The sequence below is a fragment of the Choloepus didactylus genome, chromosome 1, assembly GCF_015220235.1.
Source record: "Choloepus didactylus isolate mChoDid1 chromosome 1, mChoDid1.pri, whole genome shotgun sequence".
Classification (NCBI taxonomy): Eukaryota; Metazoa; Chordata; class Mammalia; order Pilosa; family Megalonychidae; genus Choloepus; species Choloepus didactylus.
The window spans coordinates 78,241,495-78,362,828 of NC_051307.1; the positions used below are offsets into that span (position 1 = coordinate 78,241,495).

The 121,334-nt window shown below is 38.3% G+C and overlaps 1 protein-coding gene and 2 pseudogenes across 4 annotated transcripts; 1 reads left to right on the forward strand and 2 right to left on the reverse strand.

Annotated features, from left to right (window-relative positions):
* The first annotated feature begins 27,887 nt into the window (after positions 1 to 27,887).
* LOC119533510 lies at positions 27,888 to 28,831 on the forward strand (annotated as a pseudogene).
* An 11,692-nt stretch (positions 28,832 to 40,523) lies between these two features.
* Positions 40,524 to 98,772, reverse strand: LOC119533488 (cell surface glycoprotein CD200 receptor 1-like). 4 transcript variants are annotated; one of them, XM_037835548.1, is made up of 8 exons: positions 98,454 to 98,772; positions 97,432 to 97,504; positions 73,554 to 73,634; positions 67,738 to 67,858; positions 64,097 to 64,162; positions 62,130 to 62,447; positions 61,769 to 62,017; positions 40,524 to 42,449 (listed from the first exon to the last, which is right to left on the reverse strand). In XM_037835548.1, exons 5-8 carry the CDS (start codon positions 64,125 to 64,127, stop codon positions 42,256 to 42,258), a joined length of 792 nt encoding a protein of 263 aa, XP_037691476.1. In that variant the 5' UTR covers positions 64,128 to 64,162; positions 67,738 to 67,858; positions 73,554 to 73,634; positions 97,432 to 97,504; positions 98,454 to 98,772; the 3' UTR covers positions 40,524 to 42,255. The 4 variants fall into 4 exon arrangements, with proteins under 4 accessions (XP_037691476.1, XP_037691481.1, XP_037691458.1 ...); XM_037835553.1 differs by lacking the exon at positions 97,432 to 97,504 and having other exon boundaries at positions 98,454 to 98,508; XM_037835530.1 differs by lacking the exons at positions 67,738 to 67,858; positions 97,432 to 97,504.
* On the reverse strand, positions 53,904 to 56,263 carry LOC119533435 (annotated as a pseudogene).
* Positions 98,773 to 121,334: the final 22,562 nt, after the last annotated feature.

Genomic DNA, 121,334 nt, shown 5'->3' on the forward strand with positions numbered 1-121,334 from the left:
CTCACTGCACTCCCCACTACATGGGACATGACTCCCAGGGGTGTAAATCTCCCTGGCAATGCGGGATATGCCTTGCAGGGATGAGCTTGGTCCTGGGATTGTGGGATTGAGAAAGACTTCTTGGACCAAAAGGGAGAAGAGAAAGGAAACAAAATAAAGTTTCAGTGGCTGAGAAATCTCAAATAGAGTTAAGAGGTCATTCTGGAGGTTATTCTTATGCATTATATAGATATCCCTTTTTTGTTTTTAGTATATTGGAATAACTAGAAGGAAATACCTGAAACTGTTGAACTGCAACCCAGTAGCCTTTATTCTTGAAGATGATTGTATAACTGTATAGCTTACAGTGTATGACTGTGTGATTGTGAAAACTTTGTGGCTCCCACTCTCTTTATACAGTGTATGGACAGATGAATAGAAAAATTAGGACAAAAAGTAAATGAATAATAGGGAGAGATGGGACATATGGGATGTTTTGGGTGTTCTTTTTTACTTTAACTTATATTCTTATTCTTTTTTGTGTGTGGTAATGAAAATGTTCAAACATTGTGGTGATAAATGCACAACAATATTATGGTACTGTGAACAATTGATTGTACAGCATTTTGTAAACCATGGATGATTGTATGTATGTGAATATATTGCAATAAAATTTAACTTAAAAATAACCTAGAGTGGACAATGATGGTGATTAAATATACAAATAAAAGAATGTTTTTACATGAAGGAGAACAAATGAATGTCAATATTGCAAGGTGTTGAAAATGGAATGGTGTATGGAAAAATACAATCAATGTGAATTAGAGTCTATAGTTAACAGTAACATTGTAACATATCTCCGTGAAATGTAACAAATGCAATATACAAAAGCTAAATGTCAATAGGAGGGGGATATAAGGGAAGGGTATGGGATTCTTGGTAATGTTGTTGTTTCTCTTTTTATTTTATTTTTCTTTCTTATTTCTTATTTTTTTATTTTTTTTAGTCTTCAGTCTTTTCCTCTACTTCTTTCCTTGCACAAGAAATGGAAATGTCGTCATACAGATTGTGGTAGTGAATGCATAACTATGTGATTATGCCAGGAACCACTGATTATTTACTTAGGATGAATTGTATGATGTGTGAATAAAACTGTTTAAAAAATAAACATAAAGATACAAGTACTGGCGAAAATGTGGAGAGAGGAATGTACCTATTCATGGTTGGTAGGGAAGTAGAATGGTATAGTCCATCTGGAGGGCAGTGTGGTGGTTCCACAGGAGGCCAAGTACAGGATTGCCATTTGATCCTGCAACCCCATTGTTAAGTATACTTGGAAGAACTGAAAACAGGGACATAAATGGACATTTGCACACTGAAATTTATGGCAGCAGTATTCACAGTTTGCAATGGATGGAGGTGGCCTAAGTGTACATTGATGAATGGAAGGGCGAACTGTGGTGTATGCATACAATGGAATATTGAGCAGCTGCGAGAAAAATAAAGTTGTGAAGCATACAACCAGATGAATGAACTTGACAACAGTATGTTGAGTGAAATAAGCTAGAAATGAAAACACTAATATTATAACACCTCACTAATATGGACTAAATATAAGGTACAAACTCTGAGAATTGAATTTGAGAGCATAGGTTATCAAAGGAAGGCTTATTGTAAAGGTTCCTAGACTGTGAGCTTTTACAGCAGTCACACCTACTCCTGAGTTTTATGGTTATTTATAAATGCTGAGTTGCTGAGCATTTTGTGAACAACCTGGTCATTCCCTGGAACTTCAGGTATCTGTGTGACACCTGAAACCCGGAGTTATAATTCTTCAGCTATGAAAGTCAGTATTACCACATACAGCAACTGTTTTAAAAAACTAAAAAAGAGACCAGACTTCAATTAGAGACATGAATGAAGCTGATCTGGTTAGGACTAAGGCAAATCAGGCTAAAGAGTAAAGGATGATATTGGCAGTGTTTTAAAACTTCAACTTCTGTGTGACACCAAAGGAAGAGATGTTTATCTGGTGCAAAATTTAGACTTTATGTAGCACACTATCTGATTTAATTTGTTATGATCAGTTTATTTGAACATTGTAATTACATAGAACGTTGAATAGTGAGATGTTATTGGTTTTGTACAGGTTAGTGTGATGCCCAATTCATCTCAGAGTAATTGGGAAGAGAATAAGTATTTGCAAAGCCCCCTTGAGGGACTAGGGGAAAATGTGCATGTGGGGAAGTTAAATATTTCCACATTTAGCATTGGTGACTATCAATTTAATAGGCCAAGTCCTCAGTCTTGGATCTTGTCCTTATGAAACTTATTCCCACAAAGGAGAAGCTAAGCCTACTTATAATTATGCCCAAATATGATCCCCAGAGAACCGTTCTTTTGTTGATCAGATGTGGCCACTCTCTCTAAGCCAACACTGCAGGTAAACTCACTGCCCTCCCCCTATATGGGACATGATTCCCAGGGGTGTAAATCTCCCTGGCAACATGGGACATGACTCTTGGGGATAAACCTGGCTCTGGCATCATGAGACTGAGAAAGCCTTTTTGGACCAAAAGAGGGAAGAGAAATGAAACAAAAGAGAGTTTCAGAGGCTGAGAGATTTCAAATAGAGTAGAGGTCATTCCAGAGGTTATTCTTATGCATTATATAGATAACCCTTTTTAGTTTTTGGTGTATTGGAATAGCTAGAAAGAAATACCTGAAACTGTTGAACTGTAATCCATTAGCCTTGATCCTTGAAGATGATTGGATAACTATATAATTCTTATGGTGCTACTGTGTAATTATGAAAACCTTGTAACTGATACTCCTTTTATCCTTGTATGGACATATGCGTAAGAAAACAAAGACAAAATATAAGTAAATAAATGGTATGTGATGTTTTGGGTATTCTTTTTTTATTTTTGTTTTTTTATTTTTTGGGGTAGTGAAAATGTTCAACAATTGATTGTGGTGATGAATGCACAACTATATGATGATACTGTGAACCACTGATTGTATACTTTGGATGATTAGCCAGTATGTGAATATATCGTAATAAAATTGCATTAAAAAAAAAAAGAAACATGGGCAAATCCCAATCTAAAAATTGATTGTTTACCTTAAATGTAAAATATTGCTGTTTGGAACATGTTGTTCATAAAATAAGCAATGTTATACATGTGGCCTTGATTTTGTATATTCAATAAACGCATATTTAATCATCAGTGTAATTTCCAGTAATTTAAGCAGAAATGAAATGAATTATTTTTCCTTATAAAAAAATGCAAAGGCTCCAAAAAATGTTCCACATTCCTTAAATTTAGTACATTCCAAGAGTGACTAAGGCTATACCAGGATTCCCCCACATAGCACCACAGGCAGACAGTCTGTTGATTTACGCGTCTCTTTCTTCATAAGTCTTTTTTCTATGCCATTTGAAATGTTGCATAAAAATTCTTTGAGGGTATTTCAGTTTTGCAGCAATAATCTAGAAATGACTCACTTGTATTTCACATTTCAATATCGTAAAAAGCAACACCCACAAGTTTGCCAATGAATTCCTCAACTGTATTCTCTATGACCTATGGACTACTTTTATACAATCAGCATATAAACGATTGAAAACTTGGAGAGCACTCCAATTTTTAAAATATTATCTGGCACCAGAGTCATGGAACAGGATTTTTAATACCTTGATTTTTATCTCTAAACATAGTTACTTCAAAACATGCAAGCATTTCCAACTTACTACTAGTGTCATAAAAGGAAGTACATTCCTAACAAGAAGTCCTAGGAAAGGGAGAGAGTACTTTTAGAAATTCAGTGGTGTTCAGTAAATAGAATACAAAGGGAATTTGGGACTAAGGTTTGGATTTAGGTAAGAATTGCTCTTGATCTTCTCAGAGAAGAATGGAGCACTGACAAGCTCAGGCTATCCTGCTTAAGATTCAGCAGGTGCAGCTGATTACTGATTCAGGAGAGAGGAGGTAGGGTGGGTCTGGGGAGCCTATTCTGGATTTTTTGTGGCTACTGGGCAGGATAGGAATAGAATGGAAGAGGAAGCCAGGCTGGACCAGAAAGAGTTGATGAAACGAGGTGGAATATAACAGGTAAGGGTGGATATCCAGACAAAAGTCAACACTTAGTCTTTGCAATCAAGCAATCATCTTTATATATGTATTAGTTTCCTATGGCTGCTATAACAAATCACCAGAAACTTGGTGGCTTAAACTGGAAATTTATCCTTCACGGTTCTGGAGGCTGAAGTCAGAAATCACAGAGTCACCAGGGTTGTGCTGCCCCTGGAGGCTCTGTGGAAGAATCTGTTCTGGGGATCAGGATGTGGACACATCTTTCGGGGGCCACTATTCAACCCACTGCAATATGACCCCACCTTCTTGGGGGAAAAAGTGTGTTCTGGAGACCAAAATTTTAAATCAGAAGAATTATATAGTTAAGCATAGAGTTAGTATGAAGTCAGTGGGTGGAAATTCTTAAGGTATATCTCTATTTCATACTGACACATCTATGTTTAAAACTATTTAATTCAGAAATGTTTTAAGAAGAGTTATGTGCATGGAAACTAATCAAAATTCTAAAATTGCTGGTATAAGCAGATTTATTTTTTCCATACTACAATATGCAAGAATCTTGCAAACATCATGCAAGAGACATGCGGACATAAGGACAAAAATTAAATGATGTCACTTATAAGAGATGACTACAAGTAGCAAATTTGCAGAGATAGAAAGCAGATTAGAGGTTACTGGGGAAGAGGGTGATAGAGAAAGGAGGTAAGGGAGAGTGCTTGCCAACAAATTTTTAATTTAAAAAATTTTTGAAAAAGAAAGGTTGAAAGAAAAAAGATGGAAAAAGATATCTCAATGCAAACACTAACCAACTGAACGCTGATATAACTACATTGATATCAGACAATGCAGACTCCAAGGAAAAAAAATTTATTAGGTATAAAGAGGGGCATTTCATAAAACACATAGTTCAATTTTCCAGAAAGATATTATGATTCTAAATGTGCATGCACCTAATAATATAGCGTCAAAATGCGTAGAGCAAAAACTGACACCGTTAAAGGAGAAATAGACAAAACCACTATTATATGGCAGATTTTAACACATCTTTCAGTAACAGATAGAAGAAGACCAAAAAAATTAGCAAAGATATAGAAGTTTTGAATAACATAATTAACCAACTTGACTTAATTGACATTTATAGAACATTATACCCAACTGCAGAGTATACCTTCAAGTATGCTTAAAACATTTACCAAAATTGACCATCTGCTGAGCCATATAGCAAGTTTCAACACATTTTAAAGGATTAAAATCACACAGGGTATGTTCTCTGATCAGAGCAGAAATGAGCTAGGCATCAAAAACAAAATAGACTATTTTGGGAAATTAAGAAATACACTTGTAAGAAATATATTGACTCAAAGAAGAAATGCAATGGATGTTAGATAATATTTTAACTAAAAGATAATGAAATAACTTCCTGAATTAGTTGTTCAATATGCTGTTTTCAATAATCTGGAACAAAATAACATACAAATTCTGGCTTCAAAGAAACAAAGAAATATTATTTTTTAAATGGTAGAGAAACTCGATCAAAAAGTCTCTCATGGCTTTTAGCTGGAGCCAAAGGACGTGCAAGAAAGGCCAATCTGATTTCTTTCAAGAAGAAAAAGAACTGTGCAGGTAGAAGTCAGATGAAGCATCAGTGAACCCTACCCTGAACATCCTATTTAAAATTGTACCTACTTGCTCCCTGGATCTTCCAATCCCCTTTACTTTGCTCTGTTTGTTTTGTTGTTGTTGTTTTGTTTGTTTGTTTGTTTGTTGCAGCACTTACCTCCTTCTAACACACTATGTTTAGTTTCTGTTGTTTGTCTCCCTTCACCGGAAAGAGAGCTTTACAAGGGTAGGGAATTTTGCCAGTTTTGTTTACTGATGTATCTCAACTTCCTAGAACAGTTTCTGGTACAGAGTAGGTGCTAAATAAATATATGTTGAATTTTCAGTGTAACCTTATGTAACCAGAACTAGGAGGCAGCAGACTAAGTAGGGAAAGCCAGAGTGTAAAGAGCAAGTGGTAGTGGTTCAACCTAAGTTATGGCAAACAGTGAAATATCTAGCAGAGAGGAACCACAGAATTCGGTTTGCCACAGAATTACTAGCTGCTCTGAGGCTTTGAAGCCAGAAACAAGTCAGCAATGAGTGCAGGTCCCAGAAGACCTCTGATTCTTCGGTAGACACTGTTAGCTACCCACCCACCATCCATTCCCCACTTCTTACCCGCCACCCAAAACATTGTTTTATTTTCAATGACAGTGTGCACAGTTTCACATGGGGAACCACAATGGGTCTATACCAATCATGACCATGATTTTTCCAATTTTTCAGCCAGTGAGAACCAACTAGAAGTCAACTGGGCATCTTCCAGAAAAAAAAAAACTGGTTTCCCTGATAAACAGAGACATAAGTGAATGGCATAACCTTTCCCTCTTCTTCCTGTCTTAAACACAGACATAGGAGCTGGAGCAGCATCAGATATATCAAGGCCCTAAGGGAAAAGCTAAGAGAATTACAAGTTTATTAGCCTTGGTCTCACAGACACTGAACCAAATGGAAGTGTCTACCTCAGGATCTCTTGTTAAGTATATATAAAAAAAAATCCCCCTTTATTTAATCCATTGTACTGGTCATTAACTTATTTGTATCCAGATTTTTTTTTACACCAGTCCCTTTAAATGATATTTCCAAAGTTTCTTGCCAACTGGCTTCCAGGAGTCTTAGTCAGTTGGCAGCCCTATTGGAGAATGAGAGGAAGAGAGAAGCCAGGGAATTTCTCCTTTTCTTCCTGTTTCAGGCCATAACTCCAGCTTTGGCTGTGTCTCCTTCATGATTTTAACTCCTGTTCCATGGCTCCAGCTCCTACCAAGAAGCATCTTATATAGATGAAACAAAATAAGGTTCCAGTGGCTGAGAAATTTCAAACGGAGTTGAGAGGTCACTCTGGAGGGTATTCTTATGCACTATATAGACATCACTTTTTAGTTTTTAGTGTGTTGGAATGGCTAGAGGGAAATATCTGAAGCTGTCGAACTGCAATCCAGTGACCTTGATTCTTGAAGATGATTGTATAACTGTAGCTTGCACAGTGTGACTGTGTAATTGTGCAAACCTTGTGGCTCACAATCCCTTTATCCAGTGTATGGACAGATGAGTGGCAAAATGGGGACAAAAATTAGATGAAGAATAGGGTGGGATGGAAGGGATAGAAAGATTTAGGTGTTCTTTTTTGCCTTTGTTTTTATTTTGAAGTAAGGAAAAAGTTCAAAAACTGCTGGTGCATGAATAATTGATTGTACACTGTGGATGACTGTAGGGTGTGTGAATATATCTCAACTAAACTGTATTAAAAAAAGTAAATGAACAATGTGGGGGAGGAAGGGAATGGGGTGTTTTGGATGTTCTTTTTTATTTTAATCTAGTTTATTTTTTGGATAATGAAAATGTTCAACCTTTGTGGTGATGAGTGCACAACTATATGACAATACTGTGAACAACTGATTGTACAGTTTTAATGATTGTATGTTATGTGATTATATCTCAATAAAATTGCATTTTAAAAAAAAAGGTGCATCTTCTATCCATCTTCCCAGTGGATCTGGGTCCCAAGCTCTGCTAAACACCATCTCTCCAGTGCTGTGTGTGGTAGCGGCTTGTTAATCTTTGAGAATCCCTATTTAGCTTCTCAGCAATTGCAGCCCATTTGTAACTAGTTTCCTGTATTAAATTGCTTCTATCAGACAATGATACAGCATTTTATTTGGGTTTTACATTACTTGATTTAAGTCATTTTCCAAATTGATTTGAACCTTAAAAAATAATTGATCTTCTTTATCTTGCAGATCAGTACATTTTGGTGATGTTTATGTTCTTTCTTTTATATAAGACCACATCTGGTTTCTGCCTTTACTCCCTCATTGCCCACACTGAGGCCACTGGTATTCTGTAAGACCACGGTTGCTCCCTGCCTGGAATCTGAGGATTGCTCCAGAATATGAATCTTCCATGCTGCATTTGGAACAATTTTTCTTATTTGATCTCCATTTCACTCCATCCCAATGGCTCTGTACCCTGAATCATCCTCTCTGCCAAGCCCCTTAAGATGGATAACACATTTAGATAGTCTATCATATTTACCCAAGAATTTACCTCCCAAATTGATTTTGTGGGTAGACTCACCTTTGGTCTTTAAGCAAATGATGTACTATCTGCATCCAGCCATGAACCAAAATCAACATGGGCCCAAGAATCCCTAACGTGCTACCCCTGCAATGAAAGACCCAACAGTGAGGGTGGCAGAATGAATTTAAAAATTCCTTCTTCTAATGGGTAGGGGGCAGTTTGGAAACTTTGGGAGATCAATAAATTCATTAATTCAACCAGTATATATTGAGTTATATTTGGTGCTAAGTCCATTTCTATATATAAAGGGAGACAGCAGTGAACAAAGCAGAAAAATCCCTCTTCTCTGTCCTCCTAGAGATTACAATCAACTCTAATTGCAGCTGGTTCTAACTCTCCTGAATGGAGAGCTATTATTAAGGCCAGATTTTCAAGAAAATCCAGAAAATACCTTCATATCAAAAGAAATGCCCTTTCTTCCTTTGTGATTAGATTATGTCGTCCCCAAGAAAAGTGAACGCTCATATTCACAAGAAGTGCTGGTTTTCTGGGCAAATCAGCAAGAAAGTCAACTGGAACTCTAGCTCATGAGCAGACCAAAATGGAATAGAGCCACATTTTTGCTTTCTCTCATTGACTAGAATCCAAACCCTCACCCCCTAGGTCAGCAGCAGCTGAGTTAGAGTCTCCATTTGTGTCCAGGTCAGACTTGCAGCACTAACCTGCAAGACACAAGAAGGGACTGGGTAATAGGGAGGAGGATGACAGAATCTCAGTTTATCTGGGGAGAGTGGAATTGTCAGAGCTGAAAATGAGAGCGAGAGATGGGAAGAGAGGTTGTGTCTTTGTGTGGCTCCCTCCTCTTGAAAGATTGAACATGGCAGACCTTCAGCAGCTACATTTGAAAAGACGTTCTTTAAGGTCCATTTAACACTAATATACTATGATCCTAGAATCTATAGCAAGAGGGGGAAAATCATTACTTAGGAATTGGATAATATCTCCACTGATTAAGGCTCTACATTTTTCAAGGAAGATGCCCTGTTTTTTTTTTTTTTAATTAGTGCTCATAAAGAAAAATAATGCTTTCTAATTTTCAAAAATAGGTTTGAATTTTAATGTCTTATACTTCTCAAGGAAGATACAAGTTCAGTCAACACTGCCAAGAGCAGGTATCAATAATCAAGATCTACTTTCCTTCTTATAATAGAGAGCAGCCTCTGTGTTCAACTGAAATGAGATCCATTAAATACGTATTCTAACGTATTTAATGCTCATCTGGCATGCACTCTGCTGAATGCTTACTTTTATCTAATGTAATCCTCATATCAATCCTATGAATTACATACTATTTAAAACAGTATTTCTAGGTGTGGAGACAGGGCCTTGGAAAAGCTGAATAATCTGTTTGAGGTCATCTGACCAGAAAGGGGTTTAAACTTCAGAACCTCAGTAGATGGTCTCTTATTTCACTATCCTGTACTGCATCAGGTAGACTAGATGGTGTTAAAGTAGCAAAGAACAATAAGAAAAGTCATGAACTGTGCTTGCTTCAATAATCTTACCTAAGGAATTTTAAACAAAAATGCTTTGTGTCTTCTTTATTTCCTTAATGAACATATTGCTCCCTTTTATGAAATTCATTCTTGTGTTATAGATGCCAGTTCATTTTCTTTGACTGAGTGGAACTGATTGGGCAAGAAACTATTTTTCTAACCACCCCACCCCACCCCAAAAAAAGTAATTTGAGCAAACAATTGCAAGATTAAGCATAATTCAGGAAATTATTTCCCAAAACAGACAACACTTCATATTTAACCAGAGAAGTATAGTCCTCAACCATATACAAAAACAGCTGTGTGTGCTTTCCAAGAACAAGATTGCAGTTTTCATTGTTTTAGTGTTATTGGGGGAGGTTAAAAGCAGCCTCTCTTGGCTTCAAAGGTGAGACAAAAATCTTAGCAGTTACTGTCACTTGAAACTTCCATCTAGACTGCTTGGCAGAGGCTTTTGGGGGGTCTTGAGTTATTTACTATTTCACTCTCTTATAGTGTGAAAGATGTTTTCCCAGATTGTTTATGGATGTTAAAATGACAGATGAATGAAACTTCAGTTGCTCCAGGCCCTAATACAAAGGCACCTGGTACTTGAAGATTGCACACCAGTTCATTTGTGAACTTATAGGAGCCAGACTTAATGAACTAGTCTGAGAGGACCTTGAAGAGTTTTGGTATCTAAAGGCCCTTGCTTTCCAGTTTCCTTATCTTTGGGTTGAGATAAGTAACAACAAAACTATGCATTACTTCCTAGAATCTTTCCCCCCACCCCTTTTCCACTTCTCTTCATCTAGCTTCAAAAAGAAAATAAAATGAACTCAATGGCCCCATCCCAGCCAAATTTTTGTGGTCCATATGTATAATTTTCCTTGATTGATTATTGGAACAGATCCACTTTCCAGATCCTTGTGAACACAGCTGGCAACTTCCTTATCAGAGAAGCCAAGAAATAGAAAAGGGTTTATTTTTCTTAGTAAAAATAAAAGCATGGCCAGACAGCAGTTTGTGGTTGGGGTGCTGAATGGAAAGATGTAGAACACCATCAACGAAAGGGGAGAAAGAGAGAGAGAGAGAATGGCAAAACTCAGCTATAGGGGGGTTGACTTTTTCATTATTTTTTGATGGCTGTGAACTGAAAGCTATTGGAGTTTGTGAGTTCAGCTGGTTGCAGCTGTGTTGAATCTACAATGGCGAAAATGGGTCCTATCCTGAATTCTCAAATTCCATTTCCCCAAACCTTATTTGGACCTTCCAATAATGTGCCACATTCCACAGGTTAAGAAATGGAGAGTGTTGATTCTCTGGCACTAAATGTATAACTTGAGAACAGTGGTTCTCATCTTTAGCTGCATACCGGAATCCCCTGGGAGCTTTAAAGACAATTGATTCTGACACCCCCAGAATTTCTGTTATAATTGGGTTGAAGTGCAGCCTAGACATCAGGATTCTAAAACTCTACCCAGGTTTTTCTAGAGACCCATGGCTATAGAACCTCAGACATCTGAGGTCCAGATCCTCTGCCTGCAAGTCAGATTCCTTGGGAGCAGGTTTAGACAGGGCATCAGGGAATATGGGCTTGGCCATCTGGGACCTTCTATGGCTCTGAAAGTTGTTTCTTTAAATGGTGACTCCAGTTTGAGGACAAAAGTCTGCCCTAGCATATACATAGCTCTGCACTTCCCAGCAATAGAAAACTTCACAAATTTGAGTCAAAACCATTAGGACTAGTCAAATTCTCTTCATCCTCTTGCCAACAGGTAGGATTAGTGGGCCAAGGCTGAATCCTTGATCTGCAATTTGCTTCTTGGCATGATCTTTATTCAAACTGAACTTAGACTCATAACCAAATTATGAGTATACATCCTCTGCCCCCAAATTCATGTTGACCTTGGAAGATACATTACCTCCTCCCTTATTTCCATGCCAATCACATGCATGTGATTCTCAGAGGAGTAGGAGTAGGACAGAAATCCAAATTTCTCAAAATAGAGATACATCCAATTCCACCTCCACTGTTAAGTTTTGCTGAAATCATGCATTTAGCAAAGGCCCTAACATCTCTCCCTCTCACGCTCTTGTGACTACGTCACTGATAAATTTATCACTCATGTTACATGAAAGTCCTTTGTTGACTTTTCCAGAGTCTCGAATCTAATCACAGTTAAACCAACAAAGGGATTCCAGCCTTATCAGTAGTTTATTTTGCAAGACTGCCATAGAGCTGCTGCCAGATACAATATCCTGTTTTTCCAACTATGCTGAGCTCAAGGATCCCATTAATAAATTTGAACTCTTCAGTTATGCAGAAATATAAACAGACTGCTCAGTGTCCTTTGGAATTTTATTTTCATTTGGGAAAAATAACACTCTAATACTAAATATTTTGACCTCCATAACCCAGAAATCTAGATATGATAGAAGAGGATATTCTAAAATTTCTGCAGCAGAAAAAAGTACTATATATTCAAAACATTGCACACACACACACACATGAATTTTATCGTTTTCTTTACTCTAGCTGTGGTGTCTATTTGATAATCAATGACACCTGAAAAATTCACCAGTAGATAAACTAGTTAGGGTACTATATGGGACAAATCCTGGCAGGAAGCATTGTGGAATCAAGTCTAAACCACTCTTCTGATATACAGTTAAGCCTTATCTGAAAGTATGGAATTTTGTGGGTTTGATAACAGGGTGGCTTGAAAAAAAGATTAGAGATTAGAGATACATCTCCACTATGTAGGTTTCCATAAACTAAAGATCTAACATGCCCGGATGTGACTAGATCCAATCAACCACTTTAACCAAAACAAAATGATACCCTTTTCTGTGTAAAATTATGAACTTAAGTACCAAGGGGAAACATGTACATCCTCAGATCTCTACGGAGAGGTTTCTCTACTGATGGACATAGGAATTAAAGCCACATCTCCTTCCAAGGGCACATTATTGAGATGGTGTCAATGAAAGGGGGGAATAGAATTGACTCTTCTGAAAGACATTGATAACTCAATTCTGTACTGCATGTTTGCTGGGTCACCTCGTGACGATAAAAGCAGCATGGCTGAGACTCTGGCTGGTACTGTCACATAATTAATGGAAGATTGCCTTTTCCAGAATGGCTGCAGTAATATCACCCACCCATCCTGCTCTTCTACTATGTGACCTTGCCACACCCCCACCAAGAGGTTTTGAATTTGGGCAATGCTTGTGGCTGCTTCTACCAGTAGAGTATGACAGAAATGTTGCTGTGTGACTCCTATGGCTGGGTCATAAAAGGCAATGTTGCTTTTGCGTTTTTCACGGGAGCATTTAAACATGGAACTTGGATTTGCCATGTAGGAAGACCAACTTCTCTGAGGTCACCATGTTGTCAGGTAGCCAAACCTCTTGAAAGGCCACCAGTAAGTGCTGAGTTCAAAAGCCACAGCTGAACTGCCAGCCAACCACCTATAGCAACTGCCAGCCCTGTGAGTGAGTCATCTTGAAAGTCCAGCAAGGTCAAGCCTTCAGATGACTGCAGCCCCTGCCAACATCTGACTCAACTATTAGAGAGACTCCAAGACAGAACTGCCCAGCCAAGCTCTTACCAAACACCTGACCCCCAAAATTATGAACGAAATAAAATGGTTGTTTTAAGCCACTAAGTTTTGTGGTTATTTATGTGGCAATAGTAATCAGAACAGAATTATTCCAGAATTATCTTTACTTTCTACTATTCTGACTGCTTCAGTGATCTCAGAAAATCAGAAGATTCTGGTCACCCTCAGAGAAGGGGCATCTTTGCTGAGACACTTGAGCTCTGAACTTTCCAACACCCTGGGGTTCCTAGAATTTGCTAACAGCTTAATGGTCTTGATAAGCAGCAAAGAAATTTCTATTTACCAGAACTCTTTTAAGAGAGATCGCTCTATATATTTGGAAAAATACACTTTAAGGGACTACAAAATACACTTTGGGGGTGAGATGAGAGTAGGCGAGAGTGAGACGCATGTAAGTAGTAACAGATAGTTGTAAACTTCCTTAAGGCTGGGGGTAAGGGACCCTATAGACTCTATGTCCTTTTTGCCTTGTTGAGTACCTAACTGAGTGGGTATTGTAAGTTTAAAAGGGATAAATTGCTCAGCAAAAGAGAGGAAAGTTGCCACTGCTTGGGAAAAGTGGAAAGGAGAAGAATCCCTGCTTGCTGAGTAGCCAAAATGAGGACTTGGGGGAACAAACATATTTAGCAATATTTTGAAAATGTTAACTGCAGGGTATGTATGTCAGGAATACTCCATTCTCTGCCATCTCCACCAGAGCTCCAGTAAATAATACATTGCTCAATTATTCTCTTGTTGCTAGTGACTTTAGAGAAACGCTGAGGTGTCACGTTTAACAAGGGGATGAAAAAGCCATTACATAGAGGAACCATCCGATATCTGGGTTACCCACACACTAGTAAAGATAAAACAGGAACCAGTTAAAAAAAAATTTAAAAGGAAAGAAAATTGCAAAAAAAAAAAAAGAAAGAAAGAAAGAAAAGAAAAGAAAGAAATAACCTACCCTAAAGTACCAACCAGTCATGGAAGGCTCATTTTAAAAGGAGAATCTTTTTCACACTATCCCCTGAAGTCAGAGAGGACAGGCATGCACAGGATACCAAAACATTGATCAGTGGGTTTGTTTTTGTTTTTGTTTCCAGACTCTAATGGTTGTTTCATTTTGAAGTAAAAGAAACTTCAGGGAAAGGCTGGCCCATAGAGGGACAGAAAGCATCCTATACCAGAATCCCATAAAAATGTCCGTTGCTTTTAACAACCGCTGGCAGTGAGTTTTCATGTCTTTCTGTTTCTTTCAATCCTTCAAAATGCTCCTCTCACCTCTCCCATTTTTAGGGAATAAGCTCTAATCTAGTTCTATTCTGCAGAAGAAATCTGCACTGTGTTGTTAATAACTGTTAATAAGTGAATGCATTTTATGCATTTTAGCTCTCTGGGTCATTTGCAATTGTAGCAGGCATGAACCTTACCCTACAAACTTCAGTGTGAGAGAAGTATATTATTTCTTTAGTTTCTTCAAATCAAATCCATATTCAAGCCTCCTCCCTCCTGAGATAGTAGAAAAATTCAGCCTCAGGCATTATCAGGATTTGTGTGGAGAGATCTTTTCCTGTTTATTCTCCAGCTGTAATCTGACAGCCCCGTCCACCCTGACCTGCTGATATAGATATACTCACTGCCCTAACTGCATTGCTGTCTGAAGCCTGGTGGCTCCATAGTTTTCCCTGCTGTGTGAGACATTTTTGTCAAGACAGGAGCCCTGACCCAGTGTCCACCCTCCATAGGTGCAGCCTTCTTCAGTTCTGCCTCTTCCACGAGTCCCTTCCATGCTGTGGGGAACATCCCCGCACTCTCCATGGAGACCACCTTCCCCTCCGGTCCTGGGGAGTCACCCTAATGATAGCACATTCACCTCTCCCTTCTCCCCAGTTAAATCCCCTCAAGGAGTTTGGTCCTTGGGGACATACAAATCAGGACAAGCCAAAGTCTATAATAATTTTTGCTTTCTGCACCCAAAGCACAAGACAGTGCTCAGAGGGCAAAGCTGCCTTCCTGAGAGAGGAAAAGGAAAACATACATCAAAAACAAAATACCAGTTAATGCATCAACAAAACACTCAGCCACCTATTTAGAAAGATGCTCCAGGAGTAGCAACTTTTTAACCCAAAGGAATGGGCCTTTGAAAATGGGTCCTCTAGTACCTCATGGATCAGCACAGTGGACCCCTGCAGAAAGGTTAAGCCCAAGTTTCAAGCACCATGCAGTTGAGAAAATCCTGAGTATGGGGATGCATTGTTCTTGGAGTCATATTTCTTGTCATATTGTAATGCTTGTGAGACTTTAATTTCCCCTCAGCAGAAAATCCAGAGCTGGAATTCTCACCTTGAAGATAACATCACCCACAGCAACTTTGGAACATCTGAACACACTGTGTGCTGCTTCTTTCAAAGGCTGGATTAGCCCACCAGCCTCCATCAGTTGAGCATTCCTGGCTTCCCTCTCCATCCCGGTCCCCACACCATGAAAGATGAGACACACCTGCCAGGACACAGTCTTGAATCACCTCTGAGAAGTAAACATCTAGAAAGGCAGTTCTCCTCACCCAGCCCCTTGCCCTCCAGGATAATGTCAGCTTAATTCTGGGTTGTTAGCCAAAGGCGGGCCCTGTCCTACCTGACTCCAGCCAGAAAAAGCTGCCTTTGAAAACAGCAAAAATAGCTTTCTCTGTTGGGAGGAAGCAACAGGGCCCCTGGCACTAAACAGGGCTCATACTTGCCTCATGCCACTTGTTCACACATGGCAGAGAAGGGAAAATGAGGTCAAGGAGCTGCTTGGCTGTGCCACTCTTTACTGGACCCAAGTGACCTGTGCAATTACCTTCAGAATGAGGTATCGTTAGTCACTGCCTCAGTGCCTGTGAGATTCAAACCCTGACATGTGACTTTAGGGGGTTTCTCTGTTTACCCCTTCTGAGAACGGCAAACTTAGAAGTCCAAAAGGATGTAGATTTTCATATTCAAACTAAGAGGGGCATTCTACAAGAGCACACTTGTTTGCATTTCACTTTGATTAAGCAGCCAGAAGTTTCAGTTATTCTCTGGTTTCATATTTAATTGTTTTAGCAGCTTCACTTTACAGATGAGGTAAACCAAGGCTCAGGAGGGTAATAAGTTGTATAGTCCAGGCTTTCAATTTAGGGTTTCTTGCTATATTCACCCATTTATAGCCTTTTCAGGTGTATTTTTCACCAGAACATTTTTAGGTTTCTTTGCTAGCTTAAGAGCGATGCTTCCAGAAGACTGAAACCTTATCATATTAATAGAGGCTGAATCCGTGTTAGGAAAACCAAAATGTTATTTATGAAATTCCAGCAAATTATCTGTTTCTGGTAGACACTGACAGATCACAGTGAGCAAGAGAAGCCGAAATAAGTCTCTCAATTATTTTACAAAAAGTTGCTTTCTGCTTATGGGTTGTTCAATTTAAGCATCAGTGTGTGTAATGGGTGTTTCTGTATGTGTGTGTGTGTGTGTGTGTGTGTGTGTGTGTGAGAGAGAGAGAGAGAGAGGTGTCCATGGGGTAGGCAAATAAGCTTTAACACAGAGCTGGGTAAAGCCAAAGAAAAAGCACATTGTATACAACAGAACAACTGAGAGTGTTCTGTAGCTTTGAAAAACATTGTGGCCAAACAAAATGTTCTGCCAGAGGCAACATGGGTTAGTTCTCTACCATCTCAACATGAACAGGTTATATTTTCAGGTTCTATTGACCTTCAAGGCCCAGCCTAATACACTGTGTTCTTGTGTACTTAGGTTGCCCCACAAGATCAACAGTTTCATTTGGGGAGCTGAAAAAGGAAGAAGTAATTTTCAGTTCCTTTCACACAACTCTACCTTTTCCAGAAAAATCTTAATCCTCAACAAGTGCCTTTAAGGGAAAAGAGATGTGGTTCCTTTGAGAAGCTGTAGCATTTTTTAAAAAAACATTTTGTTTTTCAGCTGGATGAGGGTTTCAGTAGGTCCATATCATAATAACTACCATTAATTGAATGCTTAATATGCATAAGGACAACACAGACATTATCTTATTTAATCTCAAAGGAAAGCTGACGACAAAGGCTGCATGTGTCACATTTTCAGATGCAGAAACCAGGATTTGATGATTTTAAATAATTTATTCAAAAAACCTTTGTGGAAAGTGATAGAGCTGAGACTCAGACTCAAGTCTTTCTGACCTCGTAGCCTTAACTACTATCCTATACAACCTCCCACCGTGAGACCAGGTAAAAGAACCTGAGATTAACTGCCAGGATAAATTATCCACCCGGGGTAGATGAGAGCACACTAGATGATCAAGAACCGAACTTTGAGCAGCCATCTTTCTAAATTAGAGGACAATTTTAATCTTGATCTTCTGCTTTGAAGTGAAATTTCTCTTTTAAGCACAGTAGGTATTTCTTCAGTTTTCATTTGTGTGCATTAAAAAATATATACTAAAAGCTAATTGCCTTGCAGAAAACACTACTTCTTTCATCTCCTGTGGGCATGAAAAAACAGCCACATAAAATTAAATTCAAATTATACTATGCAAAAACTTCTTCTGAGCTGATTATATAAAGATTATTTTGTCCAAAAGGAAAATTACTTGGAAGTTCAATTATGTCTACACTGGAGACTGTCACAGAAATCATGCTTACAAGTACCAGTGAAATTGATAGTAGTCTTCTAACAAAATGAAGGCTCACTTTTTAAAGTTCTTGGAAAGTAAAAATGGTATCACCAAAAATTGTGAAATTGTGATTAGTTTTGTCTGCTTGGTATTACAAATGCTAAGGTCAAGATAGAAAGGCAATAAGCCATAGGTCGAAGTTATTTCAATGTATACCAAGAAAAAAAATTTATATCCAGAATACACAAAGAACACCTATAAATCAATAGGGAAAAGCAAACAATCCAATGGAAATATTGACACAAATATGAGCAGGCAAGTGATAGAACAAGAAAAACAAACCTCTTATAAACAAATGAAAAGTCATTCAATTTCACCAATAATCAAAGATATGTATTTTTAAATCATGAGGTACTATTTCAGTCCATCAGATTAGCAAAAGGTAAAAGTCTAACAATAACAGCTGTTGGAGAGGATATGGAAAAATAAAATTATTGGTGTATGAATTGGTACAACCAATTAGGAAAACAATTCAGCTGCATTTACTAAAACTGAATAAGTAACCCTATAATCTAACAATGTCACTTCAAGGATTATCCCTTAGAAAACTATTGAAACATACATAATGAAACACCTACAAAAGTTAGCAGTATTATTTGTCATAGCAAAAATTGGGGGAAAATCTGTCTAAACAAATTGTGATATATTCATACACTGGAATGCTATCCAGCAGTGAAAATGAATGAACTACAACTACATACATTAGCAAGGATGAATATTATGGAAATAATATGAAGCAAAACTCAGAAATCTCAGAAAAATAAATAATGAGTCCATTTATATAAAAGTCAGAAATGTGCAGATTAAATAATACATTTTATAGGGATATAAACATGCAGAAAGCTATCACATGGGACAATGATAAACCTCAAATTCAGGACAGTGGTGACCTCTGGATGGAAGGGAGAGAGATGAAATCAGAGCAGGATGTACTGAAGAGGGTTTTAGCTGGATTCTTCAAGTTTTATTTCTTAAGATGGGAGGTAAGTGAAATATTTCTCTTTTACTGTTTGCATCTTTTTTGAAATATTTCATGATTTTTTTAAGGTACTTATCTTAATTTGCCAGGGCTGCTGTAATAGAGTACCAGAGGCTAGTTGGCTTAAACAACAGGAATTTATTGTCTCACTGTTTTGGAGGCTGGAAGTCCAAAATCAAAGCATGATCATTCTTTCTCTGAAGTCTGTAGGGCTCTGGCAGTGGCTTGCTGGCAGCCCATAACTTAATCTCTGCCTCTTTCCCATGGCCATATCTCTCCCTCTCTGTCTCTGCTGCTGTGTCCAAATTTCCTTGCTTATGAAGACTCCAGTCATACTGGATTTGGACACATCCTGATTCAGTTGACCTCCTTTTAACTAATAACATCTTCAGAAGTCCTATTTACAAATGAGTTCACATCCAAAGAACTGGGGATTAGGACTTGAGCATGTCTTTATAGGGGGCATGATTCAATCCATAACAAAACCCCAGAGATAACTGTCCCCTTACCACCCACCCAAACTGGCCAAGCAGAAGGCCAGCCTGTCACATTTGGAACACATCTGTCACATTTGGAATACATTGCCTTCTTTTGACTATAGTTAGGACTAAGCTCCTGAGAACTTAACATTTCAGATGAAACAATGAAGACAACTCAGAAGACCCCAGGCTGGATGAATGGGAAGCTGTCCCAATTTTACAACATGTGCCCTCTTCAGTAACACCTGGAAATCCAGTAGAGTGGACTCCGCCCCCTTGTCTGGAAGGTGGTGTGAAAGGAGCATTGACTTTTAAGAGAGAGATTTGGCTTTGAAGTCTAGCTTTGTCACGTTCTAGCCTTGGTTTCTTTATTTGTAAAATGGAACCAATAAAACAAACCTATCTCATTGGACTTCTATAAGGATGAATTAGTTACTTCATGCACAGTGCCTGGCATATGGCAAACACTCATAAATAATGTCATCATAATTTGTACAAATTACCTATCTAGGAAAGTATGTTCTGTTACTCTTTCTTGCTCTCTCTTTCTCTACAGACAGCTGCCATTTTCAAATTCGCCCTGCAACTAAATATTTTAATTCAAGTTGCTTTCTTCAGGCTGATGGTGATATACATCCTAATTTGCTGTTTAGATAGCCAATGTTCTTGTAATTTCTGAACTTTTTAAAAAAGAGAGCAAGAAGCAAAGAAATAAAAACTTCTCTACTTATGTCTCTTTCTTCCTTAAAAAGCCCTACTTGTTAAGGAGACTGTTACCTCACAGAGTTCAGACATTATTAAAACAAATTACTCTGGGTCAGTATTAGGGGAGCTCTAACACTCATTCTGGCTGAGGAGGTTGGGTGGCCCCCCGAGAAGGAGTGAAAGAATGGACCTCTTGTTGGCTCCCACATGACATTATTTAGAAATGGTTTGTTTTGCCAATATGACCAGATGGCTTCCAGCCCCATATATAAAAACATACCAGGTGAGGGGTGGGCTTGGCAGTTTGCTGAGCTGGTGGAGTTGGGTTTCAATCTGGAAGGGGACGGCCGCTTCCCACCAGAGCCCCTGGACCCTGCGCCCTTTCTGCATCGCCACCCTGTGAACCCCTGAGTCCTCCGAGGTCAGGATCCTGCGGGTGGAAGCTACGTTCTTAGTGCCCTCAGTGAGCAGAAGTGCCCACATTCTAGCCAGCGGCATTCTCAGGGAGGAGCTAAGATGGCAGCATAGAGAGGAGTGGAAGACTGTTAGTCCCCTCTGGAACAATTCACAAATTACCAAAAAACTAGCAAATAACCTGGAATAACTGCTGGGAGACAATCATGACCATCCACTCATCATCCACCAATCTGAATTGGGAGTAATGCCCGGGATTGCAGCATAAAATTTGTAAGTAAAAACTGTGGACCCATGCTGAGAGCTGAGAGCCCCTCCCTCATCGAAGCCTCATGGTGCTAGAGAGCAGCACTCTCCAAACAAGTGAGTGTATCTCAGCCCAGGTCCAACTGGGGTTTTAATGTTAATGGCTCAATACAGACAGCAAATCCCCAACACTTAGACAGAGGCTTTTGGTGACAACTGACCTTGGGAGAGTTGGGGGACATATCTGTCTCAGGACGGGGAGCCCAGAGGATTGGGTGCTATCTCTGGCTGACGGGTGAATCTGGGAGCTTTCTGTCCCTTTCTCTCTCTGTGGAGAAAGCCTCAGCTGTTTTCAGTAAAGAAAGCCTCAGCCATTTTAAAATCAAAACACTTTGATCAGCAGAGTCAGAGAAACAAAGAACTTATTGATATGCAGATGACTTCTCTGGAGGGGGCATAGTTTCCCAAAAGGAAAGGGAGGGGCCCAGCTCTACTGCCTGTCTTGCCAGAACCAGACCCCAAAGTCTGGGGGAGGAGAGCCACAGGCCACACCCTCTTACACCAGCCAGTGACAGGCTGACAGGTGCACCTGCCTGGCAGAAAATTACAGGTGTGTCAGCCCTCTAAGAAAAACCATCAGGGAAACTGGATATTGAATATGTTCTCCTTCTGTGACCTGAGCCTAGTCTCGTCTGGGAAAACCTGATTGGGGTGGCCTAGGAGGTCAGATGCCTAGACAACAGAAAACTACAGCCTACACTAAGAAAACCAAAGTTATGGCCCACTCAAAGGAACAAACATACACTTCAACTGAGATACAGGAATTTAAACAACTAATGTTAAATCAATTCAAAAAGTTTAGAGAAGATTTCGCAAAAGAGACAGAGGCTGTAAAGAAAACACTGGTCATACATAAGGCAGAAATGGAAAAGTTCAAAAAACAACTAGTAGAATCTATGGAAATGAAAGGCACAACACAAGAGATGAAAGACACAATGGAAACATACAACAGCAGATCTCAAGAGGCAGAAGAAAATACTCAGGAACTGGAGAACAAAACACCTGAAAGCCTACATGCAAAAGAGCAGATGGAGAAAAGAATGAAAAAATATGAGCAAGGTCTCCGGGAACTTAAAGATGAAACAAAATACAAGAATGTACGTATCATTGGTGTCCCAGAAGGAGAAGAGAAGGGAAAAGGGGCAGAAGCAATAATAGAGGAAATAATCAATAAAAATTTCCCATCTCTTATGAAAGACATAAAATTACAGATCCAAGAAGCACAGCGTACTCCAAACAGAATATATCTGAATAGGCCTATGCCAAGACACTTAATAATCAGATTATCAAATGTCAAAGACAAAGAGAATCCTGAAAGCAGCAAGAGAAAAGCAATCCATCACATACAAAGGAAGCTTAATAAGACTATGTGCAGATCTCTCAGCAGAAACCATGGAGGCAAGAAGGAAGTGGTGTGATATCTTTAAGATACTGAAAGAGAAAAACCGCCAACCAAGAATCCTATATCCAGCAAAGCTGTCCTTCAAATATGAGGGGGAGCGCAAAGTATTTTCTGACAAACAGGCAATGAGAGACTTTGTGAACAAGACACCCGACCTACAGGAAATACTAAAGGGAGCACTACAGAGTGATAGGAGAATACAGGAGTGTGTGGTTTGGAACACAATTTTGGGAGATGGTAGCACAGCAATGTAAGTACACTGAACAAAGATAACTGAATAAGGTTGAGAGAGGAACGTTGGGAGCATGTGAGACACCAGAAGAAAGGAGGAAAGATAAAGAATGGGACTGTGTAACTTGGTGAAATCTAGCATGTTCAACAATTGTGATAAAATGTACAAATATGTTCTTTTACGAGGGAGAACAAGCAAATGTCAATCTTGCAAGGTATTAAAAATGGGGAGGCATTGGGAGGGGTGCAATCAATGTAAACTAGAGTCTGTAACTAACAGAATCATTGTATTATGCTTCCTTTAATGTAACAAAGGCAATATACCAAGGTAAATGCAGATAAGAGGGGGGGATAGGGGAGGCATGTTGGAGGCTTGGCATTGGTGGTGTTGTCTGACTCTTTACTCTACTTTGATTTAAGGTTATTTTTCCTTTTGCTGCTTCCTAGCTGTCATTTTTTTTTCCTCTTTCTTTTGTCTCTCTACCTTCTTTGACTCTCCCTCCTGCCTTGTGGAAGAAATGTAGATGCCCTTATATAGATAATGGTGAAGGTAGTGAATGCATAAATATATGACCATACAGAGAACCATCGATTGTTTACTTAGGATGGAATGTATGGTGTGTGAACAAAACCATCTTAAAAAAAAAAAAAACAATGGGTTGATGACAAAACCTTGAGGGCAATATACTAAGTGAAATAAACCAGACACATAAGGACAAATATTGCAGGGTCTTACTGATAGGAACTAATAATAATATATAAACTCATAGACATGAAATATAAGGTACCAAGATATCGGATGAGGCTTCAGAATGGGGAGCAGTTGCTTAGTATGAGCAGAATGTTCAACTAGGATGAACTTAAATGTTTGGAAATGAACCGGTAGCAAGATGTGAGAATAAGTAACAGTGCTGAATGGTGCGTGAATGAGGTGGAAACGGGAAGCTCAGAGTCATATATGTCACCAGAAGGAAAGTTGGAGGTCAAAAGATAGGAATGTATAAAACTGAATCCTATGGTGGGCAATGTCCATGATTAACTGTACAAATATTAGAAATCTCTTCCATGAACCAGAACAAATGTATGACAATACAATTAGAAGTTAATAATAGAGGGGCATATAAGGAAGAAATATATACCTATTGCAAACTATATACTACAGTTAGTAGTATTTCAACGTTCTTTCATAAACAGTAACAAATGTACTATACCAACACTACGAGTCAACAATTGAGGGGGATTGGTTAGGGATATGGGAGGATTCGAGTTTCCTTTTCTTTTTTTCTTTTTCTTTTTTCATCTTTCACTTTATTTCTTGTATGGAGTTTCTAAAAATGAACAAAAATTAAGTGTGGTGATGGATGCACAGCTGTATGAGGGTACCAGGGGCAACGAATTGTACACTTTGGATCTTTGGGTAATTGTATGGTATCTGAACAATCCCAATAAAAATTGAAAAGAGAAAAAAAAAAAACACCAATCCACACTGATTTGCTTGACAAGTGTCCTACAACAAGGCAGTTAATCTAGACTGAAGGGCATGTGCCTTTTTGATGGTAAACCTTGGTCAAAGACTGCATCCTCTACTGATGAGAGGTTTTCCTTAGGAATAATAGAATTCCAATGTTAATAGTAAAAGCACTTGCTTCAGACAGAAGCCATAGGTTTGAATTTTCATTCCACCACTTCCTGGTGGTGTGGAATGAATAAACTGATTAATTTCTAGGCCTCCATTGCTTCATTTGTAAAGCAGGGATCAGAATACATATCTCACAGAGTTCTGGTGAGATTTAATGAAAGAATCTGGAAGAGAGCCTGATATTTAGCAAGCATTCAACAATGGAATATTAGCTGACTCAGTAGATCAACTTGGGCATATGTCTTCAAATTTCAGATCCTAGTTTCAACATGTTACAGATCAGAATGGAGTGGGAAAGGTATTAGATTTTGAGTCAAGGAGAAAAAAAACTAAAACATACTTGCTACTTGCTTAATGGCTTTGGATAAATTACTCAAACTTCCTGTGTCTTATTTTCTAAATATGCAATATGGGGCATAATAATATCTTCTCTCTCTACTTTCTAGGATTGTTGAAGGGGACAAAGTTTGTCTCTCTGTACCTCCAACCTTCAGATTCTGCATTCCTTCTGTTTCTCAAAGTAACAACCATTGGCAGGGCATGCAGTTGTGTTTTCTCAGATTATGAATTTACAATGGAATGGATAGTCTTTTTTAAAATCCAGTGGGAGAATTATAGCTAGGTTCTGGAATTCTGCAGTCTTCTCTGAAGGAGCAATTTATATTCAAAGGCAAACAGCAATTCTGGAACAGACCCTAGTAACAGCAATGATTAAGGTAATTATCTGTCTCTGGAGAAATGCCACCACCTTCTGTGACCCTATACTTCAAAAAGATGGAATGATTCCATAATAACGTAAATCCCAGAACTACCTTTTCTCAACAGAGCCTGAGTAAGTTTCTGTGCAATTCAGAAATCAAATTTTATAGCCAATTGGCTGCACTGGTAGGTAAATCACAAAGGATAAGGCTTACAAAGCCTGAACTCTTCAAGTGTTCAAACCCAATGAACTGGGGAGCATTCCAGACAGAGTATATGTGGAAGTTTATACAACATTGCCTAGAGGAAAATAACTCAAGATATATTTTAGTTTAGTTGAACAGAAAATGCTCATCTATTTATCTTACCTTCTTCCACTGTTGGAAAAATAAAACCCTATCTTTAATTTCCAAGTAATACATGAATACATTCTTACTCTAAAAAGAACTTCAAACCCTGTAGATAAAGTTTAAGTCCCCCTCATCATCACTCCCCTTCTTAAAGGTGGCATCTATTATCAGTCCATTGTGTAGCCTTCCAGAAATCTTTTTTTATGATTTTCTTTAATATATATATGTACTTATAAGAATATAGTTTTGTTAGTATATGCTTGTACATAAATAATATAAATGATTTTATAAATAGCTTTTTAGTTTACAATGTGTATAGTATCTAGTTCCATGTCAGTACAAAGATATCCACCTCATTCTTTTTAATTGTTGCATAATACTCCATAGTATGAACATACTATCTTTTGTTTAACCATTCACATATTGATTTACAGATGAGTCATTTAAAATATTTTGCTCTCATAGGTATTACTGCAATGAAGGTATTTTCCATGCCTCCTTGGGCACATATATAGATATATCATCAGATATACACATTTAAAATTGTATCACTGCCAAAATACTTCTCAAGATGCCTGCTCCAATTTAAACCCCTACCAGTATAATGGTGTCCACTTTCCCATATTTTTGCCAACACTTGAGAGATCAAATATTTCGATTTTTTGCTTATCAAGAGTAAAAATGCTATCTCATTGCTGTTTTAATTCATATTTCTTGATTAGTAATGATATTGGCCAACTTTTCATGAGTATATTGGTTATTTGTGTTTTCTTTTCAAAAAAACTACCTGTTACTGTGAACAGTTAATAGTACACCATGGATGACTGTATGATATGTGAATATATCTCAATAAAACTGAATTTTTTTAAAAAAGGAAAAAAAACTACCTGTTAATACATATAAGCCTTTTCTTGGCTCTACTCTATTCTTATAATTTATTTATATTTTTCCAACATAGATGCCACATTTGTTTAATCACTCTAGCTTTTTAATCTGTTTTACTATCTTGTTTCCTATTGTATATAGACTTTTTTACTTGCAAATTCTTTACACAAAGAAATTCTAATTTCATATCACACCTGTACCAAATGACAGATATTACTCCTTATTTCTAAAACCAAGATCTTTGGTTCTGGTGCTTTTTCTTCTACCCTAAGTTCTGCAATTATATTCAGGTACCACAGAAGCCTAAGATCTTAGAGGGAAAGTAACTTTGGTAAGAATTATCTCAACTAAACTCTTCATTTTACATAGGAGCAAGCTAAGAAAGAATGAGAAAGCTAAGTATTTATAGACTGGTACTAGACTACAAATCTGCAGGCCTTCAGGTGAGGATCTAGAAAGAACCAGGTAGGCTTTCCATAATGGCAGTATTTGATAAACAATTCCTTGTGATTATATTCCTATCAATTACCTGGAAGGGAAAAAGAATTTACAACTCACTGTCAGACTTTGAAAAATGTCCCATTCTCTTAATTCATGACATAAAGTTCTTGTTTAAGATGAGGCTGGATACATAGAAGTTCAAGCTCCAGGATGTTTTATATGTTTTCACTGGCTCTGTGAGACAGGCAAACGGAATAAAAACACCATGAGTTACAATAATATATTCTGTTTATCTACTGTCCACCTATTGGGTGTCTCAAGTACTTTATGGATGGTGTCGTTGTCTATAAGAAAAGATGGGCAAATATGGAAAAAGCCATGGTAACTATTGCTAGGCCTCCTCTGGAGCAAAAGCTGATTCAGGATCTTCCAAGTTCTTCCTTTCACTGGGCTCTTTCAAACTCAGGTTTTCACCTGATCACAGAACTTTTCTCTAGCTGGGAAAAGAACAAGAAGTTTTCACCTGTGACACAAACTTCAGAAGAGCTACAGCTGTTCTTGGAAAGAAAGAGAGGAGGTTTTTCTTGCCCCAACATTCTCTGGATTTTGAGCCAGAATGGGGGGAAAAATCACTACACAGTGCCTGAAGTTCTAACAGACATTAATGCAAAGTCTCAGATCTTCTGTAGGGTAACTTACATAGCAGGAAGGAAAGAGACCACTAAAGTGTCAAGAGTCACATGGCCTGACTATTTCTATGTCCCCTTGGGTCAGCCATCCTCACAGACTGTGTTTGTTCCATTTGTTGTCCTTAGGAAAATTCTTTAAGTTTTTGGTTGTATTTTCCATTTTGATTTGCTATAAATAACAGATCAGAACACATGTCTTGAATAGCCCAAGATCTAAAACCTATGTTGTGCAATGAGACCTTAGAGGTAGATTAGGGAACTTGAAGCCAATTTCATTTGTAGCAGAGACTCTAGATATTTGATGAACACATCTATTTGAAAAATAGTTTTATTCTCCTCCAAATATCATGCTGTCAAGTCGCATATCAAAAAAAAAAGGCCAAGTTCCTGCCCTCCAAGAGCACATAATCTTGGAGAGCAAATACATCTCTTTCCTCGATGTCTGTTCGCTATGTACAGAGATACCAGCCTTAGGCTGCAGCTTAGAGAAACATTTTTGAGACGGCCATTGAAGCTGATGCTTTGGAGAATGCCATTTTGAAACGCAACTGGGAGCAAGCAGATGCCAACCACGTGCATTCCCAGCTAACAGAGGTTTTCCGGATGCCATCGGCCGTTCTTCAGTGAAGCACAAGCAGTACTATATGAATGTAGACCAGCACATTTCCAGTGGGCGTTCAACTCCAGCAATGATGAATGGACAAGGAGCACTACTTCTTCAAGCAAAATTATTGCTGTAATGTTGTTGGGACCAGTGCCAGGCTCGCTTCAACTCTAGCCCAGATCTGGCAGATCACATCAGTTCCACACATGTATATGATCAGCGAGGCGGGGTATTTCCTTATGGAAAGATTGTAAAGTATACAAAACTCCATCAACCAGTCAAAGTTGGTTACAGAGGCATATGCTGACACACAGAGGAGATAAACCTTTCAAGCGCGTTGTTGGTGGTTGCAATGCCAGCCTTTGCTTCTCAGGGAGGGCTAGCTTCACCATGTACCCACACACTTCAGTCAGCAGAACTCAAAGGTCTCTAGCCAGCCAAACGCCAAAGAAGAATCTCCTTCTAAAGCTGGGAATGAACAAAAGGAAGGAAATTAAGAACAAAAGACGATGTTCATTACCACGACCACATGATTGCTTCGATGCATGAAACTGGATGCGATAAGACATCGGGCCATATGTGTTAACCTCTCAGCTCACAAAGTTTAGGGAAGGGACACAGTGTTGTTTTTCATAGTACTGTAATAGCTAAGAGAAAAGTGGACTCTGGAAAGATTAAACTTTTGCTTCATTGGATGCCCGAAGACATTCTGCCTGATGTATGGGTGAATGAAAGTGAACGACATCAATTAAAAACTAAAGTAGTTCATTTATCAAAACTACCCAAAGATACTGCCTTGCTTTTGGACCCAAACATATACAGAACAATGCCGCAGAAGAGGTTGAAGAGAACTCTACGAAAAGTGTTCAATTTGTATTTAAGCAAACAGTGAATGACATTTACCATCAACTAAAAATTCGTCTATCAAATTAGGGCTGAAAATTAGTGTTAAGAGTGTTGCAGTATGTCTGGTGGCTCCCTTTTCAGGACTAGGGTTTTCTTATGGAGTATGGTATGTTAATATTTACCTGTGTAATTAATCTGTTAAAGGTTTTTGAAAAATCTCTACATCAAATGATTTGAATAATCCTCATATTTTCATTTTAACCTATATAAGACTCTTTTTTTTTTCCTGAGGAAAGCATTTGGTTTTTTGAGTTTTTTCTTAATGTAAGAAAAACTGTATTTTTTTAAAGTATCTTCAAACTGAATCCTTTATACACCAAAGTTGGTTTTTGAAAAGGAAAATAAAATCGCTTTCTTGCTTGGTTAGCAAGAAGCCATATGGGTTTTTTTAAACTTACAAAAATGGAAATATGTGTAACTTGTTAGTATTGTATCAAGAACTGTTGCATAGAGGTAATAGAACATTGCCTGTAAATAATTCAGCAGATTTGTAATATATTTTTATGTTATGTAATATATATTTATATATTGTAATATATATTTATATTTGTAATATATTTTTATATTATGAAATGTACTGTAGATGTTTTTCTAGAAGCATGAAAGTTAAAATGTATCTATTATCGTAGAAATAATATTGAAGGATATTGTAATTCACTAGTGCTGCCAGAGGAATTGTTAATAAAGCACTTTCTTTTGCAGACTTAAGGGACTATGTACTACTGTTAATATCGATAAGAAAAAAATACATTGAACATCTTTCCAGAAAGTCTTTGAGGGAGGACCTGTACCCATAATCGAATTACAGCACTCATTTCTGACAGTGACCATGAAATCAATTATTTCCTTACTGTTGGAAGGACATATTGTAAAGTATGTGATTTTGTGCAGTTAAACTGCAGACAGTACTCCTGATTGAGGAGTTTTTACTTTACCATAGTAAATATAAAAACCAGCAATTTTTACACTAGATTTTTTTTAAAGAAAGAATAGACAAGAATATAGAATTAAGCCTTCCCCAAAATGGGAAGGGTTCCATGATGCATAAATCATTTCTCATTGCTTTAAAAAAATTTTTTTAAATAAAAATTATGAAAGACTATTCATACAATGGGTTAAAAAGCTATCTATATACATGAAATGAGTCATATAAAATTAAATGAAGTACAAATAAAAGCACTGCTACTATAAGACATTCTGGAATGTTTAATAGAGTAACCATATGATCTGTAGCAAATGTGATTTTATTTTTAAAATGAAAAGAAAAGCAGTGTGTTTTTTTTTTGTTTTGCTTAAGCACTTCATCAATTGCTTATTCTGTATCTACAAAGTAATCTGCCTTTGTCTTTTAACTTTGATTTGTTATGAAATTGCCAAATAGAAGTGTTTCAGATATATAGTCTGTATCTGTATTTTTATTTCATTACTTCATGTTCTTGTAAGTCGTTTTAATTGACCAATGATTGTAGACCATGCCTGAGTATTTTTCTAATAAAACAAGCAAACTACATTTAGCTTCAAAATTGTTAACAATTCAATTAAATTTTAAAATGACACTTGGAAAAAAAAAAAAAAAACCATAATAGAAGTAAAGTGAAGTTGAAGGGGAGCACGCATTCCTCCTTCAGTCAGTCCCAATCCAAAGACAATTCCTCACCTTTGGGCCCTTCAAAGGGCTGTAGAATAGTTTGATGGACCTGTCAACAATATTTGGTGGCCTTGGCCTAATTTATGAAAACACTCCTTGAACCCCTTACAAGACTGCAGGGGAGTTATCCTATACATGCAGACATTTTCCTGGCTCTGTAGCAGAATTTTAGATACAAAACTGCTTTGTCAGGTCAGACTTCCTCACCTTCTCTGGGTGAGGAAGTTTCCTTCAAATCAGATATTCCTACTCCGAACTTCATGTCTTTCTGCAGTAACTTCACAGACATCTTTCTGCACCTTCTGGAGATTTCTTGTTCAGAACAACTGCACTTCTTCTTCTTCCTCTTTCTCTTCTATGTCCCCTTCCCCTTCCCAACTTTCTAAAAGGATATTACAGTAACATGGGAAAACCCTGAATTAGAGCCCTGGCTGCACTATTTTATAGTTGGAGCTTCAATTTTCTTGATTCTAAAATAAAAATAAAAACAATAATGCCTACCTGCCTCATCATATTGATAGAATGACTAAGGTATGTAAAGCAAGTGTCTCTTTAAGTGTTGACTCCTGAAGTCCTTTCCTAAATAAACCCTCAATTCCTCATGTAGGCTGTAGATCATCCCACTCTAATCTACAGTTACCTTTCTTACTTTTCTTAAAAGTTTCCATAACTCTAACCCTGGAATGTCTCTTTGGACCAATTCTCTGTCCTGTGTCCATTGCCTTCAGTTGGCCCAACCTACTTTATCTCCAGGTGAAGCTCACTTTTCCCATCTACACCTTAACTGTTGTAAACTCTAAATCACAGTACCACTTCTCAGGGAATCTGCATTATGAACTTCCTACAGGTACAGTGGTATGCTGGTGACCTGGCTCTTTGGCACAGGGGTGGAAGGGGATCCCTAACTTGAAGCACGTTTTTTATACTTCCATCATGACCTATTCCAAGTGCTTTAACAATCAGCTATTTAACAATCTCATCAGGTAGTAAGAGCTGGTCCAGCATGCAGCTTATAAAGGTTCCAGCCAAATGTTCATTCTCTTGGTTCAAGGGTGTCTCCTGGCACTCTATAACCACCAGCATTATGGTCCTGTTTCCAGCCTAAGGCTCACCTCTGGTTTATAGCCCCTTTGCAGTGCTGAAATGATTGGCATACCATTGAGCTCAGTAAATTCCCCAGTCCTTCCAGGATTAGATTATAACTCCTCTCACTTCTTTAGGGTGATTACCCATTCTCTGTCCCCTGAGAAGTTGGTTGTTGGAAAGTTTGTTTTCTTTTTTCCTTCCTTCCTTCCTCCCTTCCTTTTTTCCTTCCTTCCTTCCTTCCTCTCTTCCTCCCTTCCTCCCTCTCCCCTCTTTCCTTCCTTTCTTTCTCTCTTGCTTGCTTTCTTGCTTTCTCTTGCTTTCTCTTTCTTTCTCTCTCTCTCTCTCTCTTTCTCTCTCTCTCTCTCTTTCATCTTAGATGCAAAAACAGTTTAAACCCAAAGAGACATATATACAAATATTTTCACTAAGGGCACAGAGAAAGAGTAATACATCAAAATTCTCCCCCTTTCCCAACTGATCTTGTGAGAGCAGTAAAGTGAAAAGAGAGTGAGTCAAGGTCACGAGAGTCAAACAAGAAAAGGCCAAGACTTGTCCTGAAGCACGAAGAGTAATGGTCTTTATCTTTTACCATGTGTCCAAAACTGCACTGCTGATCATAATTCCAGACAAAAGGAATCTAACATTTAAAAATAATTTTAGAACTTTCCAGTAAGGTAGCACTCCAGCCAAATAATGCTCCAAGAAGAGCAAAGCCTCTTAATGTTCTAATTTCTCATTTCATTTTGACAACTTTGGAAGGGTAACAGGAAGCATCTTTTGATGAAGAAATTCTAAATTGGCTTCAGTTGAAAAAAAATTCTTGACTCTATTTTGTGAGACTTTGAATTTCTGAGTTTTTAAAATCATTGTGAATTTAACATATTTAACAAAGATTTTTGCCTTCAAGGCAAATAATTATGATTACCTTATTTCAAATTTGTGTCTACATAATCCAGAATCATATGGATACCAGATCTATCTGACTTTCCACCTTGATTATGAAATTAACTAGATAATTCCCAAAGTTCTATTTTTGCTTAGTATGATGGTCATCCTCCCATGATCCTCTCCTCATGGTGTTTATGTCCCTGCAGAGTCCCTTCCTACACTGAATAGGGCTGACTGGTGTAACCAATAGAATGTTAACTAGAAATATCATAAAAGACATTGAGCTTCAGCTTTGCTCTTTCTTGAATCACTCATCACTCACAGCTTGCACATCAAGAAAACACTCAAAACTATGGAAAGGACAGAGGCCTTCTGCCAATGCCTGGCATCTTCTGACAGCATGTGAGTGGAGGGCCATTTGGAAGAGGGTCCTCCAGTTCCAATCAAGCCTTCAGAGGACTTACAGCCCCTGCCAACATCTTGACTGCAACCTCGTGAGAGATCTTGAGCAGACTCACCCAGCTAAGCTGCTCCCAAATTCCTGATCCACAGAAACTGTGCTAGATAATAAATGCTTATTTTTGTTTTTTAAACTGCTAAGTTTTGGGGTCATTTTTTACACAGCAATAGAAAACCAATCTACTTGGGTAAGAATTAAAACTCAATATTCAGAGAACTAGTGTTTATGAATCTCTCTGAGTCAATAAGTCTGAAAGGGCTCCACTTTAATCCCTGTGGTAGATGGTTATTGAGGTTCTGAGACTCCTTGGCCTTTGGACTCCATTCTTATATTTTGGAATTCTCCATTTTCTGGATCTGGGTAGAAGGTAGAGCATTTTCTTACACTTAAGAAGCGGAAAATGCAAGATACTTACTTTCCCAGTCCCTCTGGCAGCGAGGGTCTGAAAAATGTCCCAAATGCAACTAATCAGGTGTATGTGCCCACCCAGGATCTTGAATCTAGAGCTAGGGATGCAAAGAGGCAGAGAATGAGAGGTGGAGGAAGTGTCCAATGGTGGCAGTAATGGCAGCAGCTATGGCATTCACTATTTTTCAGCGGGTATGGCAGCAATGACTTTCTCACTTGGCTAGTTTCTTCCTGCCCACTTCCAATACTGGTTCTTCAGCTGCCAAGACTCTGTGAGCTATGCAATAGCCCTTAATAAATTTCTTGTCTGCTTAAATCAGCATCTACTGGGTGCACAGTACATCATGGTAGGTGCAGTGGATTGCATCACTCTGATTGAATCTGTCTTCAAAGGCACAACCTAATCGACCTGGAGAAGCCAAATCATGATTTGGAAAGATGTAAAGTTCGAAGGGGAGAGTCTCTTTAAAATAAGTCTTTTTAAGAATGCACAAAGGGACAAGGAATTTGGGATCCTCAAACACTGGTGATTTATAAATGAAATATTTTTCAAAGTGTAAGTTCTTCTCCTTTAGTAGCTTTAAATACTTATTAATTTTACAGTTAAATGCTTATTAACTTGCCAAAAATAATTCCAAACCTTTCATGAACTTCAAGAAACAGAAGGCATCAAAAAACAAAACTGAAATTTATTTTAAAGATATCCTATTAAATTAGGGACACTTAGAAAATGAAAGTTAATTTACACAAAACCTAATGTGCTTGGAATTGAAACCAAATATAAAAGTCTGAGACAGTCCTCAATATCAGATTTTACCTTGTTTCCCCAAATAAATTAAAGTCATTTCCATGACAGAATTGGGATTTGTTTCTTTTAATATGCCTTTCATTATTTCTTGAGTTACACATTCCCATAAATTCTAGTATTTTTAGACTGTGAGACAGATGTGTGAGGAGGGCAGAGAAGCCATCTATGTGAAGAATTAACAAAAATTCAGAATCACAGTTCCTATAGGTCACGTCTGGCCAATTCCAACCTGGCCTCCTTTGGATCTGCATAGCTGAGCAGTCCTCTAACTTCTACCCTATCTTCTGGCAGAGAAGTTCACTCCATTTCAAGAAAGTACATTGGATCATTGGATAATTTTTCTTTTTAAAAAAAAATTCTTGTTAGTTGCAAGTAATACAGAGATGCATTCTTGGTACAAAAATTCAAACATTACCAATCAAACTAAAGCCTCCCTTCACCACTAGCTGTGGTCCCAGGCCTTACCCATGCTTGTAACCTTCCAGACATTTTTCTACATACATACTGAAATATGTAGGTACTGGTGGAAAGCTCAGTCTATACTCTGGTGTGCAATGAAAATCATTAATATTTAGAGAACTTGTTCTACTAGCATGAAAAATAGTACTTCCAGTCCATCACTTCCTTCCCTCCTCCCTTCTGCCACGGTTGCATCTAAATTTGTTGGTAGTTAGGGAAGCATCTGATCCTCCAAGTCATCTGCCCCATAGCCATTTGTGGAGAAAGTGCTTGTTTTCATCTGCCCAGAACCTTAGAAATAGAGACTGCTTTGGCCATATAAAGCTTGAAAGAGTTAAGAGTCAGTCTTCTGCCTGTAGTGTCTCTTAAATTAAGACAATTTCTGCCATTGCATCTAAGATCCCTTCTCCCAAAACTCCCTCTGGAGACTTTCACCTCTGGGGCTCTGCCTGGGAGAGATGGCCCCTTCCAAGGAATCTGTACTCTTTATCACTTGACCTCCATTTTTCCTTCTCCCCTCGGTTCTTCTTTGTTTCTTTTTTAAGGGTTGGAGGTAGGATAGGCAGAGCAGACTCAGCATTCTATGATCCTCTAAGAGCTTTTGCACTTCTGAAACCCAGAGTTAGAAAGGTACATGTAGATGGAATTTTAACCTTATGCCCAGTTATATCTTTCTGCTGAGGTAATGAGCCTAGGATGGTGAAGCTGAGAAGTAGGGTGGAACTGTCTTAATCGTATACCCCAAAATAAGAAACTCAATGATAAATTCAATGCATCCTAGTCTTGAAAGGTAGTTATTAAAGAAAAGAAAAATACCATTGACTATGAGAAGTTAAGTAAAAAGTTGGCGTGATTGGATGAACACAGAGCCTCTCCCTAGTTCTTGACAGTCTGAAGATGGATGGTTATGCAGCCCCTTCAGCATGTGCGTGCACATTGCCAATGTATCTGTTGGTTTCCGCCTGGTCACAGCCCTTGCCCAAGAACAGCTGCAATTTCCAAGTCTTAAGTCTATTTTACCATCTTGCCGAGGTAAGAGTTGGATGGTGTATGTGTCATGACTTCCCAATCCTCTGGGGAAGCTGCCAAGGAAAGCATGTTTTGGATAGAAATCTGAAAAAAGAAAAAAAGAAAAAAAATTTTTTAATTTTAAAACCCAAGTAGGGTTTGGCATAAGGATAAGGTTTCTCATCCAGCTCCTCCCAAGCTCTACCATTTAATCATCGACCGGGTGCAGGGGCTGTCATGGTTTACCACGATTAGGCCTCCTCCGGTTGCATCAGCAAACACCCTCCCCTGATAGGCAGTTGAAAACTAATAGGTTTTGGGTTTTAGTTATAAGGTAATGGTGGAAAATGTTGCAAACTGTTGACCTCTTTTGCCCCTGCCGAAATGGCTGCCTTCCTCTGCACATTTTATGTTGCTTTGGGGAGAATGACAAAAGACAGATGCGTCTTGCTGGATTGCTAGTTGTTTAATCATTCTTTCTACTCCCAAGATATTAACTGCAGTTTCTTGGAGCTGACATCTAGGACAGCTCCTTGGTTTTCAGATGTCTTATAAGCGATGTTGCAATTTTCCATTACAAGGAACATGGGAAAGTCTGTGGGGGAGATTTTTTGAAGGTGTTTTGTCACAGATAGTGTCCTATGGCCAAAAACCTTAAAATCAGGAATGCATAGACACAAAATAATTGACCTGGTCCAGCTCCCTGTCTCCCACACAGGTTTACTCAGGTCTACAAAAGTGCTTGTGACAATTCTAACAGTCAGCAGCAATATAGAAGATTAGATTTCCCCAGAGCATGATCTGCCCACACAGAACCCATGACAGAGGAGACCCACATTCTCTTCAAGCTCAGTGACCCCCAGGGAATCATGGGAAGCTGCACTTAGGCAAGATGCTCTTCAGAAATGAAGTAAAACTCTGGTCTTAGCCAGAAATGACCATCTGAATAGGTCTCTTGCTTGCTGTTTTTACAAAAATAGCATAAGAGAGAAGCTAAAAAGTTTTGATGAACTCTGGCATTTTCATCGTGTTAAAAGGCAAGAGTAGCTAATTGGTTTCAATACAACCTTGTTTCCCCAGGAGGATCAAATTTTTTCTAACAGGGAAATCACAACAGAGAAAGTGATTCATATTCTCTTCCCCTAAAAGTCCTAACATCTGCTTGAACTTCATGAGTCTTGGTTTAACGTATCTTTTTAAAATTGCTTTTTTTTTCAATCTGTGTTCTGTGAATTATTTTCTTTCCCTCCTGTTAAATTTGCAAATTTTCTTGATTAGTGCCATGGCCTCCCTCTGCCTGTACAGAGATCCTCATTTCTTCTCTCCCTGGTGTTAACTGTACTTCTGAAGAGCTCTCTCCTCAATGTGTGAGAGCTTCACAGTGGAGAAGACCCAGTTGGAAATGGGATCCATATATCTGTGGTATGCAGGATTCAGGGTCTCTATGTCTTTGGTAGGAGAAATATTGGGTAAGGCATACTGCCAATTTTATTTCTACATATCAATGTGTGTATTAGGGGTATTTAAAAACAGGTAGGATGAATAAGAAGGCTTTGTGTTTCTATAGCACCTTTCACAAGGAAATTTATAAACATATAAAGATTACCCTCAAAACCCTCTTTCAGCTGGTTTAAGAGCTGGAATTATCTTTAAACTAGGGTAAGAAGTTTCTCAACTCTACCAGCTTTACCCAACTGGTCAAAAACAGAGTCCCATACCTCTGAGATAACTGACATCATCCATCAGGACCCGCTGCCTCCTCCAGGCTGAGATGCTCCACCTCCCTTCTCCACTGTGTATGAACCAGTGTTCTTGGCTCCCTTATTTGATCTTAAAAAGCTGGATGGGTGAATCAGTCAAAGATTGGACATTCTGTTCAGAAAATGTTATAAATTCATCAAGATTTGCTGGATCTGCAAAACTATCCTGGCAATCAAATAGAATAACAGTCAGTTTATTTTCTGTCTCTGTCTTCTGTCCCCAGATGACTTCTTGAAATGTAGGATTTGTGTGAGGAGATGATAGTCTCCCTGTTGCACTGAAAGAGCTACATCTTGTCATACCTCTCTATTTTCACCCATGCTGTCCTCTCTTCCTAGCATGCCTTTCTCCCCGACACTTGTCCATCTTCAGAGTTCTTACTTATTTTTTTAAAACTGTTTGACTGTTATCATCTCCTTCCTCAAGGCTTTCACAATCATTCTGTACTCCCGCCTTCTTAACAAAGCCCCGATTTTGTTCAAGTCTCTATTCTACTCCTCTAGGCCATGCACCCCAGGGAAGCTGACCTTAGCCTCAGCTTCCAGGAAGGCCTGATCAATCTAAGTATAACCTTAGTCCTTTCCCAGATATTGATTGAAGAATTGGCATGTGACCTTGGCCAACAGGAGTAGAGGGGCATTTGGTCCTCACCAATAAGATGGGATCCCAGGAAGAGATGGTTGGTCCTCTTCCTCTTGATGTGTTAGGTCTGGCTACATCCTTGGGATGCCTGCCATCCTTTTACTTCCAGCCTGAGGATGAAGCAAACACTGACAACATCAGAGCAGAGTTGAGTAGAACCCAGGCCCTCCAAGGCTTTGAAGAGCCATTGAAACACCAGATTTGAAGGTGGTCCCACTTCTGGACTCTTTCTTGTGTAAGATAATACATGCCATTGTTGATTAAGTCAGAGCCTGACTTTCTGTTTCTTGCAGCTCAAAGCCTCTTAATTCACCCAATGCTTTTCCTAAATTACAAGCCACATCTTCAGTTCAGAAACTTCTTTTGATTTCTTTTTTTGATAGTACTGTGTATATACCTCAATTAGCATATTAACCCTGGATTTCAATAATCTGCTTATATGACTGTCTTCCTCACTGTTAAATCTTTAGGGTAAAGAGCATATTTTATTGAATGTTTAATTCATGTTTTACTTGATATTTATTTTTAGAATGTAGCATGGTGGTTTACATATACTAAGTAATTACTAAATATTTGATGAATGAATAAGTGAATTCACTTGGAGTATAGCAAAGTGAGTGTCATAGATAATCTTAGGAATAAGCAACATAATCACTTGACCTCCTCACCTTTTAGATCCTCCTTCCTGCTTGTGTTTTTTCCCTCATCTGTCTGATTGTGTATTTTCCCTCATATGTTTATCCATCCAACACACAACAGTGCCAGGATCCATACTAACCCCTAGAAATTCAGAGATTCAGTGTCCGCTGCTAGACCAGATTTCATTATGCCCACCATATTGTAAACTGGGGGCCTTTTGGCCCTTTCATACCACTTCAGGTGCACTTTGTCCAGGTACATGCAAGAAGCTGACAATGGACAGAGCTACAATTCTCAGTGTAGACATATAGACCAGCACATACAAGAAATGACCAAATTCCTGTCCAGGAATTACAATTGGACACACATCCAAGAGAGAGAAAGTACAAAGGGCACTGCCTCCCATCTGAGCCCTTCGTCAAACTCACACAGCCATTAAGTGGAGATTTGCTGAATCATCTTTCTGGCCTATCAAAAGTGTTTATTATTGGAGGAGGACTTGCCAGAGCCTAAGAAGATGAGGAGAAAACTCCACAGGAATATAAGGATTTGAGTGCCCCTATTTGATTCCCCATTACTTCTAGTCCAAAAAATTATAAATTTCCAAGTCTCAGAGAATCATGCAGAAATGAAAAGAAAACAAAGACCCCAAACATCCCATACCCCCTACCCCTCCCTCTTATTGACTACTAGAGTAATAATTACTAGAGTAATTGCACTCTACCTAATGTAAAGACTTACAATAGAGGTAGGTTAACTAAGACAGTGTAGTATTGTCAGCAATAGATATACAGAACAGTGGAACAGAACAAAACATCCAGAAGTAGATCCATGCAAACACGGACGACTGACTTTTTTTTTTTTTTTTTTTTTTTTTGGTCATATAGTTAGACAATAATTTTCAAAGATCAAGGCTACTGGATTACAGTTCAACAGCTTCAGGTATTTCCTTCTGGCTATTTTAAAACACTAGAAACTAAAAAGAAATATCTACATAGTGAGTCAGGATTTGCAGTCATTTGTTAAATCCAAATTTCTCAGTTACACCTCCTCCCTCTCATGTGTTCTTTCTCTCAATCTTCAGGGATACTTGGGCAATGACCATTTTAATTTCTTCATGCTGGAAAGGAGTGTTTAACCTTATATGGCAGAGGCATGATACTGGTTAATGTTGTGGAGAGACTAGTACCCCTGGATTTCAGGGCTTCTCTGACATAGGATCAATCTGAAGGCCTTAAGTTTCTAAAAAAAATAAACTTACTGAGAAAAACTTTTATAAAGATTTAGATAGAGCCCAGTGCACTCCCTAGGGTTTTTCAGAATACTGTTGGTTGGGGTGCGGCATACTACCATAGTTTGCAATATCTGGCTAACACTTGCATAACAGTAACCTCCAGAATGACCTCTTGACTCCATTTTAAATTTCTTAGCCACTGAATCTTTATTTTATTCCATTTCTTTTCCCTCTTTTGGTCAAGAAGCCATTTTCAATCCCATGATGCCAGGGCCAGGCTCACCCTGGGAGTCATGTCCCACATGGCAGAGCGGGTGGTGGGCGGCAGGAGTGTAGTGAGTTTATATGCAGAGTTGACTGAGAGAAAGAGGCCACAACTGAGCAACAAAAGAGGCTCTCTGGGGGTGACTCTTAGGCATAATTATATGCAAGCCTAGCTTTGCCATTGAAGAAATAAGTTTCATGAAGGTAAGCCTCAAGATCAAGGACTTGGCTTAATCAATTGTGAGTTTCACATTTTTTCCAGTCCCTCAAGTAGACTTTGCAAATACTTTTTTATTTTCTACCCCAAATACTCTGAAATGTATCCAGATGTTATATTAACCTATGCAGAATAATAGTATCTCATTCCCTATTCTAGATTCCATGTATTTGAGTTGTTTAAATAAACTGACCAAACAGGTTAATTTAGATAGTGTGCTACAGAAAATTTAAATTTTGCACCCCAAATAAACATCTCTTCCTTTGGTCTCACAAAGAAGTTTAAGTTTTAAAATACAGACAGTATCATCCTTAACATGTATTCTGATTTACCATAGTCCTAACCAGGTCCATTTCATTCACATCTTTAATTAGAGTCTGATATTTTATTCAACTTCTTTAACAGTTGCTGTATGGAGTAATGCTAACTTTCAGAGATGCAGAATTCTAAGTCTGAGTCTCAGATGTCACACAGATACTCAGTGTTCCAGGGAACTACCCATTTATACATAAAGAGCACAGCATCTCAGAATTTAGAAATAAGTTAAAACTCAGGAATAGGTGTGACTGCCGTGAAAGCTTACAATCTAGGAAACTTTACAACGAGCCTTATTTGAACATTCTGTACTCCTTAATCATCGATTTTCCATTCTCTGCCCATTTTTTATCCCGATTACCTGCGTACTAGAATTCAATTCTTGGAGTTTGCTCGTTATAGTTAGTTTATGTTAGTGAGACCATACATTATTTGTCCTTTTGTTTTTGGCTTATTTCACTCAACATAATGTCCTTGAGTTTCATTTACCTAGTTACATGCCTCAAAACTTCATTCTTTCCTGCTGCCACTCAATATTCTGTTGTATGTATACACCATAACTCACCCTTCCGTTCACCAGTCAATGTACCCTTAGGCTACCTCCATCCATTGCAACTCGTGAATACTACCACCACAAACACTAGCGTGCAAATGCCTATTCATGTCTCTGCTTTCAGTTCTTCCAAGCCTTTGTCTAATAACAGGGTTGCAGGATCATATGGCAACCCTATCCTTAGCCTCATGTGGACCATCACACTATTCATTAATTTTTAACAACAGTAATAGCCAAAAATTCCTCAAAGTTTTCATCTTGTGATCCTCTGAAGATTCCCATAATTCCTTCTTGAATCTCAACTCTCACCTCAAACAAAACAAACTGTAAAGCCCACTTTGTGAGTACTATCAGAAGCAAGCAAAGGGAAGTCCAACTGGTTTCTTAGTAACACACGATAGTCACTAACTCTGAGTCTCAGTTTCCTCTTTTTGTAAAATGAGGAAGTTGGCTTAACTTATCTGTAGCTGTCTTCCAGCTTTAGGAAACCATGTATGCTGCTAAAAGATGATGGGGGAGAAAAGAGTAGGGGGTGGTTCAGGAAGTGGAGAAGACCAGCGGATTTTATTTGTAGCTCTAACCATCTGCTGCCATTAACTAACACTAACCAGTACCTATTTGCTTTTTAACAACCGGGTGATCTCAAGCCTCCAATATAAGAAATAAATGAGTACTAATCTTGGCTTTACCACTAAAAGATCTTCACATTTCCCCTTTCTCTGAGGTGAGACTATTAATATCTGCCCCTATCTTGTTTGGTAAACAAAATATTTCCTGGTAAACGAAATATTTCTACTAAACTTAAGTGAAAGGGTGATACAATTCAAGTTTAGGGACTGAAGAGGTCTTATTTCCCAAAATTCTAATATAGCCCATTACCCCTTCATTCTGTAATTGCTCCAAAACCACCCAAGAAAACCTAAAGAAATGGTAAATAGAAGGCATTTGTATAGAAAACTTGAAGAAAAATAATGCAGGATTATGCTTCCTGAGCTTAGTAGATTTTAGCTTGCTGCAAAACATTGAAAGAATTAAGTTGAAGCACCATCTAGTGGCTCACAATTCTGTTTTGCTAAACATTGCTCCCAATTTCTCTCAGTTTGGGATTACAGTTAGTTATGCATTGTCAGAACAGAAAAAAATATATATTTTTTTAAAATCTCTATGCATTTGTAGGAAGTGGATGGTGATGGCTGTGGCTTGTGACATATCCAATCCAACATCATCTGGAAAATCATGGCAGTGCGAGTGATGTAGAGAAGTAGCATGAATTCAGATGCATCTCTTCCAGGGGTGATGGAGTCCTCTAAGTAGAAAAAGGGATTAAAACAATAAAGACATAGAAATTTCAGTTCCTCTGTTTTTCCTACTCACATCCTCTCCAAGTACCCATAAGAGTATTTTTATCCTCTTACTCTAATTCATATGTTCTCACAAGTCTAGGGATTGACTGTCTATTGGATGATCTTTCCACACCCCCATATGCTAAGCCTTTGCCACCAAAAGACTACAGCCGCCCTTGAGTTTACATAACTAGCATTTCTTCTGGAACTTTCATAGAGATGGTTCTCATTCCTAAAATCTCTACCTTCTGAAATTAAATCTGTTTCATTATCTCCAAGGGAAGAACCCAAATGGGCCATGAAAAGTCACATGAATAGAATTTACCTGTTGTTGCAGGATTAACAGCAAACCTTGAGATTGAGACTAGCTGTTTGTAGCAATTAAGAGTAAAATCCAAGATAACAGTGACTTGAACAAAATAGTTTATTCTCTTTTACACAAAAGAAGTGTATAGATAGGAGCTCTGGGGTTGATATGGCATTCCCAAGGTCATCAGGGATCAGGGTCTTTCTATCTTTCTTTTTCACTATCTTTGTGAGTGGCTTCCATCCTTAAGGTCACCCATGGACCTAGTTGGCTGCTGGAGCTCCAGTCATCACATCAATGTTGCAGTCTAGAAAGAGGAGATAAGGAGAAAAAGCAAAAGAGGATCCCTCCTTTCTATTTAAGAAAACTTATAAAAAATCTCACGCAAGAGTTATGCTTAAAATCTCATTTACCAAAACTTATATGGTTAGTCATCCTCAACTGCAATGGAAACTGGGAAATATATTTTAGCTAAATATATCCCCACACTAAATAAAATTGAAGCTCTGTTATTAGGCAATTATCAGCTACTTAATATCACAATAATGTTGTGTAACAAACAACCACACAACTTCCATGGCAACAATTGCTCATATGTTTGGATGAACTAGGGATCAGTTAGACAACTCTGCTGATCTTGGCTGAGCTTCCTCACATGTTTGGGGGATGGCTGACTATTGGATGATCTAGGTTGGCTTCAAAAGAGGGGTAGAGGTTGGGAATGGGGTGACTCAGTTCTGCTCCATGTGTTTCTCATCCTCCCAGAGGTTAGGTCAAGTATGTTCTCACGGAACAGCAAGTAAAAAATATACAAGACCTCTTGAGACCTAGATACAAAACTGGTACACCACTTCTGCCTCATGTTATTGTACAAAGCAAATTACTTGGGGTGGAGAAATATACACTTGCTAGGAAGAACTCTAAAGTAAACTGGAAAATTACATGAATAGAGGGAGGGTGAAGATTTAGAGGCCTTAGTATAAATCATCTACCACAAGAAGAAAGGGGAACATGAGCATTAGATCAGGTAACTGACAACCTCTGTCATGGTATTTTTGAGTCTGTAACAGAAATATATTTCTAGACGTCTTTCCATCCTAAGCCCTGATTTAAACACGATGGAACTATAATAAAAAAGAGAGAGAGAGAGAGAAGAGTGAATATAACTTATATATGGCATTTACTAACTTTTTACTGACTCATGTTCAATTACCAATGGAGTAGGTATTAATCTTAGTATTTGCTCTATTCTTTACTGTGAGCAGAGACTGGCTAGATGTGCACCAAACCTGTTTTTTTCTTTTCTTCCAAGGCAACTAGACTACAATTTTCAACCTCCTTAGAAATCAGTAATGTGTCTGAGTACTAGCCAATGGACTGTGGACAGGCGGGGCTGCTATTTCTAAGCCTTGTCATAAAAACCTCCAACATAAAATCCTCCATTCTCTCTCTTCCCCATTTACCAGGTGAATAGAGAAGACTCAGAAGGGAAGAACTGCAGGATGCGATGACAGCTTAGAGTAGAAACCCTCCTGCCTGGTGCCCCAGTCCCACCAATCTGCACTGGTGTGTGAAGTGAGCAAGAATTAGACTTTTGTGGTGTAAATACATTGATATTTGTGGGTTGTTTCTACAATTATACTACCCTAAATTATGTAGTATTCTCCAGACATTATGCATTCATTTTCCCCCTTAGAGTTTGCTAAAAATAAAATAGCCCAAATCACCTGCCACTTTACGTAAAAAATTTCTTCCTTTAAATAAAAGGACACTTTTCCTATAGGATTACCATAAGTATCAGTGAAGTTGGAGTACCAGTTTTACAGTGTCCCTGGAGGATGGGAAGGGTTTCATCAAGCAATCCCACTTTCACTATCAATAAATAGTTGTAATCCAACCCCCGTATCCCAGAGTGCAGACAAGAAAGGGAACTGAGAAACTGAAGTCCTAAAAGGTGAGGTGACATTCAGAGCTGACTCCAGTGATTCTAACAGTTCCTTAGTTGAGGTTAATTTATAATTTTTGCAGGAATGCAAGTTCAACTAAAATGACCCCATGTCATGTATTCATTGTTCGGTTCAAATACATGACACAACTACCTGGCTAATTGCTAGCAAGCAAGAAAGGAATGGGTTTGGGGTGGCTCCTGGCATCGCAACATTGATTAACATCTCAAGTGGATGAGGAGGAAGGAAAGACTAACCAAGAAGTTAGGATGAAAGCACCATCCAAAGAACTCAAGGAGTATAGAAAAACTGCAGAGCACTCTTATTTGCCTTTTGCTGAGACACCTTCCTCTTTAGTCTGAGAAGTAGAGGTGTTCCACTTCTGCAAAAACACACTGAGGCTAAGGGGAGTGTAGATGAGTCATCCTTGGCATTTATGGTGGCAAGCACTAAGCTTTTGCACGTGTATGCTAAGAGTTTGAAACAGGCCTTGCAGACTATTACTTTGATTCTCATAAACATGAAGATATCAAAGAGTCACACGAGATTTTCGGTCAGACTTTGAACCTGAAGGTTGATTTCAAATGGCTTCTTTTCTGTGATATCTCATCAAGTCTGAATTGACTTCCAGATTTTTTAACTTTCCATTTCTAGGAAAAAACATAAGTATATAATTAAGAAGGCCTTCAGAAGCAAACACTTGGGAGTAATAACTTGAGAAGCCCAGCTACATTTCATTTCCCCCACTGAATTCTCAGAGTGAGCTAGAGTAGGTCTTTCCTAGGGAAAACTACTATTAAGCAGAAGTTCTTGCCCCTGCGCTGGAGGGCACCTCTTCCTGAGCTCTCATTTATTAACAAAGCTTGTATGTTACTTAGGGGGCTGAGGGAACAAACACAAAGTGCCAAAAAGGGTTCAAGCTTTTCCCAAGACATTTTAACTCAAAAGCCTTACGATTATGTTGTCTTTATAATGAATCCTATTTTTTCACTCTTTCAGTAACTACCTACCTACCTTTTATTCTCTGGAAGTAAACGAGTCCCACGATGACCAGAAGGACCAATAAAAGAGAGAGTTTTCCATAGATAATAATCAGTAAGGATGACACTAGAGATTCTGAGGTTCTGGGACCTTTAAACATAGGCAGGGGTGATAAATGATTTCAAATATTCTTGTAATTAGAAATTAGAGACAGTAATTTGAAAGAGCATTTAAAAATATTCCTGAAAGTTCAAAGGCTGTCATAATCAAAATACCTTCTACATTAAAATTCTGGAAGAAGATTATGGGAAGTGGCAGAGTAGAAAGTTCCAGGAAACAGTCTCTCCACCAGAACAACTATTAAACAGGCAGGAACTGTCTGATCAACTATTGCAAAACTCCCCAATCCAGTAGAACACTGCACAGCATCCAGGGAACAGTGGGAGGAAGAGGCTGGCAAATTACAGTAAAGACCAGTAAATTGTTCTCTCCACAGGCTAGTTACTGGCACCCACCTTGCACTCCTATGGCAGGCAACAGTGGGGTCTGGCCCCAGGTGTAGCTTGCTGGTGCCAGAAAGGGTAAAAAAAAAATCCACTTCCCCAAGATCCAGAGTGAACATAGCCTGATCTCTGATCACAGCTTTTTTTTTCATTTTTTTTAAATCATTACATAGGTGTTTGATTTTTTTATTGTGTAATATAACATATTTACATTACATAGAAGTGATAAGTGTCCAAGTGCAATTTAACAAGCAGTTAAAGAGAAAATTTCAAAGAATGTTATGGGCTACAGTTCCACAGTTTCAGTTATTTCTTTATTGTGAAATATAATATATATGCAAAAAGGTGATAACTTTCAAAGTAAGATTTAACAAGTAGTTATACAGGAAATTTCCAAGAATGTTAAGGGTTACAGTACCATAGTTTCAGTTATTTCTTTACTGTGAAATATAATGTATATGCAAAAAGGTGATAACTTTCAAATTAAAATTTGACAAGTAGCTATAGAGCAAATTTCAAAGAATATTATGAGTTACAGTTCCAACATTTCAGTTCTTTCCTTCTAGCTATTCTAATACCCTAGCAACTAAGAAAAAGAAAATTATATAGAGATTCAGTATTCATAATCCTTTGTTAAATCCTATCTTGTCTATTGCTACCCCTTCCTCTTTTAGTAACTTTCCTGATCTTCAGTGATGTCAAGGCAGTGACCACTCTAACTTGTTCATATTGAAAACATTAGGAAAAGGGGACACAATTGGTTAATGCTCTTGAAGAGGCTGTTACCTCTAGGCTTTGGGACTTAGCTGGCATGCCAGTTTAGATGTATTATGTCCCCCAAAATGCCATGTTCTTTAATGCAATCTTGTGGGGTCAGATGTACTAGTGTTGATTAGGTTGGAATCTTTGGATTAGGTTGTTTCCATGGAGATGTGACCCACCCAACTGTGGGTAATACCTTTGATCAGATATATTTCCATGGAGATGTGGACTCCACCCATTCAGGATGGATCTTGATTTAATCACTGGAGTCCTATAAAAGAGCTCACAAACAAAAGAACCTCAGAGCAGCTGAGAGTGACATTTTGGAGAGCAGCTTAGAGAGACAACATTTTGGAGATAGCCTTTGAAAGCAGACTTAAGATGACAATTTGCCCTGGAGAAGCTAAGAGAGGACCAATATCCCAAGAGCAACATTTTCAAGAATGCACAGGAGCTGAGAGAGGAGCAGAACACAACCCAGGATCAGCAGATGCCAGCCATGTGCCTTTCCAGCTAACAGGGGTTTTCCGGATGTCATTGGTCTTACTTTAGTGAAGGTATACTCATGTTGATGCCTTAATTTGGACATTTTCATGGCCTTTGGACTGTAAATTTGTAACCAAATAAACCCCCTTTATAATGGCCAGTCCATTGCTACTATTTTGTATGACAGTAGTATTAGCAAACTGGAGCAGCTGGCATAGGTGCTCTCTGGAGGATTTAATTTTCTGAAAATAAACTTAGTAAGTGAAACTTTTATAGAGTCTCAGATAGGGATTAGGTATTCTTTAGGATTTTCAGGACTACTGTTGACTTGGGCTTATACTGCAGTCATTGGGATATCTAGCTGAAGTTTGCGTAGGAGGAACCTCCAAGACAGACTCTCAACTCTATTTGAAATCTCTTAGCCACTGAAACCTTATTTTGTTGGCTTTCTTTTCTCCCTTTTGGTCAAAAAGGCATTCTCAACCCCTCAATGCCAGGACAGGCTCATTTCTGGAAACCATGTCCCATGTCACCAAGGAGACTCACTCACCTGGGGGGTCTGTCCCATGTCAGGGGGAGGGTGATGAATTTATTTGCAGAGTTGTGCTTAAAGAGAGAAAGTCCACATTTGAGTAACAAAAGAGGTTCTCTGGAGGTGACTCCTATGCATAATTATAGGTGGGCTTAGCCTCCCCTTTACAACCATAAGTTTCACAAAAGCAAGCCTCAAGATCGAGGGCTTGACTTATAAGGCAGGGGGTTCCTAAGTTCACATATCATATGTTCTGCCCACAATAATCAATCAATATCTCACATTGTTATCACTTACTTGTTCACTCCTCATCACTCTCCATTTTAAACAATTCTTTTGTCCCAGAACACACCATAGTTCTTTTCAGCCCTAAATTATTTGTTCCTAGTATTTGTGTGGTACTAGTAAGATATTCCTATTAATTATAGTCCCTAGTATGCAATAGGTAGATTTTTCCCATATACCACTCTGTTTTCAACTTTCAGTACCAGTGTCATACCTTAGAAGCATATCATGAAAGCACCTATCAATATTTGTAGTGCTGATCTGTGGGATACATGCCTTTAAACAACTTATAATCCCATTAACAAACAATTATCTCCCCTATCCATTCCCATACCGTTGAATTCACCCTCATTAACATATCTGAAAATATTAGGTTATCATTCCTGCTTCACTAGCTTCTGTCTATGTCTAGGTTCCCAATATTCTACATTATAAGACATCGATTTTACATTGTTCAAGGAGTTCATAGCAGTGGTAACATATAATATTTCTCCTTTTGTGTCTGACTTATTTCACTCAGCATTATTTCTTCAAAGTTCACCCATGTTGCCGTATGTTCCAGGACCTTGTTTCTTCTTACTGCTGCACAGTATTCCATCATGTGTGTATACCACATTTTGTTTATCCACTTGTCTGTTGAAGGACACTCAGATTGTTTCCATCTCTTGGTAATTGTGAGCATCAGTGTGCAAATGTCTGTTCACGTCACTGCTTTCAGATCTTCTAGGTATATACTGAGAAGTGGAATTGCCAGCTCGTAGGGTAATTTGATATCTAGTTTTCTGAGAAACCACCAAACTGTCTTCTGCAGTGGCTATACCATTATATATTCCCATCAGCAATGATTTGTGATTTCTCCACACCCTCCCCAGCATTTGTTGTTTCCTGTTTGTTTAATGACAGCCGTTTGTATTGGTGTGAGATGGTATCTCATTGTGGTTTTGATTTGCATTTCCCTAAGAGCTAGTGAATATGAATATTTTTCATGTGTTTTTTAGCCATTTGTATTTCCTCTTCAGAAAAATGCCTTTTCATATCTTTTATCAATTTTATAATTGGGCTGTTTGTACTATTATCGTTGAGTTGTAGAATTTCTTTATTTATGCAGTGTGTTAGTCTCTTATCAGATATATGGTTTCCAAATATTTTCTCCCATTGATTTGGTTGCCTCTTCACTTTTATGACAAAGTCTTTTGAGGCACAGAAGCTTTTGATTTTGAGGAGTTCCCGTTTATCTATTTTTTCTTTTGTTGCTTGTGCTTTGGGTGTAAGGTCTAAGAAGCTACCTCCTATTACAAGGTCTTGAAGATGTTTCCCTATATTATCTTCTAAGAGTTTTATTGTGGTGTCTCTTATATTGAGGTCTTTGATCCACTTTGAGTTAATTTTTGTATATGGTGATCACAACTTTTGATTAGCTATTTTGGATCACTGGGGTTCTGACTCTGAGGGTGGTCATTGCTCCAATCCACCCCAGACAAAAGCAACAGAGGAGACTTAAGGGCAGTATGCATCCTTACAGCTGCAGGGACAGTTAAAAGACTGCATTTTCTGTGCAGGTCAAGAAAGCTCAGCTTTGGGGATCTGTGAAAGAAGCTCCTGTTGCCCTTCCTGGCCCCTTCTTTATTCCCTCTGCAGGGCAGTTGGGAGCTGGCTGGAGCTCCTTCTGTGGGTCCTTGGCTTGTTCTAGCTGGGAAAGACTGACATGGAAAATTCCTCTCCAGCATACCCACCCTCCCAGAATTTGCCTTCCAGGCAAAAGCAGATTGAGACAATGAAAATAGTATGAAAATCAATTGATGCAGAACTGCTTGAAGTCTGGCAATGAAACACCCAGAAGAGGGAGAAAGTCTATCTCCAGGGAACTAGAAGGGGCATCAAACTCCTGTAAACAGGGGCACTCCTAAGGCCACTAGAAAGCACAAGCCTAGGACAAGACAAGGGCCCAGAAATGACAGGGAGAACCCTGAACTTTGCATTTACCTTGAGCAGACCTTCCTGGTAGGAGGGATGACATGCAAAAAAATCTCTGTCATACCACCATTTGTTTACAAAATCAAGAAACAAATATCTCAGGGAATAAATCCCAGAATTAACATTTTAAAATGTTAAAGTGTACCTCGTGCAACAAAAGAGTAAAAGACAAACAAAGAAACAGGAAACAATGGTCCACCCAAAGAAAGAGGATAAAATCCAGAAAACACCAGTGAAGATCAGACTGTGGACATACCAGACAAAGAGTTTAAAAAATGATCTTAACAATGCTTAAGGAGATGAAGGAAAATACAGGGAAAGAACTAAAGGATATCAGAAAAACAATGAATGAAAAATATGAGAATCTCAATAAAGAGATAAAAATTTTTAAAAGGAACCAAAAGAACTACAGACTTGAAGACCACAATAACTGATAAAAAAAATCCCCAGGAGGGTTTCAACAGCAGATTGGAGATGACAGAAGAAAAAACCAATGGATATGAAAACAAGACACTTGAAATGAGGCAGGCTGGGGAGCAGAAAGAAAAAAGAATTAGAAAAAAGTGCAAACAGTCAAAGAGACCTCTGAGACGCCATCAAGCAAACCAATATATATATTATGGGGGTCCTAGAAGGAGAAGACTGAAAGAGGCAGAAGGAATATGCAAAGAAATAATGACAGAAAACTTCCCAAACTTAGCAAAAAATGTGAACATGCATATTCAAGAAGCCCAGAGTACACAAAACAGGATAAACTTGAAGAAAAGTATGCCCCTTCATATGCTGATCAATGTGTCAAATGCAAGGAACAGGGAAAGAGTTCTGAAAACCACAAGGGAAAACTAACATGTTATGTTCAAGGGAGTCCCAATTAGATTAAGTTCCAACTTCTCATTAGAAACCATGGACTTTATACCCAGTGAGAATTTCTTTCAAAAGTGAGGAAGATATTAAGACATTCCCATATAAACAAAAGCTGAAGGAGTTCATCACCACTGAACCTGCCCTACAAGCAATGATAAAGGGAGCTCTTCAGACAGAAAGGAAAGGACACTAGACAATGGTTCAAAGTGACATAAAGAAATAAAGACCCCAAGTAAAGGTAACCATTCGAGTAATTGTAACTGCCAGTACTATTGTATTGGTTTTTGGTTTTTTTCTTTTTGGCATGTAGCTCCACTTCTTACTTCCTACAGGTGCTAAAATGCAATGCATAAAAAGTCATGATAAATCTATGGTTTAGGACATATAATATAAAAAGATATAATTTGTAACAAGCACAAAAAAGGTACAGGGATGGAGGGGTATAGGAACAGGGTATGTGTATGCTATTGAAGTCAAGTTGTTATCAAATCAAATATAATTATTATATATTTAGGATGTTAAATTTTAACCCTATGGTAACCACAAGGAAAATATATGAAAAATGTATTCAGATAGAAACGAGAAGGGACTCAATATGGTGCAATACAAAAAAATCAAATAAATATTGAAGTAGGCATTAATGGAAGAATTAAGGGACAAAAGGTATAAAACTTACAAACACTAAATAGCAAAATGGCAGAAGAAAGTACTGCATTATCAGTATTGACTTTAAATGTAAATGTATTGAACTCTCCAGTCAAAAGGCAGAGATTGGCAGCATGGATAAAAAAAAGCACAACCAAACTATGTACTGTCTACAAGAGACTCACCTTAAATTCAAAGACATAGTATGTTGAAAGTGAAAGGGTGAAAAAAAATTCATGAAGGTAGTAACCAAATGGAGCTGGGATAGCCATATTAATATCAGATAAAATAGACTTTAAGTGAAAAACTTATGAGGGACAAAAGATGGGGTCGTTATGTACTGACAAATGTGTCTATTCAATCCTTACAATTGTACATATATATACATAAATATACATACATAAATATATATACACCTAACAGTAGCACTCCAAAATATATGAAACCAATATTGACAGATTTGAAGGGAGAGATTGACAGTTCTACCTAATAGTAGGAGATTTTAATACATCACTTTCAATAGTGAATAAAACATCCAGACAAAATACAAGACCTGAGCAATACTCTAAATCAACTAGACCTAACAGGCATATATAAAATGCTTCACCCAAACAACAAGAGAATACACATTTTTCTTGTATGCACATGGGTCATTCTCCAGGATAGAACATATTTTAGGTCACAAAACAAGTCTCACTAAATTAAAAAAATCATGCAATGTATCTTCTCTGACCACAATGGAATGAAGCTAGAAATCAATAAAAAAGAGAGAAATGGAAAATTCATAAACATGTGGACATTAAACAACATACTCTTAAACACTCAGTTGGGTTAAAGAGGAAAACATGAGGGAAATTAGGAAATATCTTGAGCAAATGGAAATGAAAATACAACATAGCAAAACCTATGGGATGCAGCAAAGGCAGTGCTGAGAGGGAAATTTATAGCTCTAAAACCTTACATTATAAAAGGAGAAAGACTTCAAGTTAGAGGCTTAATCTCAAAACTAGAGGAGAAGAGCAAACTAAACCCAAAGAGGGCTGAAGGTAGGAAGTAACAAAGATTAGAGTGGAGATAAATGAAACAGAGAATTAAAAAAACAATAGAGAGAATCAACAAAACCAGGAGTTAGTTGTTTGAAAAGTTCAGTAAAACTGGCAAACTGTTAGCCAGACTGACATAGAAAATAGCAGCGAGGACACAATTAATTAAAATCAGAAATGAAAAGGAGGGCATTACTACCAATCCCACTGAAATAAAAACGACTATAAGAGGATGTTATAAACAACTCTATGCCAACAAATTAGATGACCGAGATAAAATGGACAAATTCCTTGAAACACACAGCCTACAATGACTCAAGAACAAAAAGCGGATCTCAATAAACCAATATCTAGTAAAGGGATTGAATCAGTAGTCAAAAACCTCCCAACAAAGAAACTCCCAGGACCAGATGATTTCACAGTGGAATTTTGCCAAGTATTTCACCCTGCTCCAACTCAAATTAGTGGAAAGAACACTCCCTAATTCATTCTATGAGGCCAACATCACCCTCATACCAAAGCTGGATAAAGATACAAAAAGAAAGGAAAACTACAGACCAATATCTCTGATGAGTATAGATCAAAATCTTCAACAAATTATTAGCAATCCAAATCCAACAGCACATTGAAAGAATTATACACTATGATCAAGTGTGATTTATCCTAGGTATGCAAGGGTAGTTCAAAATAAGAAAATCAATTAAAATATTACACCACATTAACAGAATGAAGGGGAAAAAACAGATGATCATCTTAATGGATGCAGATAAGACATACGACAAAATCCAGCACCCCTCCTTTTTTTATGATTTAATAATAGTTTAATTCCAAAAAAAAAGTTATTATAGGTGAGACTGTGAAATTTCCTAACACTTGATGTTAATACATTACACTAATTTTCTAAAACAACTTAGAGGAATCAATATTTACAGTAGATTCAGTATTTATGCAAAATCTGGCATCAGGTAGAGTGTGTGTGTGTGTGTGTGTGTGTGTGTATCTCAAGATTATATGAACTAGGAAACAGATATATATCTCAACAGCAGTATTAGAGAACAGAATCTGAGACTGGAATTTATAAACGCTTTTTAAAGTGTGGGATTTGGAAGAGCAGACATCTTGTTTTCAAAACCTGAAGTTTTTCTCAGGACTCAGGTCAACATCAAAACTGCCACAGAAGAGGGAAAAAGGGAAGCTTTTCTCGCTTCAATTGTTCATCTGCATCAGAAAGTCCAGTATCCCCAAGATGGAAACTACTGCAATAAGAAGGGAGTGAGCAGGTTTTCCCAAAGGAAGATTGTTGCTTAATTATGGCTACTGTCCTGCCTAACAAAACACTTGGTTGCTCCAAGATGTTTCAGTAATGGTTCATCATAAACCCAGCATTCTCCATCTTCATGAAATAACCTTGTCTCCCACTGAATTTCCTTCTCCTTCCTTTCCTGAGCTTCTGCTCTTTGTCTTTCTTCAGGTCTGTGCTTTGCTTCAGTTGCTGCATCAACGTCTCTGATTTTTAAGTTGGAAGTGACATCCTTCCAAAGGCAGCAGGATTCTACTTATTCTGATCTTCCTATTTGCTCACTTTCTTCTTGATTATAGGCACCTTCTTGGTATCTATAAAGACTGTCATTTACCCTGTTGCATATTTTGCATATATTACACCATTTCCTTCCCCTTCAGTTGAGCCAAAAGACTTCTCGTCATTTGGAGAAAAAAATCTCAGCAGTTATTCTGTGCATCTTACCTCCATAGAAAAATTTAGTGTGGAAGATGATATTTGCACTACGGCCCATTTTGGAACAATTAACATTGCATTCTCCTCTTAGCTACACCCAGAGCATTGGGGAATATGAGAATGTAATATTTGTCATAGACTAGACACAAGAACCAACCCTGCCCTATGTTGTGCACACCAATCGACATTGAAAGGAATTTTTATTTGGTCCATATATGAGCACTGAATTGTATCGTCTTGTTAAAACACTCAGCATAAAAGGCTGAAATGGGTGGGTGATGGGAAACCTGCTCAGCCACAAATGTTACACTGTTTTTGGAAACTCAGGGAACTTGGGTCCTTCCAAATCCAGCTCTGCATCCTCTTCAATGTTGCTTGCTACTGTCCAACGACACTTAAAGATCTCGCCCAAAATAGGTTGATCCTTTCCTCCCTGCATGAAAGGCTGAGAGGTACCATTTTACAGCCTGAGCCATTTGATCCCTGGGATCCTTCCAGTCACTAATGCTAACTAACAGGTCTGGATGTGCAAAGAAAGCCTGCATACATATCTAAAAGAGATCTTCTTACAAGAAGAAATGTTGGAAAACCTTAGATCCATTCCAAGCCTAACTTGTGACAAGAGATGCATAATGCTCTTGTGCTCTTCCACTGACCCTGCATCCCCTTCATCATCTCTGCCATCATTTGTGAATTGAAAAAGTCAGCATCACTTGTTCCACTGGACATGGAAGAACTCAGTGATTCTGTGGTATCTGTGTGCCTTCGACTGTTTCCCAAGCAGCCATGTGTGAACACTGAGGCAGACCCTGAGGAATCTTTTAAATGCTTTGGGGATGGGCCATTGTGATGGAATTTGTCAGCATCATAGAATTCATCCCCACTGCCAGAATAAGAGAACTGTGGGACTGTATTTGGAGAATTGACATGGCTTAGAGAAATTAGACTGCTACTAGGTGGTGAGTGCCTACTTCCTTACTGTTTGGTGGAGTCTGATGATGCCCCAGGGTAGCTAACACAAGTCCAACTGATAGGGAAGATGGACGCTGCTCTGACTTATACAACTGAACAGGTTTTGGAGGTAAGATGGTCTGGGAAGGCATTGTGCTTCACAGGTTCCAAGGGAATAGGTTGAAATATTGCATCTACAGGATTAATGGTACATATAATTCCATCTGCTTGCTTCTCTGCATTGTTCTGGTCTTGAGCAATCTGCAGCAACACAGTGCAGTGTTTAATTGATTCTACCATGCTATTTGTTGTATTTGAGTGTTTCAGTTTTCTTTATCTGTTCATCATCTTCACAGTTTTGAAGTGTGTCATAATAAAGCTTTCGTTGTTCTATCAAGATTTGTAGTTAAGCATCAGCTTCCAAAAGTTTCTTCTCAAAATCTTGGACACTAGGAGCAAATCCTGAATCCAAACCATGAGAGGGCAGAAGCAGGGAGTCAGGGAGGAGAGTGACATTCGTGCCCACAGCCTGGCCCCAGGCAGGCAGCAGGGATCCTGGGGACTCAGAGTTAGAGGGCAGTCCCTCTCCCAGACCCTGGGAGTCTAATCACTCAGCAGGTGACCAGCAAGAAAGCCATTTGCCAAGGCCCCTACCCTACTTGCCTCCAAGGGAGAGAGCCAGCACCTCTTCTTGATAAAAACACTTAGCAAAGCAGGAATAGAAGAAAACCTCCTCATCATGATAAAGGGCATATATGAAAAACCCACAGCTAACATCATATTTAATGGTGAAAGATTGAGAGCTATCTGTCTAAATTCAGGAACAAGAAAAGGATGACAGTTAACATGTGAAAAACAGTTAAAGTATTGGAAATGAAAATACAACATAACTGAAATAAAATCAAAATAATGCCAAAATATGACGTTTTAACATGTATAATGTTTAATAAATATAATGTTTAGTAGATGTAATTCCTAAGAGGTGAGGGTATACGCACTCTCATACAAAGAACAGGGATTGGCAAACTCTTTCTCTAATGGGTATTTGGGGCTTTAGGTGCCACAGTCTTGGTCACAACTACTCATCTCTGACATTGTAGGGTGAAATTTGTCATAGACAACATGCAAATGAATGGGTTTGGTTGTGTTCCAAAAAAATGTATTTACAAAACACAGTGGCAGGCCAGATTTGGCCTACAGTTTGCCAACCTGTTTTAGAGAATAATGTAGTAATATACATCAAAGGCTTAGAAGTAATATTGACCCAGCAATTCAACTTTAAAAACTTATTTTTAGGGAATAGAACAAGTGCTTAGGCAAAGCTGAAGGATGCTCTTCATAGCATTGTTTGTAATTGCAAAAAGACTAACTGGACAACAACAGGGCCTTCTAACAGTTATCTATGGCTGCATAACAAATGATCACAGAGTTACTACACATTTATTATCTCAAAGTTTCTGTGAGTCTGTGCTTAATTACTGAGAATTTGACTCTATCTCAAAACTGGATGATTATCTTTACTCACTGGAGATAAAACAAAATGTATTATTGGGCGTATTTAAGAAAATACACTTGAATATTTCAAAGAAAATGGAGAAATACAATTGGAGCTAAATGAAAACAAAGTGGTTTAGGAATTAATTTTCTGCTAGTTCCCAAATTGAACAACTAGCCTGACAATTTTTTGTATTGTCTTAGTAGAATACTTCACTACATTAGCAGACACACACAGTCACCAAGTAAGTGCCCTTCCTGAAAACCTACTATTGTAAGTTAGGAGAAACAAAGAGTAAGAAAAGAAGCCATCTATGTAAGTGACTTAAAAGATGCATTGGACTTGGAAATAGACTGTAAGCAATATCATCACCCTTATGAATATGAAATAATGATTACTTATAAAATTAAATTCTATTTTTATTTTTTAAAATAGTGATAAAACCTTAAAAGTTGACAGTTTCAGTGTATATACTAAGTATCCACTTAGTGACAGAAAGTTGCTAAAAGTTTAAGCAATATTGGAGTTTACAATTAACTGGAATTGGGGAGGGCAAAGAAGAGCAGTAATATTTATTGAACAAATATTCTGCACAAGGCTCTTCAGATATATTATCTCTTATAATCTTTATAGTTATCTTTATGAGGTAGGTACTACCACCCTTTTTTCAGGAAAGAAAGATGAGGAAAGACGTTAATTAACTTTCACACTATTAATCAAGAGTAGAGGCAGGATTTGAGATTATGGAATTTATCTATGAAGCTGATGCTTTTTCATGGCATCCTGTTGGTGTTTTAGGGTTATTTCTGATGTAAATTACAAGAAACAGGAAGACCAAAGTTCTCCTGATACTTAAAGAATACTGCCTGATGAAGAAGATTCAAGAAAAACATTCCAAAGGAAGTATCAAGACAACAAGAAAGTCAGAGGACAGAGAAAAGTGTATTCAGCTCGGTAAATCTTTCCCAAGAGGAATGATGGTCCACCATTGGAAGTCTTCTCTTTTCACTCCAAATTTCTCCAGGGCATGTTATCTGCCATACAGCTTTAATAGTCTTTCACTTGACAATGACTCAAATGTGTTTCCTCCCTGACATCTCTCTAAAGTTAAACACATGTGTTACAACAGCCTAATGGACATCTTTAGCCACCTACTGGATAATAGACCTCTTAAGTTTAATATAAGCAAACTGCATTCATAATGATTGCCACCAAAACTGCAGGTGCCCACCAAGGGACCAAACAGAAAACTACACATGTTGGAGAGGATGTGGAGAAATAGGAACACTCATTCATTGCTGGTGGAAATATAAAATGATGCAGCCACTGTGGAAGACTGTTAGGCAGTTCCTCAGGAAGCTGAGTACAGAATACCATATGATCTGGCTATCCCACTACAAGGTATATAGCCAGAAGAACTGAAAGCAGGGACTTGAACAGATATTTGCACACCAATGTTCATAGTGGCATTATTCACAATTCCAAAAGATGGATACAACCCAAGTGTCCATCAACCAATGAATGGATAAACAAAATGTGATATAAACACACAATGGGATAGTATTCATCCATAAAAAGGAATGAAATTCTGATACATGTGACAACATAGATGAACCTTGAAGACATCATTTTGAGTGAAATAAGCCAGACACAAAAAGACAAATAATGTATGATCTCACTGATTTGAAATAATTAAAATAAACAAAATCATAGAGTCAGCATCTAGAATATATGTTACCAGGACACAGTGGGAATAGGGAATGTGAAATTAAGGCTTAAAATGTATAGGGGTTCCTATTTGGAAGGATGAAAATGTTTTGGTAGTGGATGGTGGTGATTGTAGCACAGCATTGTGCAATTAACAATTAACAAAACTGAAATAGCTATCTGAATGTGGTTAAAAGGGGAAATGTTAGGAAATAAATGGTAACAGAAAAAAAATTTTAAGAAAAAACCATGGCACTGCACTACACAAACAGTTGAACCCTAAGTTAAATTTGGACTATAGTTAATAGCACAATTATAAAAATGTGCTTTCTTCCATTGTAACAAATGTACAACAATAATGCAAGGCGTTAATAATAGGGTGGTATGTGGGAATCCTTTTTTTTATGCATGATTGTTCTTTAAACCCACAAATTCTCTTAAAAATTTTTAAAAATTACAATTCTGATGTTGCTGTTATATCATTCCTTCACAACAGTATTGAGGAACCGTGTGTATGTTTTTCACATGGTAGGTTTTTAATAAACATTTTTCTGAATAAATGAATACATGACAGACATTGCTGAATACTTCCTAATTTCATAAAAATAAGGAAATACGCTTTCTAAATTTCTATGTAAATATTAGTCCATTGAAGGGCATATATTGGACACTAACTGATAATATTTTCCATACAATGAAGTGATTTTTTTTCATTTATAAAATGAGCTTATTCTTTAAGGAAAACATTCTTGGAATAGGAACAAAATTATCCAAATAATAGTGTAAACCAAGCCAGGCATAGCAGAAGACAGAAAAATGCATTCAACCAGTAGGATCACGGATTTGTTTGATTCAGATAATTGCAAGTTCAATGAAGTGATTTTGATCTGAGTTACTGTAACCCATTTAGTGAGGCATTGTATTTCTTTGTACTTCCATTTATTCATCTGAAAAATGTCTCCAAGAATTGTTGAAATGATAAAATGGGAAGAATTAGCACCATTGTTCTGAAGACTTTTTCCTAAGAAATTGGCAGCTAAAAGACCATGGGAACCTGTCTGACTCTTGGCTCCAAGAGGTCATGTGATCACACTAAATAACTTGCTCAGTATCAGAAAATCTCCTAGGCACTGCAAGAGAATAAAGAGACATGACCAAGAGCCTCAAAAAGCTCACAATCCAATTAGAGAAGTAAGACCCAAACAAAGGAAAAGATAACTTTCAGGAGAGCAAAAAGTGCTAAGTGAGCTTTAAAGATCATAAGTCATTATTAATCAACTATAACTGGGAAGGTCAGGGAAAGTGAAATTTTAACTCAGCCTTGCCGATTGGCAGGACTAAATAGGTTAAGAGAAGAGGGGAGGACTTTTCAAGGGAAAGAAGGAACTTGAGCAAAGATTTGAATATGAGTTAACATAAGTCATATATGGAGCACAGAGTGGGTTATATATGGATGAAGTTTGCAATGAACTGGACATAATTCAGCAGTTATTTGTAGGTGTCAGGCACTGTACCAGACCCCAATGAAAGATGGTAGCTCTGACTGTCAAGGAGTTCACACTGTACTGGAAGAGTCAGAGAAGTGAGCAGACAACTAAAGGGCAATTGAAGAAGTACTTGGACAAAGATGTGCAGGAGGCATTACGGGAGCACAGAGTAGATACAACTAATCAAACAGCAGAGTGAGGGAAAATCATCCCACAGGATCAATATCAAAGCTAAGTCTCAAAAATTTCTGTAGGAATTGGGCAAATGGAATGAATAAAGAGAGTAGGGAGAAGAAAGTGTGTATTGCATCAAAGACTTTACTCCTAACCACAGACAATACTACCCTGAACAATCTAAAGACATGGGCCTTACCCTTTAAACTGTATATCATCAAATTCAAACATAGAGACCATTCAATAAATGTTCAGTGAACGATTTGATGGATTATCTTCAGATGATGAGGGAGACAGGATAGGAAAACTTGTCTCCAACTCAAGGTGACAAATAAAATAGTGCCCACTGCAATAAACAGAGAAATCAGGAAGGGAATAAATGCTATTCTTGGCTAGCTACTGAATAAACACTGTTAAAACACCAGAAAATTATTGGTTTTTATATTAGTAATTGATCACAGAGTAAAAGCTTAGAGATCCCAACTCTCAGGGGTGTAAATTTCCCTGGCAATGCAGGATATGACTCCAGGGAATGAATCTGGACCCAACATCAGGCGATTGAGAACATCTTCTTGACCAAAATGGGGATGCAAAATGGAACGAAATACAGTTTCAGTGGCTGGGGGATTTCAAATGGAGTCGAGAGGTCACTTTGGTGGGCACTCTTACACACTATATAGATAACATTTTTTAAGTTATAATGTATTAGAATAGCTAAAACTAAATACCTGAAACTATCAAACTCCAAGCCAGTAGCCTTGACTCTTGAAGACAAGTGTATAACAATGTAACTTACAAGAGGTGACAGTGTGATTGTGAAAACCCTGTGGATTGCACTCTCTTTATCCAGTGTATGGATGGATGAGTAGAAAAATGGGGACAAAAACTAAATGAAAAATAGGGTGGGAGGGGGGATGATTTGGGTGTTCTTTTTTACTTTTAGTTTTTATTTTTATTTTCACTTTTTCTGGTATAATGAAAATGTTCAAAAAACAGATTGGGGTGATAGATGCACAACTATTATAATGGTACTGTGAACAACTGTGCACTTTGGATGATTGTACACTTTGGATGATTGTATGGTATGCAAATATATCTCAATAAAATTGAATTTTAAAAAAAAAAGCTTGCAGATCCCTAAAGTAGCAAATAATATATATGGCTGGTTCATTAAGAGATATTTAGAAAATGAACTGGTGAGAATTTATTAAATAATTCCTTCTCTTTGATAAAGGAGTAGGAATGATATATCTAGCATAATACAGCATTTTCTAGTTAAGTTTTAGAGAATATCTTAAAATTAGATGTTCAGACTTTCTTCCTTTGTGGTTGATTAATCATAACTCTTCTATAGAAGAAAAGGTTGAGGATCAAGTTTCCTAGTGTAAAAGAAACAGCCACTTACTTGGAAGCAGTTCTAAGTTCAGGCTCTTGTTGCCAGTCGCATGGGAGACCGAGCAGGTCACGGTGAACACGTTGTCACCCTCCCAGTGGCATACACTCAGGACAGTCACTGTGCCATCGCCCTGATATTCTTCCTCAAGGACACAGACCCCCTCAGGAGTCCAGGAGATCTGTGCGGCCGGCTTCCCTGCATCTGCCTTGCACACTGCAGTCCTATTCTCACTTAGAAACAGGGTCACCTCAGGGGGCACTGCAGAGATGTAAGGAAAAATACTGCAGTCTTAGCACAAGAAAGCATGGAGAGACAGTCATTCAGTTCCAAATCTGGTCATTTGAAATTACTCAATATATATGCTCCTTACCCAGCACTTGGAGGTGAAAGACATGTTGGAAATTTCCTTCAGATGTTACTGCCTGACACACGTAATAGCCATCAGGAGTGGTGGCCACTGGATCAATCTGAAGTTCAGGATTCTGGTCAGGTCTGGAGGCCCAGGTTGTTGTCTCATCTGTACAGTTGCTTTCTGTGGTCAGGTTTTGATCTTTTCTGTAAGCTCTGGAGCAGGGAGTCTTGTCTCTGATCATTATTTTCCATGTTACTAATATCAGAGTTGTATATGCAATAGGAGGACAAGGGAGCACAACCTTTGTATTCACCAGTGCAGACAGGGAAGAGCTGCCTGGACACACATACATGGAGAATAATGTTTAAAAAGAGGAAAAAAAAAAAAGATTGACAAAAGACTCTATGTGTTAAAATTATCCACAGCATATTGCATGAAATTGTACTAGAGCATTCCTTCCCTGGTGGTCTTACTCCAGAAATATTAGACTTAGATATGATATATTAAAAACTCACAAAATACATATGTATTAAATCCAATCCAGAAATTAACCACTATGTATCATTAGGTAAACAATATCTATTATATGTGTGATCAATGAAAGAAAATGTCTTTTGAAATTAATTCAGGAATTTCTAACTTAAAACTCAAAGACAATGTTCTAAATCTAATTTTTTGGTCATAGAGACTATTGGATTTATCATAAAACTCATGATCTCCAGGAATGAAATAGAATAATTAATGGTACAGTTGTCTCCTCCCAAGTTTTGAGGAAAGAATAAACATCACATAAAAACATAACAATATAAGAACATTCCTAGGGATGGCATTTCAGATCAAATATATGTTCAAAGAATACAGTACTTTCATTATAAATAACTAAGATGGTATTGAAGTTGAGAAATTTGGAAATTTTCTTAAGTTTACATTTTTTTTTAATTGGAGCATCTCAAAGTAAGTAAAATGAATAATCTTTAAAAGTCTGTAATTTCATCAGTGGCATCATCCCATAAAAATAATGATGTCTAATGGCAAGAGAAGATTAGAAATATTTATTACTAGTGAAAAAGTAGTATAGTATACAAATACATAACAATGGAAAAGCAGAATTGTTTTCCTTTGGAAGCTTTCTGTAAAAAGGATTTCATTGCATATTTGTGATATCAGACAGGGCTTTGGGATGAGTTTCATGTCTGTCCTACTCAGTCACAGATAAACTTCCAGACGGGTCACTTGTGAACTTTGGTCACAGATTTTTTTTTCATACATTTGATTTAATTGTCAGGATTAAATTTAGAAGTTGGCCTATTTTGCCCATCTTTCAAAGTAAAAATTAAGCCCTGCAATCTGCAAGTGCCTTCCAGCACAGATCACACTTTCCCATAAACCGAAATAATGTGGCCTATGACTGATAAGGGTATACTGAGAAGTGATTAGTTCAACCAACTATCTTTTACAGCCCATCTGTAACAGAAGGGAGTGCCAGAGATTGCATCACTTTAACGTAAGCAAAACCAGCCCTGGGGGCCAATTTTATATAATTGAAACTTGTTTTTGGCCAACTCTGCATTTAATATTTTTCCTCTCCTGTTTTGGTGTCATCTGCCTCCTTTGTAATACTCAAGACCTCACATTTCCCTGCTAAATAAAGATCACATAACTAGATAAAGGAAGAGGTAGGATTTCAAGGCAGCGCTAGGAGGCAGTAACACCCAGGCTCTTTCTACCAGTCCAAGTGGCAAGGCATCTCCTTGCAGAGGGAACCTGAAACTTGGAGGTTAAAAGACTTGTAGGCAAGTAAGAATGTGGCTGGCCTGGGGAACAGACAGGGGCTGGGTCATTCAGGGTCCCTCACGCCACAGCACTCAGACGACTGTGTTCTTCCCGTATTCTCCAACTGGCCATAAGACTGGCTCTCAGGCCATCAGTTAATGGTTCTCAGAAAGTTCAAAACTCCATCCCCTCAGTGATGGCCATTCAATTACCTTCTGTGGGAGGCGTTGAACTGTTCAGCATCTGCTTTCCATCCACAAATGAACTAACTGCTGAATCTAGAAAATATTTAAAGAAGAGTAAATGAAACCAATTTTACATACTCAAATGAAGCAGAAACCACTCTATCTCCACAAAGACTTACTCTACATGATAGAAAATCAGTTAACTATAATTACATAAAACACTTGGAAAACAGAAATTAATGGTTATGCCATCGTTAGGGGAAAAAACATGCTGACACTTTGAAAATTACGTTTGTTAATGATTAATCAGTGATTTCCTACTTATGATACCCCCTTGTTTTGTCAACTATTTTGTACAAGGTAACTTTGCTTCCTTCCCTTTCCCAGCCATAATGGATTGGTCCAGGGTAGTCACCTCACATAAGCTGGGCCCATTACAGTCTGTTCTCCATATAACACCCACTGATGATAATCATCTGGTCCACTGAGTCTCTCCCAGCTGGACAAACTAGACACTTTCCTCAAGGATTTTGGAACTGGAACTGAGAAAATGTCAATCCCTTTTCCTCTCCCATTTTTCCTACCTTGTGAGAAGAAAAGGCAGAATGAAGCAGAAGTAGAGAGAAGAGCAGAGATAAGTGTCCACACCTAGTTGAAATGTCCAATTCCAAGTTTCTAAGACCCATTTGCATTCCTTCCCTCAAGTTTTAGAGTTTCTTACCATCAAAATACACTTAATCTACTGTAAACTTGGTTTGCGAAAATTGCTGTTTTGAAATTATTAAAAAAAAAAAAAAGAATTACTTCTTACGATTTAAGGACCTAACAAATTTCTTCCTCTGGATTTATGAAACCACCAATAGATTAGCATTATATTATAATTTATTCATAATTATGTTGTATAAGCCTCCTGCTTCTAAAATATATTTCTTGCTCCCCATTCTAATTTTGTACCACATTAAACCATAAATAAGGAAATTCAATAAAGTTCTTGGAAATTAACAGCAAACAAGGCTGCTAAAATCACTTGACTTTTCTAGGTGGCTACATAGTGTTGGCTCACGCTGAAGAGAAAGCAAAGAATGAGATTCTAACAATTGCCTTTGGCTCAAGACTGGGTTCAAGAATCACCCCAGAGGCAGATGAGAAGTCAGAGCTGACCTCAGAGGGCTTACTGAGACCAAGTTCTGTCTTAGACGGCTAAAGCTCTACCACAGTTCAGAACAATCCCCAACCCTTCCAGCCCTCTCCCATCCAGCACACCCGGCTTCCCAAGGTCCAAAAGGCTGTCAGATTCTTCCATTGTCAAATTATCACCAACCTCGACGGGGGTGTTTGTAATGTGAAAATACTTAGGATGTGGAGTACTATTTTTGGTGATATTGTTGTGTTTTATTGCGAATAACATGTGTAATTAAGGTGGGATAGGAGCACTGGGAGAGACAAAGCAGGGGTCAGCAAACTTTTCCATAAAAGGCCAGAGATGAAACATGTTGGGCTTTGTGGTCCATACAGTCTCTGTTGCAAGTACTCAACACTGATGATGAAGCACGAAAATAACCACAGAATATGTGTAAGCAAGTGAGCGAGGCTCTGAATAAAACATTTTTTACAAAAACTTGCAGCTGGCCAAATTGTGCCCCAGGCCATAGGTGCTGATTTTTGATTTAAAGTTTAATGTTCTTTTGTTCTAATTTCCTTCATTTACCCCACCTAACAAGAGAAATATTAAACTTCCATTGGTTATTCTATTTTCTTCTACTTACTTTCTTTAAAAAAAAAAAAAAAAAAAAAAAAAAACCCTTCACTGACACCTCCAATTTGTCCCTCAAATGAAATCAATTTCCTATTTAAGTAGTAGCTCTTCCTCCCTCCCTTCCTTCCTTCCTTCCTCCTTTCCCCACTTTAAGTGAAGTGTGGCATGTAGTGAGGGCACCAATGAGATTCTGATGAATAAGAAACCGACAATGACCCTGCCCGATTCCCAGCCAGGGAAGGTGTCCGGTGCAGAAAAGACCGCAGCCTTGATGGACAAAGGTTATTCCAGCACACAAGCACTTTCATTTGTGGGCATTTCTGCCTATGCAGCCCTGAACCCTGCTGCTTCTGGAAGAAAGTGCTCAAATATATATATATGTTGGGGACGATTAAGGTAGCATGTATAAAATCCACCCTCAGCGATGCCGGAGATATGCAACATGACCGCTAGGGCTGATGTAACAACAGTTTAAGTTGCCCTCAGCCTTCTACGGAAGTGATAGCCGTTCGTGCCTAAGATTCACATCTAGAGTGCTAGCTTTACTACCTGCCTTCTACCCCAGCAACAGTAGCCACCAATCCTGTGCTAGCCTTACATCTGCCATCCGCCCTAGCAACAGCAGCAGCCAATCCTAGGCCGCCACCCGTTCGTACTAGCCACTCCCTCTACCTTAGGGTATATATACCCTGCCTCTTCAATAAAGTTTTGCAGCTTGATCAGAAACCTGTCTTGCTGTCATTCCTCGTGTCTCTTGTCCCATACCATTCCTCCCTCACAGGATTTGGAGCTTCCGTTGAACGTCCCGCCGGCCGGGACAAACTGGCGCCCAACGTGGGGCTCGGAGTTCTGTGAGAGACGGAACGCCGCACTCAAGGAGAGAGGTACCTCACACTCACCGCACCCGGGATCGCCGCGAATAAACTCGGTCGCGAGACAGATCCGTTCAGCAGTCAAAGAAAGAAAGAAAACCACACCAGGGATCACCGCGGGGAAGCGCGCTCGCGAGACAGATCCGTTCACCAGTCGATCAGTGCCGGCGAAAGGAAAGAAGAAGAAGAAAAGAAAGCAACAAAAGGTAAGCCCCCCCACCCTTATCATGGGACAAGGAATTTCCCAACACGAATTATATGTTAGTCAAGTTAAGCAATCACTCAAGGCACGAGGAACACGAGTTAAGAAAAAAGATCTCACGCGCTTTTTTAATTTCCTGTTACAAACCTGCCCTTGGTTCCCTCAAGAAGGTACTATAGATCACCAGTGCTGGCTAAGAGTTGGAGATTGTTTAAAAGATTATTTTCGAACCTTTGGTCCTGAAAAGGTCCCGGTTACTGCCTTTTCTTATTGGAACCTAATTAATGAAATTCTAAAAGTCCACTCTTCAGCTCCAGATGTTCAAAACCTCTGTAAATTAGGAGAGGAAGCTTTAAGAGAGCACTCTCGCCCTGCTTCAGCATGCGGCTCAGTAATTATTAACATGCCTGAATATCCTTTAAACGAAAATTCTAACAGGGATAGGCCAAATACCCCAACCAGTCAAGTCAGTTTGTCACCCGATCAGTATGAAATCAAACCAAAGGCTAAAATTTCTCCCACTTTGGAGGGACCGGAGGTTAAAATTTCTCCCTCTTTAGAAAGCAACTCCCTTCCTCCGTTTCGGCCACCCCCTTATGCACCCGATTTTTTCAAACCATATTCTCATTTTTATCCAGTCATGCCCTTATCTCAGTTTCATGCTTTAGAAGAAGCCACAGAAAATCTCCGGCTACACGCCGATACTTTTAGAGAAACTTTTAAACAGGAGCGGCAGCATACCGCCGATCTGCTCGCCGACCTCCGGTCGGCAACTCAAAGCATTGCAGCCCTTTCGCTTCCAGAAAATGCCCGCTCATCGCGCCTCCATTGTACTCACCGCGCCTATGCTTTTCCGGTTACGCGTAGTCAGACTCGAGATTCTCAAAATGGCGTCGCCGGCTCCCAAAATGGCGCTGCCGGTTCTCGACATGGTGTCGCGGGCTCCAAAAATGGCGATTCTGGTAGCGATAGTGATGAGAGTAATAAATCAGATTCCCCCGACTCTAGCGAAGGAGAGCAGGAGGAAGCTAGTTCCACCTCAACTGCTAAATATAAAAAACTTAGTCTAACATATCTAGAGAAATTAAAAAAGGCAGTGAGTGATTATGGCGCTACCGCTCCCTTCACGCTCGCCCTACTGGAGAGCCTTAGTGAAAAGGAACTTATTCCTAATGATTGGTTCCAGCTAGCCAGAGCTGCCTTGTCTGGCGGTGATTTCCTGTTATGGAAATCTGATTATGAGGAGCATTGTAAAAAATATGCCACCCGCAATGCCCGTAAGGCCACTTCTAAAACTTGGACCTTAAATAAATTTTTAGGTCAAAGTCCCTACCATCAAAGTGATAAGCAGGCTCAATTCCCCCCAGGTCTCTTAGCGCAAATACAAACGGCCGCGCTTAGAACATGGAAAAAACTTCCGCAAAAGGGCGCCGCCACTGCCTCTCTTGCTAAATTAAGACAGGGGCCTGATGAGCCGTATACTGATTTCCTTAGCCGCCTGCAAAACATGGCTGAGCGCTTATTTGGGGCTAGCGAAAACGAAAGTGATTTTATTAAACACCTGGCCTATGAAAATGCTAACGCTGCCTGCCAAGCAGCAATCCGTCCCTTTCGTAATACTAGCCTTAATAATTACATAAAGCTCTGTTCTGGCATCGGGCCCACTCAAACCCTTGGAATAGCTATTGGCGCCGCTCTTCAAAATTTTGCAGCGCAGCATAAAAATTTTACGGCACAAGCAAAGCCTCCAACATGCTATAACTGTAAGCAACCTGGCCATTTCTCAAAAAATTGTCCTGTGCCGCGAATTAATTCCCCCTTACCCACTATCAACCAACCCCTATTGCCGCCCTCTATTTGTCCCCGCTGTAAAAGAGGGTTTCACTGGGCGTCTGAATGCCATTCTCAGACAGACATAAATGGCCAACCCCTTAAGCCTAAGCCTCAGGGAAACTTCCAATGGGGCCGGCCCCAGGCCCCGACCAGAACGAACCCAGGGGCAGTACGGTTTGTTCAGCCATCCCCAGTCGCAGTACCTGCGCTCCCAATCATAAACCACGCTGCTATATCTCAGACTTATGGAGAGCAACAGCAGGACACCCTTCCTTCCTTGTTTATGCCAGTGATCTAATTAAATGTTCAGACGGCACACCATGCCTTAACAAAGCCCAATATTACATGTGCCCGGCCTCCAACCCCAGAAAACAATATTGCAATACTCCCAACCAATACTATTGTGCATACTGGGGGTGTGAAACATTAGCTACTAATTGGAAACCTTCCGCCCCTGATCACTACCTAACTTTAAAATGGTCCCCCCTTGGCTGCACACTCGGTAAATGCACCACCTTATCTACATTTGGTGACTCAAACTGTGAAAAATTAAATCTCACCGTACAACTCCCCACTGATAACTCTTGGTTAAACGGTCGGACATGGGGCTTTCGAATCTACTTATTTTCATCAACCGACCCAGGAAGCCTTATTCTAATAAAGAAGGAAGCAGTACAGCAAAAACCTTCTGCCATTGGACCAAATGTAGTGCTCGTGCCTCCAGCTACCCCTCCTATCCCGAGCACGCCAAGCAAAAATCTTTCCAAAATTCACCCCACTACTCCCCCTTTTATTAGCATCCCAATATTGTCGTCCTCAAGCCCGTCCATATCATTTGACAGCCCACTTTGGCCACTACTCCAAGCCATCTTTCTCTCTCTAAACTCCTCCCAGCCTAATTTTACTCGTAGTTGTTGGCTGTGTTTCTCTGCCAAGCCTCCTTATTATGATGCTATAGCTCTTAATGTTACATTTAATACTTCTAATGAAGACAATCCTTCCCAATGCCCTTGGAATGCAAGAAAAATCGGTCTCACTATGCAATCCGTTCTTCACTCTGGGCATTGTATTGGTAATATTTCTGCCTCCTTAAAAACAGTCTGTGCACAGTCGTCCTCTCCATCGCCTGGTAAATTCTATATCCCCCCAACAGGGGCAAAATGGCTGTGCTCTTCTACGGGGCTTACTCCTTGCGTATCAGCAAAAGCCCTAACTGAAACAGGGGAAATGTGCCTCTTAGTGGCTGTGTTACCCCATGTCCTCTTTCATACAGAGGAAGACCTTTATCACCACTTGGTCGCGCAATCTCCAGCCACGCTGAGAAAGAAAAGAGAACTTGTTACGGTTGTTACTATTGCTTCTCTTTTAGGTATTACTGGCCTAGGCACCGGAATTGCCTCTATCGTTCTCCAAAACCAAGGCTTCTCCCACCTAAGAGCTGCTATAGACGAAGATTTAGCCCGCATTGAAACCTCCATTACCCATCTTGAAAAATCCCTTACGTCCCTATCGGAGGTTGTTCTCCAAAACAGGAGAGGCTTAGATCTGCTTTTCCTTAAGCAAGGAGGGCTTTGTGCTGCGCTGGGTGAGGAATGTTGCTTTTACGCTGACCATTCTGGTATAGTTAAGGATTCCATGACCAAACTTAGGGAAGGAATTGAAAATCGCAAACGTGAGCGAGAAACCCAAGGGGGTATCTCCTGGGGGCTTAATGGAATCCTCCCTTACCTCCTCCCTATATTAGGCCCCTTAATAACCATAATCCTTATAATATCTTTTGCTCCTTGGGCCATAAAAAGAATAATACAGCTAGTTAAGAGTCAAATTGACTCTGCCCTAAGCAAGCCTATTCAAGTGCATTATCACCGGCTTCACCTCGCTGACCAGGGTTTGGATCCAGATCATCTGACTGCTACCCACCCTTACAGGTAAGAAACCCCCTCCTACGGGAGCAGCATATAACTCGAAAGTATGCTTCTAGCGTATGCTATGATTGGTACCGCTGGGTGCGAGGCAAAGCACTGCAAAGGAGGGCCAAAGCAACTAAAGGCCATTTTCGAGCTCCTTGAGAAATATGCCTCATTTGCATAGGGGTTTTGCTCTGCCAAAAACTCCCCTCCCCAGAAAAACAGAGCCACAAACAACTTGGGGAATGAGGCCTCTATTTCCCCCAGCAGGTTAATGCCAAAAGAATGCTCGATCAGCATTCTTCCTCCATCCTTTTGAAAAACAAAGGGAGGAGATGTTGGGGACGATTAAGGTAGCATGTATAAAATCCACCCTCAGCGATGCCGGAGATATGCAACATGACCGCTAGGGCTGATGTAACAACAGTTTAAGTTGCCCTCAGCCTTCTACGGAAGTGATAGCCGTTCGTGCCTAAGATTCACATCTAGAGTGCTAGCTTTACTACCTGCCTTCTACCCCAGCAACAGTAGCCACCAATCCTGTGCTAGCCTTACATCTGCCATCCGCCCTAGCAACAGCAGCAGCCAATCCTAGGCCGCCACCCGTTCGTACTAGCCACTCCCTCTACCTTAGGGTATATATACCCTGCCTCTTCAATAAAGTTTTGCAGCTTGATCAGAAACCTGTCTTGCTGTCATTCCTCGTGTCTCTTGTCCCATACCATTCCTCCCTCACAGGATTTGGAGCTTCCGTTGAACGTCCCGCCGGCCGGGACATATATATATATATATATATATATATATATATTCTCTAATTCCACATAGACAGAACTCTCCTCCAGCACCAATTCTTCACATGTTGCAGCTGGCACCTATAGGGCTCCTCTTTTAAATGTAGAGCTGCTGTCAACAGAACATTCGAAGTATTCAGCCTTGATAACCTGAAAGGGATATTTAGAGACTTTTCTTCTATCCTTTGGATTTTACTTTATATATCCTACAGAATTTCTTACTTTTAGTGGTAAAGAAACTGATTTTCAGGCCCTAACCTATTGTTTCCTGGATAAATATGTCAGGAAAGACTGGTGATTCAGACCACATGAATTCTTATCACATTTTAAGTCAATAACCCAATAATGTAGGACTCTGTTAGAAGACCCTGGTCTTGCATTAAGTGGTTTCTTCATAATTGATTGGAATGAAGTTATCAAGCATTTTCAGCATCAATGATTTCCCAGTGGAGAGAAATGTGGAAGAGACTTTCTGCTTAATGAAAGTTTTCCGGTGAGTAGATGCCCATGGAGAAATCTGCCTGTCAAACCAGACACCAGATTCTCCTACAATCAAGCAAAATTCATCTGCTTCCAGAGATTAAGAAGGTAAATCAGTAAGTCATCCCTGCAACTTCTCATACCAAAGAGAAAGCTCACCAGTTGGAATATATTTTTAAATGTTCAAAAATTATTATTTTCAGAATTACAAAAATAATGTTTGTTCTCACTAATATTACTCTAAATATATTTTTTACTGTTGGCTATGGCTTTTTAAACTTAGTTAATTGCTAATATATGAGCCCTTTAGTTTTATTATCTTGATTGGCAACTAGTTGCAATAAAATGCCTATTTCACATCATGAATCATATCTTCATTGAAAATAGAAATGCCCTTCTTCCTCAGTCTTGCTTGAAGCTTTACACTAAAGTAGTTCAACAAGCATTTAAAGCATCTGACCAATGTTCTGTGGTTTCTTTAATTTCTTTGCATGAAACTCAATTTTCAAGTTTAGTAAGATTTATAGTTTTACATTGTTGGCATCAGAAGTCTAATTGAACTTTTTGACCATGTATATATGTGTGCGTGTGTGTGTGTGTGTCTGTGACTGCAATAAATGTCAATTTTGTTTTTTTAAAACATACTTACACTAGCAACTAACTTAATTACTCATTGTACTAGTTTCCTATGGCTGCCATAACAAAGTACCACAAACTGGGTGGCTTAAAACAAAAGGAAATTTATTGTCTCATAATTCTGGAGGCTAGAAGTCTGAAATCAAGGTGTCAGCAGGGTCTTGCCCCTCTGAAACCTGTAGGGGGGAATCCTTCCTAGCTGCTCCTAGCTTCTACTGTTAGTGGGCAATCCTTGGTATTCCTTGGCTTGTAGACACATCACTCCAACCGCTGCCTCCATCTTCACAGTGCCTTCTTCCCAGGGTGTTTTCCCCTTCTCTTCTCTTCTCTTCTAAAAACACATATCATTGAATTTAGGGCCAACTCTAATCCATAAAGAGCTCATATTGAGATCCTTAACTTTTTTACATTTGTAAGGATTCATTTTCCAAATAACATCATATACACAGATTTTAAGTAGACATATCTTCGGAGGGGACCACCATTCGATCTATTGCATTCACATACAGCTCTGATTTATTGCTTACATACTTATTTTGTATATTTATTCTGTAGTTGACCTAGCTTCTAATTCTATTCCCAGATGTTAAATACTCGAGGGTAATTAGAAAGTATATTTACTGAGTCCAAGTATGTATTTTGAATTTATTGTAATTATGTTTCCTTGAAGTACTCAGTGTAAGGTATATAACCAAAATAGCATTTTAAAATTTAAAGAAAAAAATTAACTGTAAAGACAAACAAAAATTTGTGAGACAGTAGGGTTTGGTAAGGGGTGCAAAAATGATTTACTTATACCTGCTAAGACTTGCTTTTAAAAAATTTATCTGAAGTAATAACCTGTGTTTCAAAAATTGAATGAAAAATTTACCAAGATCCTTAAGCATAAACAATATTATTTAGACAATACATTGTACAAATACTTATAACACAATTCAAGATCTTAAAATGTAGAAACTATTTAACACACTCTCTCATTAGAATTATTGTTAAAAGATTAGTGTTACCAAAAGTGTAGTTGTCCTTGACCTTTTCCTGCAATGAGTTGCTTGATGGAACAGGACCTTCCATTCCTGAACTTAGGCATTCTGAAAAGCGGTAACGGGGGCGAGAGTAGAGCATGCATCAGTAGGTATGACTCCTAGTAAAAACCATCTTTCTTTCACATTCCCCAGGCCAATTTTGAATTGCAGTGGCCAATGAAAACACAAATTACAACAGCCAAGCAAAAGTCTCAGCAGAATGTTCCCCAGTATAAACTTGTGACCTGACCTGCTTTTCCCACCTGTTTTGGAATGCTCTACTTTAGACCCACAGTGCCCCCACCCTCCTGCCTTTATCTTAAAGTCAAAGTATTTCTTCTCCCAGGTTTATATGTATTTAACCTATCTCCAAAAGTGAAAGAAAGGGTTTTACCATCTGTTACAGACTTTTCAGGCACAAGTGAGTAGGTAGAAGAAGCTTAGTAGTGATGTGCAAATTGGATGCTTTTTTGGAACAAAAATAGATTTTACTAAGTGTGCTGCTTAGAATCTATTATGTACCCTACAAAAGCCATGTTCTTTTAATCCAATCTTGTGAGTGCAAACTCATTGTGAGTAGGACATTTTGATTACATTATTTCCGTGGAGATGTGACTCTGTCCATTCAAGGTGGGTCTTAATTAGTTTACTGGAGTCCTTAAGAGAGCTCATGGAGGGAGAAACAAGCAGAGAAGCTAAGAGAGCTCAGAGCCTACAGAGACCCAGACGTTTGGAGATGCTAAGTTGAGATATGATATCCAGCGCTTGCCCCAGAGAAGCTAAGAGAGGACCCCCAGAAGCTTAGAGAAATGCCCTGGGAGAAACAAGCAAGGATGCACAATTGCTGAGAGAGAGAAGCTAAGACAGAAGCCCAGAGACATTTTGCAGAAAGACATTTTGAAACCAGAACCCGGGAAAGGAAAGACTAGTAGATGTCACCATGTGCCTTCCCATGTGACAGAGGAAACCCAGATGCCATTGGCCTTTCCTCAGAGAAGATCTCTACCTCTTGATGCCTTAATTCGGACATTTTCGTGGTCTTAGAACTGTAAATTTGTAAACTAATAAACCTCCATTGTATAAACCCATCCATTTCTGGTATTTTGATGATATTTGAGCTGGATCTTAAAAGATAGTTTTCCAGGAAGAGAGAAGGAAATGGGGGGTTGCCTAAGAAAGAAAGTCGTTTAGAAAGCATTAATCCACATGGAACTTTCAAGGAACTACAAATAGTTCAATATTGCCATAAAGTGCGAAAAACTGGTATGTGATTAGCTTTGAGACAATATTGGCAGGCTCTAACTGTGGAAGGCATAAAGCTCCTAGGACAAGAAAAAGAAGCACTCCTAATGTTACTGTAGTAAGTATATTTGTCCAGCAAAGAAGGACATTTTAGCATAAAATTTAATGCAGTGTTTTTCTGCAGAAATTTTGAATCCAGTACCCCTCTCAATTACCATTTTCTTTAACAAAACATTCTTTAAAAATAATGATTCATTGAGCACTTACACTGGGAATATATTTTATATTTTATATTTATATATATAATTTGCATATGTTATTTATTTCAATCTCTCCATAATGCATGGATATTATTATCCTCAATTTTAGAGATTAAAATTGACTCACAGTGGTTAGGCAATTTGTCCATGGCCATCAAGCCAGTAAGCTGCTCCAGTAGTCCAATTACGCATTTGTGCAATAGGCCTTACTGCAGTGACTAGGAGCCAAGGTTGGATATGAAGCAATATGCTGGGACAAATGCACTACCCAAATTAACCTAAGCTGAGGAGAGAGCTGGTGAAGTGAGTTCAAGCCATATTCTTAGGGGAACACTGAGAGAGAAAGATTTGAAAGAGCAGATCACACAGCAACTCTATAGACTGATGATTATATTGACATATGGAGATATGCATTATGAATTCTGGATCTGCCTTACAATTGTAAGGAAGGAGGATCTCAGATGACATCAGAGTTCATGGGCCAATTCCATTAGTTCCTCACTAGAATATAACCTCCGTGAGGACAGGGATTTTCAGCCGTGTTTTTCATTCTGCAACCTCAATGTTTAGAATAGTGGCTTTCCCTGCTCCCTGGTATGTGGCTGAGGCAAGATGGGTTAAAAATAAATATCAACACAACCCTATAGCAAAATGGTCTAAAGATGTGGATAGACAGTTTACAGAGAAGGTACAAATGTCTTAGTCATACAGAAAGATGCTCAGCATTCACACAAAAGAGGAATTCAAGTAAATTGCAAATTAACTATGTACTACTGTTAATAGTATAACAATATTATTCTTTTATCAATTGTAACAAAGATACCACAATAATGTAAAGTGTTAAAACTGGGGAAAATTCTGTGTGTGTATGTGTGTGCATGCGTGCAATGCGGGGGAGGGGAGCTGTGATATGGTAACTATATTTGCTGCATGATTTTTCTGTAAACAACTTCTCTAATAAAAAAAACTATTTAAAAATCCAAAATAAAACTATGCTGCAATGCCTAACAGACTGGCAAAATCCAAAAGTTTGACAACATGCTCCTTTGGTGAGGCTGTGGAGAGACAGGCCAACCCCTACAGTGATGGTGGGAATGTAAAAATGGTACAACTTTGGTAAAGGGAAATTTGGCAAAATACAGCAAAAGTACATATGCAGTTTTCCTTTGATCCAGCAATTTCATTTCTAGAAATCCATATCAAAGATACTCTAGCAACAATATGAAAAGAACACGTGCACAAAGGTATTCATTGAAACATTATTTTTAATAGCAAGACTTTTGGAAATAACCTGATTAGCCATTGACAGGAACTGATTACTAAACTATGATAAATCTACATAATCAAGTTCTATGAAACTCCTAAAAAGAATAAGAGGTAGCTCTATAAACTATTATGGATTTATACCCAGGATACATTGTTAAGTACAAGAAGAAAGGTAGATGAAAGTATATATAGCATATCACCATTTGACTAAGCATAGGAGGCGAGTGTGTGTGTGTGTATGTGCATGTGTGTGTGTGTGTGTGAGTATATTTTATTTCTTTTTAAGCTTATAATTTCTTAAATAGCAGGATAAAATAGGAATAAGAATAGAAGTAAGATATCTCTGAATACACTTCATTTCATAAATTTGACTCTGGAATCCTGTAAACATTTTAAATAATGATAAAACATAATCAAATTATTTTTAAATTATTTTTAAACCCTAAGAATGTAAAGCAAAATGAAATAAATGAACCTAACCTATTCCAAGGGACTTTAAAACACAGTAATTTCACTGTATGTCTCAAGTGAAATATAATTTAATACCAAAAATAATTGCAAAAACATCTTAACTGTCTATAATAATCATATTATTGGTGGCAGTGTTTGGTACTATTATTCTCAAACTGTTGTATATGTTTTGTGGGATAAATCAAGTGACTTATTACGCAAGTATCATTTAATTTTTCAGTGTAGGAGAAAGCAGATATGGAAATAAACAAATAAGTTTAAGTAAAAAGCCTGAGATCCGAATTTGAATCAAACAACTCATGATGTATTTTATGTTTTATAACAGAATACATATTTCCCAGCTCTATCCACTGAGAAGGCCTAGAAACAATGACTAACCCAGTAGCTATGAGAAAACCTAGCAGAAAATGGTGGTTTCTAAACATAGTTTTTAATGAAAAGGAACCAAGATCTCTTGAAATAAATCACTAATACTAGCTCTTGGACAGGAAATGTGCAAGATAAGCCTAGAAAGTCCCATAATAGCCTTAGGCACAGGAGCTATGACTAGAGTCATAGCAAAAATGTCAAGAACTAACTGGCCAAAGATTGATCAGTTCAGGCATCAATAAGGATAACAAATATGATTAAAACACATCAACTGTGTTTAAATCCAAGAGTTTATAATAATAGTTTGTTTGTTTTTTTTTAAAAAAAAGAAAGAAACCCTACTGATCAACTTCAGAGGGTACTGAGAAAACAACTCTTCAAAAAACTGGTAAATAAAGGAAAATTTTAAACATTTTCCTGCTTTTGCTATACAAAGTGTATCTCAGGCAAACCAAATAGTAAAGGAGAGAAAGATTTTCTTTAGAGAACTATTCTAGAACATATATGAAAAAGAAAAGATAACTAGAATACCACCATGCTGCAACAACTAATAAATCAAGAGATCTAAGCATTGTGCATCAATGGTTGCTAGCATCACAATAAAAGGGACAAGCATAAATTATGGAAGGCAGAAGACAATGGAACAATGCCATTTTAGTGATTGTTCCAGTTTGCTAATGCTGCCTTTTCTCAAAACACCAGAAATGGATCGGCTTTTATAAAGGGGGTTTATTTGGTTACAAACTTATAGTCTTAAGGCCATAAAGTGTCCAAGGTAAGTCATCAACAATCAGGTACCCTCACTAGAGGATGGCCAATGGCATCTGGAAAACCTCTGTTAGCTGGGAAGGCATGTGGCTGGCATCTGCTCCGGAGTTCTGGTTTCAAAATGGCTTTCTCCCAGGACATTCCTCTCTAGGCTGCAGCTCCTCAAAACTGTCACTCTTAGTTTCTCTTGAGGCATTTGTCCTCTCTTAACAAAAGACTGCTTTCAAAGGCCATCTCCAAAATGTCCCTGTAGCTGCAGCTCCTCTCTCAGCTCCTGTGCGTTCTTCAAAGTGTCCTTCAAGCTTGATCCTTCTGTCTGAGCTTATATAGGGCTCCAGTAAACTCATCAAGGCCCATGCTGAATGGGCAGGGCCACACCTCCATGGAAATTATCCAATTAGAGTTATCACCTACAAATGGGTTGGTCGCATCTCCATGGAAACACTCAATCAAAGAAATACAATCTATTCAGTGCTAACACGTCTGCCCATACAAGATTGCATCAAAGATAATGGCGTTTTGAGGGACATAATACATCCAAACTGGCACAGTGATATTAAATGCAATATGGTTTTAAAATTAAAACTTTTTCCTTCATATATCTTACAGTTTAATATTTCAATTGTCATAATGTCTTGCTTTCAAAAAAATAAAGAAACTGAAATACCAAATATGAGATTTCTTATTTGAAATCATGTTTGTTATTTCTGCACCACAATTTTTCCCAAATTGACAGAGGAAAAATTATTTTGCAAACATTTGAAATTTTAGGATAAAAGTACTCATAATTATAAACTAAAACTATAAACTTCAACATAGTTAAATCTTAAACATAATACTGACTAAATGAAAAGTTACAAAAAAAGGTGAAATTAAATTATATTGTTTAGATATAGATGGTAAAGTATAAAGAACAACTGGGACTGATCATCCCCAAAAGGGAATAATTATCCCAAAAGGTAAGGGTACCTTTAAAGTATAGCTTGAGGGGTTCAGTTGGGGAGGAAAAAGCAGTAACCTGTCTTATAATCTAAACAAGTATTCACTGTGCAATTATTCCTTAAAATGTATATATATCATACAATATGTGATACAAATTATATATGTTATGATAAAAGAAAATTGAAATAATAAAAAATAAGTACAAATTTGTACTTTTATTTTTTTATTTTTAACACTTTTTACAAAATAATCTGGACAATTGATCCTAGTATGTAGCATATGTTTCATGTTCTTACAGTTCAATTTATGAAACTGATTGACATTTCTAAAGACATCAATTTAGAAGTAGACGGCACTTCTACTTTTGGCTTTTATAAAGAGGATTTATTAGGTTACGGATTTAAAGTTCTAAGGTCATAAAATTGGTCAAACTAAGGCACGAATAAGAGGATACCTTCACTGAAGAAAAGTTAATGGCATCTAGAACACCTCTGTTAACTGGGAAGGTACGTGGCTGGCTTATGCTAGTCCTTTGCTCCTGGGTTCTGGTTTCAAAATGACTTTCTCCAAAATGTCTCTGGGCTTCTGTCTCTCTTAGCTTCTCTCTCACAGCTCCTGTGCATTCTTGTTTGTTCTCCCAGGGCATTTTTGTCTAAGCATTTGGCGGTCCTCTCTTAACTCCTCCAGGACAAACTCTGGACTTCATCTGTTAGCTTAGCATCTCCAGACATCTTTCTGTCTGCATCTCCAAGTGTCTGGGTCTGTGTCAGTTCTGAGTGCTCTCCCTGAGCCCTCTTAAGGATTCCAGTAAACTAATCAAGACCCACCTTGAATGGGTGGGGTCACACCTCCATGGAAATAATCTAATCAAAAAGTCTCACCCACAGTTGAGTGGGTCACATCTCCATGGAAACAACCTAATCAAAAGATCCCCCCCACAATAAGTCTGCACCCACAAGATTGCATTAAAGAACATGGCTTTTCCTGGGGTACATAATAGATTGAAACAAGCACAAGCATCTAATTAGGTGTTCAGTAAACAAAATGTAAGACGGAAAATTAAAGTTTTAGCAGTGACTAAGAGAAAAAGACACCAATTTAGAGTAAAGAAAATCAGCTAATATTTTATCTCTTCCACTTATTACTCCTATAACCTTGCACAGGTTACTCACTGAAACTCAGTTGCTTCATTTACACAAATGGGAATTTAGTATCTGATGAAAGTGGCCATACAAATTGAGAGGATGAATATTAGTATGATTAATAGATGGTATTGAGAGAAATGTTAGCCATTTGGGAAAAAAAAACACAAAAACAGATTCCTATCACACATCTCACACCAAAACAAAATAAAATGGATCCAAGATTCAAACATAAAAAATAAAAATAAAAGTACTGGAGAAAACCTGGCCAATTTTTTTTTAATCTTAAAAAGGAGAAAGGGTGACTAATATCTCAGTTTGTGTAGGACTGAGGAGATACCTAATGCCCAAGGCCTTTCAGTGCTAAAACCAGGAAAGTTCCAGGCAGACAGGACACTGGCTAACTTTAAGTGAAGAAAGTCCTAATCCTGATACAACACACAGAAATCATAAAGGAAAATATTGAGAAATTTGACTATATAAAGAATCTAAAACTTCTGTGTGGCCAAAAATAAATAAATAAATAAAAATAAAACCAGCATCTGTGTCAACAGCGAAGCAAAATCCTGAGAGATAACTGAGAATTTTTGAAAAACAAAAGCTATTTTCCTCCAAAAATATATAGAAAACATATCAACCAATAAAGAAGAGACAGACAACAATTACAAATTGAGTAAAAATAAAGGCAAACTGACTAAAGATTAACTTATTCAAGGTGACACAGCTAATGACTATAATTGTACACTTCTGATACAGCATAGAGACAAAAATAAAACACCCAGATTGTTTATAAAAAAGTAAAAGTGAGACCAGCTTAGGAAAAATAACAAGTTCTAAAACACCAAAATTCAAATAATGAATTTAATGAATGGATAAAATGTAGACAGCAAAAACAATTATGGTATGTAATAAATTTGATCATAGTGTCCAATACATAATAATCAGTATCAGTTGGTTAGGACACAGTGCTAATAAAAGCCAGATTGCTGAGCCTAAATTTTTTTTTTTTTTTTTGAGGCAGTTACAACAAAACAGTACAAAACTAGTTTACGAACACAGATTTCTTCCCTGTCTCAAGGGAGTTTTTGTGCAAATGTGCATCAGTGAACACAAAAGCCATCATATTCAATGGCAAGATATATTGCAAATAGATATGCATATTCACATACTCAAATATATATGTACTAGGGCATTAATTCCAGCATTGTTTCTAATTCCAAAACACTAGAAACAAGCAAAAATTCTTTCTGTAGGAGAAATAAATTATGAAATAATGTATACAAAAGAGCTTTGAAAACTGCAAAACAATAATTAGGCTACCACTTGAATGTTTATAAAATTCAGACACAGTGGTAAATGCTTTCTCTACATCATTTAATTTAATCCTCAGCAACACTAGACATTAGATTAGATATTTCAGGCAAAATCTCCCAATTTTAAAATATTACAAATAATACAATGTTTTAAAAAATTATACGAACCAAACAAAAGTGTCTACAACACCGATCTAGCCCAGTCTGCCAAATTGTAATCTCTGATGTGGTATTAGAAAAGAAGCCAAAACCAGAGTCTTGAAAACATTTGTAATTTGGAATCTGTTACAGAAAGTGGAGATAGCAGAAACAATGAAGAAAGAGCAGAAAAGTAGAAGGTAAATGTAGTGCCCTAAAGCCAAAAGAAGGGGAGATTTCAGGACAGAAATAATCAAGGTCAAAGCATGCAGGCAAAGTCCTCAATAAAGACCCAGAGGCTTTCCTTAGTGATCTTTAAGAGCCATAAGAGTAGTTTTAGCACAGATGTGGAGCAGAAATTAGATCAAAGGGGCCAAGTAGGAGTGACCAAGTCAACAAATGTAGACCACTCTTTTAAGAATTTTGAACTTGACAGAATGGGAGAAATGAGACATTGGCTTTAGCCTTTCATGTCAAACTTGAGAGAGATGACTGTTTAATAGAGGCGCACACAGCGTTTGTAGACAGAAAGAGGAATAGCGAGAAGCTATGAGAATGAAGGAGGCTCCCCAGCAAAGCAGGATCCCAGAAGGGCTGGGAGGAGATGAGACAAAAAGCAAAGTGGAGGTTTGCTTTTGAAAAGACTGATGCTTGTTCTCTGAGAGGGGAACAAAAAAGGCAAAAGAGGTTACAAACGCAGCAGATCTTTTGAGGAAGCTCAACTTAACAAACATTTTTTGAGTACCCACTCAAGGTTAAGAAGCTCTGCCAAGATCTGGGATGAATGAGGTGAAGTCCAGTCCCTCAGGAACAGCACTTTCAGAGGGAAGTTAAAGAAGTCCACATTGTGTGAGCAGTTAATCAGAAGGTGACCAGCCATCTGCTGAATGAGAGGGACATCAGGGGATAGTTTGGGTGATGAAGAAAACTAAGAATAAAATAACCTAGGACAGTGTTGTTATCCCTGGCTATCCATCAGAATCACTTGTGAAGATCTATGGAAATCCAGATGCCCAGACTCCACACCCTGGAAATTCTAATTGATTAGGCTTCAGATGGAACTACAGCATCTTTAATACTTTAGGCCCTACAGATGACTCTGCCAGTCAACGAGTTTAAAATTACTGGTTTAAGACAGGTTAAATTAGATTGTGTGCTACAGAAAATAAAAAATTTGTACCAAAAAAATTAATATAAATATAAATAAAATAAAATAAAATAACTGATTTAGAACAACCCTTGGGGGACATCTAGGAGCAAATGAATTAAGGAGAGAGAATGACTTTGGGGAGAATAAAAATAACCATATTTCATTATTTAGAATTCACCAATATTTACCACTTGGACATTTTATGGCAAAATTGACAATACCAAAAAAAGGATGGTATAGCCAGATATTCTCAAATTTGTAATGAATAAACCATTGGGGAAAAGTAGCATTCCACGGTAAAGTATCAAAATTGCAAGGTGAAAGAGCAGAAATCACTAAACAGCATAAAGTTACATATCACTCAATCCATTTCAGGAAAACGTTACCGAATCACTGCATTTTCTCAAATAACATACTTTGAGCACACCCAGGCTTCCCCTATGTTGAAAGAAAAAAAAAAAATTTAAACACTGCTTTCTCCTTCTAGCTATGATCCTTTCTCCTTTCTTTGCTGCAAAACTTCTAGAAATATTGGGTCTCTATCCAAATCTTCAAAATGTCTCTCTAACCCCTCTTTTCTTAATACCTGGCAATCTTGCAATATCCACACCTCTACTCAAACTTCAAATCTGAAGATCACCAGCCCCAGCCAATGCAAACTTTTGGCATTTCTTCAGTACTTGTGCTGCTGGCATCCTTGGCATTTAATACTATTGTTCCAATTTGCTAATGCTGCTGTTATGCAAAATAAGAAATGGATTGACTTTTATAGAGGGGATTTATTAGGTTACAAATTTACAGTTCTAAGCTATGACAGTGTCCAAACTAAGGCATCAACAAGAGGATACCTTCACTGAAGAATGGCCAATGGTGTCCAGAACACCTTGGTAAGCTGGGAAGTCATGTGGCTGGTGTCCACTGGTCCTTTGCTCCCAGGTTGTGTTTCAAAATGGCTTTCTCCAAAATGTCTCTGGGCTCCTCTCTCAGCTCCTGCATGTCCCTGCTTCTTCCTCCCAGGGTATTTCACTGTGTCTTGGGGTCCTATCTTAGCTTCTCAATGGCAAACTCTGGGCTTCATCTCTTTGCTTAGTTTTCCAGTTTGCTAATGTTGCCATTATGCAAAATACCACAAACGGATTGGCTTTTATAAAGAGGATTTATTAATTTACAAGTTTATAGTTCTAGGACCATAAAAGGTCCAAACAAAGGCATCAACAAGAAGATCCCTTCACTGAGGAACGGTGATGGCATCCGGAACACCTCTGTCAGCTGGGAGGGCAAATGGCTGGCATCTGCTCTGGGGTTCTGGTTTCAAAATGGCTTTCTCCAAAATGTCTCTGGGCTTGTCTCTCTTTGCTTCTCTGGAGCAAACTCTGGGCTAGCATCTCCAAAGTGTCAGCAAGCATCTGGGTCTTGGCTTAGCACATCCTGGGGCATTTTCCTTTCTCTGCTCGCTATGTGAGTTCCCTTTAAAGGACTCCAGGATACTAATCAAGACCTACCCTGAATGGGCAGGGTCAAAACTCCATGGAAACATTCAATCAAGAGGTCACACCCTAATCAAAAAGATTAACAAGTCTGCTCCACAAGATTCCATTAAAGACTATGGCTTTTTGGGGGACATAATATATCCAAACCAGCACATTTAGCATCTCCAAACATCCTGTCTGCATCTCCAAGTGTCTCCAAGTGTGAGCAAGCATCTGGGTCTGTGTCAGCTCTTAGTTTCTCTCTTAAGTACTCCAGTGAACTAATGAAGGCCTATCCTGAATGGGTGGTGCCACACCTCCATGGATATAATTTAATCAGAGTTTCCACCCTAATCAATAGACTAATCAGTCTGCCCCCACAAGATTGCAATAAAGAACATGGCTTTTCTAGGGGACATAATATATACAAACTGGCACAATTATTAACCACCTGTCTCTCCTAAAACCCTTTCCTTAGCCTCTACCACTACTCCCTATGTTTTTCCGTCTCCATCTCCTTCCCTTCTTCTCAGCCTCCTCCACTATCTTCCCTGGAAGACTGCTTCTCTCCTTAATGTAGGAATTCTCCAAGTCTCACCTGCTCTTCTTTCTCTTGATGCGTTCCCTTGTCATTCTCCCCCAACACCAGAACTTCAACTGGGCCTCTGCACTTTGATTTCTCCCTTGCTTTCACCACTCCAGTCACAGTTGGGCTCCCACTATCCTTCAGATAGGTTGTTTGAACAACCTAGAATGTTTGGCTCCCATTTCTCCTTGCCTAGCTATTTTCTGCTTATCTTCATCTTAAGCATCACTTCCTCGGGGAAGGCCTCCCCAACCCTCAGATCAGATTAGATTTACCAACTACGCACTTCCATGTCCCCCTATGTTTCTCTGTATGCACTTCATATTTAATTATTTGCAATATTTTACTTAATATCTATCTTGCTACCAGATTTTAAGTTCCAAGAGAGCAGAATCTATGTCTGACTCATTCAAGTATCCCCAAAGTGAACCACAGTTCCTGACATGACAGATACTCCCTTATTTATTGGCTGATGTAATAACTGACCCACATTTTAGCTTTGACTTATTTTCCTTTAACAAGAATCTCAAAACTTTACCTGCTATTTATTTCCACTTAATTCTTGCTGTCATTTCTAATGCAACATATCTAAAAATCTATTTTCACTCACACACACAGTCACTATTACTATTTTCCCCTCATTTCTGTTTGTGGGTATATTCAAACTCTGCTCAGCCACCAAAAAGTTGAGTAATATCTTTAGTGATTCTTTTAACACTCCTTGAATTTATTTTTCCCTTTTATAAAAGGAAGGGGTTTGACCCAAAGGTTTCTAAAGTCCTTACTGTCTGAAAAGTCAATACTTCTAAATAGTGTCCTATAGCCCCTTAATGTTACAAATAAGGCAATTACTGGCTAAAGATAATAAATAATTTATTAAAGATGATACAGCTAGTGGTTAGAATTATATTCCATGACAAACTTTTAGACTTAACATAAAGATATATAATATCTAGAAATTGGAATGAATGAGATTTTTTTTTATTTTGAAATAAATTCAAAGTTATAGGAACAGTTGAAAAAACAATACTAACCCCATACAAAGAATTCCATCATACCCTGACCCCCCTCCCCCAATAGCTCAATCCACCAACCTTAACGTGCTGTCACATCACTATTTCTTTCCCTCCCTATCTATCATCCATCATCTATTGCTCTGTGTTCTGAACATATGAGCAGACCTGTGAGTTCCTTCTGCCCATCAGCTCATTTATATAGTGTCACTGATTAAGGCCCATCCTGAATGGGTGGGGCCATGCCTCCATGGAAATATCTAATCAGAGTTATCACCTACAGTTGGGTGGGGCACATTCCATGGAAACACTCAAAGAATTCCAATCTAATCAGCACTAACATGTCTGCTCCACAAGATTGCATCAAAGATAATGGCATTTGGGGGACATAATACATTCAAACCAGCACAACTGGAAATGAGATAAGTATGCCCACTGTCACCAGTTACAGTGCTAGAAGTTCTAGCTAGAGTAATTAGGCAAGAAAAATAAATAAAAGGCAGATGTCTTGAGCCTATATTTAGAAAATCCTGAAAAACTATGACAAATTTATTTGAGTTAATAAACAAGTTCAGCAAAATGGTGGAATACAAGATCAAAATGCAAAAATATGTTTCTCTATATTAGTAATGAGCTATCCAAGATGGTAATAAAGAAAAAAATTCCATTCCCAATAGCAACTAAAAGAACCAAGTATCTGGAAATAAAGTTAACCAAGAATGTAAAGGACCTGTACACAAATACCTACAAAATATTACTAAAAGAAATCAAAGTAGACCTAAATAAATGAAAAGACTTTCCATGTTCATGGATAGGAAGGCTCAATGTTGTTAAAGTGTCAATTCTACCCAAATTGATCTACAGATTCAATGCAATACCAATCAAAATTCCAACAGACTACTTTGCAGGATTGGAAAAGCTAGTTATCAAATTTATTTGGAAGGGAAAAGAACCTCAAATGCCAAAAGCATCTTGAAAAAGAAGAATGAAGTTGGAGGACTCACGCTTCCTGACTTTAAAGCTTATTATAAAGCCACAGTGGTCAAAACAGCATGGTACTGGCTTAAACATAGGCATATTGATAAATGGAATCAAATTGAGAGGTCAGAAATAGATCCTCAGATCTGTGGTCAATTGATTTTTGACAAGGCTCCCAAATTCACTCAACTGGGACAGAATAGTCTTCACTAAATGGTGTTGGGAGAACTAGATATCCATAACCAAAAGAATGAAAGAGTACACCTACCTCATACCCTATACAAAAATTAACTCAAAATGGATCAAAGACCTAAACATAGGAGCCAATACCATAAAACATCTAGAAAAAATATGGGGAAACATCTTCAAGACCTGGGGATAGGAGGTAGCTTCTCACATCTTACAATTAAAGCACAAGCATAAAAAGAAAAAAATAGATAAATGAGACCTCGTCAAAATTGAATATGCCAGTGCTTCAAAGGACTTTGTCAAAAGGGTGACAAGGCAGCCAATGCAATGGGAAAAAATATTTGAAAACCACATATCTGATAAGAGTTTGACATCCACAATATGAAAAGAAATCCTACAACTCAACAACAGAAAGACAAACAACCCAGTTATAAAATGGGAAAAAGACATGAATAAGCATTTCTCTGAAGAGGAAATAAAGATGCCTAAAAAGCCCATGAAAAGATGATCAGCTTCATAACTGTTAGGGAAATGCAAATAAAAACCACAGTGAGATATCATCTCACACCCATTAGAATGGATACTAGTAAACAAGCAAGAAACTACAAGTGTTGGAGAGCATGTGGAGAAATAGCAACACTTATTCATTTCTAGTGAAAATGTAAAAGGGTATACCCACTATGGAAGATGGTTTGGCGGTTCCTCAGAAAAATAAAGAAAGAATTGCCTACAACTCAACAATCCCACTATTCGGCATATACCCAGAAGATCTGAAAGCAGGGACTCAAACAGACATTTGCACACTGATGTTCATATAGGCATTATTCACAATTGCCAAAAGATGGAATCAACCCAAGTGTCCATCAACCAATGAATGGATAAACAAAATGTGGTACACATATATGATGGAATATTACTCAGCAGTAAGAAGGAATCAAGAGACTCCACACAGCAGAGAGAAGCAAACACATTTCCACACTTGGGGCCTCCATATCTACCTGGATTTCTGCACCACTGTAAGTGCCAGCCCTGCCTGTCCTGGATTAGGCCCTATGGCTGCAGAGACAAGAGTCTCAGGAGAAAACTCAGGGATGAAAATGGGGGGAAGTGATGCTTCAGCCTGAAATTACTAGAAATGTCCAGGATGTAAAGGAGGAAGAAGACAATCAGGAGCCAGAGAAGCCCTCAGGTCAGCTAAATATTCCTTGGAGTGATGAGGAAATCAAGAGTTTCATTCAGGAATGGGAATCCATTGAACATGTGAGGTATCCCAGACAGAAGAAAAAGAATCACATGCTGTCAAAATCAGTTGCCCAGGGGCTCAGGAAGAGGAGCATAAAGAAGAGCTGGCAACAATGTCTCACATGTTGATAAGTTTGACAGAATTATATTGGACTATGCATGAGGCCAACCAGAAGCCAAGGACTGAATCCCTGCCTTGTCCTTATGGAGAGGCCCTACACAGGATAATGGAGTATAACCGGGAGGACAGCATCTCCTCAGGTTGTTCCCAGGCAGACATGGCCAACTTTCTACATCCTGAGTTCCAGCTCCAGGCGTGCACCATCCTTGTGCCCCTTGAACAGCTGATGTGGACCTCCCCACATGGGACCTACATGGAGAACCCTCAGGTACCAGGATGGGCACCCTGGACCCCAAGCCCTCCATGGTCATCTCCATACCTGTATCCTGCCATTCTCCCAGAAGACCCCACACCCCAGCAGCAGTGGTCAACTGCCTCTGACTCTGATGTGAATCCTGGTCTTTATGACAACTTGAACCTGGATCTCAGTTCTGTTTGAGAGATAATAGAATAGCACAGATCCATGCACTCATTCCATCTTAATGTTTTTCCTCCAATCTATTAATATTTCTTCTAATATTCTATCATTTATTTAGGTCTTCATGAATTCTTTTAGCAATGTTTTCTTATTTTCTGTGTACAAGCCCTTTACATCATGGTTAGATTTATTCATAGATATTTAATTATTTTAGTTGCTATTGTGAATGGAATTTTTTTCTTGATTACTTCTGATTATTCAACAGTTTTGTATAGAAGCAGTGAAGATTTTTAGCTGTTGGTCTTGTACCCTACCACTTTGCTGAATTCATTTATTAGGTCGAGTAGCATTTTTGTATTTTCTTTGTGTCTTTCTATATGTAGGGTCATGTCATCTGCAAATAGTGAATTTTTTACTTCTTCTTTTCCAATTTGTAGGTCTTTTGTTTCTTTTGCTTGCCTAGCTGCTCAGACTAGAACTTCTAGAACAGTGGTGAACAACAGTGTTGACAGTGGACATCCTTGACTTGTTCCAGATTTTAGAGGGAAAGCATCATTCTTCAACTACTAACTGTGATGTTCAGTTGGGTTTGTGATTTATGCCCTTTATTAGGTTGAGGGAGTTTTCTTCTATTCTTACTAAATATTTTTATCAAGAAAAAAATGCTGCATTTTGTCAGAAGATTTTCTGCATCCATTGAGAGGATCACATTGTCTTGTCCCTTCTGTTTGATAATGTTGTATATTATATTCTTTGATTTTCTAATGTTAAACCATATTGCATGCCTAGGATAAAATCCACTTTTCCTTTTTTTTTTTTTTTTTTCATGCCCTGTTGGTTTCAATTTGCAAGTATTTTGTTTAGGATTTTTTCACCTGTATTCATAAGAGATATTTGTGTTTAATTTTATTTTCTTGTAGTATCTTTATGTGACTTTGCCACTAAGGTAATGTTGTCTTTATACAATAAATTAAGTAGTGTTCCCTTCTCTTCAGTTTTTTGGAAGGGTTTGAACATGATTGGTGTTAATTCTTCTTGGAATGAATGGTAGAATTCACCTGTGAAGACATCTGATCCTGAGCTATTCTTAGTTGGGAGATTTTTGACCACTGATTCAATCTCTTTGCTTGGAATTGGTCTGTGGAGATCTATTTCTTGTGTAGTCCGTGTAGGTTGTTTGTGTGCTACTAGTAATTTGTCCATTTCATCTAGTTTGTCCAATTTATTGGCATATTGATTTTCATAGAATCTCTTACAAGTCTTTTTATTTCTGTGGGGTCAGTAATATGCATAGAGGTATGACATGTTCAAGGATTATGATGTATGCAACTTACTATCAAATTTTTGAAAAAATATATATATATAATGAGATATATAGATAGGTAAAGGATGGATAGATAGACACAGATATAGATAGAATTGTACAAAAATGTGGCATAATATTAAAGGTACACAAATAGGGTATGAGGGTATGGGGTATATTGGAGTTCTTTGTATTATGATATATTTTTTGTAACTGTCTGTAACTTTAAAATTATTTTCAAAATAAAAATGAACCAAAAAATAAAAATAAAAATAAAAGAAGGAATCAAATTCTGAAACACACAACAACCTGGATGAACCTTAAGGACATAATTCTGAGTGGCATAAGTCAGACACAAAAGGACAAATATTGTATGATTTCACTAATTTGAACTAACTATAATATGTAAACTTGTAGTCATAAAATTTAGAATATAGGTCACCAAGAGAGAGAATGAAGCTAGAGAATGGGGAGCAGTTGCCTAATCTGTACAGAATTTTTAACTAGGTTAAACTTAAATATGTGGAAATGGATAGAAGTGATAGCAGCACATTATTGGGATTATAAGCAATACTCCTGAACTGTCTGTGAATGTGGTCGAAAGGAGTTGTTTAGAGTCATGGATGTCACCAGAAGAAATGCTAGAGGTTAAAATACGGGAAAGTATAACACAATGAACCTTGTGGAAGATGAAGTCTGTGATTAACACTTCAAATATAAATAAGTTATTTCATGAACTAGAACAAATGAACATCACTTTTACAGAGTTAATAATAAGTGTTTTACAGGAAAAAATGTACCTATTGCAAACTATAGACTACAGTTAAGAGCCATATCCAAATATTCTTTCATTAACAGTAACAAATGCACCAATCAATACTAGGTGTCAACAATATGGGAGGATAAAGGTTATGGACTATTTGGGGGGTTTTTATGTCTATTTGTTATTTTTCTTTTTGAAGTAATGAAAACATTCTAAAATTAATTATGGTATGATTGCACAACCATGTGATGATACTGTGAGCCACTGATTGTATACTCTGGACAGATTATATGGTGTGTGAATATATCTCAATAAAATTTGCATTAAAAAATAAATAAATAAATTGAAATTCTAGAACTAAAAAATAAAATATCCAAAGTTAAGTCTTCTCTGGGTGGGTTAAAGAGGAGAATGGAGATGAGAGCAGAAACAGTCAATAAACCTGGATACAGATCAATAGAAATTATCCAATCTGAATAAAAGACAGAAAAAAAGGTTGGAAAATATACTAAAAGTACCTAAGCAATCTGTGAATTAGCAAAAGTTCTAACATTATGTATACTGGAGTTCTGGAAGGAGAGGAGAGAGTTGGCAGATAAAATATTTGAAGAAAAAAAAATTCCTAAATTTCATAGAAAACAAATATACAGATTCAAGAAACTCAGAAACCTTGGAGCAGGGTGTGCCGGTTTGAATATATTATGTCCGCCAAAGTGCCATTATCTTTGATGCAATCTTGTGTGATCAGATGTATCAGTGTTGATTAGATTGTAATTCTTTGAGTGTTTCCATGGAGATGGGACCCACCCAACTGTGGGTCATAGCCCTGATTGGATAATTTCCATGGAGGTGTGACCCCACCCATTCAGAGTGGGTCTGAATTAGTTCACTGGAGCACTATATAAGCTCAGACAGAAGAAGCGAGCTTGCTACAGCCAAGAGGGACACTTTGAAGAATGCACAGAAGCTGAGAGAGTAGCTGCAGATGAGAGACAGTTTGAAGATGGCCATTGAAAGCAGACTCATGCTCCAGAGATGCTAAGAGAGGACAAACACCCCAAGAGCAACTGAGTGACATTTTTGAGGAACTGAAGCCTACAGAGGAATGTCCTGGGAGAAAGCCATTTTGAAACCAAAACTTTAGAGCAGATGCCAGACACGTGCCTTCCCAGCTAACAGAGGTTTTCCGGACACCATTGGCCATCCCCCAGTGAAGGTACCCAATTGTTGATGTGTTACCTTGGACACTTTATGGCCTTAAGACTGAAACTTTGTAACCAAATAAACCCCCTTTTATAAAAGCCAATCCATCTCTGGTGTTTTGCATTCTGGCAGCATTAGCAAACTAGAACACAAGGAAAATATGAAAATAACCATATATAGGCACATTAGATGTGCTGAAAACTAACTATAAAAAACAAATCTTGAAAGTAACCAGACAGAGGAGAGAATCTAAGATGGCGGCTAGGTGAAACAGGACACTGAAGAGAAGGAGGAAGTTCTGAAAGCAGCAAGAGAAAAGCAATTCACCACATACAAAGGAAACAACATAAGACTAAGTAGTGACTACTCAACGGCCACCATGGAGGCGAGAAGGCAGTGGCATGACATATTTAAAATTCTGAGAGAGAAAAACTTCCAACCAAGAAAACTTTATCCAGCAAAACTCTCCTTCAAATTTGAGGGAGAGCTTAAATTTTTCACAAACAAATGGTGAGAGACTTTGCCAATAAAAGACTTGCTCTACTTCAGATTCTAAAGGGAACCCTACTGACAGAGAAACAAAGAAAGGAGAGAGAGATAGAGAAAAATTTAACGGACATATATAGAACCTTACATCTCAAATCACCAGGACACTCATTTTTCTCTAGTGATCACGGATCTTTCTCCAGAATAGACCATACTCTGGGACATAAAACAAGCCTCAATAAATTAAAAAAAAAAAATGAATATATTCAAAGCACATTCTCTGACCACAACGGAATACAAATAGAAGTCAATAACTTTTGATTTGTGACTCCACTATTTACTTCCTTCAGGATATAAAAAACATAAACTCTAATGACAAATCAGTGGCTTTGGACTCAATGTATAATAGGTAATTTCTGACAAGAACTACATAAAGGTGGGGGGATGGAGGAGTATAGGAACATAGTTTACATGCCCTATTGAAGTTAAGTTGGTATCAAAGAAAAACAAGATTGTTATAGATTTAAGAGGTTAAATTTAAGCCCCACAGTAAACACAAAGAAATTATCAGAGAATATGACCATAGAGATGAAAAGTAGAGTATGGGTTACAAGAAGTGGGGGAAGGGGCAATGGGGAGTTAAGAAATGAATGTAGGGTTGCTGTTTGGGGTGAAGCGAAATTTCTAGTAATGGATGGTGAGAAGTTGATAGCATTACAACATTCTAAATGTGATTAATCCCACTAATGGAATGCTAGGGAGGGGTTGGAATGGGAAGATTTAGGCTGTATATATGTTTCCACAATTGAGAAAAAAAAAAGGAAAAGAAAAAGACAGTCTAAATAGGCAATGACAATTAAATGCCAAGGATGATCCTGGATGGGATCTGAGGATGGAGGAGAGGAGGCTCAAAGGGACACAATTTGGACATAAGGAAAAAAAAAAAAAAAGGAAATATAGAATGTAAGCTTTGTATCAGTGTTGAATTTCTTGAATTTCTTAGCTGTGCTTAATGGGACTGCATAAAAGAATGTTCTTGTTCATGGGAAATGTATATGTGAATTACATTGTTTGTTCAAGGATGTGTGCAGCTTACTCTCATATGTTCAGAAGACAGAGCAATAGATGATGAATGATAGATAGGCAGGGAGGGAGGGAGGCGGGGGGAGAAAGAAATGGTGTGACAGGATGTTAAAGTTGGTGGATGGGGTATCGGGGGAGGGGGGACGGGGTATGCTGGAGTTCTGTGTATGGGTTTTGTATTGTTTTTGCAACTGTTCCTGTAACTTTGAATTTATTTCAAAATAAAATTAAAAAAAAAATAGAAAGTAACCAGACAGAAAAAAAATGAGATTGTTTTTAAGGGAACAGCCACTCAAGTGCCCACTGATTTATCAGAAACAGTGAATAAACATTTTTAAAGTGCTGAGAAAAAAAAATGTCAACCCATACAAATATAGTACAAGAATAAAAGTGACATTTTTAGATAAAAGCAAACTAAGAAAACTGTGCAACAGCAGACCTGCACTACTAAAAATGATTTTTAAAAAATTTAGACTGAAGAGAAATAGTAACAGACAGAAACTTGGAAATTCAGGAGGAAGGCAGAGCATCAAAATGGCATCTATAGTTTCCATAGAATGTGCCACCCAAAATCTCCCTCAACAAGAGATTTTTTGATCCAGTAATAGATGCACCATCAGCAGGCAGCCTTCAGCTCTTAGCACCTGCAGAGATCGCGCACAGTGTCGCAGGGCACTCCGTATTCAATGAATAATTGAAATAACAGCAGAGAGGCAAAGGCATTTTCATTCAATTCATGGCCTCTCTGGGGCCATTCTAGAACCAGAGTTCCCCACCGTGTCAGATGAGGTAGTCCTGGTTTCCTAGAGCTGCTAATTACAAAGCACCACAAACTAGATGGCTTAAAACAATAGAAATTTATTGTCTCACAGTTCTGGAGGCTAGAAGTCTGAAATCAAAGCATCAACAGAGCCATGCTCTACCTGAATCCTTTAAGGAATGATCCTAACTTACCTTTCCTAACCTCAGGTGTTTGCTGGCAATCTTTGTCATTCCTTGACTTGATAATTTGTCACTGCAATCACTGCCTCCTTCATCTTAACATGGCCTTTTCCTAGGTATCTGTCTACTATCTTCTCTTCCCTTCTTATAAGGATATTATAAATATTGGATTAGGGCCCGCTTTAATCCAATGTGGCCTCATTTTAAGGCTATTAGGAGAGAACATATCTTTGGAGGGGAGGGGTGCATAATTCAACCCATAACACAGGTGGACTTCTTCCTCTGCTCCCTTCCCCTTCCTTCCAGGTTATTTTTTCCAAAACCTCCCTGATAAATATTCTATACCACTTACTCTATCTTGAGTTTTCTTCCTGAAGAAACTACAACATCATCAACAATTCAAAGGAGCAGAGATTTTTAAAGTAAATGATTTTCTTCTAAAAACTTCCATTTCTGCCTCAATCTTTGGACTTTTCCATACTCTTTTCCTTAAATATAAGATTATGTTCTTAGAATGTTTTCTAGGCTCTCTGGACATATAAAGGCATATTGATTCTAGCTAGGAAAACTTTGAAATTCTTTGCTCAGTGCTAATGCATGCACAGTGTTGTTTGTTTCTGGGGGAAAAATTAGCTGATTGTGACTATTACATGAATTTTGTTTTTCATATATATGTATTAACTATAAAAAAAAAAGTCATGTTTGTAAATCTGATGCTCAGGGGCTATTAGCATCACACAGTCCAAAGCTATTTCAAAACCACAGGTCTGCTCCCTAATCTCAGTCAAGAGTCATTTTATGTGTCAGTTATAAAAAGGGGGAAGAGGCAAAAGAATAGTGATGGTTAGTACATTCTGATCACTGTGCAGATTAATTTTTCAGATACACATGAAACCAAATGACAACTGGGTTTTTCTTTAACATGCATCATTAGCTGAAATATTCATTAACCTAATATGAACTCTCTTATTTGTTATTATCCATCTTCTTATAGCAATCCTCAACTTATTAGCATCCCTTTATATGCAAGTTTGAATGTATTATGTCCCCCAAAATGCCATTATCTTTGATGTAATCTTGTGTGGGCAGACATATTAGTGTTGATTAGATTTTGGAACCCTTTGAGTGTTTCCATGGAGATGTGATCCACCCAACCGTAGGTGATAACTATGATGAGATAATTTCCATGGAGGTGTGGCCCCACCCATTCAGCATGGCCTTGATTACTGGAGCAGTATATAAGCTCAGACAGAAGGAGCCAGCTTGCTACAGCCAAGAAGGACACTTTGAAGAACGCACTGAAACTGAGAGAGGAGCTTCAGTTTACAGAGACAGTTTGAAGACAGCAAGCTCTTGCTCCAGAGAAGCTGAGAGTGGACAAACACCCCAAGAACAATTGAGAGTGACATTTTTGAGGAACTGCAGCCTAGAGAGGAACATTCTGGGAGAAAGCCATTTTTGAAACCAGAACTCCAGAGCAGACACCAGCCACGTGCCTTCCCAGTTAACAGAGGTTTTCCGGACACCACTGGCCATCCTCCAGTGAAGGTACCTGATTGTTGGTGTACCTTGGACACTTTATGGCCTTATGACTGTAACTGTGTAACCAAATAAACCCCCTTTTATAAAAGCCAATCCATTTCTGGTGTTTTGCATTCAGCAGCATTAGCAAACTAGAACACTGTATCTAATGTATCTTACTATTCAATTTCAAGAGTTTCTCTCCTCCTCTTTAAGGTTAAGCATTCCATTTATACCCCAGATTGCTTCCCTGTCCATCTATTTCAGATCATACCCTCTATTATAGAAAGGAAGGAGATAATTATGACTCCTAGGACACAAATCCAGAATTCTTGTGGGATCATCATTGCACCAATGATTCACAAAACTTGGGGTATGCTATAATTCCAAATGTCTATAGGAATTTTCCAGCTAGGTGCCCTACCTCTCTATACTGAATCTGACATTTTCTACATGTTTTTCAGTGGCACCATGTGATTTCCTAAAACAGAAGCCCTTGACTCATCCTTCAAAATAAATATTTTACCAAGTGTCACTGCCAGTCGGTGGCATGCTGCTGTCAAATTACTCTCATAACATACTGTTTTATTATATTATTTTCCAGTTCACAAAACAAAAAGATGACTCTCCTGTCAAGGTGGGTCTTGCTTGGTTTCTGTAAAAACTATCTACAAGATCTCAACTATTGGAAGAGTCAGATTGCTTGATTTTTTTTTTTAAAGTGAGTAAATTGTTCATTTACATTTATGACTGTTTCAGTTTGCTAAAGCTGCCAAAATGCAACATACCAGAAATGGAGTGCTTTTACAATGGGGGTTTATTTAGTTCACAAATTTACAGTTCTAGGGCCATGAAAATGTCACAATTAAGGCATCAACAGGATGATATCTTCTCTGAGGAAAGGCCGATGGCATTTGGGTTTTCTCTCTCACATGGGACGGCACATGGCCAGAGTCTGCTGATCCTCTCCTGGGTTTAATTCTGATTTCCATGACTTTCTTCAAAATGTCTCTGGACTTCTGTTTCAGCTTCTGTCTTAGCTTCTCCCTTAGCTTCTCCAGGGGGCAAACTCTGGATTACATATTTTAGCTTCTCTCAGATCTCTCCAAAATGTCTCTGCCTTTTATCCTCTCATAGAGGACTCCAGAAATGGGATTAAGACCCACCTTGAATGGACAGGGTCACATCTCCATGGAAACAACCTAATCAAAAGGTCCTACCCACACAGGTCTGCCACCTCAAGATTGGATTAAAAGAACATAGTCTTCTTTGGGGTACGTAACAGATCCAAACGAGCACGCTAAGTAGCAGTTTAATGTAATTCCAGTGGTGGCATGAATAGTCATCCCATTTAGTGAAAAGCATAATGGCTAAATATGGAGGAAAGTTGTCTGCTCAAATGTTTAGTAATGCTTACTAATGCATATTATTACTGGGTTGGAGTCTGCATTTACCAGTAGTATAATCTTACATAAATCATTTTACCTCTCTAAGTCTCAGTTTCCACCTTTGTAAAATGAAGAACTATCTTCCATGCCCACTTCACTGGGATGCTATGCTGATCAAAAGGGAAAAAAGCATGTGAAAGTTCTTGATGGAAAGGTACAATAGTAGATATGGTTATTTTACATGTGCTCAGCATGGGAAAATCAGATTTTTTCTGGACAATAGTATTGTAAACAATCATTCATATGAAGAAAAAAATACATTGTCTTCATTCAATTATCATATCATAAAATTTAAACCAACTCCACTGTTTCCTTGCAGCAGTTCCCATCTATAAAAGTAAAGCCTGAAAACTCCCTCTCATATCAGCTGCCCCAACAATCTAAAGTGAAACCAAAAGTAAAAAAAACAAAAACAAAAACAAAAATAAATAAATAAAGTGAAACCAAGATACCTTCCTCCCAAACAACTCCAAAGAACTCCCACAGGAACCTAGACGGAGAAGAGTATGTCCTCTAACCCGGAGAGTCTCCTACAACCCACGCACCTTAAAGATACAGACCGACATCACAGACACACCAACACCACTTAAGCATATCGTATTAAATCACCTAGTCATAGAAAGTGACAAAGGGCAATAAACTTTCATAATTTATACAATTAGCAACATGGACATAAACAGGTTAGAATTCTTAGGTAAAATAAAGCAAGGGAGGAGATAAATAGAATCCAGAACTTGGATTGCTACTGGTATTTAACACATTTATCCTGCCTCATTCAAAAAGGGGGTGCAGGGAGATGAGGAAGTGAGTAGTGAGCCAAAGGAAACAGACGGGTGAACTGTAATAGGATACAATGTATAACAAGTAAGGAAATGGTAAAAGGAGAAAATCAAGATAATAGAGGAAAACAAACCTGAGTGACCCCTGCCTCCCGCATATCTGTGATCACAGTGAACTTGCACTGCTCCATAAGAGGGGACAGAAAAAGCAGAAATAGCTGAGACCAAGTTTCTCACCAGTCATTCTCCTGTCAGGCTCCCAGAGCGAATTCAAACTTACCAGCCACTAAGAAGACTGTCAAAATCAGTAGGAGCCTGAGGTCAGAAGCTCTCCAAGTGTAGACCATCTCTGTGTTTCTTTTCCTGCCGTTCACTCACTGCTCTCCCTCCACACAGGTACAGTGGAAGCTGTGGGCATGGTGAGGCTGTCTCTGGCCAACTCCCACTTCTCGCCAATGAACCCTCTTAGCCCATCAGCAGCGAGGCACTCCTTTCCTCCTAGCACCTTCCTTCAAACCTCTGTGTTTCAGCCTGATTAGTGTTAGTTGGAACAGAAGAAACTCTTCTCTGGAACTTGACAAAGCAATAGATTTCCTGTACGAAGCTCTGAAGCAAAGACGGAGGAAGCAGATTGATTGAGTTATCTTTCAGCTCATTGGTTCTCTTCTCACTTCTGCTGCATGGAGATAACTTTACAGTAAGGCACTGAACGTCCCCAAGACAAACAGATTTGCCTAAACTTGGGTTAAAAAGTAAAACAAGATATTTACCTATTTTCAACGTATGCCTTCCATTTCCTAGTCATGAGAACTTTCTCCAGGTTGAAAAGGTGTACAGCCCTAGTAATAAAATTTACAATAAAATGTTTTCTTTAGAAAATGCTTGGATGAAATTACTGTCTAAATGGGAGTCACCACACACCTCTAGAAGCATCCTAAGTTTATTAGTTTCTATTGTTTCTGTAAAAAACACTAATATAGTAGTTTAGAACAAAACAAACTTATTATCTTACAGTTCTGGAGGTATGAAGTCTGAAATGGGAGTTACTAGGATAAATCAAAGTAGGGCTGCATTCCTTCTGGAGGCTCTGGAGGAGAATCTGTACTTTGCCCTTTCTAGCTTCTAGAGGCTGTCCACATTTCCTGGCTTGTGGCTGCATCACGCCAATTTCTGCTCTGTTGTCACATCTCCTTCTCTGATTCTGACCCTCCTGCCTCCCTCTTACAAGGGCATTTTTGATTACAGTGGCCCCACCCAGACAGTCCAGGATAATATCCCCATCTGACATTCCTTAACTTATTCATATCTGCAAAGTCTTTTTTCTCATGTATCATATCCACAAGTTTCAGGAATTAGGAATGGACATTTTGGGGGGCCATTATTTGTCTATAAGTATTCAGTACTTATTGCCACTCATCTTTACTTCTTGCTGAGTTAGGCTGATCTTTCCAACCAAATTACAAATAAACACCCTCCTTTTAGTTGCCACACATATAGAATCTAGATTTACCCAAAAAAAAAACTACCTTAATATTGCGAGATAATATGCATTCAGATTTTAATTGGGAGAAGGAAAACTCTATGTGCAAAGATTTTCTACACCAGACAAAGCATACCAGGAAGGGGAAGAAAACACTGCAGATCATAAACAAGATTTTTTTTTCTTATAAGTTAGCAGTTCTGTCTTCCTTCTTGCCAAGCAAACAAACAAAAGAAACTTTTATTCTTCCCCTTCCCAACTTTCCTTCCAATGGGTCTAAGACAGTGAAATCAGGTCCTCAAGAGCTTGTAATACGTGAGTATAAGCTATGTGACTATGGGCGGGCTATAGCAAAAAAGCATTTCCTCTCTCTAATATTATACTAGGTGTTGGAAATATCAGTGAGGAAATGGTTCTGGTTTACAGCGGAATCTGGTTTCCATCATACATTCTGGTTTCCATCACACAAATGTTAAGAGACCTAGTGGGGGGGAGGTGGGGCAAGATGGCAGACTGGTGAGCTGTATGTTTTAGTTACTCCTCCAGGAAAGTAGGTAGAAAGCCAGGAACTGCGTGGACTGGACACCACAGAGCAATCTGACTTTGGGCATACTTCCTACAACACTCATGAAAACGTGGAACTGCTGAGATCAGCGAAATCTGTAAGTTTTTGCGGCCAGGGGATCCGCGCCCCTCCCTGCCAGGCTCAGTCCCGTGGGAGGAGGGGCTGTCAGCTCCAGGAAGGAGAAGGGAGAACTGCAGTGGCAGCCCTTATCGGAAACTCATTCTACTGATTCAAACTCTAACCATAGATAGACTGAGACCAGACACCAGAGAATCTGAGAGCAGCCAGCCCAGCAGAGAGGAGACAGGCATAGAAAAAAAACAACACGAAAAACTCCAAAATAAAAGCGGAGGATTTTTGGAGTTCTGGTGAACATAGAAAGGGGAAGGGCCCTGAGGCGCATATGCAAATCCTGAAGAAAAGCTGATCTCTCTGCCCTGTGGACCTTTCCTTAATGGCCCTGGTTGCTTTGTCTCTTAGCATTTCAATAACCCATTAGATCTCTGAGGAGGGCCCGTTTTTTTTGTTTTTTTTTTTAATCCTTTTTTCTTTTTCTAAAACAATTACTCTAAGAAGCCCAATACAGAAAGCTTCAAAGACTTGCTATTTGGGCAGTTCAAGTCAAGAGCAGAACTAGGAGAGCTCTGAGAAAAAACGCAATAATCCAGTGGCTGAGAAAATTCACTAAACACCACAACTTCCCAAGAAAAGGGGTGTGTCCGCTCACAGCCATCATCCTGGTAGACAGGAAACACTCCTGCCCATCGCCAGCCCCATAGCCCAGAACTACCCCAGACAACCCAGTGTGACGGAAGTGCTTCAAATAACAGGCACACACCACAAAACTGGGCGTGGACATTAGCCTTCCCTTCAACCTCAGCTGATTGTCCCAGAGCTGGGAAGGTAGAGCAGTGTGAATTAACAAAGCCCAATTCAGCCATCATTTCAGCAGACTGGGAGCCTCCCTACACAGCCCAGCAGCCCAGAACTGCCCTGGGGGGACGGCACTCACCTGTGACATAGCACAGTCATCCCTCAACAGAGGACCCGGGGTGCACGGCCTGGAAGAGGGGCCCACTTGCAAGTCTCAGGAGCCATACGCCAATACCAAGGACTTGTGGGTCAGTGGCAGAGACAAACTGTGGCAGGACTGAACTGAAGGATTAGACTATTGCAGCAGCTTTAAAACTCTAGGATCACCAGGGAGATTTGATTGTTAGAGCCACCCCCCCCTCCCTGACTGCCCAGAAACACGCCCCATATACAGGGCAGGCAACACCAACTACACACGCAAGCTTGGTACACCAATTGGACCCCACAAGACTCCCTCCCCCACTCACCAAAAAGGCTAAGCAGGGGAGAACTGGCTTGTGGAGAACAGGTGGCTCGTGGACGCCACCTGCTGGTTAGTTAGAGAAAGTGTACTCCACGAAGCTGTAGATCTGATAAATTAGAGATAAGGACTTCAATTGGTCTACAAATCCTAAAAGAACCCTATCAAGTTCAGCAAATGCCAAGAGGCCAAAAACAACAGAAAATTATAAAGCATATGAAAAAACCAGACGATATGGATAACCCAAGCCCAAGCACCCAAATCAAAAGACCAGAAGAGACACAGCACCTAGAGCAGCTACTCAAAGAACTAAAGATGAACAATGAGACCATAGTACGGGAGATAAAGGAAATCAAGAAGACCCTAGAAGAGCATAAAGAAGACATTGCAAGACTAAATAAAAAAACGGATGATCTTATGGAAATTAAAGAAACTGTTGACCACATTAAAAAGATTCTGGACACTCATAGTACAAGACTAGAGGAAGTTGAACAACGAATCAGTGACCTGGAAGATGACAGAATGGAAAATGAAAGCATAAAAGAAAGAATGGGGAAAAAAATTGAAAAAATCGAAATGGACCTCAGGGATATGATAGATAATATGAAACGTCCAAATATAAGACTCATTGGTGTCCCAGAAGGGGAAGAAAAGGGTAAAGGTCTAGGAAGAGTATTCAAAGAAATTGTTGGGGAAAACTTCCCAAATCTTCAAAACAACATAAATACACAAATCATAAATGCTCAGCGAACTCCAAATAGAATAAATCCAAATAAACCCACTCCGAGACATATACTGATCACACTATCAAACACAGAAGAGAAGGAGCAAGTTCTGAAAGCAGCAAGAGAAAAGCAATTCACCACATACAAAGGAAACAGCATAAGACTAAGTAGTGACTACTCAGCAGCCACCATGGAGGCAAGAAGGCAGTGGCACAATATATTTAAAATTCTGAGTGAGAAAAATTTCCAGCCAAGAATACTTTATCCAGCAAAGCTCTCCTTCAAATTTGAGGGAGAGCTTAAATTTTTCACAGACAAACAAATGCTGAGAGAATTTGCTAACAAGAGACCTGCCCTACTGGAGATACTCAAGGGAGCCCTACAGACAGAGAAACAAAGAAAGGACAGAGAGACTTGGAGAAACGTTCAGTACTAAAGAGATTCGGTATGGGTACAATAAAGGATATTACTAGACAGAGGGGAAAAATATGACAAACATAAACCAAAGGATAAGATGGCTGATTCAAGAAATGCCTTCACGGTTATAACGTTGAATGTAAATGGATTAAACTCCCCAATTAAAAGATATAGATTCGCAGAATGGATCAAAAAAAATGAACCATCAATATGTTGCATACAAGAGACTCATCATAGACACAGGGACACAAAGAAACTGAAAGTGAAAGGATGGAAAAAAATATTTCATGCAAGCTACAGCCAAAAGAAAGCAGGTGTAGCAATATTAATCTCAGACAAAATAGACTTCAAATGCAGGGATGTTTTGAGAGACAAAGAAGGCCACTACGTACTAATAAAAGGGGCAATTCAGCAAGAAGAAATAACAATCATAAATGTCTATGCACCCAATCAAGGTGCCACAAAATACATGAGAGAAACACTGGCAAAACTAAAGGAAGCAATTGATGTTTCCACAATAATTGTGGGAGACTTCAACACATCACTCTCTCCTATAGATAGATCAACCAGACAGAAGACCAATAAGGAAATTGAAAACCTAAACAATCTGATAAATGAATTAGATTTAACAGACATATAAAGGACATTACATCCCAAATCACCAGGATACACATACTTTTCTAGTGCTCACGGAACTTTCTCCAGAATAGATCATATGCTGGGACATAAAACAAGCCTCAATAAATTTAAAAAGATTGAAATTATTCAAAGCACATTCTCTGACCACAATGGAATACAATTAGAAGTCAATAACCATCAGAGACTTAGAAAATTCACAAATACCTGGAGGCTAAACAACACACTCCTAAACAATCAGTGGGTTAAAGAAGAAATAGCAAGAGAAATTGCTAAATATATAGAGACGAATGAAAATGAGAACACAACATACCAAAACCTATGGGATGCAGCAAAAGCAGTGCTAAGGGGGAAATTTATAGCACTAAACGCATATATTAAAAAGGAAGAAAGAGCCAAAATCAAAGAACTAATAGGTCAACTGAAGAAGCTAGAAAATGAACAGCAAACCAATCCTAAACCAAGTACAAGAAAAGAAATAACAAGGATTAAAGCAGAAATAAATGATATAGAGAACAAAAAAACAATAGAGAGGATAAATATCACCAAAAGTTGGTTCTTTGAGAAGATCAACAAGATTGACAAGCCCCTAGCTAGACTGACAAAATCAAAAAGAGAGAAGACCCATATAAACAAAATAATGAATGAAAAAGGTGACATAACTGCAGATCCTGAAGAAATTAAAAAAATTATAAGAGGATACTATGAACAACTGTATGGCAACAAACTGGATAATGTAGAAGAAATGGACAATTTCCTGGAAACATAAGAACAACCTAGACTGACCAGAGAAGAAATAGAAGACCTCAACCAACCCATCACAAGCAAAGAGATCCAATCAGTCATCAAAAATCTTCCCACAAATAAATGCCCAAGACCAGATGGCTTCACAGGGGAATTCTACCAAACTTTCCAGAAAGAACTGACACCAATCTTACTCAAACTCTTTCAAAACATTGAAGAAAATGGAACACTACCTAACTCATTTTATGAAGCTAACATCAATCTAATACCAAAACCAGGCAAAGATGTTACAAAAAAGGAAAACTACCGGCCAATCTCCCTAATGAATATAGATGCAAAAATCCTCAACAAAATACTTGCAAATTGAATCCAAAGACACATTAAAAAAATCATACACCATGACCAAGTGGGGTTTATTCCAGGCATGCAAGGATGGTTCAACATAAGAAAATCAATCAATGTATTACAACACATTAAAAACTCGAAAGGGAAAAATCAATTGATCATCTCAATAGATGCTGAAAAAGCATTTGACAAAATCCAACATCCCTTTTTGATAAAAACACTTCAAAAGGTAGGAATTGAAGGAAACTTCCTCAACATGATAAAGAGCATATATGAAAAACCCACAGCCAGCATAGTTCTCAATGGTGAGAGACTGAAAGCCTTCCCTCTAAGATCAGGAACAAGACAAGTATGCCCTCTGTCACCACTGTTATTCAACATTGTGCTAGAAGTGCTAGCCAGGGCAATCCGGCAAGACAAAGAAATAAAAGGCATCCAAATTGGAAAAGAAGAAGTAAAACTGTCGTTGTTTGCAGATGATATGATCTTATATCTAGAAAACCCTGAGAAATCGACGATACAGCTACTAGAGCTAATAAACAAATTTAGCAAAGTAGCGGGATACAAGGTTAATGCACATAAGTCAGTAATGTTTCTATATGCTATAAATGAACAAACTGAAGAGACACTCAAGAAAAAGATACCATTTTCAATAGCAACTAAAAAAATCAAGTACCTAGGAATAAACTTAACCAAAGATGTAAAAGACCTATACAAAGAAAACTACATAACTCTACTAAAAGAAATAGAAGGGGACCTTAAAAGATGGAAAAATATTCCATGTTCATGGATAGGAAGACTAAATGTCATTAAGATGTCAATTCTACCCAAACTCATCTACAGATTCAATGCAATCCCAATCAATCAAATCCAGTAAGAAGGAACGATCTCGTGAAACATATGACAACATGAATGAACCTTGAGGACATAATGCTAAGCAAAATAAGCCAGGCACAAAAAGAGAAATATTATATGCTACCACTAATGTGAACTTTGAAAAATGTAAAACAAATGGCTTATAATGTAGAATGTAGGGGAACTAGCAATAGAGAGCAATTAAGGAAGGGGGAACAATAATCCAAGAAGAACAGATAAGCTATTTAACGTTCTGGGGATGCCCAGGAATGACTATGGTCTGTTAATTTCTGATGGATATAGTAGGAGCAAGTTCACAGAAATGTTGCTATATTAGGTAACTTTCTTGGGGTAAAGTAGGAACATGTTGGAAGTTAAGCAGTTATCTTAGGTTAGTTGTCTTTTTCTTACTCCCTTGTTATGGTCTCTTTGAAATGTTCTTTTATTGTATGTTTGTTTTCTTTTTAACTTTTTTTTCATACAGTTGATTTAAAAAAGAAGGGAAAGTTAAAAAAAAAAAAAAAAAGAAAAAAAACAAGGGAAAAAAAAGATGTAGTGCCCCCTTGAGGAGCCTGTGGAGAATGCAGGGGTATTCGCCTACCCCACCTCCATGGTTGCTAACATGACCACAGACATAGGGGACTGGTGGTTTGATGGGTTGAGCCCTCTACCACAGGTTTTACCCTTGGGAAGACGGTTGCTGCAAAGGAGAGGCTAGGCCTCCCTATGGTTGTGCCTAAGAGCCTCCTCCCAAATGCCTCTTTGTTGCTCAGATGTGGCCCTGTCTCTCTAGCTAAGCCAACTTGAAAGGTGAAATCACTGCCCTCCCCCCTACGTGGGATCAGACACCCAGGGGAGTGAATCTCCCTGGCAACATGGAATATGACTCCCGGGGAGGAATGTAGACCTGGCACCGTGGGACGGAGAACATGTTCTTGACCAAAAGGGGGATGTGAAAGGAAATGAAATAAGCTTCAGTGGCAGAGAGATTCCAAAACGAGCCGAGAGGTCACTCTGGTGGGCACTCTTACGCACACTTTAGACAACCCTTTTTAGGTTCTAAAGAATTGGGGTAGCTGGTGGTGGATACCTGAAACTATCAAACTACAACCCAGAACCCATGAATCTCGAAGACAGTTGTATAAAAATGTAGCTTATGAGGGGTGACAATGGGATTTGGAAAGCCACAAGGACCACACTCCACTTCGTCTAGTTTATGGATGGATGAGTAGAAAAATAGGGGAAGGAAACAAACAGACAAAGGTACCCAGTGTTCTTTTTTACTTCAATTGCTCTTTTTCACTCTAATTATTATTCTTGTTATTCTTGTGTGTGTGCTAATGAAGGTGTCAGGGATTGATTTGGGTGATGAATGTACAACTATGTAATGGTACTGTGAACAATCGAAAGTACGATTTGTTTTGTATGACTGCGTGGTATATGAATATATCTCAATAAAATGAAGATTAAAAAAAAAAAAGAGAGAGACCTAGTGGTTAAGGCCTGAGCTTGAATTTCTGCTTTGCAATGACTGGCCTGATGATGCTGGGCAAGATTCTTAGTGAAATTTGTAACCTGATTTTTCTACTTTTACAATATAAGAAAATTCTATTTTCTTATATTGTTGAAAATTCATCAACATTTTTTAAGGCCTACTCAATGAAAAAGCCAGTTTAGTGATCAAAAGGGTTAAATAGCCTACCTAAGGTTTCAAAGTAACATGGTGACAAGGAGATATAACTGGAGTAAACTTCAAGTTTCTTGTTTGTGTGTCCCTGTTTTCTTTCTCCTCAATTCCCCTGATTTGAAATTTCAGGCAATTCTGAAATTTCAGATAGATAGAATATAGTTATCCTGATTTAATGTTGTGGCAGCAAAGAAAGAAAAGGTTAGTTCCTGAAAATTAGAGTTGTTTTCAGCCGTAATTAAGTAGCCCCCAAACTTACACTGTCAATTTATTCAAAAATTGATTTATCTGCCTATAAATACTTGTTGAACTAAAGTTCTTCCAGTCAGGTGTATTTCTTTGTGTCTGATGTCAGATTCAGTCTTAGTCACACCCTGAAGTCAGTTAAGAAGATTTTCCTGTCATGTCTTTGGAACTACTCCCCATTACCTAAAAGCTATATGTAGATCTCAAACACTTACTGCTCTGATTCCATGGCCTTTGATTCCTGGTTCTGTGCTGCCTGGATCCTTTGTTACTCAGCACTATCATCTGCTCTTTGACTTCCTGAATTTGAGTCTTGGCTGCCTGGAACTCTAGTACCTGCCTGCCCTTCCTACTTCCCTGAATTTCTGGATGTGTATCCTTGCAGAAAATGGACCAGTAGTTACTTGTGTTGCCATTTTAACTTTGGGGTGACCTCTCTGGCTTAGACATCAGGCTTATTTGTTCTTACACACACACACACACACACACACGCACACTCAGACACACACAGACCTACTAATCTGCATTTAGTCATACTTCCCTCAATCTATCCTGTCTACTACTACCAAGTACTAACATGACAACTTGACAGAGGAAGAAGAGCAATGCCCAATAGTGTGAAGAATTTCAAAGAACTCAAAGTACTATATTGGTTCCTTATTCATTTCTTACACTCCTGGGAAATGTGTTCTCGCATGTTAAAGAACTGTGATTCCCCAGCAGTTGCACTGTTGAGGTAAATCAGTGGTCCACTCTTTATTCACAACAGTACACCCTTTATACTACTTCCTATTTACCCCCATCACACAATGGTGAGAACATTGAATCTAAAGGGTTACCGCAGAGGCACTAATTTAAAATACGATTGCATAAAATGACTGCTCTCATGGCCATATCATATTTTCCCTGTTTTCCAATTTGCCTCTCTGCAATTTCCTTGATCCAAATTCTGAAGAATCATCTGAAATCCTGGGTCTTACCCCATGCACAATTGTTAAATATAACCAATCAGTAACTTGAAAGATTCTCACAAAATGTCTGTATCTATTTTTTACATCCTACCATTACATTGTTTTTTATCATGAAATTTTTCATTTCCAATATACAGTTGATCCTATGTCATCTGCATAATAATTCTCCTCAAAAAGTCAGAAAATGTATATCTCAGGTATCATGAGAGTGAATCTTTTTTCAAAATAACCTACAGATTATGCAAAAATAAAATTTTAGAAATAGATACTTGAAAATAAAATGTGAATGCAGTATCAAATAAATGAGCAAAACCAGAGCAGAAAGTTAGTAACCACACTTTATATTTTGCTATGTATAAATTCTAGACTAAATTCATCGTATCAATAGTAATTAACATTTGTCAAGCCCTCCACTTACTACCAAGGCTGTGTTCTAAGCACTTTACAAATATCACCTCATTTAATCCTCTTAACAACTCTATGAAGTAAATACCATCATTATCCCCATTTTACAGTTGAAAACCTGAAGCCAGAGAGGTTAAGCAAATTGTTCAGTCACACAGCTGATAAATGATGGAAACAGGCCAAAGAAATCTCACTCGAAAGTCTGTTAGCCTTGTGGCTAATTAATCTCTCCTTAATACCCCAATTTTTTTTCTGTCTTGTCTCCAATACATCTCCGACAATCCTAACCCCTCTTAAGTCTGTTCTTCTATTTACTCGCTATTTCATCCAGTTCAGCACCCTTACTACTTCCTAGTTGATCTGAATAAATTGAATGAATGAATGAAAGAATGAAAGAAGCAGCCAACCAACCAAACAACCCTATATCCTGTCTCTAAGCATCTATTTGCTATAAGCTCACTCTCGGATTTCTCCTGGAGATATTTTGAGGAAACCAATACTAATGTTTTCATAAACTTATTTAGCAATTTCAATGACATTTTCACTTTGAGATTTTTACATAAAATATGGTAACATGCCTAAAAATTGAACATTTAATGTACATCTCTTGCATACTAAACATAAAAAATGACTGCCTGATGGGTAGTATAGATGTTATAAGGCAAAGAAATATTATGGGAAATAATAACGAATCTTCTGAGATGCCAGGATGATTTATATAAACGAGTAGTGTAAAGAGATAGATGGACAGATGGATGGACAAATGGATGAATGGATAGACGAATGGATGGATGGATGATAAAAGGTAGATTCTAAGCCTTTTTCCAAGGAAATTTGAATGGGTTGTCATACTCTTGATACACAGGAAGCACACTGTGAAATGGAATTAATGTGAAGGATGCTTATTAAGGTATAACCTCAGACCACTCACTTGAAGGGAAGGGACAGAAGCAGGCATGGTAGAGAGAAAAGTCAAACTAGAAGGTAGGACTGTATCAGCCCCAGCTACTCCATGGGCAGTATTGGAGCCTAAATGTCCCTTTAGAGTTGTCCTCTATTGGGGTGAAATGGTTAGGTCTTTATATTCCTGCATCTATCAGTCACTGAATCTAGTCAGCACTGGGAGGGGGCATGACCTTGGGTGAGGCAATCCATGGAACTGCTGAAACACTCTCAACACTGCAGCAACAATCCCCTTACTGAAGGGAATCAAGTGGAATCTCACAGAGTCTGCCAAGCAGACAGACATTGGAAAATGATTTACTCTAATTCTCTTCTCAAATACAGTAGTATTTCAGTCAACCGTTTGTCTTTAATTCCCAAGAAACAAAATTAGATGATAGAAATCTTGTTGAAATTTTAATGTGGAAGATCTCTGCATTGAGGTATTTCCTACTTTGAGGTAATTATTTCATTTTCATCTATAAGTGATGAATGTGAAGCCCATAAAAATTCAGAAAGGAATTGAGATGAGTGAGAGTCCAGTCACACACTTTGACTTAAAAGTAACATCAAGGCAAAACATCTAATAAGAGACAGGTATCATGTAAACTCCAAAAAAGCTCTAATTACTATAGTCACAAAAAATTAGACAATTTAAAAAAAGAAATAGTCCAGGCTGAGCCAAACAGGGTTATCTTAAATGTCTCAGATATTAAATTAATTAAATTAAAAATTAATGACTCCTATATATCTTTCAGTAAATTTCTATGTATCTTTTTTGTAATAGAATACAAAAGTGAAGACCATTGTAGTCATAGAAGCTGATACCTACCTGCAATTTTTTTCAAATTTCATTGGACCTTTCTCTGGAGAATGACAAATGGTCCATTGAACCATCATGTTTTTATTACATCAATGGCTTAAAAATATTGTGCCCAAATCATATTTTGGACAAGCTATCATTTAAAAGATAATGTAATATTTGTAATAAATAAGTAGTTTGAATTAGCTGAACTCTAATTAGCTAAATTTAGATTTGAAGACTGTCATAATTTTATATTTTTCCTAGTTTGGGAGTGGCTTTTAAGACTATGGCCTCTAAAGCAGAACTTCCTAAGCTCAAATTTCAGTTCTGCCATTTAATTTTTGCTTAGTATACTTTCTTCTGTCCTCGAATGTCTATTGGACTACTTTTTCAAATCTGCTACATCATTATAGTTTCAGTTCTCTGCCTTGGATGGACTGAATTGTGTTCCCCAAAAAGACATGTTAAGTCCTAACCCCCAGTCCTGTGACTGTGACCTTATCTGGAAATAAAGTCTTTGAAGATGTCATTAGTTAAGACGATGCCAAACTAGATCAGGGTGGACCAAATCCAATATGACTGGTGTCCTTTTGAGAAGGGGAGAGTAGTCACAAACAAGGACATTGGAGACACCATGTGAAGATGGAGATGAGAAAGAAGGTCACATGGAGACAGACAGCGATGCATCTACAACTCAAGACATAGCAAGGATTGCTGCAAACTCCAAAAGCTAGAAGAAGCAAGGAAGGATTCTCTCCTACTGGTTTCAGATAAGCATGGCCTTGCCCACTGCTTAATTTTAGAGCCCAGCCTCCAGAACTGGGATATTAAAATTCTGTTCTCTTAAGCCATCCAGTTTGTAGTCCTTTGTTACAGCAGCTCTAGCAAACCAAAATCCTGCCAAAATGTGCTATTTGGCCTTTTATCTCCTGAACATAAAAAGAATAGTTTGAAATCTGTATCTGATTATTCCAACATTTGGAGTGACTTGGGGTACATTCCATTATCTATTGCTTCTGCTATTTCTTGCTCTCTTCACATGTCAGGCACTGTGTTTTGTTTATGAAACCAAATATAATTTGAGACCTTGGATGATTTTTTTTTTCCTCCAGAGACTTTCATATCCTTTTGCCAGGCAACTGTGAACATTAGTTATCCTGGCTCACCTTAATCCAAGTTTAGCAACTGAGATTTTCTGGGTCACCCAAAATCTAGATTCAAAGCTAGGCTGCAGTCTAAGTGAGGAGTGGTTTTATTGTTCTTATGACTAGGATGCAGCACGTCAAAGGATTTCAGCCAGGACTCCCACTCTCATAACAGGCTCTGGACTTCAACTACCTCCCTCCCACCCTTCCTGTCCCAAGAGTCTGTCAAAAGCACTGCTTGGCCTTTCAGGCAGCTCTTGCAGACCAGCAAATATCCCCAGGGCATAAGTTCTTCCACACACCAGGCTTAGCAATCTTTTTTTTTTTTTTTTTTTTTTTTTGTCAGTTTTTAGATCTTGGCCATTATGTTACTCTCTCATGCCTTCTAGCAAATATTTTGTTACTGGCATGCTTAGCTACTCCAGTTGTCTTCAGTGGAAAGATTGGTCTAAATTTCCTAGTCTGCCATTACCTAATGTAGAAGTCCCATTTTTTGGTTCTTTGCTTTTCCTCATCTCTCAATTCATCAGCAAGTCTTTTTCTTCCTCCTTTAAAATACCTCTTGAAACTGATCATTTACCGAAGATTGTGGACAGTTTCAAAAAGTAAAAAGAGCTTAAATATTTTATAAATTCTAATTAGATGTTTTTTAAGCATTAAAGCCAAATATTATTAAGGACAATAAAACATTAGAGGCATAATGTTTTAAAGGCAATAAAAAAAATCAATGTCAGTTTTCAAACTGAAATTTCAAATGGAATTTCAATTTCAGCAAATCCCAGGAAATGTGTGACAGTGTACATTTTTATGTTGGGGGTGAAGCAGAGAGGGAAGAAGTGAAATAATTCTTGCATCAAAGTGAAACATGTGAAATGTAAATACTTAGTATTTTTAGGCAAAGTTTCTAAAATGAAAAGATCATAAGTATTCATCTGTTTCTTTGTAAGATAATGTAAAAGGGACCAGATTAATCCACACCCCAGGAAAAATAAAACAGAAAAACTATATGACACTGGATATCAGGTAACTAGGGATAGTAATTTGATCCCTGAGAATCTAAAGAACAAATTAGATGAGCCCATTTATTGCTCCAATTTACTGCCTTTACAGAATTTCAAGTTTCATAGCACAGGGAAAGGAAATCTAGGAAAAGCTCAGTGGGTTCCTGACTGAGGAGAAAGTTGGAAGTCCAAACAGAAGGCTGAGTAGGAATCACATGGCATAGTTGTGGAGAGGGGAGAGCTGCAAAGAGAAGAACTGGGGAGGGCTGCATTAGATCCTCTCTGGGCATGCAGTTCAGCAATGATCTGGTAATGTGCATGAGGAAATTATCTGAGGTTAATGGGTAAGAACCATGCAAAAGGATTAGAGGGAAACAAAACTCACACAGGTCTAGAAACAGTGCCTATTCCACAAGCTAGACTAGAAAACCTCATTATTTATAAGGCATTGAGTAGAGTGTACAGAAGGGTCTTTCTTCACTAGAGAGGAACTATTACCCTGAAAATGAGTACCATTATGATGCCTCCTGGCAAATCATGGTAGCAAGACTCAAAAAGATCAAGCTGTTTCCAAGTAACTTAACTGCATTCCAGAAAAAAAACTCAATAACGTTTATAAAAATATTGAAAATACCCAACATCTAACAAGATAAAATTCAAACTATCTGACATATAATAAAAATTACCAGGCAATAAATGAAGAAAGAAAATACAACCCATACAGAAAAGAAAACCAATCAACCAAAACCAACCCAGAAATTACACAGATGTAAGAATTAGCAGACAAGGTCATTAAATAGTCATTATGGCTACAGTACATATGTTAGAAAACTTAGGTCAAGACATGGAAGATATTTTTTAAAGCCCAAAATCAGACTTCTAGAGATGAAAACTATAACTTAAGAGTTGAAAAATGCATTGAGTATAATTAAAAGCAGATTAGACATTACAGTAGAAAAGATTAGTAAACTTGATGACATAACAATAGAAACTATCCAAAAAGAAATACAGAGAAAAGAGAATTTTAAAAAGAGAATTTGAGTGAAATCAACAAGGCAATGTAAACAGCTACTATAAACCTCTCTCCAGAGATTCAGCAAAAAAAAAATGGAAAATTCTGAATTGTTCAGAACTCTAGAGGAAGACATAGATTGGAGAAGGACCCTACAAATGCTGAATTGAAGAAAGAGAAAAAATATCAGGTAGGAATCTTCTGTCCCAGACCAGCTGTTCCTCTCCCCTCCCCCTCAGTCTCACATACCATGGGAAAGGCACAGAAACAGCACACAGGACCCCTCCCACCAAGGAAACAGACCACAAAATCTCTCACAGGACTGAGACAGACCCCACCAATTGAAGGCCTGGGGAACAAGGGAGGACAATTTCAGCCCCACTTATTCAGACACAACCTGTGCTCAGAGGCAAAACAGCTTCTGAGGATAACTAAGTCACTGAACAGCACCTTCTATAAGACAGACCCAAAAGGGAAAGAGAATTGAAGGGCTCTTAAAAGACTCTCTGGATGCTATCTTAGGACCACTGGAGAGAGCTTACACTTCCCGCAAAGAAACCCCACCCTGTTTTGGCTGAGAAATACAGACAACTCAACAGTTAAAGCAGGGCCCTAAAACAAACCCAGGTCTTGCTGGACAGTGAAAAACAGAGCATCACTAGGAGTCAGCAGACCTGTTTTACCACACAAAGAGACCTTGCTGGGGTACCCTCCATCCCTGAGACAGGTTTCTGTGGGTGCCTGGTTTTGGGGGGATACAGGGAAGCAGAGTCAACCTGACTGGCCAGCAAGAGAGATGAACAAATAGAGAAAAAAGAAAACCCTTGGCAAAAGAGAGAAAACAACTTCCAGAATAAACTAGTTAAGAAAATCAGATGCCTAGTGTGCTGGTTTGGACACATTATGTCCTCCAGAGAAGCCATGATAGTTTAACCCAATCTTGTTGAGTGAAACTTTTTGATTGAGTGTTTCTATGGAGATGTGACTCAATCAACTGTGGGTGGTAACTCTGATTGAATTATTTCCATGGAGGTGTGTACCCCATCCATTCAGGGTGGGTCTTGATTAGTTCACTAGAGTATTTAAGAGAGAAGCAAGAGCCAACACAGACCCAGATGCTAGCTGATGCTTGGAGATGCTTGGAGATGTGGACAGAAGGCTGTTTGGAGATGCTAAGCTAAGAGATGAAGCCCAGAGTTTGCCCCAGAGAAGCTGAGAGACACAGAAACATTTTGGAGAACACAATTTTGAAATGCAACTCAGGAGCAAAGGAATAGCAGACACCAGCCATGTGCCTTCCCAGCAGACAGAGGTGCTCTGAAAACAGTGTGGCATTTCCTCAGGAAGCTCAGTACAGAATTGCCATATGATCCAGCAATCCCACTACTAAGTATATACAAGGAGGAACTGAAGGCTAGGATATAAATGGATATTCATATACTGACGATTATGAAATTGTGGGATTCCTGGGCCCTCACTCTGCCGGCCAAAATCTGGATCGATGTGGGGTTATTTCCTCATTTTACTTGTGGCAGAGAACTGCTCCACATGTCCCAGTTTTTCATCCATTCCCCAGGCAAGGAAATGGCTGTCCACTGCTGTTTCCCTCATGTTAGGGGAAGGGCTCTTAGACTCAGGGCTGGAAACACAGTCTCTGTCCACATTTTCTCAGACTTTTTGCCCCTAACTGACCTAGGCATTGAAAGGTCATCAGGTATTCTTCAGTGAAAGTATCCACTTCTTGATGCCTTATTTTGGACACATTTATGGCTTTAGAACTCTAAATTTGTAACCAAACAAACACCCTTTACAAATGCCAATCCATTTCTGGCATTTTGCATAACAGCACCATTAGCAAACCAGAACACATAGATAACAAAAAAAAAAAAGAAAAAAGAAAAAAAAATCATGACTCATACCAACGATTATAGTGGCAATATTCATGATTGCCAAGAGATGGAACAGCCCAAATGTCCATCAATGGATGGGTGGATAAACAAACTACGACATTCACATATGATGGAATATTATGCAGCTGTAATACAGAATAAAGTCATGATGTATGCAACAATGTAGTTGAATCTTGAGGACATTATGTTGAGCAAAACTAGCCAAAAATAAAAGGACAAATACTGCATGGTCTCACTAACATGAACTAACTATAATGAGCAAACTCTGAGAGTTCGAGTTAAGAACACAAGTTATCAGGAGGTAGAAAGAGGGTAGAGATTGGGCATTTGATGCTGAAAGAGTGCAGACTGTTCGACAGTATCTATTGTAAAGATCCAGAACTGGATATCACAACACTATCTGATGGGAGCACAATATTGTAAATATAATGAACAAAGCTGAGCGTGAAGGTGGTTGAAAGAGGAAAGCTAGGAGCAGGTATGACATCAGAAGGAAAGATAGAGGATAAAAACTGGGACTGTTTTTAACTTAGCGAAAACTAGAGTGGACAATGATGGTGATTAAATGTAAAAATATAAGAGTGTTTTTACATGAGGGAGAACAAATGAATGTCATCACTGCAAGGTGAAAATGAGATGGTATATGGGAAAAAATACAATCATTGCAAACTAGGGTCTATAGTTAACAGTAACATTGTAATAATCTTCCATTAATTGTAATGAACAATATACCAAAGCTAAATGCCAACAGAGGAGGTTATAAGGGAGAGGTAGGGGTTTCTTCTTGCTGTTGTTGTTCTTTCTCCTTTTTTTAAATTTTATTTTGTTTATTCTTTATTCTTTTATTTCGTCCCTCTTCTCTCTTTTTTTTTTTTTTTTTTTTGATGAAGAAATAGAAATACTCTCATATAGATTGTGGTGGTGAAAGCATAAATATGTAATTATACCAGAAGCTATTGATTGTTCACTTAAGACGGATTGTGTGGTGTACAAACAAAACTATTTAAATAATAAACAGACTGGATACCCATACCCAAAAGAATGAAAGAAGCCCCCTATCTCACACCCATACAAAAATTAACTCAAAGTGGATCAAAGACTTCAATATAAGAGACGGTCCATAAAAATCCTTGAAGATAATGTAGAGAAATATCTTCAAGACCTAGTATTAGGAGGGAGCTTCTTAGACCTCACACCCAAAGCACAAGCAACAAAAGAAAACATAGATAAATGGGAACTCCTCAAAATCAAAAGCTTCTGTACCTCAAATGACTTTGTCAAAAAGGTAAAGAGGCAGCCAACAAAATGGGAGAAAATATTTAGAAACCATATATCTGATAAGAGACTGATATCCAGCATATATAAAGAAATCCTACAACTCAACAACAGTAGAAACAACCCAATTATAAAGTGGATAAAAGACATGAAATGACTTTTTTCCAAAGAGGAAATACAAATGGCTAAAAAACACATGAAGAAATATTCATCTTCACTAACTATTAGGGAAATGCAAATCAAAACCACAATGAGATATCATTTCCCACTAATAAGAACAGCTGCCATTAAACAAACAGGAAGCTGCAAATGTTGGAGAAGATGTGGAGAAACTGGAACTCTTCTTCATTGCTGGTGAGAATGCATAATGGTACAGCTGCTGTGGAAGACAGTTTGTTAGTTCCTCAGAAAAGTAGATATCAATTACCCTATGATTTGGCAATTTCACTTCTCGGTATATACATAAGGGATCTGAAAGCAGTGACATGAACAGACATTTGCACACTGATGTTCATAGCAGCATTGTTCACAACTGCCAAGAAATGGAAACAATCCAAGTGTCCTTCAACAGATGAGTGGATAAACAAAATGTGGTATATACATACAATCGAATGTTATGAAGCAGTAAGATGGAACAAGGTCCTGGAACATATACGACATGGATGAACCTTGAAGACATAATGCTGAGTGCAATAAGTCAGACACAAAAGGAGAGATCTTGTATGTTACCACTAGTATGTACTCCCTGAACCATGTAAAATCAATGTCTTATAATGTGGAATATAGATAACCTAGAGATAGACAGAAGCTAGTGAAGGGGGAATGATAACCTGATATATATAGACATGTTAATGAAGGTGAACTTAAAGGTATGGGAATGGATATTAGAAAAAATAAAATAATCAGAAAGATACAAGTGCTGGAGAAGATGTGGAGAGAGAAATATATCTATTCACTGTTGGTAGGGCAGTAGAATGGTGCAGCCTCTCTGGAGGGCAATGTGGTGGTTCCAAAGGAGACTAAGTATAGGGTTGCCATATGATTCAGCAACCCTGTTATTTGTTATATACTTGGAAGAACTGAAAGCAGGGACATGAATAGGCATTTGCACACTGTTGTTTATGGCAGCAGCATTCACTATTTGCAATGCATGGAGGTGGCCTAAGGGTACATCAGTGGGTAAATAGAAGGGGAACTGTGGTATATACATACAACAGAATGTTGCATGGCTGCAAGAAGGAATTAAGTTGTGAGGAATACAACTAGGTGAATGACACTGGAGGACATTATGTTGAGTGAAATAAGCCAGAAATGAAAAGACAAATATTGTAAGGCCTCAAATGTAAACTAACTATAATGAGCAAATGCTGAGAATTGGATTCAGGAGCATAGGTTGTCAGGGGATAGAACACGGGCAGAGATCGGCAACTGACAATGCAGGAGTACTGAATGTTCAATAAGGCTTATTGTAAAGGCTCGTAGGCTATAAGCTCTTACAGCAGTCACATCTATTCCTGACTTTAAACTGTTATTTAAGAGATGTTCATTGATACAAAATTTGCATTCTCTGTAGCACACTATGTAATTTAACCTGTATGGTCAGTTTATTCAAACAACATAATTACACAGAAACTAGAATAGGGAATGAGATCTTGTTCTTCTGTACAGGTTAATGTAATACCCCAATACATCCCGGAGTATTTTGGGCAGAAAATAAAAAGTATTTGCAAAGTCCCCTTGAGGGACTGGGGGAAAATGTGCAAATATTAAACTTCCTCGACTGGGGAATTCCTGATATTCTCACAGTCTTTGGAAACTCCCAGTTTGTTGAGTCAAGCCCTCAATCTTGGGGCTTGCCCTTATGAAACCTATTCCTGCAAAGGAGAAGCTAAGCCTACTTATAATTATGCCTACGTGTCACCACCAGAGAACCTCTTTTGTTGCTCAGATGTGTCCTCTTTTGCTCAGCTAACTCTGCAAATAAACTCACTACCCTCCCCCTTACATAGGACATGACTCCCAGGGGTGTAAGTCTCCCTGGCAACATGGGACATGACTCCCAGGGATGAGCCTGGCCTTGGCATCATGGAATTGAGAATGCCTTCTTGACAAAAAGGAGGAAAAGAAATGAAACAAAATAAAGTTTCAGTGGCTAAGAGATTTCAAATAGGGTCAAGAGGTCACCCTGGAGGTTATTATTATGCATTATGTAGGTATTCCTTTTTAGCTTCCATTGCATTAGAATAGCTAAAAGGAAATATCTGAATCTGTTGAACTGTAATCCAATAGAATTGATATGATTGTATAACTATATAGCTTTCATTATGTGACCAGGTGATTATGAAAAACTTGTGACTGACACTCCTTTTACCAAGTGTATGAGCAGATGGGTAATAAAATAAAGAATATACACACACACACACACACACACACACACACACACACACACACATATGGGAGATAAGGGGTATGGGATGCTTTGGGGGTTCTTTTTATTTTTTTATTTTGGAATAATGAAAATGTTCTAAAATTGATTGTGGTGAGGAATGTACAACTATATGATGATACTGTGAGCCACTGATTTTATACTTTGGATGGATTATATAGTGCGTGAATATATCTCAATAAAATTGCATTAAAAAATTGAATTGGGTATCAGTGAGCTGTGGGCCAATTTCAAACAGTCTGATACACAAATAAATTGAGTCCCTAAAGGAGAGAAAAGAGAGGATGAGACAGAAAAAATATTCGAGGAAATAATGGCAAAACTCTTCCTAATTTCATGAAAACTATAATCCCACAGATCCAGGAATCTCATGATGAAAATACACCAAAGCACAACATAATCAAATTGCTCAATACCAAAGGTAAAGAGAAAATCTTAAAAGCAGCCAGAGGAAAAAGGACCCAGAAGGGCAGGGATAAGAATGACAAAAGACTTCTCCTAGAATGCAAGTAAGAAGACAGTGGAGCAACATCTTTAAAGTACTGAAAGAAAAAAAAAAAAACTGTGACCCTAGAAATCTATATCCAGCAAAAATAACTTTCAGAAATGGTGACAAAAGAATTACTTTTTTCAAGCATAAAAAACTGAGAGAATTTATCACCTAAAGACCTGTACTACAAGAAATGTTAAAGGGAATCTGTCAGGAAGAAGACAAATGACAACCAATGGACATATGGATCTACACAAAGGAAAGAAGAGACTAGATATGATAATTACATGGGGAAATACAGAAGATATTTTCAGTATTTAAATATCTTTAACAGATAACTGACTATTTAAATAAAAAGACAGTAAAAATATCAGTAATGACCAAGGATTAGGAGAGGGGGGAGGGATGAAAAGGTGGAACACAGGACTTTTAGGGCAGTGAAACCATTCTGTATGATACTGTAATGGTGGGCAAATGACATTATGCATTTGTCTAAACCCAAAGAACAACAGAACATACAAATAAACCCTAATGAAAACTATGGACTTTGGTTAATAATAATGTATCAATATTGATTCTGAAATTGTAATAAATGTACCACATCAATACAAGATGTTAATAATAGAGGAACTGTGGAAGGGGGAAGAGAAGTTACATGGGAAGTCTTTGTACTTTCTACTGAATTTTTCTGTAAATCTAAAACTGCTCTAAAAAATAAAGTCTATTAATTTTAAAAAATACAGATAAAAGACAAAAAAGAAAAGCTATAGTTTCCTTATAAAAGTATGTCTAAAGTAAAATGTCACAGAACTGAAAGTAAAGAGACAATGACATACCAGGCAAATGCTACCAGAGAAAGGATGGGCAGCTATGGAGGTACACTGTTCATACTTCCCTTTAAGAATTTGCCATTCACGTGCAAAGAGTGCAGATGGTCTCCAGCTGTTCACATCTTCAGGATCCACTTCAGCTTCTTTCCAGGTAGCCCCCGGTGACTAAGCTAGGTGCGCTATCTGGGTCTGGCCATTTCTGCACATGAGACTCTCCTAATGAGCTATCTTTGTTCCACATCCCCTATTGATTTTACAAGACTTTGACAAGCCGTTCCTTGTGAACTGAGTCTTTCCCTTCCCTGTCCTGCTTCCTCACCCTTTAATCTTTCACAGGTGTAACCCCTCTCCTCCAATTAACCTTTATCAATCCTAACTTCATTTCGGCCTCTGCTTCCCAGAGGGCCTCACCAACACATGCTGTCCAACTCTTTTCTGATGCAACAGGTCAAGAGTGGATTTGGAGAATCTACTTAATTTTTTTATTTCCCACATGACAGATATTTGACCACATTCAGCACTCTGACATTCAGAAATTTTTAAACATTTATTTCTTGTACAATATAATTTAGTGTTTTAAACTATCCTGAAGTCTTTATTCTGGTGTTATTTGATATGGCTGCATTAACATTACCAATCAAGATGCAAAACCATATGTATTTTGTTTTTTATTTCAGTAATATTTAAAAAGATATTCTGGAGCCTGACTGACTGTGAAGCTCATCCTAATCATGGGATGGATGAACAATTAATTAAAGGTCAAGGACGGGGTTATGATGTCTATTGTGCACATTGCTTGGTAATATTTATATGCTGAAACGTAATGGATTGATTTGGGGGCCAAGTCAAAGTGGTATCAAAAGTTTGGTAAAAATATCATATGCCTAGTGCCATTA

What these genes read in the sequence shown, in the direction of transcription:
- LOC119533488 (XM_037835530.1), bottom strand. Translation starts at nt 98,520, where the DNA reads ATGGTCTACACTTGGAGAGCTTCTGACCTCAGGCTCCTACTGATTTTG. An exon ending in GACAGTCTTCTTAGTGGCTG is followed by an intron (nt 73,635 to 98,453) that starts GTAAGTTTGAAT and finishes ACCGCTTTTCAG; the next exon opens with AATGCCTAAGTTCAGGAATG. An exon ending in CAAGGACAACTACACTTTTG is followed by an intron (nt 64,163 to 73,553) that starts GTAACACTAATC and finishes AATATTTTCTAG; the next exon opens with ATTCAGCAGTTAGTTCATTT.